Here is a 113,522-nt window from a genome sequence, read left to right on the forward strand (position 1 = left end):
AACGAGTTCATGTTTCCAGATGAACAGTAGAACATGAGCTCAAGTCAAGAGCCTAAGATGCAACAACAGTAGGGCAGCGACCCACACCGTATGGCACATGGGGACAAAATAGTTGGTTTTTACACTTTGGAACAACTAATCCATAGAAGCAGTTGTATGCAGGAAAACGTCAAAGCACCAACCTCTCATTGTCATTGTTTATTGTGACTCAAGATGCTTTTTGTTCTGTACCCATTTGTCAGAGTCCCAGCGGTGCCATGGGCCCATCTCACCCGAGTGCCACAGGAGTCTCGAAGCAGCACTTTTGACACGCGTGGTCCTCCGCGGCTCGGCGTTACGGCGGTTCTGCGACCCTTCGTGCTGAGAACAGAAACGCACCATCTACATGGTCTTCTTTTATACGCAACAACTTCACGGATGGCTTCCTGAACAAGCCCATGTGATGTAGAGCCCATGGTGTGACCGATAAAGACTCACTGTGGTAACCTACTGGGAAACGAGCACGTGGTTGGTTGTTACACACAGAGCTGACAGGCAAAGCGGCTCAGGGATGTCCCGAGGTGATGACATCAATTGCTCTGCGGTCCACCTGCCCAGCAGGTGAAGAGTCTAATAAGGAGGGGCAGGGTGAATAAAGCATGCGGACACTTGCGCATGTGAAGAAAGTGGAACGACCTTTCACCCTGTCCAGGGCTCTGGGGCCGCATTGCGTGTGTGCATGCATGTGTGCGCTGCACATCTCTACAAGGCCTCCGTCTCAAACCACGTGCAGCATCTGAGCCAAAAAGTAATCTGGTTACAGTTTCTCTCCACCTTCAGGCCAAGTCACAGCGTCTCGGCTGGAGCACGGCGAGCTCTTTCATACCTATGTTCCTCTGAGAGCGAGCAGCAGCACTGAGACGAGATGGTTAAAGGGTGTTTCTGTAAGGGTCTGATGCTGGTTCCTCTCCTTCGATGAACGTTGTATTGGGTGTCCCATCTTGATCTTCTGGACCCACTTCCAGGTTTCGCTCTCTGAGGACTCATACCTGAGGAAAGCACAAGAGGATCTCAGAAGAAAAGCATGAGGTGGCCTGGAAGACCTTTGGGGGGGGGCAGTGCAGCTGCGAATGCTCCAGTGCTGCTTCTTGAGACGCGAGGCTCGTGGTGTCTGGCTGGACAAAGGGTTCTGGAGAGCTGAACTGCTACTCAGTGGTGTGTGTCTTGAAGGCACAGAGCTCAGGTCACATGACAGGAGCTTCATGGGCAAACTTGCTAGCAGAGGCGGGACCCGTGTAAACTTGTCCCCTGGGCCTAATTTTTTCCTGAAAATGGACTTCACAAAACCGGACAAAAAAAATTACTTTCTCCAATAGTTCTTACTGGAGACGTTCGAATTTGTCCCCAGGCCATCTCAACATCTGCCCAAAAAAATCTCCCGACTGATGCAAAATATTATAAGAACACGTTAAAGTAGCTTTTTTTTTTTTTTTTTACAGTTTACTGCATCTACAGGCAGTCACCAAGTTACAAACATCCGACTTACGTAAAAACCCATAGTTACGAACCACACCCCCACAAAGCTATTACAATGATTCGTAATAAACACTACTTTGTGACGAGCAACAAAACATTGCGCGTCTACAGTGGTTTGTTAGCCCGTGAGCCTGAGGTAAGACAGACTTCCTTCTTTTCAGTCAGAACACGTTGCTGTTAAGTGTCTTGTGTATTACTGTATTTGGCTTTAATTTTTTGTGTATACCCTCCTAACCACGGCACCAAAGCGTAAATGTGATGCAAGTGATGATGACGCATCAAAGACAAGACAAATGATCAGGATTGAAACTAAAGTGGAAATAAAGCAATCGGAAAAAGGTGAAACACCAACATTGGACAAGCGAACATAAAAATTTCTTTAATGTTTTTTTATACCTATACACACACTCTCTCTATGATAAATACTGTAGTAAAATTATCCCTGTCTATGTCTCTGTTATAAATGCTGTAGTTAGATTTATTATTATCATTGCATCATATTATTATTATTGTATTGTTAATTGATGTATTTTTATGCATAGAAAGGTACATTAGATACTACAAACCCCATTTCCAGAAAAGCTGGGACACTTTCTAAAAATGCAACAAAAACTGAAAACTGTAACCTGTTCGTTCACTTTAACTTTTATTTAACAGACAAAAGGACAAAAGAAAAGACTTTCAGTGTTTTCACTGATGAATTTAATTCTATTTGTTTACATTTAACAAATTTAGAAATTGATGCCGGCAACACACTCAAAAAAAGTTGGGACAGAGGCATGTTTACCACTGGGTCACATCAGCTTTTCTTTTAATTACACTTTGTAATCGTTGGGGAACTGAAGAAATTAATTGTTGCAGTTTTTCAAGTGGAATTTTTGCCCATTCTTGCTGTATGCGAGACTTGAGCTGCTCAACAGTCCGTGGTTCCCGTTGTCCGATTCTCCTCTTCATGATGCGCCATCCGTTTTCAATAGGAGACAGATGAGGACTGCAGGCAGGCTAGTCGAGCACATGCGCTCCATGCCTCCGAAGCCACGCTCTTGTAACTCGTGCAGAAGGAGGCCTGGCATCGTCCTGCTGAAATAGACATGGAGTTCCTGGGAAAAGACATCATCTCAACGGCATCATATGTCTCTCCAAAATTCCAGCATAAGCCTCCGCATCAATAGTATCTTCACATATGCATTTTCACACTGATGCACCCCCATACCATCACAGAGGCTGGTTTTTGCACTTTTCATCAGTAACAGTCTGGATGGTCTTTTTCATCTTTGGCACGTAGAATCCGACGTCCGTTTTCCCCCCAAAAACGCTGAAACGTAGACTCGTCTGACCACGGAACACATTTCCACTGTCTTTCCGTCCATCTCAGATGACTTTGGGCCCAGAGAACTCAGCGGCACTTGGGCGCAAAATTAATAAATGGCTTCCTCTTTGCATAATACAATTTCAAGTTGCATTTCTTGATGCAGCGGCGGACTGTGTTGAGTGACAATGATTTTTCAAAGTACTCCGAAGCCCATGCGGCTATGTCCGTCACGGTAGCATGACGCTTTCTCAAACAATACCGCCTGAGTCCTTTGGCAGTCACGTGCATTCAACTGCGGTTTCCGCCCTTGGCCTTTACGCACTGAGATTTTCCCTGACTCCCTGAATCTTTTCACAGTATTATGAACTGTAGGTGGTGAAAGACCTAAATTCTTTGCAATCTTGCACTGAGGAACACTATCTTTGAACATTGACTGAGTGTTTTTTGAGTGTTGCAGGCATCACATTCTGTTGTTTTTTATATTTACAAAATACAATTAGCTTTGTCAGTAAAAACACTGAAAATGTTTTCTCTGTACTTTTATCAGTTAAATAAAAGTTGAAGTGATTGAAGAAATTACAGTTTTTGGTTTTTGTTGCATTTTTAGAAAGTGTCCCAACTTTTATGGAAATGGAGTTTGTATATACTAAGACAAACATTTGACTAACCGACATTAGATACCCATCACACCTAACTATTTCAAGTTACGTTAAAATCTGACAAAGACAGACTGAGGAACGGAACTCGTTCGTAACGCGGGGACTGCCTGTATAGGGTAATGAGAAGCTATTTGCGGAAACTTCTTGAAGGATAGTGAATTTTACAATGATTTCATAAAGTACACTTACTGTGGTAGTACACATGGACTGGCTTCAGGAAGGGTTAGGTATTAATTGCAAAATTAACACATATTGGTATGAAACAGAGAACCCAAACACAAACATGTGACTATGTAGACGACACTGTACGCTGTCAGTGCAGAGCTGAGTGTGAGTACACAGATCCCACAATGCAGTGCATCCCACACTCTCTCAATCAGCCTCTCTTAGTCAGCTGCTTCGGTGCAATTTTCAACCGGATCAGATGCTGTGCGCGAGAACCACCTGATGGGGATCAGCTGTATGAGAACTGGTCCTGATTAAGTCCAATTGGTATTAATAATTGCAAATGGGATTTGTGAAAAACTGCAGAGAGTCAACAATTAATGGCAATGGGTGTTTTTTTTAAGCAGGAGTCACAATAAAATGCCCACACCAGTGTGCGCACATGTATATTTGAACATGTGTCTGTCCAAAAGCACTGCCTTTCACAATTAAAGATGATGTGTGGCTGCAGAGTCTGTGCTTGCAGCTTCCGTTCCCTGAGTGGTGCTGGTTAAGGTTGGGTTAACCATGACACAAACCTGAGGAACACAGTGGTTTATTGCTCCGGATGTTGAGTGTGTTGAGTACAGGTCCCTACAAGAACAACGGCAGCAGGACACTGCTGCGGGACAGGAGCCCCTGTGTTTTGCAGTGCGGCCCCACACGCCCAGATGGAAGTGTAAACAGAGGGAAGGAAGCACAAGGACTTCTCTGAGCATGAACCACCTCAGGAGGAATGCACCACATTTTACCCATTGTGCTGTGTCCTGTCCCACAGCACTCACACAGCTGCACTCCATGGTTCCCCCTAGAGGTCAGATAGCTGTGTCCCACACCACGGTCTGCTGTCTTTGGCAGGGGAGAGTGGCTGCACGTGTGGCATCCGGGGTCCTTGCCCAGCTCGGCAGGATGGGCATGCTGTCCTGCTTGTACAGGCTTCTCTCTGGATGCCTTTGGGCCTTGATCTCCTTGCACAGGCAGCGCTTCCTCTCAATCACCTCCAGGAGCTTCCCATCCCTCTGAAAATGGGGGGAGGTGCCTGCGCTGGCTTCGGACTGCCACTGTGCCCCCTGAGCCAAGTGCTGGTAGTGCAGCTGGAGCTGTAATTGTGGTATGGAGCAGGTGGGAGGAGAGGGCAGCTGGGGCTTCCACACGGAAGGTGGAGGGAATAAAGGCAAGAGAAGAAGACAGACAAGAAAGAAATGTGCTTAAAGGATAGCACAGCACAACACTGCCCTGTTCCCTGTAAGCAGGAACGACACCACCTCGTTCCTCGAGATGGAAGGTCATGAAACACACTCTTTCAAGACGCGACCAGGCATCGCAGAGCTGTGAGGAGATGGACCCCTACCAGGGCCCTTTGGAATAATACAGCTGAACAATGAGGACTTAATGTCTTCTAGGAAAGGAAGAAATTGAAATGTCACTGTTTCACAAATGTGGAGAACATCTGATCATGACATTGCTCAACAATAACCACATTTTGAGTGCAGACTCAGACAGGATGTTATAACCATGAACAGCAAAGAAACAAAGATCAATGATATGTGACAGGGTGCGGCAGCCACACTGGATCTTCAAGATATGGCATCACACCTGACAGCATCCATCCCACATCTGTATTAGCCCTACAGTCGTGTTCTCTCTGCTGGGTTATGCGGTTTACTGCTGTCATCTTCACAAATATTATTGTATCACAAATATTATGCAATTGCTGTATGGAGTCAGAGGGGGGTGCGATGGCGGAGTGGGGTCAACCGGATCCTGCTCTCCAGTGGGTCTGGGGTTCAAGTCCTGCTTGGGGTGCCTTGCGACAGACTGGAGTCCTATACTGGGTATGTCCCCTCCCCCTCCAGCCTTACGCCGTGTTGCTGGGTTAGGCTCCGGCTCCCCGCAACCCCGAATGAGACAAGCGGTTCAGATGGTGTGTGAGTGTGAGAGTGAGCGAGTCAGTCAGTCAGTCAGTCTGTATGTTCTCCCTGTGTCTACGTGGGTTTACTCTGGGTGCACTGGTTTCCTCCCACACTCCAAAGACATGCTGTTCAGGTTCCCCCCACAGTGTGTGAGTGACAGAGAGAATGTGTGTTCATTCATGTTGACTGGAAGTTGCTTTGGAGAAAAGCATCTGCTAAATAAATGTAAGTGTAAATTGCTAATGCGTGCTTCCTTTGCTTAACAAGCCAGCGCTCATATTACAAGGACTTGCATCCGTGAACAGAGGCAATTTGTACAGTAAAACAGGCCTCAGGAAAAACAGACCATCAAGTCGCACTTACAAGAAACGCCACTGCACAAGGTGAGCAGTCTTTGTCCACAAGCAGTTTGCCTTCATCCATCGTCATTATGAACCCTAAAGCAACAAAGTCTTAATAAAAGCACTAAAGGAAAGCCTGCCGTATCAGTTCTAAATTTGAAATGATTCTCTTGAGGCACACCATCATTCCAAAGGACTCCCTTTTGTGTGCTTTAAACTACCATTCTTTTAACGCAAATGAAACCTTATTAATAGGTCTGCAGAGATTTCTGAAATGTCACGCAGCTTTATTGCACTAATTTCATAGAGTATTTAAAAAGCAGCTTCTCAAAGAACTCTACATTCAAGATTATTTACAACTGGAAGAACAAAATAAGACGTATGCAACAAAAAAAAATAGAATAGTAAGATATTTTAGCAGAGTGATATGAATAAATGTAAGATAAACGATAAGTGAAAAACAGCACAGGAAATAGAGAACAGAAATATTATATGCAAAAAAGAATATGCTAAGTGTGGATTTAAAGGTGATATTGTAGACTTCGTTTTGCATTAGATTTTTCTGCATGTTCGGTGAAAATATGGCCAAACCTGTCACGGTTCAGGAGTGCAATATTTATTTCGCCATCACTTTCAATGTATCAAATAAGAGTTTGTTTTACAAGAATTCACCTTAATGGAAGATTATGCTCATTATATGAGAGGAGTTGCTCTTACTATTGATATTAGTTATTAATCTCACTAGACAGCCAAGGACTACAACGTGGAATGAAAATGTGACAGCTCTACAGAGCTGATCCTTAATTCAAAAAAAAGGTTCTGCTCAGCGGTGAATAGTTACGAAGAGAGCGGTAGCAGGTCTTTGTCATCTAGTGCGAGAAGGTATTTGTGATGTTGGAGCAGGAGGTCTTTGTCATGTACAGGTGGTCTTCCTGCTCTGGGGGGGTCTTTGTGATGACTGTAGGAGGCAAGCGGTAGAGAAAGAGCTCAGTCTGTATTGAGACTGAATATTCTCGCCACACGCAGTGGGTTGGACCACAGTCCTGCTTTCCGGTGGTTCTGGGGTTCAAGTCCCGCTTGGGGTGCCTTGCGACGGACTGGCGTCCCGTCCTGGGTGTGTCCCCTCCCCCTCCGGCCTTACGCCCTGCGTTGCCGGGTAGGCTCCGGTTCCCCGCGACCCCATATGGGACAAGCGGTTCCGAAAATGTGTGTGTGTGTGTGTGTGTGTGTGTGTGTGTGTGTGTGTGTGTGTGTGTGTGTGTGTGTGTGCATTCTCTCCACATTCACATGGGTGTCCTCTTGGTGTCTGGTTTCACCAGTCAGGTGAACTGGTGACTCTAAATTGCCCATTGTGTGTGTCTTTACATTTATTTGTCAAGCAGATGCTTTTCTCCAAAGCGACTTCCAGTGAATTCTGTGTAGTGTTATCAGCCCACACACCTTATTCACTGCAGTGACTTACACTGCTAGATACACTACTTACCCGGGGTCACTCATCCATACATCAGTGGAACACACACTCTCTCTCTCTGTCACTCACACACTGTGGGTGAACCTGAACAGCATGTCTATGGACTGTGGGAGAAAACCTACGCAGACACAGGGAGAACATGCAAACTCCACACAGACCGAGCGGGGATCGAATCCATGTCCTCTCGCACAAACCAGGCGCTGTGAGACAGCAGTGTTATTCACTGTGCCACCGTGCCGCCCACACTGTGTTTCACTGAGATTGGTGATGTACTAGTCTGATGTACGGCGTAGGGTCGTCCTTGTGGTGTGAGAGCAGTCAGAAGCAGCTCACCTGACTAAGAATCCCTCTGGGCAAACTGCTCTGTCGCTGCACACTGCTGCTGCCCTGCCTCACCCCTGATGTGGAGGCTGGGCGTCCGAGTCTGCCCAGTTCTGGAAGATACACACACTCACAGGGTTTTTGCGACACTTTCACACACCTTTCAACAGAGAATCACACATGTAATATGTCCTGCCCACCCACCTCCATTCCAATGGCAAGATGGGAAGGTCTGACAGGGTAGGTGGAGTCTTGAGTGGCCTGAGGCCTGTGGTCCCGAGCTCTGAACCGTACCCTCAGTCCCCACACCCCCGCACCACACTGGGATGCCCGACTGGCCTCCAGAGGTCCCTGGTTCCTGTTCGCCCTTGTTCCGCACATGAGTACCTGCACTGCCATCATCCCCTGGTGGGGATGAAACCAGAGGAGCCCCTCAGAACAACGAAAGAGGAGGACACAAGTAGAACCACAGTACCTAAACCCGAACCCTGGCCCTCTGGGACACACGTTGCGACCGCACACACTTGCTGCCTGGAGCACCCCAAACAAGCACCAAACAGCACACACACAGTCCTGTACTTGGCAGCTGATGATACCGGTGTCTGGAACCCATGTCCAGAATTTGTGTACCCCACTGCACTTGCACATCAAAGCTATACCTTTGGGGTCTCTATGCACGCAGAAATGACCATTGTGTGAATGCTACTGGCGTGATGTAAAAGTAACGCAGAAGGGAAGTCGGAGGTCCGCCACTAGCCCCGCCCCCCAGGTCTGTCAATCACTCACGCTCAGAGTCTCTGCTGCCGTGGCTCAAGGACACCTTCCTGTGCGTGGACCAACAGGGACCCTCATCCACAGCTGCTTCGCATACACTTCCTTCACGGGAGAGGCTTCCTGTGCCCAGCTGGGGTGGGGCTGCGGTGGAGCCACTCCTGGGGATGCTGCTCCTGCCAGAGAAGGAACGCCCCTCTGAATGCAACAAGTGTGGCGCTGTCCCCCGCAGGCTTTGGTATGCTGGAGGCCTCTTGAGCCCTGAAGAGGGGTAGGTCCACAGCATGGAGCTGACTGGAAGAGGTGCCTGATAGGTCAGCAGTCCGTAGGGTAATTGCTGGGGGGTGTGAGAGCAGTAGAGGAGGGGCCGGGAAGAGGGGCGCTGCACGGCGGAAAGGGCTGGATTGCAGGGGGGGTCAGGAGACAGAGTCACACAGCTTCCGGCTAGGGCTGAGCTGGTGCAGAGTGAGGGGGCAGCCGAGTACACGCCCACCTCCTGCTCCCTGTCCCACTCCCTCCTCGCGAACCGGCCCTCCTTCGACCCACCGGTGCTGCTCATGGTGTGGCAGCTGAGCTTCACATTGTGGGACACAACAAGATCCTTCTCAGCTCTGTGCGACTGGTGACAGTGGGACGCCTGGGGGTGGCAGTGCTGGTAGTGGAAGCACTGGGAAGTTGGGGGCAGGGGAGTGGAGTGGCTGCGGGCCTGCAGGCCTGGGCCAGGTCCCACGTGGACACCCAACCCATTCATCCGCACCTTGTCCTCATGGGCTCCAGCAGAGCCTGTGGACTCCTTGTGGCCGTGCTGCAGGACAGGGAGCTTGGTTGTGGAGGATGCCACAGCGGTGGTGGAGGAGGAGGAGGAGGAGGAGCAGTAAGGAGGTGGCGCCAGGCCTGCGTAAGTCTGTGTGCTTACTGCTCCCAACTTTGCACTAGCAGCCCTCTGCTGGATCACCACCCCACTGGAGGCAGCAGCAGGCTGCGGGAAGGCGAGCAGCGGGGGCCAGTGCTGGAGGAGGTTTGGAAAAGGGGCGGGAATCTTGTCAGCGGACTCTGTAGGCAGTTTAATCCCTTGGATGAGAAACAAGGTGGGAGCACATAGGGGTTGGGGGCAGGAGGACACGGGGTAGGGGACAGGGGTGGACGAGGAAGATGAAGGGAGACAGGAGGAATGGCACATGGAGACTCCCACTGTTGCCTTCGAGCAGCAGGAGGACGAGCGGACTGGCTTGCCAGGTTTGTACTGCTTAGGGGGCAGCGGCTGTACCTCAGGCTCCTCGGGGAGGGGGTACTTCATCTCCTCATAGATGACCTCGCTCAGGTCTGACTCTGAGCTTGAGCTGGATCTGGCAGCGACAGCACGGCGGAGTACGCTCCGGCCCACCATCTCAATATAAACTGGTTCCTCGCTGTCCCCCTCCTCTCGTCCCTGGGACTCCTGTAATGAATGGGGTTCGTTGGCTGATGGGGCTGCCAACCAAGCTGATGGGGAGTCTAAGGACAGTTGGGTGTTGGGGTTCCGTTTCGGCTTGACAGGGGGCACCTTCCTGGCAGACACATCCACCGCTTCACACTTCTTTACTGGTGCACCTGTAGAGCAGAGAAGGGAGAGCGAGCGAGATAGAGCGAAAGAAAGAAAGACCGTTCACGGAGGGAATGGAGAGTATTTTTATTTCCAGTATTTTAAAATGGCATTTAAAAAATTAAAGACACTTTGAAGCATTTTATCATGGCTTTGTCCGGGACTTTTACAGAACCTAATCGAGGAGGGTGTAAGGAGACAGCTGCCACTGAAAAACATGTGACGCATATAGAGAAATGGAGAAAGTGTCACAACATGTGACTGGCTCGGTTCTTCACTGATGGGATGCGAGAGACATCCAGAGACATGCGCAGCAAACCAGCAATGACTGTATCACATGGTGGAACCACTCAGGCTAAGGGTGTATCTCTGAGGCAAGACAGGGACACACAGGCCCTCACACACACACACCATTTCCAGCCTTCCATCCCCACACTCACCGCTCCTCTTGTCTGCAGGTCGCACTGGAACCTGTGCACAGGCTGGGGCTGCAGTGTGAGAGTTGGAGCTGAGCCTTGTGCTAGGATGCCGTTTTGGTTTAGCTGGGGGCTGGCGAGTGGGGGTGAGACCTGGCGTTGGGCCAGCAGGGGGTTTGTTCTCCAGGTCCCCCGTTCCCGCCAAATGGCAGGACCGGGAGCGTGGCACCATGGCTGATGAGCATGGCAACAGATCCTGTGAGACGGGCACGGTCATAAAGCCCATGCGGACGTGTCGCTGAAAGGACGCCACGTTTTGTACCTTGGCCACAGCGGCAGAGGGATCCTTATGGGTGGAGCTGGGGGAGGGGGAAGGGTGGGCAGAGAGAGAGAGAGAAAATGAAGGCTGAGACCAAAGAGAAAGCGAGAGAAAAACAGAGACAGGGAGAGCACAAAGCGGTCCAGAAGTGCATTCCTGGTGCCGAAAGGGAGAGACAAGTGACTGAGAGATGTGACACTGAGAGAGAGCAGCAAAAGATGCGCTCCAAGCAGGATCAGAACCCAGAGGCCTGAGAAAAGAGCGGGCTGAGCGACAGAGGGCACAATGAAAACAGAGGGATGTCATACTATGGGTTCTGTCCTTTAACTTCAGTACAGAAAACCACTGGCTTCATCATCATCATCGCCATCAGGTGGATGGAAACTGGGTCAGCAGGTTCGATTTACGCAGTTGGAATTCACGCACCGCTCTGCACTTGCTCTCTCTGCAGTGCTGGAGCCCCCAGAGGCACAACCCAGGGCACCACTGCATCGTCAAAACTCGCATTTTCTTCATCTTCAAATTCCAAGTTGAGGTGCAGCATCAAGACCACAGTTCAGCTGCACTTCATCACAACATCAAGTGAAGAGTCATTTGGTGAGGACAAGAAAGAAAGAGCCAGAAGAAGCCTTGAGCAAAATACAGAAGTCTGACACTTTCTGCAGATACGCTGAGCTCCTCACACTGTTTTACTCTGGTTGGTTACTAAGCACACAAGGGGCAGAGAGCTTAAGCTGTGGGGTTTGAAACTACCACCTTCCAGTTGCAGGCAATGGCTCTAAACACTACGCCACCTACTGCCCTATGCTGACCATGACCTCCACGGCTCTCCTGTTTCTCTGTGACCCTGTGCTCACAGGGTGGTTCTGCAGTGGCTTCAGAAGATGGGAGGAAGGGTTCCTGGAGGATGCACTGTGTGTGCGCATGTGTGCGTGTGTGCGTCAGCCTGAGCCCTGCTTGGCACCCATTACAACACTGTGTTGCTGCATCACTCCAGGGAAACTGTACCAAGGTATGAAACCTGTTTGATCTATCTGTGCGTGTGTCTATTTCTACGCACGCACGCACGCACACACACACACACACACACACACAAGCCTGTGCTGCCACATATGTTCATGTATGTGCCTTCCTGTACCCTGGCACTGATGTGTAGAGACACAATGGGGACAAGCAGACCTCTGCACACTAGGCACCCCCCCCCTTCCCGTTGCGTGTTTCCAAGGGCACCCCCTGCCAACTCATAGCACAACAGGCAGTTCACAACACAGTACATGAGGGTTTCTTCTTTTAGCAGATATTTAATTCCAAAGCAACTTACAATGAACACTGTTTAGTGTGTATCTGACACTTTTATCCAATGTGACTGCAGTGCTGGATACACTACGGTACAGCACAGTAGGAGACATGACCTGCAGCAAATCAGTCATCTATACACTAGAGCGACACAGACACACACACACACAAAACACATAGAACTGCAGAGTCCAGCTGCCACAAGGCACCAGCACTACCTGCTGCACCACTGTGCCAAACGCAAACTGTGTAACCTCTTTAACGCATCTGGTCACACTGAGTGTTTCATAGAGTTGCGTTCAGCCTTCAGCTTGTACAGGTTCATTTCTCTGCTGGTGCTGCAACATCCAGAGAGAAGAAAACCTGAGAGATACCAGCACCTCAAATGCGTGCAACGCCACAGCAGAGCAGAGACAAACAGCAGAGACAAACAGAGCTGAAAATGCAGGCTGTAAGCATTGCTGTGGAGCACACTGGACATGAGGGAAGAGCAGCTCTGTCCCACTTCACACCCTTAGTCTTGCCCAAACGTCCACCTCCACTATGAGCAAAACTCCAGAATGCAGCTCCCAGAAGCCTCTTCCTGGCGCCTGCAGCTATGAATATGTATGAATAGGTATCAAGATGCTAAGGAGACACTTAGATGCAGAGTGAGTCAACGAAGTGCATGTGTTCCAAGACTGTGTCCTTGCTGGGGACACTGAGGACATTCCCAGCAGACAGACACGTTGCCTGAGGTGAGCTGTCCACTGGGAAACATGAGGTGGAGTGCAGAGAGCTCCAACCCGATTGCGTGCCACAGACAATCTGTGTATCGACAAGCATCAAAGGAAACGTGACGTGTTCATCTGCTGCCCATGACTGGGGCCCTAGAGACCCGAGCTGGAGGCCTGCCGCTCGCCAAAGGACACACCTGCTCCTCCAATCATCATTGGGCTGGACACAAAGCACTTACAGCACAGAAAACACAGCAGAGCCCCCCCCACACACACACACACACACACACACACACACACACACACACACACACACACGCTCGCTCACACTCTTGGACAGCGTTCCGGCCCTGCAGCTGACGGAAATGACGGCACACGTGCTTGACTCTTTGGGCACCATGTGACCCTACAGCTTGTGAAATGCTGCAGGTTCCCCCCATTTATGGATAAGAATTTAAACACAAATTTCAGCACAAAGCCTCAAGCGGGACCTCGCTTGGAGACACATCTGCAGAACCACTCTGTCGTTCTGTCATGGGTCTGAAGAAGATGTAACATGTAAGCTTGAACTAACATCTGCAGAACATGTGTACAATGTGCCCGAGCACAGTGGACAGGAATGTGAATTTTGAACCCGGGACAGGGACAACGGAAGCGAGCCGCTGCACTGTGCCCACTGCATCCAGAGTGTGACCTTCATCACAGGTTACCTGTAGAACGGAGCAGCCCGGACGCGCACATTGCCGAGAGAGACCATGCCAGTCGAAACCCGACATACACACACTGTTAATGTCACTGAACGCTCACCATCAGCACCAGACGTGCCCCCAGCGACCCCCCATGCCACTCACCTCTGGCTGACACCACCAGGGTCTCGGTGCCTCCAGTCCAGGTGGCTCTGGCGGTAGAGCAGGGTCACATCATCATGCGTACGTGTGTCGTCCTGCCCAATTGCAGCGCAATGCAGCCGACTGCCCCGCCTCTCAATGTCCCGAAGGAAATGCTCCACCTCCACATTCTGGGCAGAGCCAGCGCTCATTGTACAGCAACCAATGAGGAGCGAGAAGTAGGAGAGGTTTCAAAAACTTTCCTGTACGAAGAACCTGTGCGCAAAGTGTGAGAGAGAAGAGAGAGAGTGTTTATGTGCTACAGTAGTGTACTGACATGGCTGCTCTCCCAAGCTGCACTACAGGACAGGCCCAGAGATTACAGTTGTCTTCCCAGGGCAGGGCTGTGCTGAGGGCAGCGACTGTCACCGCATCCATCATGACGGCGTCGAGGAGAAGGAAGAGGAAGAGGAAGCCGGGAGATGCAGCAACTAGGAATGAATGTTGACATCAACCCTCCAACCCCCCAAGGAGCGGTGCAAAGCACCATCACATGGCTCGTCACATGCCCCTGTTGTGGGGCAGACATCCCAGCCCGCCTGAGCGTGCCTGCATGTGTCCGTGCAAGAGCCCGAGCGAGCGCTGCCATTGGCTGATGGGGCCATGGAGAGGCAAAGCAGGAGACTCCTTCTTCCAAGGGGCAGAGAGACAGTGCAGTACTAGAGTTCTAGTACCACGAGTCGAATGGAGCAGTTGGCATTTGCGGATGGAGCAGACTAAACGGAACTAGATGGAACTTTCTGCAGCCTCATGCAGAAATTCATCTCTATGGAAATCTCACCTGTTACGAGAGAACGAGAACCCAAATGTCACTGCGTGGCCTCTCCCAGGTCGAAGCCTGAGTCTCACTCCCTGACCACACCAGCACATCAGAACCACAAGTGTGAACCTGCTCAGTTACTGAACCCCAAAGTATTTGGTCCAGAAGTTTCAAGGAAGTCTCACATGCTACCTGCATCTGGGAGCTCCAGTTCACCATCACACTGCATTAATTGACCACAGCAAAACACAAAAAAGCTCTAAAGTCCAACAGGCATTGTGACACCTGCAGAGAATTTAAATGGCTCCAACAGCAGGCACCTGGAACACAGCTGTAGTGCTCCATCAGCACTGGCGCCGTCAGCCTGTGCTCTCTGGACCAGGAGTAAGGTGAGGATGACACCTCCTGCCCACAGGGACCAAAGGAGGCCTACTGGACACCTATCAATACGGCGTGGGAAACGCGGCGAATCAGGACTAAAAGAACGTGGCTATTTGGGCCATGGTGTCCAATCATGACCCAAAGCACCCGAGGGGCCTGCCTCTCAAATGACAGAAGGGAACGGACAGGTGGACAAGCAGAGCCGGGGCAGGAAGACAAGGCTGGGGACAATCGCGTCACTCCCCCCGGAAGGCCGATATTACAGTGAAGTACTTGTTATGGGCTGTCCTAGCCACGTTGTGAACCCGTTACAGAAACGTTGCGAGAAAACACCACCGGAGGATTTGGCAGCGGGGCTCAGAGCCAGAATTCGGCAACAAAGGGGCCCCGGAAGAGGCAGCTGGATCTGCACGGATGTTGGTCAAACCCTCGGTCACCCTTCGCACGCTGGGTCTCTTACACTGACAATACGCCAGTTGCTACCCGAAGGGTGTGCTGTAGCACCAGTTCAGGAGGATCTCTCTCAGTCACAAGCCCCCAACCACGTCAACGGAGTAAATAAACGTGTCAGCTGCCGAAACTGACTGACACACTTGTGGGAAGGGCAGCGATTCCCCGAGAAGCAGAGACACTGGCACAGTGCGCACACGCACCGGGACAGAGTACCACTGGGATTACGAGTCTGCCGGTCTGCCCTCCACACTTTGACCTGTCTGCCTGTTCTCACTTGTCCCCACCACGAGTCTGTATGTTTGTCTGTCTCCCTCTCTGCCACCAAAGTTGCAACAGTCCCCCTTCTGCTCTCCCTGTGCCGCCACTACTCACTCCACAAACGGTGCAGTAATGTCACAGGAAGTCACACGTCGTATTACGGCATTTCGGACCCAAGGAAAGCGAGCCAGAAGGCCACCGTGCCTCTGTGCACTCTGCCGTAGTGATCTCTCCTCTCTTTCTCTTTGTCACTTTCTTGTGAAACTGTTTCCTTCCCTGTTCGTTTGTCCCGTGTGTCACTCTAAGTAACATTCTTCCTGTCTATCCACGAGTTCATCTGTCCATCCATCCTTTTTCAGTAACCTCTATTTCCAGTTATCTTAGAACCCGCAGAGCACCATCGGGACCACGCTGCGCGCACGCGCACACACACCGACTGAACAAGTCCATAACATGATCCTCCAAAATCCTGACACGCCAGAGGCTGCAGAAGGAATCAGAAAGACGCGCGACTGCGCATTACGACCGTTCTGTTCACTATTGACCGATATTGACAATATAACTAATAATTGTATTGATTCAGTAAAAAAGTGATCAAGGAAACATGAGAAGAAGAGCCTTTAATAACGGCCTAAAAGCGACGGATGGAACGAAGAGCTCGCGAGGTGACGGAGCGGAACAGAGAGGGTGCGGCGAAGGCGCGCGCGCCTGTATGTGTGTGTGTGTGTGTGTGTGTGTGTGTGTGTCGGTACATCCACAGTCTGAGGCTGAACACACACAGCTGAGTCCCACCACACAGCCCAGCAGTCTCTCTCTCTCTGTCTGTGAGTGTGTGTGTGTGTGTGGGGGGGAGAGAGAGAGAGAGAGAGAGAGAGAGAGAGAGAGAGAGAGAGGAAATACCGCTCTTTACTCACATCGACGCGTCTCTGATCAAAACGAGCACTTAAATTGGAGGAAATGGAGGAGCCGTCGGTCATCGACCGTTTCTTTCTGTCCGACGCGACAGGCGGCAGTTGGCGGAGCACAAATCGGGGATGAAACCCGTCTCTGTCAGGGAAAAACAGTGAGGAAAAATGCCCGCGTTTGCCGGTGAACTTGAGCGATAAAAAAGCCCGTGTCCGCGGGGAAAATGAATCTTGCGACCAACAAGAGCCCCTGAGGGTGGAGAAGAAGCCCTCAGAAACACAACCCGTTTCGTCTCCTCCGCGTACGACCCCACATTTACCTCAGAAGTTCCACTTTTCGCCGGTTCTCCATCAACGATTCATCGATATTTATTCGTCACCAGACGGAGGGCTCCCCGCGCGCGCGGCTACTGCAGCAGCCCGCCGCCACGAGCTCGGCGCGCGTACGGCCCCTCGCGCCGCTTCCACTTCGATTTGAACCGCTCTGCGGACGCGTCACCCGCCCCCCTCCCCCGGTGTTACTCACGTGGGGGTACCGCCGCCGAACCACGTAAACAGAGAGTACACGTACAGTAACACAGTCATCCTTTTCAGCAGGGTCTGCTCAGATGCCCCCCATGGCTGTGGTCGTGAGGGGTCCCGGGTTACGAACACAATCACCATCCTGGCTTACGACCTCCAGTCCTCCTGCATCCCGCTGTAGCCCCTCATCGAGCGGGGGACGGTTGCGGCCCACTCGGTAGGTGCACCGGGGTGGTCCTCCATGGTCTTCCAGAGTCCTCCAGTGAAATGAGGCCTCCAGCGAAAGGACGTTCTAAAACCGCTCTCGCACGCCTCATCTCCTCTCATCTCATCATCTTTTTGTCTCTTCTTGTCCTCATCTTCTCGCTTCTCCTTTTCTTTCCAGGCTACGAAAACAGGAAGAGGAGGAAGAAACTGGTGGTGTTTGGAAGTCAAACCTGAATGCTGCAAAACAGCAAAGAAACCACAAGAACTAAACTGGGTCACTGCTGTCCTCCAGGAGATGTTCTCTTGTGGTCAGTTGTGAGGCGGAGGTTGAAAGGACCTTTATGGGTCCATCGAAAGAAGCTAAACAGGGAACTAAACCGGTTTTGAGGTCCAGGCGGAGGCCCAGGGAATTGAGGTTTGTATGAAGACGAGACCCAGAGAGAAAGGAGGTCCAGGTGAAGACCCAGAGAATGGAGCTCCAGGTAGAGACCCAGAGAATGGAGCTCCAGGTGGAGACCCACCCAGAGAATGGAGCTCCAGGTGGAGACCCACCCAGAGAAAGGAGCTCCAGGTGGAGACCCGAAGACCCGGACAACTCTAGGGAGCCCCAGCAGTCAGCAAAGGTGTAAGCAGAGAAGGATGTTGTGCAGGCAGCTGGAAGGAGATGTACTGCACGTGACACACACTGAATTCACATTGTAAACATTCTCGTCAGCCATCTGTGGAAGAGAGGTACCAGTTCGGTCCAAACCGTGATGCGAACCACAGTGCAGAACCAGGTCGGGTTTCCCGCAATAGGCAATAGTCATAGCTGCATCCCGGCGGCCTGCGACGCTCCCTGCTGGTGGGATTAAGAAACCACACTTGTGCCACTTGAAATACATCACATCGAAAAGGAACTTTATTAACAAATACATTTATTTGTAAATCATTATAACAATTCAAATACATTGAAATGCATTCATTGTTAAGATAGTCTGATTTTTTTTTTACTGAATTAGAATTAAATTTCCCCACCTTAGTTCATATATGCAACCTGCTTATTTGTATTAAGTGGGTAAACGAAGCACCGAGACACATGTAACACATAGAGTATATCGCACATATAACACTGTAACGCTGTGAAGTACAGTAAATGCCTTGGCTTCTCTCATTTTAAAACCGTGTCTGAATAAACTAAGGCCTCCGTAAACAGACGAACTGCTTCTGGATTACTTTATGTGTTCTGATGAAGCATGTATGTAAATAAATGTTCTCCCCTTCCGGTTTAAGCAAACCGATGGTGTGAGCGTGTACTTTGTTACCTCCGTTAAGTATAATCTATTTACCACTTCTCAAACGCAGAGATGGCTGCGCCAACAGGTTATGGGCCCAGAAGAGAAGTAGGTAATAGACTGAGTAGACTGTGTTTCGACGGAGACGAAAAGAATTACGAACTTTGGGAGACAAAGTTTTTGGGGCACCTGCGTCTGCTGGGACTGAAAGAGACCATATTGAAAGTCCCCACACCGAGCGATAGAGACAGCGCGGACGAAGATGAGATTGACGACACTGATAAAAATGAAGAAGCCTACGCGGAATTGATCCAGTTTTTGGATGATAAAAGTCTTTCCCTTATAATGAGAGAAGCCGCAGATGACGGAAGAAAGGCGCTGCAAATACTAAGGGGCTACTATGCAGGAAAAGGGAAGCCGCGAATTGTTAACCTGTACACAGAATTAACATCCCTTCAGAAAACTGCAAAGGAAAGTGTTACGGATTACATTATTCGAGCAGAAACAGCCATTACCGCTCTGAGGAATGCTGAGGAGACGCTCAGTGACGGACTGTTGATTGCAATGATTCTTAAAGGTTTGCCAGAATCGTTTAAACCATTCGCAGTTCATGTAACACAGAGTGATGAAACTATGACTTTTGCAGAATTTAAGACAAAGCTTAGAAGTTTTGAAAACACTGAAAAGTATGCTAGGTCAAATGACGACAACGTTATGAAAGCGAGTGGTGCAGCTCCTGTGAGAAGAGGAGAGAGAGAGAAAAACGCAGACCCTGATAATATTACATGTTATAATTGCGGTCAAAAAGGACATAAAGCCTGGAGATGTCCAAATGAACGTCGTAAAAGTCAAAAACAGTGGTGTAGCTATTGCAAAAGCTCAACACACAAAGACGCATCTTGCAGACGCAAAAGAAGGGACGACGCAAAACAAGCGACGCATGAAGAGGACGCAGATAAACATGCTGCATTTGTCTTCAAAACGTGTGATTATCAGCTAGACGGGCTGAAGCATAAAGGACTAATGGTTGACACGGGAGCAACATCACACATAATTACCGACATCGGAAAGTTTAAGAAATTTGACGAGACTTTCCAAACGGGCAAACATTTCATTGAGCTTGCGGATGGGACAAGAGCGAGTGGCGTTGCACTGAAGAGAGGTGACGCGGAGATATGTTTGATTGACAGTGAAGGAAAGCAAGTGAGCACAACGCTAAAGAAAGCACTGTACATTCCTTCATATCCACAAGACATATTCTCTGTTAAAGCAGCGACTGCCAACGGGGCTTCTGTTCGTTTTCGACAAGGACATGACGAGCTCATCCACAAGGATGGCACGAGATTTGAAATAAAAGAGTATAATAGACTGTACTATCTAAACACTATAGATAAGGGAGGAGATTATTGTAACGGCTGTTACGACATTCAAACTTGGCACGAAATCCTCGGCCACTGCAACTATGATGATGTTTCCAAGTTGCCAGATATTGTGGAAGGAATGGAAATCAAAGGAAAGATTGACAAGTCCAAACTGCACTGTGAAGTCTGCACACAAGGCAAATTTGCGCAAAGCAGGAACAGAGAACCCGATGCACGTGCCAAAGTCCCACTTGAACTTGTGCACACAGACTTGGCTGGTCCTATTCAACCAGAGGCTAAAGATGGTCACAGGTATGCACTTGTATTTGTTGATGATTTCTCAGGCACAATATTTGTTTACTTCCTGAAAGCGAAAAGTGACACTGTAAAGGCTACGGAAAAATTCCTAGCAGACACTGCTCCTTATGGTACTGTAAAGTGCATTAGGTCAGATAATGGCACTGAATTCACAGCAACAAATTTTCGGTCATTGCTAAGCAAAAATCGCATTAAACATGAGACCTCTGCACCGTATTCACCCCACCAAAACGGTACTGCTGAAAGAAGTTGGCGAACATTGTTTGAAATGGCCAGATGCATGCTCATTGAGAGTAAATTACCAAAAGAGTTATGGACTTACGCTGTGATGACTGCTGCAGTAATTCGCAACAGATGCATTAATAACAGAGTAAAGCAGACTCCATACGACATGTTGACAGGAAGAAAACCGGATCTTTCAAAGATGAGAGTTTTTGGATCCATGTGCTATGCATACAAACACGACAGAAAGAAGCTAGATTCACGTTGTGAGAAGGGAATATTTGTTGGGTATGACAAGAATAGCCCTTCATACCTAGTGTATTACACAGACACTGGAAGAGTCCTTAAACACAGGCTTGTCAAATTCTTCAAGAAATGTGCTGTCGAGCAGCAAACTCAAACTGACCCACAAATACCAGATGAGGATGTTTATGGGAGAAGTTATTTGCCATCTAAGGTAACAACAAACATCACTGAACAGAGTTCAGGGAAGTCTCAAGATAGTGGAGACAAAACAGATCTTCAAAATGATGATCAGACTGAAAATATTCAGAATAGATGCAACCCCAAAAGGAACAGGAAAACTCCCCAATACTTATCTGACTACGTAACTGATATTGAAGATGATGATCAGATACTTACTAATATTGACTACTGTTACAGAATGTGTAATGTACCACAAACCTTCAAGGAAGCCATGAGTTCAACCAAATCACAGATCTGGATTAAAGCCATGGAAGAAGAGATGGATTCTCTAAAAGAAAATGGAACTTTTACGTTGATGGCTCTACCCGAAGGCAAACATGCAGGGGGGGGTAGATGGGTCTATGCAATCAAGAACAATGCAGATAACAATGAAACATATAAGGCTAGATATGTTGCTAAGGGTTATAGTCAAGTAATGGGAAGAGACTATAAGGAAACCTTTTCTCCAACAGCAAATATCACATCAGTTCGTGTCTTGATGCAAATGGCAGCACAGTATGACCTTGTTCTACATCAGATGGATGTGAAAACGGCTTACTTACATGCTCCAATTGATTGTGAGATCTATGTGGAACAGCCAGAAGGTTTTGAGGTAAAATCAAATACTGGTGAAAAACTTGTCTGTAAACTGAACAAGTCATTGTATGGTCTGAAACAGTCAGGTAGAAACTGGAATAAGTTACTGCATGATTACCTGAGTGAAAATGACTTTATGCAAAATCCTGCAGACTCTTGTGTCTACAGCAGACAAACTGGAAAAGAGAGAGTGATGCTAATAATCTGGGTTGATGATCTGATTATTGCTTCTAGTACCAACGAGTTACTAAATGGTGTGAAAAGGATGCTGACAGCTAAATTCAAGATGAAAGACCTTGGTAAATTAAAACATTTCCTAGGCATTGATTTTGAGCAAATGGATGGAGTTGTGAAAATGAATCAAAAGGGGTACATCTTAAAAATACTGGAAAGGTTCAACATGTCGAATAGTAAGTCCAGATCGACCCCATGTGAACAAAAGCTAGAGTATAACGGTGATGGAAACTCTGTAAACCACACAAAGTATCGTGAAGCAGTAGGTAGTTTGACCTATCTAATGACATGTACTAGACCAGATCTTAGTTGGGCTGTGAGTAAATTGTCTCAATCTATGTCAAAACCAAATGAGCAACACTGGTGTACAGTGAAGCATGTGATGAGGTATCTGAAAGGTACAGTAAACCAAGAACTGACGTACAAGAAGAGTAACGAGAAGCTGCAACTTACGGCATACAGCGATGCTGACTGGGCATCAGATCCAAATGACAGACGAAGTACGACTGGATACTGTTTTAGTCTAACCAAAAATGGTCCCCTCATTTCCTGGAAGTCAAAGAAGCAGCCTACAGTTGCTTTGTCAACATGCGAAGCGGAATATATGGCACTGGCTGCGACCACACAAGAAAGTCTGTACCTTGTACAATTGATGAATGGACTGGAAAATGGATGTCAGTATGCACCGGTAAAAATCTTTGAGGATAACCAAGGTGCAATTGCTCTTTCCAAAAACCCTGTTTGTCGACAAAGATGTAAACACGTTGACGTTAGGTACCACTTCATTCGATCAGCAATTAGTGATGGTAAAATAACAATTGAGTACTGTCCAACAACAGAAATGGTTGCTGATGTGATGACTAAACCAATGACGAAGTACACACACATTTTCAGAACCGCTTGTCCCTTACGGGGTCACGGGGAACCGGAGCCTACCCGGCAACACAGGGCGTAAGGCCGGAGGGGGAAGGGGACACACCCAGGACGGGACGCCAGTCCGCCGCAAGGCACCCCAAGCGGGACTCGAACCCCAGACCCACCGGAGAGCAGGACTGCGGTCCAACCCACTGCGCCACTGCACCCCCATGACGAAGTATAAGAAAGAAAAGTTTGAAAGCTTTATGTTTGGGGCATAAATGTTGCTGATACAGGGATGTAACTGTGTGTTGTATTGTAAATGGACCTGTAGAGAATGAGAGCAAGTGGGGGTGTTGGAGATTCTATTCAGTGTGCTCTCATGTTGGTGAAGTATCGATCACATGACCTTTGTTGTGCGTGATGTGTTCTGATGAAGCACGTATGTAAATAAATCAATGTTCTCCCCTTCCGGTTTAAGCAAACCGATGGTGTGGACGTGTACTTTGTTACCTCCGTTAAGTATAATCTATTTACCACTTCTCAAACGCAGAGATGGCTGCGCCAACAGGGGGACTTTGCACATGCGCACCGGAGCGCATCGGCCAGTCTTCTTGTTTCATACGTGTTGCATCCAGTACAAACTTGTAAGGTGTTTGAAACCAACCTTGGCGGGTATCGTGTTATTTTCTGGATCGCTACGCGTCTAAGCGAACCTACAAGAACGCTCGGTTACACCAATAACAGACTCGGCATCGCGCCACGGCACTTCTGCGTTTTGAACGTGACTAAAACGATCTGAGGTGCACGCGCGCCACACAAGGGAGGGTGTGGCCTGGCGCTCCATTAGCTGCTGAAGGCGGAGGAGCGCGGAGGCGAGGCAGTGACGTCACCGCCTCGGGCGGGTTCGAACGTTGGGGAAACCTTTAAAGCTCCTCCAGTTACTTTGTATCGCCATTCGCCCGCCCCGCCTGCAACAAAAAGCGTCTCGATTCATCGGCCGCCAGCAGCTCCATTACTATCGTCCACGGTAGTGATTTACACGCATGTAGTAGGCGACTGAGTGAAAGTACTTAGTTTGGCCGTAGTAAAATTCGAGCCGTTTCCAGCGTGCGCGCCGCCGCGGTGCCATGATGAAGATCGAGTTCGCTCCGCTGAACGTACCTCTGCGGAGGCGCCTTCAGACGGCGGCCGTGGTGCAGTGGGTCTTCTCCTTCCTCGTGCTCGGTGAGTGACCGGTGACCGGTGACCGGTGGGTGGGGAGGGCAGTACACTAACTAACTAACTGACTGACTCACCTACTATACAGGCAGAAAACTGGGTGCGGGAGGGGAGCCCAGAGCCCTGTTGCCTGGCTATACCCCCCCAACGCAGTGAGAAGGGAAAAACTTCACTTATATCCAGGCAGAGCTGAATGATCAGTGATGATCCGTCCACTACATTAAGGGGAGGGAACGAGAGAGGCATCCAGTGACACGTGCTGAGTGTGGAGTCTGCGTCTCTCTGGGTGCTGAGGGAGGGGGTGTTCGGACAGGCCCGGGTCATGTTTGCCTGTCATGGTGGTGTTTTGTTTTTCTGAATTTTTTTTTTGCAAGTGGTAAGCAGTCTGGTAAGTATGGATCTGTGTAACTGATGGTGTAACTTTGTGTTTAACTTGTAGAGCAGGGTAAACCAGTTATGTGTGAGAGCTGTTTCGGACACAGGGCATCTGATCTGTAAGAAGTGCAGCGTGCGGTGCTGTCACCTTGCTGCTGTGCGCGTACGCGTGCGCGCGCACAGGGGTGTCCTGCTGCCGCCCTCGGATCTGGACTCGGGTGCGGTCGGTCACTGGTCCTCGTTGTCCAGGTGCTGAGTTTTCACCTGTTTCTGTGAACAGCTCTTGGGATGAATGCTGTCAGGAGGGGAGAGAGGAGACGTCATCACATTGAGACACGCTGACACTCAGCATGCATTCAGCATCTACAGGAAGCGTGCGCACACACACACACACACACTCCTGTTTTACAGTATGGAATGTGCAAACACACAGGAGGGAATGACCACCCCTTTTCATTCCTTTGGTTCAATTTACTTCATGCGTTTCAATGAATCTTGGAAACACAGTGACTTTTGTATTTGGTCAAATATAAATGGTGTTTGAAAATTAGCTGTGATTAATCACTCACCCTTTGGCCACTTCAGCTCAGTGCTGCCTGGCCATGTTCATTCTGCTCAGTTTGAGCCGCTGGTGGATTCTGGCTGCACTCTACGCTGGATGGCTCTACCTGGACCGGGACACACCCAGCTGCGGGGGGCGCCGGTCACACTGGGTGCGCAGCTGGACCGTGTGGAAGTACTTCAGTGATTACTTCCCCATCACGGTGAGTTTGGGCACAAGCATCAGCTGTCACGGGTTTGATGTGCGTCGGGCCATGTGAGGTCAGTCTACCCGATGACTCATGACTGATGGTGCTGTGAACATGTATTATGTCAAAGATGTCTTCAAGCATTGCCTACTCTCCCTCTGTTCACACTCCCTTTTACCCAATTCCCCTACAGCTGATCAAGACAGTGGATCTTGACCCAAAACACAACTACCTGTTTGGGTTCCACCCTCATGGTGTCCTGGTGGCTGGAGGCTTTGGAAACTTCTGCACAGAGGCATCTGGGTTTTCAGCGCTCTTCCCCGGCCTGATGCCGTACCTGCTCATGCTGCCCTTCTGGTTCAGAGTTCCTTTCTTCAGGGATTACATCATGTGTGGAGGTGGGGTCCCGGTGCCAGCACTGCTCACTGTCCGGGGTTACCGCGGTAATGAGTCGGGTAGCAAGCTCCCTTTCTAATAACTTCAGGCAAGTGGGGGTCTTCATCTAACAGATGGTTCTCTTGGTTCACCACAGCACCTGGTCTGAGTGGTGGTGGGGGGGGGGAGTGCAAGAAACCTATTATATACATACACACACTTTACAATGAAAACAGTAAAGCAGTGAAAGGAAGTGATCCAGTCGACTGGTTGAAGAGCAGTCTCTAATACCCCCTGTAGCATAGTGCACAGGGTGTGGATGTTGAAAAGGGACTTTGAACCTGATGGCTTCACGCCCTTGATCCCACTTGGACATGGAGGTGTGTGTTTGCCCCGTGTGGTTGAGTGCACTTTTGGCTGGAGTTGTGCAACAGGACATTTCGAAAAAGGATGTTGAAATGTTTGCCGCTTGAGTGCTGACCGCTGGGGACCAGAGTGCCATAGTAGGCTCACATTTTGGGGTGAGGGCGGGGGGGCGGCAGGACACTGACGGTACAGCTTGGGTTACTTCTGCTACTCCACTCTGCTCAGTGGTTGAGGGTGTCTGTGCCTCGCTGTCTTCTGTTTTTATCAATGGCGCGCAAACACACGGTACGTCTCGGCTAACTGCTGCTGCCGCTCTTTCGTCACGTCCTGCGTTCAGCTGCACCGTGGCGTTAACCTTACATATCGTTCATGTTTCCTTTGCTCTTTCTCATCTCTGATACCCGAGTGTGTCGACTGGAGCTCAAAGGAGTGGCCGGTGCAGGACTACACCCAACGCCTCCCCTCCAACTCATGTGCTACCACCCTTTTCCAGGCCTGGTATCTAGTGAGAAGGCCAGTGCCAGTTACATCCTGAGCCGCCCTGGTGGGGGGCACGTGGCGGTGGTGGCAGTAGGAGGCGCTCCTGAGTCGCTGGATGCACGACCAGGTGCTCTGACTCTCCAGGTGCTCAACAGGAAGGGCTTCATTAAAATGGCACTCAAGCACGGGTACGAGACCGCAGTGTGAGTGAGTGAACGAGCAAACGAACACGCAAACCGGTGTGCAGTTTTACCTTGGTGCTGTGGTCCTGCTGCCCACAGAGCTCACCTGGTGCCTGTGTTCTCATTTGGGGAGAATGAGCTCTTTGACCAGATGGAGAACCCAGTGGGCTCCCTGCTGCGGCGGCTCCAGGAGAGGCTCCAGAAGGTGATGGGTGTGGCCCTGCCCCTGTTCCACGCACGCGGCGTCTTCCAGTACAGCTTTGGCCTGCTGCCCTACAGGAAGCCCATCCACACAGTGGGTGAGTAGAGAGGGTACCTGGGAGGGCTGCGGCTGCCGGGAGCCCTAGGCTAATGCTGCCTTGCTATCTCCCCCCAGTGGGTCGTCCCATCGCTGTGACACAGACGCCCTCCCCCAGCGCAGAGGACATCGAGACTTTGCACAAGCTCTACCTTGAGGGTCTCACGCAGCTCTTTGAGGAGAACAAGGCCATCTATGGCATCCCACAGAACAAACACCTCCAGTTCATATAGGATTCATCCCCATCGCACTTTCGTTAACTCCCTCAATCCCCCCCCCCCCCCCCCCCCCCCCCCCAAAAAAAAAAAAAAAAACACACACTTTACAAGGTTTACCTCACCTTGCTATGTTTGTCAAGTGGGGGAAAAAATGAGATGCGGTATGTCCCTAGCTGACAATGTGTCAATCGTCTTGGAGTTTTGCTGTGGTGGCGTCATTTTCACCACTTCACATGGGTAATTCAGTCCAGGTTGTGGGGGTCACAGTCCTAAGGATTAGTCCTCTGCATGTGCACAAGAGAGCCCGGGCAGCGCAGCACTGATTTCACTCATAGGAAACGCGGTAAAGGATAGAGGCCACACTCAGCTCAGTTGTTACAGGTGTTGCGTTGCCAGGAAGAGCTTTTTGGTGGAAAGCTCATGGTATTAATGTCCAAGGGGGACATGTGGAGCTAGGGGAGAATAGTATCCTGTGAGCTGGACACGGGGAGGAGTGGGACATTACTAGTGTAAATTCTTTTCAGTGTTCATGTGGAAAAGCTATCTTTGCTGTTCTCTACGGAATAGAAAGCGAATGAAGTGCTACATTCGGGCCCTACTCTAGTTTAAGGGGACTAGTGGATCTACGACCTGGTTGTCACGTTCTCCCTCATGGGAGCATAGTGAAAAGAACAACATAGGGATTCAGGGGGTGCTGGTGCTGCTGCCATAAAGGGCACATAGGAAAAGGAGCTGCTGATTGACCACAGGGCTTGACAGGTAACAGTCACATGGTTTCCATTAATATGTCCAGCTGGTGTCTTTGATGGGAGCAGTTCTCATGTCCCTGTCTTGTACTAAATGGCCCAGACTGAGACCATGTGTAGTAAACTGTAGCCAAACTGGAACATGCACTCAGGTGGGTATTTCAGCAGGATGGGTGCCATGTTGCTGTCAAGCTGGTTTTGTGTGTGTGTGTGTGTGTGTGGGGCTGAGAGAAAGAAACCCAACAGTGGGAGGTAAATGTGATCATGTTGCAAAAGCAGCTGAGTCCAACATGGCCCAATGAGCCATGGTGTGATTGCCAAGACAAGTGGCTCAGGTGTCCCTGTGCAACTGGTGAAGAAATAGCAAGTTGGTGATGCTCCTCCTAACTTTTGTCTGTACAAAAGTGACTTGTATGAAATGCTACTTTTTGGATGGTTGTTAAAAGGAAATCCTACAATTGTGCAGTTCAACCACAGAGTTAAAGAAAATTGGCTGTTCTCCACCTGTGCTGGTAGTGTTCACGCCTGTCAGACGCGCTTTATGCAAGCAGGAGATGGGACCAGGTCCCCCTGCTGGCGCTTACCTCCCTCTGTCACTGTCATCTTCACTGCGGGGGGACAACTGCATGCTGTCAAAATCAAGACGTCCAGCTATAGATCTGAAGTGCGTGCATGCACGGGAGCCCGCTCCACCATCCATATGCCAGTCTGACCTTTACCCTAGTGTAGAACAGCATCTGGGAGCAAACCTCTGCAAAGCTGTGAGAGTTCACATGAGCTCAAACACACACAGTGCAGGTCCTCCAGTGTGGCTTCTACAAACATGTACAGTAGACTTCAGCTAGTCCTGTTTTGGATGGCATGTGACTTACACAACTGGTAGCTCTTGTACAAGTTTACTGTAACAGGGTTGTGCATCAAGATGTTCTTCTGCTCTACATCCTTTGCAGTTTCACAAGCAAATAAAGCAAAGTGCAGTTTCACAAGAGGCGGCGTGTGGGGAAACTTATTAAGGGTGTAAGTGGTGGAAGGCTTGGTACAATATGTCCCCTTACAGACAGTGGATAGAGTTCAACTGCAGGAACACTTGACTTAGGAGCCAACATTACCACTGACCTTGAATTGCTACCTTTGGCAGCTGAGAATAGAGTGGTGGGAGACAGCAGGATCGATGCGTGAAAGCTGTATATCCCCCAACGCAGTCCCTTCTCACTCTAGCAGCTCCTCAATATCTTCTCCCACCAGCAGTGACCTTCCCAGTACAACAGCGAGACGCAAGCCCAGTCCGTTCTCGCTAAGCTGCTGGAGGGTTGAGGTGTCCTAGATCTTCACTGACTTCCTCTAATGACAGGGTACAGGAATGCACATATACACCTTCTTCAAAGGTTTTGCAATGAAGGGAGGGGACAGCAGCTGCTGTGGTTACAGCCAGCACCTTGCACGTCAGTCAGGGGTTTGAACACCGCTGTAGCCCCCTTGACCAAAGTGCTACTGAGAATGAACAGACCCAGAATTATGCAGCTCTATCAATGGGTAAATTGCTGAAAGCAGCACCGTCCTTACATTACATCACTTGGGTTAAAAGTGAAAATGATGTGGCAGCCTGTTAGATGGACTTTCTGTCTGCATCACGGGCCCAAGAGGAGGCCCACTTTCCCACGCAGACGGTGGCCACAACATAATGCCCTATAATACAATGTTTTGCAGATGCATTGGCCCTTTTTTGTGAGCTCACTATGAGACACTCATGTCAGCAGAACTTCTGAAAGTTAAAAAGAACAGAGTTGTTATACTCTGAAATGTGTCTAACACAAAAGATCTTTTTGAAGAAAAGTAAACTGGCAGAGAAATGAGAGAGTAGGATTTGCCCAAAGTAACATGAAAGGGAGAAATATGCTGCTGCTTACAGGTACCTTTTCCAGTACTGTGTTCTGTTTGCTGCTACTGGGTTTGGTTTGCTGTGCTATAATAATGTACATACAGGATGCTAAAAACCAAAGTACAGTAACTCATTACAAGTACGCAATAAGTAAAGCTGGACAGTTATCAAATACAGCAATGATAAGAATGCTAAGAAAAATATTAAATATAGATGAGAGCATTTTATCCCACATTGTCCACTTCCAAGGAGTATGTGTGCTTTCGTGCAGTATGACCACCTACATTTCCTCTATATCCATTACAAGTTGTGGGCAGCATAGTGGCACGGCAAGTAGCGCTGCTGTCTCGCAGTGCCTGAGTGGTGCAAGAGAAGGTGGGTTCGATCACTGCTCAGTCTGTGTGGAGTTTGCGTGTTCTTCCCGTGTCTGCGTGGGTTTCCTCCCCTAATCTAATGACATGCTGTTGAGGTTCACCCATAGTATGTGATTAACGCAGAGAGAGTGTGTTTCACCGATGTATGGATGAGTGACCCATTGTAAATAGTCTAAGTCACCTTGGTGAATAAGGTGTGTGTGTGTGTGTGTGTGTGTGTGTGTGTGTGTGTGTGTGTGTGTGAGAGAGTATCCATTGTAAGTCACTTTGGAGAAAAGTATCTGCTAAGTGAATAAATGTAACAAACATACAAGTATCAAAGTGTGCTCTTTTGCACAAGGTCAAAGGTCAGCCTCCAATAAGGCTCCTGTAGCACACATTCACACACCTGCATGTACATGTTTGTACACATTTACAAAGTATTTACTGAACAGACATGTTCAGCTTTTTATCTGTTTAGATTTGTTAAATCTGTGTGTGAATAAAACTTTTAAAAGGGTTAAAACCTGCAAAGCTTCCAGCTGTGACAGCATCCCGTCATGCGTCCAGCTGTCACAGGTGTATGCTGACATCTTCAATTCATCCCTGTTCCGGTGTCTTTTAAAAGTCCACGGTGATGGTGTGTGTGTGCCGAAGAAACCTCCTTTCTCCTACTCGGGTGAGTACTGTCCCATCGCGATAACCTCCGTAGTGATGAAGTTCCTGGAAGAGACTGGTCAGGTCCTACATAAGCTGTAACATCTCTGCCACCCTGAACCCTCTACAGTTTGCATATCGACATAGCAGATGTATGGATGATGCCACCTCTCCTGCCCTGCACACTGCTCTGAAAACACCTTGAAAGGAAACACACCTGTGTTGGGATGCAGTCCACTGACTACAGCTCTGCACTTAACATCACTGTTCCATCCAAACTGGTGTTAAACCTTAGGGAACCCAGTCTTTGCAGCTCTATCTGGGGCTTGTGTTTGACTTCCTGACAAATAGGCCCCAGACAGTAAGAAGTGGCCACAGATCATAAGCCACCCTGATTGTCAACACCACCCTACTGCAGTAGTTCACATAGTACTATGACTGTGCAACAAACATGGGAGTGTCAGCACTGTCAAGTGTGCAGGCGACACTGCCGTGATCAGGCTCACAAACAACGATGACGAGCTGCCTCCAAGAGGGAGGTAAAAGACATGACTGCATGGTGTCCAGAGAAAATCCTCACTCACAAAGGAGACTTCTGGAAACTCTTCCGGAAACAGAGGCAGCCACAGCCCCGTCCACACTGACGACTTGCCAGTGTAAATAATCAGCAGCTTCTTGTTCTTGAGCATCCGGCTCTCGGACTCCCTCTTACGGACTCTCAACAACACCAGCATCCTCGAGAACGCACAACAAAGACTGTTCTTCCTAAGGAGGCCATGGAGCTTTGGGGTTGGAACAGATACCCTGCTGAGCTTCTACTGCTGTACCATTGAGAGGTGTGGCTGGGGACCATCACCGACTGCTCAGGATCTGAAAGTGCTGCAAAGGACTGCCAGGAATGCAACAAAAGTCATAGATTCTGATGCGTCACAGCTTCAAGACATCTACGCCCACCACTGCTGGACAAGGGCTGAACGTATCATTACGGGCGCCGACCTTCTGAAAAACGGTACCAGGGCATGATCTCGTGCCCTGGACTCGCAAACTACTTTTCCATTGAACCATTACTGCCAAACTGTACTTTAATAGTCACTTCCTGATGTCAGCTTGCACTCTACCACTTTGCAGTTCAGACCACACACCTGAAGATGTAAATATCTATTCCCTATATTATATCCCCAGTACTGTACTGTGAACTGCACTATTGTATGTTGGACTGTGCTGCCTGTGCACTTCTGCTTTGAACTGCTTTATATTATCTTGTCTTGCATGGTTTTGTTTAGTTTATTATAACCTCCCACTGGCCTCCCTCATAGTCCCCATCCCCCCCAATGCATATTACTGAAGAAAGAGCAGACTGTAGTCCAAGAGTTTCCCTGTCTTCATCAAACAGGCATGACAATAAAACTTGAAACTTGCACACATGTTGGCGACTTATACACCTAGTGGGCTCTGACTCTACTCCAGGCCAAAAGAACCACAGATACCCATCATCATCTTTTTTCCCAGCAGTGTGAGCCTCTTTATCTACACACCTTCATTGGATTCGTGTTAACGCAGTGTCTTCTGCAACCGGTTCATTGACTGTGTGCTGCTGTTGCCCTGTGCAGTCCTAGCAGTCTTCTATGGCGACCACAACTGTCTTTGACAGAAAGGGAATTAAGTGTCTCAGTATCATGGTGACATGGAAGTGAGGCAGTTTGTGAAGTTCTCCGTTGTGGAAAAATAGCACCAACTAGTGCTGAAATGGCCTCGTTTGCTCAGACAGCTGCAAACTTCAATATTCATATGAACTAAGCAAACAGTTGAAAACATTTAGAGCACCAAACCAAGGATAACGTTCGATTTCAACTACTGCTTATACTGTACGTGTATTATTATAATGTGAATTATCCGCAAAAAAATTAGTTATATACTACCTACTTGGAGTCGTGTGAAATCTACCCATTTGTATTAAGGTAAGAAAATGCAACAATTTCACTGTATTTTCACAATATAGAAATCTCACAATAGAAGAGCCAGTTTATGACAGATTTTCAAGGATCAGTGACTGAATGATATTAAGGCCATATAGCAGTCAGTATCTGGACAGACCTTCAATAAACTAAACAGTTTGTGGCACAGTGAGACATTCAGAGGTAAGAGGACAGAGTAACATGTCCCTCAATTTAGACAACAGAACCATTTCCATACGGTCGGTTTGTTTTAAAAGTTTATTTTGCAAATAATTTAATGCACTTTGTACAAAGCAGAGCATTGAAAAACAGCTAACAAGTAAGCAAGACAACTACAACACTAACCAATTCACTAAAAACCCATAAACCACAAATGCTTTAATGTTCTAGTATTTAAACCAAAGCATTTGCTTCTTTTCTTCACTCAACTTGTATACAACTATATCATAATTTGCCTAAAAAATAAAACCAACATTTTCTGAATGATTTCTCAGCACAACAGCATCCATTTACAATACACCGACATTGAGCACTGCTGGGAAATGATGAAGTGTGACAAGGTATGACCAGACAAATCCAGGTAAAACAATTGCAGTGCCATCTCACTGCGGCCAACCTCACTGATGGCTGGAACAAGAAGGCCTGTGAAAAAAGTAGTTTCTTACAAAGGTAAATTAGTCTCATGCTGAAGCGCATAAATGCTCACACCCTCATACACTGGGCTGGGCAGTATGGGAAAGGGGCCTGAAATGTTTCACAGACACCTTGCATAAATGCAAGTCATCATTCATTCTTCCTGATGGCTCTCATACAATGGGGAGTTTACTTAACAAGTGCAAGATACAAGGACAAAATAACGGGACAACTGATATAAGCAACGACCAGCTCAAAAATCCCTGCGGAGGACACACTGTGGAAGCATATCTCAGTAACTGCAGAAAGGCACTGGTGACTTAAGGAAGAAAACTATGTAGAAACTGTCAGTGTAAATAGCACAGATGTCATGAAGGTATTGCCTACTCTTTGTCCAGACTGCTGGACTCAGACTGGCAATGAAGCAATGTAGTGCCATCAGACACCTGTCACCCACATCACTGAAAGAACTGGTTCACAGCAAGACCAGTTCAGGACCATGATGCTCTTGCTGTTTTGCCCAGTTCCATCCTCCAATTCATCTTTTCCTGTTTTCCAGGAGATTCAGTTCTGTAAAACTATGGCTGATGGTCATCCTCAGTTATGTGACAGGCAACTACCCTGTTCCTACCCAGACTCCCATTGTGTATAAAATGCTGTGTCTTGTGCTGAAGAATACCTGGTTACTGGGAGCCCAACATGAGCTGAAGAACCCCCACTGAACGTTTTCACAAGAGGCCCCCCCCCCCGATCCTCTCACTGGTCCCTAGGGGTCGACAAAGGACACCATGATGTAGCGGGTGCCCTCCGTGGTGGGTAAGCCCTCATGATAGTGTGTCAGGCGCCCAGGGTGCATGAAGGACCAGCCTTTTCGAGGGGCTTCCACTTTACAGTTGTAGCGCAGGAATCGACAGCCTCCTCCCTGGAGATGGCATGCATGTAAGCACACACACAAAACACACACACACACCACAGTTAATGCTCAGAATGCCAAACATTGGCTTTGGAGATAGAATGCACACAGCATGCAATTCTTTTCCAGTAAATCTCTAAAAGGAATAAACCCATAGTGAACACCTTAATCAGTAAGAACAAACGCACCTGGAAGTCCTTGCCCTTGTGGTTGAGGGCGATATTGATGGTGAAGGTGGACGAGTCGTGATGCGGCCGCAGCGCAGGCTGCTCATCCGGACGGTACCGTACCACAAAATTCATGATGGCACGACCCTGCAGAGATAAGGGAAAGAGAGAGGTTGAGCAATGGATGCTGGGAGTGTAGCAGGTCAACACGCTGCTAGGGGGGTGCAGTCTCTCTCTCACCTTGGAGGAGTACCCCGGGTACAGCTTCTCAGTGACAGGGACAATGTACTCCCTCAGAAACTTGAGCCACTCTTTCTCAAATCCAATCTGGTTCATATGTATGTCCACAGTTGGCACGTTCTCATAGCCACCAGTCAGTCGCTCATCCTGTCACAAACATGCATGCACACACTGGTCACTTCAGGGACTCCTCCTGTCCTTTCTATTGCCTGTTGGTGCTGATCGGTGCTGCTGTCAGAAAGTGAATGTACCTTGTGTTTCCCACCAGACCACTTGCCAAAATGCTCCATGGTCTCCACAAGCTCATCACACATCCTGTCTGAGAAAGCTGGGAACCAGTACACATCAGGGCAGGGCTGGGGTGGGACAGGGAGGGCAACGATGAGGCTGACATCACAAAATATCTATTTGACTGTGGTGGCTCTTTTACACCCGTCAGAAGATAGCACTGATGCTTGTCAGTCTACCTGCTCCACAATATTCTCATTCTCCTCAAAGATCTTGGAGTAGTTCTCATGGACATATTTCTCTCTCCAGTCCTAGAAAAAAAGGAAAGACCCTCTAGGGAGTGCCTACAACTCTGAACCCAATAGTGCTCCAAAGACGTATCCCATAGTGCACCTGTGCTACCAAAATCTGTGAGAAAGTCTTTACCACTGGGTTGTCAAAGATCTGCCACATGTCAGGGTACAGGTGACTGGTGTTGTAGTTGGCAGTGGAGATGAGCCGTCCAAACTCGTCCCTATTTGACACAAACATGAACACACCCTGGGAGAAACAGAAACGAACACAGAGATGAGCAGAGGGTCAGGCACAGAGTGGAGGGATTATGTGTCAGTATTCTCGGCAACAGCAGAAACAGGATCCAAAACCGCCCAGGCATGGGCGGACAGACCTGGTCTCGCACAGTCCTGCAGAAGACCATGTCAGGGTCCATGCCATCCTGAGAGAAGAGGCTGACATGAGCTAAGCGGTTGCGGAGCGTGGCTCCCTGAATCAGGTACACTTGGTTAATGTAGGGAACATTCCACAAGCCACTGAAGAGGTGAAGAGAACCAAGAAAAGACATCACCATGGGAACTGTATCCAAAACGCAGTGATGAAGTACTGAGCAAAGCAGTGGAGCAGTGTACTCACATGCGCTTCCCTTGAACAATTTCAATGTAGTCCTCAGAACGCGAGTAGTAGCCCTCTGGGCTTAGGGCTCCCCAGAAATTGGACCACAGTTTGCCATGTCGGGACAGCATGGGTGCAATGATCGCTCTGACAGAGAACAGGGACAGAAAAATACGGACACATCCTGACAGGGATCAGAAGTGTCAGGTGCACATGTATGCTCTCTTTGAGTGATTCAAGTTCGATTCTCACCGGTTCTCCTCGATGAGGATTCTCAGTGTGTCAGGGTTCACAAGCACAACATCGGAATCAATGCTGAAATAATAATCACATGTGGAGTCCTGATGACAGAGCTCCCTGCAGGAGAGAAGGCACAGAGAAACCATTTCTCAGGCCTGTCTGCACTGCAACTGACTCATCACTGATTATGAACCTAAGAATAATCTAAGTCCCCACAGTTGCAGCCAGTGATGACCTGAGGGTGATTGAGAAACCTGAAGCTACGCAGAACTCACACTGCCATCGTCCGAGCCTCGTCCTGCTGCATGTTCTCCTCAGGTCCAATGACCCGGGCCTCTGGGAAGAGAGTACGGTACTGCTCCCAGAACCGCTGTACGTGCTGCTCATGATAAACAACCTAGTAGGGTGGGGGAAGACAAAAAAAAGAGAGAAAACAGAAACACAAACAGGGCAAGGATGAGCAATGAGAGTGAAGCCTTTAGAATGCAGTCACAGTGTAAAACAGTAAAGCTGATGGGTCCGTCCACCAAAAGAATAGACCGATCGACCGGCTGTGGAGACACTCACATTGTTGTGGATGAAAAGCCGCAAGCGGCTCATCGGATAGTTCATGGTGGTCAGTCTTTTAAGGAACTCAGCCAAAAAAGGGGTCGGCTGCTCAATGAACACGGCAATTTGTACTATGGGCATCTCCTCATCCTGCAACATACACAGTAACAATAAGCAACAGGATAGTCCCATCATCAGAATACCAAAGCTATATTCTGCGTTCAATTCTCAAGCAAAACAATCAAACCAAACCCTTTGAATTTAAAAGAAAAAAAAAAAACAAACAACCTTAATACTTAGGAAGCCTTCTTCAAAACACAAGAAAAGTGGAAAGTCACTTGCAGGCAGAAGTATTTTTCTATCATTTTACTATGGGAATATCACACAAAGAAACTCACCAGCACCTCACTGAGATCCAGAAGGTCATCATCACAGATTCCACAACCCATCTCATGGGTCCAGGCTGTAGGCACGTAGTTCCCCAAATAGTTCAGCTGAAGCTGTGCAGGACAAAACAGAAGACTGCAGTCTTATCATGCACCTCCATAGGCCCCTTACACACATCTATTCATCACTTTACAACAAAATACTCAGATGTTAAGCTAAGAAACCACTATATGCATTTATTTACATGTGGATATTCAAATTCCAGTAATGTTTTAATGAACAATAATAAATATTTTTTGCAGTACAACTACAGATGCCTACAAATGACTCATGTCACATGCAGAGACATCACCCAGCTGTTACCTTGGTGGGTCCATTGCCATGAATAATCACAGGTAGTGTGTCAAACGCCACATTCCTCACACGGACTCGTGCCTTCTCAAACTTCAGCACCACCTCATCTGCAAGAGTGGAAACAAACAGGATTCACATGAGGACACAGTGCCATATGGAGGTCAGTGAGGGCAGAGGTTCCATAGCATTCAACATCCTGAGATACAGCTGAACAACCCAACCCTCTCCAAGCCCTATCGGTCAGAACACACACATACTCACTCACATCAGCACAAAGCCCTAGATTCTCACCAATGGCTCCATTGAGGTTCTGGAAGATCTGTGAGCGATGGTCCAGGGTCATGTTCAGTTTTGTCTGATGGAAGAAACACACATGGTTGTCCTTCTACTGCTGAAATATTACTACTCACAGGTATCAGCAGGTGTACTCCAGCCCTTCCTGAATCAACAACCATAACAGACCTGATGTGTCACAGAGGACTTCACTATAGAGGTGTTGTCAATGAATGTTATGTGGAAAGTAGATGCCTTTCTGGTCTCCACAGAGAAAACATTGTACAAGCTATTTAGCAGAATGTGGATCCCACTCAACTGAATACTGACCCGCTGATTCTTGTCCAAGTAGATCTTGGTGTAGAAGAGTTGGTCGTCATCATTGTCCTTCTGCTTCCACTGCTGCACTATGGCACTGAGCTCGGGGGCATAGCCGATGAAGCCTGATGAGTGACACAGACACAGCAAGTCAGTGACTCCCCAAAGCAGCTCCCTGAAGTCTATGCACCACATACCATGCACCCACCTCCTGAGTTCAGGTAGCGCTTTCCAGTGTGCACGGGTGGGTACTTGGGTGCTAACCGCTGGTCTGGCCAGCAGAAGCCTTCAGCAGCGAACACTACACGATGGCTCATGCGGGAGAACTTCTTGAGCAGCTCCTGGGGCCCACTGGCAAAGATCACATCATAGCTGGAAAACAGGAGAGTACATGTATGTAGGACACAATGAGATACAGCATGCATCGCAGGGTATCTGATCTAATTACTGTCTAAGATAACATGGGAGTGCTCAGCACAAAGGGCCAACCAATGAGCTGTTCAAATTCACCACAGGTGAGATGTGACAAAACAAAAACTAATACATCAAAAAAAGGAAAGAATTATATGCAGAACACTATGAGCAAGTGCAAAAGATGACCAAAGAATAGAACTTTCCAGCAAAGCAGACAGGAAGGTGATATTATGGACTGACAATTCAGGATTAGGTTGGCTTTCAAACCCAATGATAGCTCTGTCCTGCTAATCCCAGCACTTCCTGACATCTCATCTTGCCATCTAGATGTCCTCCACTACCACAAGGTCTCAGCTGGGCTACACAGTATGACTCCAAATGGCACTCTGCACAGCACTGGCGTAGCCTTCCATGTGAACTATAATCCAATGTTCACTACAGTGTCTCTTCACTGAAGCACGGTTATTAAAAGGTCAGCAGTAAACCATAATTACAGGAAGACACTTCCTAACTAGAGACAGTGTCACACACCACCCTCCTACTCCTCATCCTGAAGGAGAGATCTGTATCCAATCCCTTCAGGATGGTGTGAATGAAGCACATCCTCCAAGGACTAAGACAATAGGAATGATATATAGCTAAACTTCTTCACCTAAGCTGCTGGGAGTAATGACTGATTCCTCTCTGTCCTTCTCACTCTTCACACTGAAACTACAGCGTATTTTGCAGATACATCCTGCATAGGATTTCCCCTTATCTCACAGCGAACTATGCAATTCCTGGTTCAGGCTATGGCGATATCTCTCCTGCTAGCATTTCAGACATCCAGCATTAAACCCAGCTGATACAGAATACAGTGGTACGAGTTATGTCTAATACTCCTCTGGCTCTGCCCAGTTGTCTACATGCAGCTACTTGTGTAATGTATATCAGTTTATATGGTGGCATGATACAAATTGACTACTCAAGAGTCATGCATCTGCACCTAGATCTCACTAACAATTGATGCAATGGAATCATTTTTTTCTGCAAAATTAAATGTAAATGTTTCAGGGAATTATTAGATGTTAGGAAACATTTTTACACTCATTTCACATCCCATTTCAAGTCCTGGGATGTTCGCCTCAAAAAGTTTGAGGCTGATGAGAGACTCAGCTGCTGGGACTTCAACCCACTAGTTGTGCACCATGAAAGCAGGAGAGAAGGAAACAGGAGACAGCAGGGCAAGACAAAAGGACAAACAAAAGGAGGATAAAGTGACAGAAATTAAGATAGCGGGCAATAAACATATTTATTCATTTGACATATTTTTCTCCAAAAAGATGTCAGAGCAATACAAAAAGTACATTCCATCAACAGGAGAGACCTAGACAGACAGGTAATTCTTGAGTACAGTCAGTTTGACTCATAGCACTGTATAAATCATCATTACACCAATAGCTGTATATAGAATTCTTATTAAACAAATAACATACGTTTTTTCAAGCACATAGGTGGTCAAGAAAGAAGTGAGTCCAAAAAAGAGATGTGTTTTGAGACTTATTAAATGTAAAGAGAGATGCAGCAGTTATGAGTGAGAGAGATGATTCCACCACACTGAAGCCAGAATGGAAATCTTTGCGCTTTTGATTTTGGACCTCTTGTGTGTGGGACTATCAACTAGGCAGAGGTGGAGTTCTGTAGCAGTCTTGGTTGGGGTGTAGCAAGTGATCAGGTCTGGTAAATATCGTGGCGCAGATCCGTTGATGGTCTCGCAAGCCGTAACCAGAGTCTTGAATTTGTTGCGGGCAGCCAATGGAGAGAGACGAGGAGGAGGGATACATGAGAATGCTTTGGTAAGTCACACGACACGTGCAAGCAGCATTCTGTACCACATGAGAGGTTTGATGGCAAAGGCCCGAAGACCAGATAGGAGTGAGCTGCAATAGTCCATGCAGGGTATTGCCATGGCCTGGAGCAGAAGTTGCATTGAGTTTGTTATGAGATAAGGGAAGATCCTGCATCTGACTGTGACTGATATATTGAAAGAAGGACAGACCTGAGTCCATCATTACCCCCAGGCTCTTATCCAACAAAGTAGGTGAAAACACAGATCACTCTGGGACATTTATATCTACAGAGCCTCACCTATCCACGAAGAGGATAACCAGGTCCTGTCGTTCACTGTACTTTTGCAGCTCTTTCTTCAGCCAGCGAACCTTCTGACCTCCACCAACTGTGCGAGCCACATCACCCCCCCTCCACTCTTCACCCAAGCCCAGCACCTGACCATACAGGGAACAAAAGCCACCTACAGGTAAATCGCCATTGACAGCATCATGGTCACTGCTGCTTTATCAAGGCAGGACTACCCCTGTGGAAAAGCTGGGGAATGGTTAGTAAGGGACTGAGATATGCTGTACCTTCACTGTGTAGTTCAACTGGTGAGCTGTGCGCATAAACCTGCTGAAGCCATCTGTCTCCTCTGTGGCAGCAGTTATGACCAGCAGGTTGTCTGAGAGCCAGGGGAGTGAGACAGGGGCAGAGAAAGGGGCAGAACTTCAGACAGAAATGATCATGTCTCCCACACAGACACAGAGACTACCAGTACAGTATTCTGGAAACTGAAAAATATATACCGAGGTCAGTTACCCTGCTTATTTAGGGGTTTCCACAGGACATTGGGGAAGACACAGGAACAGTTAAGTCTCTAGAATGTCTCCAGGACCATCACGGACCCATAACCCAAAACATCAGCCAGCCCACATTCCAAATACAACTGAGAAATACACATGAGCTCAACTGGACAAGAGTGCAACTCAAAAAACTCATGCACCCAACAATGCTGAATCACTGAGACCAGGACACTACATATCAATGATACTTGATCATATTCTCACACAATATCTCTCACGAGTTGCAAACATTGCTCCTGTCACTAAGGAGAGTCAGTGTGAACTGCAGTATGAGGTGGTGAAGCACAGAACCTTGTTGGGACAGAGCGAGACCACACACCCCACCAGCTGCCAGGCACAAGTGTGTAAATTCAGTCATTTTGGGACCTGACTAATGTGAGAAACTGAGGTGTTCTTACAAAAAGAAACACCAACAAAGAATTATGTCAACAGTCTTACATATAATTATCTGACATTTATTGTCTAAAGTGACTTACAGGGATGTACTACTAACACTTGTTTACTTATTTACACAGCTGGGTAATTTTTACTATACTAATGTACAGTAAGTACCTTGCTCAGCAGTACTGCAGCAGGAAATGGGATGTGAAGCTGGGTCTTTTGAGTGCAAAGCAGTGGCTATAACACCACCACCACCACCACCACATTCGTGGTGAACTCTCCCCACACACCACTGGGCTGAGCGCAAGGCGACATGCAGTTCTGGAGAACGGACATCACAACAGGGCCCTTGCGGGGCCTGGTTACAGTGGACCCTCCGGGGAGGGCCAAAGGAAATCAGGGGACGAGCTCTGGGTCTGAACTGTACTCGCAAGACACTGACATTTACTCATTCATCTGACGCTTCGCTTTTCTCCAAAATTACTCATGACGTTATCTAGAATTACGTAACCATTTGCACTGGAGCAATTTAAGGTAAGTACCTTGCTAAAGGGTACTATAGCAGGAGGCGACACTCGAACCGATGGCCTTCAGACAAAGTCAAACTCATTGTATCCATTAAGTTACCCATCTCACTGTGCCAATCAATCAATGTCGTTGTACCTCCTGTATCTCCATTCTTCTACTTCAGTCCCTTACTTAATAGATAAGAGGTGAAAACAGTAACTCAGACATACCATGTCAAGCTAGTTCACTACTAGTATTAAATATCTGTCATTTATTTTAAACTCTCCAAAGGTAGTTAAATTTTCTAGCGGTTATTTATGCTTTTGTCTCTGCCTGAGGTAAGTGATTTCCTCAGCTATCATCATGTTAACTTAATTTGTAGTCACTGTTTTTTTCTGAGGTAAACTCACTGACAGAGAGAAATAATTCGGTAGTTAATTAATGTTAATTTTGCAGCATTCTGCATCTTAGTACGTGTTAAAACTCGCAGACACAGTTAAATGTTAATTTTTTTTGTACTACACTGTGACTGAGTGTTTCAGTCTTTTCTTAAGACTTCATTTCTGCGCGGCAGACTGAGACTCACTGACTCCCCACACAGAGACTAGTCAGACGAACCTGGCTCCAGCAGCAGGGCCTGCGCCGGCTCCGCAGCGATCAGCGCTAAAAGCAGCCCCACACAGAACAGCGCCCGCATGAACGTCATCGCCATTGCGTTTTCTTCTTTAATATTCATCTTTAATCTCCCGTCTTCATTCGCCTCTCCTCCACCGTGCCCGCGCGCGCGCGCTCCTGCGATCCGAACGCCCGACATCAACCGCTCTCTCCACACATTCCACAGCTACGCGGAGCCGCACGCCTTCTAGCTGTGCTGGTCCAATCGCAAGTCTGAGAAACTGTGATTGACAGAAGCAAAGTCCAGTGACAGCGCAGTACGTGCCGCGACTTGCCCAATCGGGACAGAAACTATGGAAGACGCGTCCTCGTTTTCTTTGCCCTCGAGCCACGGAAAACTCGGGAAAACTCGAGAACGCTGGCGAGCCGAGCGGAGCCGAGCGGAGCCGAGCGGAGCCGAGCGGAGCCGAGCCGAGCGGAGCCGAGCGGAGCCGCTCGAGCGGAGCCGAGCGGAGCCGAGCGGAGCCGAGCGGAGCCGAGCGGAGCCCCTGCCACGTGTCAGGAGGAAAGCAGCGCCGTTCGTACACCGCCGGCACTCGAAATACACACGCGATACGTAGTTCATAGTTCATAGATCTCGGAATGAGTTTCCGTTGTAGATTCGTCAGTCATTCATTGCTGAGTGACAAAAGAAAAGCACATTTGAACAAGAAGCAATTTCAATCAATATATCGTAGCTGCCCTCTCTGGGTTCGGATGGGCGAAGAAGCCGGACTGCGCCGCAGACAGCGTTCATCGCAAACGCGTGTTGGAACACTGGGCCGCAGCGAACGGTAATAATGATAATGCTCTTGGTCCCAGGAGCGCTTAGTTTTCCTCAAAGACCTGCTGCACCTCCAGCCAGCCCTCCCAGCCTGCCCAGCGGCCGGCGCCCCTCGCGCTTTTCTTTTTTACTGGCCGACACACTCGCCGCCATATGATATTCGCACCGCCTTTGAAACGCTGCAGGGAAAACGCCAAGAGCTGACGACCAGGTCCTGCGTGCGTCCAGAGCCAGCAGCCAGCGTGAAGAGACCCTCCCCGAACTAGGATCAACCCCCGCGAGGCTGCTGGGCCGGACGACAAACCGGGCCGTGTTCTGAAGGACTGCGCAGAAGAGCCTAAAGATGTCTTCACGAGCATCTTGAACATTTCACTCAGTCAGGCAGTTGTTCCCACGTGTTTCTGAGTAACTGCCATAACTCCGGTGCCATAGAAGTCACGTGCCTCCTGCCTGAATGACTACCGCCCCGTCCCACTCAACCCCATCATCATGAAGTGCTTCCGAAGGTCAGTCATGCAACACGTAACATCCATCCCGCCTCCCAGTCTTCACCCGCTCCAATCTGCATATATGGCCAGCTGGTCCACGGATGATGCTGTATCCTCTGCCCTCCACCTGACCCTGACACACTTGAACAGCAAGAACACCTACGTCAGAATGCTGTTCATTGACTTCAGGTCAGCATTCGATACCATCATCCCTCAGCAATTCATAGGCAAACTAGACCGGCTGGGCCCGAACACCTCCCTCTGTAGCTGGATCTTGGATTTCCTCACTGGAAGACTTCAGTCAGTTCAGATTGGCTGCAAGACCTCAAGCACCACAACACTGAGCACAGGGCCCCCCCCCCGAGGTGTGTGCTCAGTCGCCTGCTCTTCATCCTACTGACTCATGACTGGACCACAAGATCCAGCTCCAACCACATCATTAAGTTTGCTGGTGACACAACTGTGGTGGGTCTCATCAGCAACAACGGTGAAACATCATACAGAGAGGAGGTAAAGCAATTGGCTGTGTGGTGCAGGATCAACAAACTCCTCCTAAATGTGGGGAAAATGAAGGACATTGTCATTGACTTCAGGAGAGCTCACACCCATCATCCCCCGCTGACCATCGATGGTTCTGCCCTAGAGAGAGTCAGCAGCACCAAATTCCTGGGAGTGCACGTCACTGGTGACCTCTCCTGGACCACCAACACCGTGTCACTGGCCATAGCTGCCCGGATCAAATTTAAGACCCTGTCTATGCCTACAAAAGCATCAATAGAACTGCTCCCAGATATCTACAAGACTTGATCATCCGCTACGCTCTTCTACTTCTGCCCGTTTGGTGGTCCCACGCACAAAAGGTAAAGCACGGAGGTTCTCGGTTCTGACTCCGTTGTGGTGGAATGACCTCTCCCTCTCAGTCAGAACTGCTGAATCTCTGTCCACGTTTAAAAAGGGTCTTAAAACTCATCTCTTCTGGACTCACTTCACCCATGATCTCAATGCACAGCACAAACAATGCACAAACTGTATTTTCTATAAGATGTACGTCGCTTTGGAGAAAAGCATCTGCTAAATGAATAAAAATAAATGTAAATGTAAGAAAGCTCAGCAGCGCCTGTACTTTCTGCGGAGGCTGAGGAGGGCGAGTGTGCCACCACGCATCATGCACACCTTTCACAGGGGCGTCACTGAGAGCATCCTGACCAGCTGTATCGCTGCATGGTGTGGGAACTGCAGTGCCTCCCACCGCTAAACCATACAGCGCATAGTGACTCCAGCTGGGAAGATCATTGGTACCCCACTCCCCTCCCTACAGGACATCTACCATGTCCGCTGTGCTCGCAAAGCCTCCAAAATTGCAGGCGACCCCACGCACCCATCCCACAGCCTCTTCAGCCTCCTGCCGTCTGGGAAGAGATACAGGAGATACGAGGAGGCTCCACCAGACTGTGCAACAGCTTTTTTGGACCCCGAACTCTTCGTACCACCCTAACCACCCATTACACAGCAGAATCCTGAACTCTGACACCAGACACTTTCATCTCAGGTCCCTGACAGTCTCTGCTGGAACCTCACTTAAATGGGTGTCCATCCCAAGTATAGCTGCTGTGTTTCTTTAGTAACTTCCATACCGACCTACATAAGGTCACACTAACCCTCTTTTCCAAACAATTATTGCATGAAAAAACTCACTTTTTTGCACTACCACTTTAAAATCTCTGTTTACATTTCTGTGTATTTATCGACCACACCACCGCGCTTTATTCCGTAGTGTTTTTAGCACAGTGAATAGTTCTTGTGAACTGTACTGTAGTAGTAATAGTACAGTATGTTGTACACGTTGTCCTCTGTGTCACACCGCGGTGCAGGAGAAGCGCTACTTTGCGCCGATGTATCGTCTAAACATATTGTACAAGTGACAATGAAGTTCACTCTGATATTCCCTGTGAGTTCCCACAGCGGTTGAACATTTAATTCCATTTTACCCACAATTCAGCGATTTACAATAAACCCATTTTCCCAAGCAAACATAACGCTCCCCAGTAACACAGGTCGTTACAACATGAAAGCTGTATCATATACTGAAATGAGAAATATGCAGTGATATTTAGAAATGAAAATAGAAGCTAGTTGCTCAATCTTTTTTTCTCTCCATCTCTCCAACACAAGGGCACTGGAGTCTGTCCTGTGTAAAGAGGTTCCATGGTTTGACGGGAACTTCTCAGGAAGTGTGTGAACAAAGCACGAGCAAACACAAGCAACTCAGCATTTAGGCACAAATACGATCCCCACTTTTCAGCGCAAACTGTAACTCCGATCAGGCCATTAACTCTAACCTCTAAGCCCAGTTTGCTCCCACATTTATTCATTCAGCAGATACTTTGCTCCAAAGAGACTTGCAGTGTCAAAGTACTTACAGTTATTTACCCATTTATACAGCTCGTAGTGTTACTAGAGCAATTTAGGCTGAGGACCTTGTTCAATTCAGATCCGTGACTCTTGGGTCCAATGGCAGTAGCTCTAACCACTGCACTACCAGCTGCCCCCTTGTGCTCACTGCGTGTAGAAGTGAGAGCCAGCTGAATCCAGCACCTTGATGACCATTGCCATGGCCGTCCAGGCAAGGGAAGAACAGAAGCGGTTTGCCACTGCTGCCCTCCGTACATGTCTGAGGGGTGCAAATATGGGTGTAACACGTCAACTCTACACTTGCTGAGCTGGACTCAAACCCCACACCCACTTAGCAGGTAAGGCACCACTGTGTCCCCTGGGGCTCAGTGCTCTTTGCTAATTCTTATGTAGTATACTGAGGTGGTTTGGGCACCTGGTAAGGATCTCCCAACAGGCCTGGGAGCGGCTGGGGATGCCCGGGTTGAGCTGGAGGAAGATGCGAGGGATGGGGCGTCTGGGCTTCTCTGCCCTCTCTGTTGCCACCGCAACCCTTTGTAGGACAAGCGGGCAAGAAAAACGGACGGATGGAAAGATGGTCTCAGATATCCATTATGAGATCCGTTATGCCAGATCTGAAATATGCCATGTGCAGATCCTTATTCTGTGTCAGTAAAGTGGTACAGAGTCACTGAAAAACACTGATGTTACATGAGTGGAAACCCTTTCAGTTCATGTGACTGATTCCACCAGAACTATTGTGCTCGGTGTCATCCCCAGTTTTCCGGACTCTCTTGGTTACGTCCAAATGCTGCATGAATGAAGAATATCTGAGTTCATGCAGCACGTCGTTGTTTGTACTTTCACGTGGAACATTCGCAATGCTTCGGCAGCTCAGATTTCCTGTTTATTCCCACAGCAGAATCAAATCGATTGCAGCGTGGGCTCTAGCATTAGTCCGCAACCACGAACAAGATGTAGAAACGCGGGTATCTTCACCCGTGCTCGGTTCCACATGTTGGACAAACTCTCACCTGAACCCTTGTCCTGTTGACTTTGCCGTAACGGTAAATATGCACGATGCTTTTGGCTCAAAGTGCAAAGCACAGAATCGCTCCCAAGCAGTTCCAGAAGAAGAGATCCCCATGCAGTGCTTCACACCGCTGCTCTGGTAAGTGGGCCCACGCGTCAAATTCGGTACCGGAGGAGTCGGGCAGTAAAGAGATGCCAGGTAGCAGGGCAGCAGCACGCCAGAGCCCTCGTCTGACCGGCCTTAGCGGGTGACGGTCGATGTCAAACAGGCACAAAACTGGCAGAATTTAGTCCAGACAGATGAGGAAGAGGTCCACCGTCAGTGCTTGAAAACATTCCCTTTACGTAAGCGTACAGCTTGTACGCTTCGATGTTGCCAGTTCGGCAAAGTTTTAAAAATTATGTAATTTAACAAATAAAGTTCTGTTGCTTCATTTACTGGATTTATATTCATGAATTGTCCTCTCTGGGAAAATGTATTTTTTAGCCGTCCTGTTTACGGTCTCACGTGATGTGCTCATTTTGGAACTTTTCATTGAATGGGAATGTTTGGACTTACAGGAGAACTGGAGGTCAACGCATTTGTGTCCACATGTGCTCAACTACAAACAGTGGTACACATCAGCTCACGCGTACGCAGGCTAATTTGTCGGTTCTCATCTAATATTCTTTAACGCTGACCTTACGCTGAGCGCTGCGTCCAGTCCAGCCCTGCGCTGACCGTTGTGTTCGACCTGGGCACAATATGTCATCCTGGCTGGCGATCACACCGCTGATAGCACTTGTGCCTTGTAAGGCCTTATTCAGGGCGGCACATTTACATTTTACATTGATTTATTTATTTATCAGACGCTTTTCTCCGAAACGACTTCCAGTGAACTCTGTGTAGTGTTATCAGCCCACGCACCTTATTCACCGTGGTAACTTACACTGCTAGATACACTACTTACCCGGGGTCACTCATCCATACATCAGTGGAACACACTCTCTCTCTCTCTCTGTCACTCACACACTATGGGTGAACCTGAACAGCATGTCTTTGGAGTGTGGGAGGAAACCAGAGCACCCACTGGTACCTCATGCAGACACGGGGAGAACTTGCGAAGTCCACACAGACCGAGCACGGGGGACATGGGTTCAATCCCTCCTCAGTCTCTGTGGAGTTTGCATGTTGTCTCCGTGTTCCCACTGGCTTCCTCCTACAGCCCAAAGACATGCGTTCCAGGTGAACCAAAGACTTTTAAATTACCCAGAAAGTGTGTGTGCGCGTGTGTGTGCGTGTGTGTGCATGTGTGTGCGTGCGTGCGCGTGTATTACGCTGCTCTGGTACAGATGGGAGAACGGCCATGGGAACTCGAGCTGTGTACCTAGCGCCGAAACTCATCTTACCGTGGTAGAAGCGTCAGCTAAATACTACACAGTAACTGCTGTGTGTCGATAAACGAAGTGAAAGTCACACTCTGTGGGTCCGCACCTTCCGCTGGAGGACAGGACGAGTGGCTCCATGCCGTACCGTGGACAACCACGGTGAGGACAGACTCACCCGAAGGACCCGTTCGCTCACAGTAAATTAGGGAGTAAGTGAGGGAAGGTGAGGCAGCAGGCTGTGGATGAAAGGATGCATTTCTACCAGGAAAATCACACTGCTTCCTGTCCAGTTCCACCAAAAAACTCACTTGAGGGAAAGCACGGTATTTCTGATGATTTTGTGTTTTAACTTCTGCTTTTCTGCTATTTCACAACTTCATATCGTAAAACCTTCAACTTCCCTACAGTTAAAGCTTAATATTAATCTTTCTTTCTCTTGGTTGCCCTCAGATTGTGTGCATACACTGTATTTTTTAATTGGATACTCACAATAATCATAAATCTTTGTGTCCCATCAATAGGGAACTTCGGGGTCTCAACCGACTAACACAACTGGGACCAAAAGTTACTTTGCAGCTCCGTTTCTTCATAACACAAAAGTGACTTTTACCAAGTCACAGTCAATAAAAGCTGAACAGTATATACGCCCCCCCCCCACACTTTTTAATAGGGTCGATTTTGTGAAAACCTTGGACACAGCTATAATAAATAAGAGACACTCCGACACTACAAGAGGGATCTGCTGTTCCTGCCGCACAAGAGCTTTAGCAGCTTGGCGGTAACAGTTCATTTGAGGGATTTTCCACCAAACTTCACAGCTGCGTTTCCACGAAAGAAAAAAAAAAACAGTGTACTCTCTTTGCTCCGTGGTAAACTGGGGACGTTATCCAGAGGAAAGAGGGCACGTAGAGTCATTCTTGACTTTCGCTTCTCCATTGCAACACTCTAACTGTCCAGCCACACTGTCTATCTTCTCATCTCCTACCCCAGATCATAGCTTTGCCAATGCAGGAGCCAACGAAAGGCACCCGGCGCTCAAACGCGAATGGCAACGACTACCACGACGACTTTGAGTGTGCGGACACGAGCGAGGAGAGAGCCTTCTGGAAAACAGGTCGGGGAGAAGGGCTGAGGAGCCAGCGTGACACTGCTGGAAACGAGGGTTCGGGGTGGGAACCGAGGGAAAGGTCACGACGTGGACACGGCGCGGGTTTGACTGTACTGCAACTTTGGTACCCCGTGGAATTACTCTCCTTTGGCTATGACTTTTACCGCATTTACCGCAGGACATATGCTCATGGCTTTTGTGTCATGCATGGGTGCAAGGCCACATCTACATATGTGTTTCTGGAATTTTCCAGAGTCCATGCGACAGATGGCTTCCTCACGGTGGACGAACAGGCCTCCGTGGCAGAAGTGCGCAGTGCTGTGCGTGTGCACCATCGTTGTCGTGTCGCTCATCATCGCCGTGTCCGTCAGCAGTGAGTACAGGCCTCACGTATTTACTGCTTCGCCGACAATCCGAGGACAAACGGACATTTCCGTGTCTGAAAATGTCCAGATGTGAAGGTGGACAGACGGTTTGCAGACCTGGAGAAGATGGTGGCAAACCTCAGTGCTGCCATGACATCCATCACGTCCAAGGTGCACGTGGGCAAGGAGACAGGTGAGGCGGACGCTCCTCTCGTTCGAGAGGCCTTCACGTATCGCTGGGGTCCATGGGATTAGGGTTAGGACCCCTTCGCCGGCACTACAGTAAAGGGCGCCTGCATGTTTCACTTAACACTGTAGAGCGCATGCCCTTGGGAGGAATGGAGACTTTTCACAGGGTACAGAACACACCAGTGTAACCTTGGATCATATCATGTCCTTTAGTCGCGTGCCCTCATTGCAAAAATGTGCAATGGAGGGTTTGGACACCAGATGATCACACTGAAGCTACCAGTGAAACGTGGTGTAATTTTCACTCTAAGTGAAGATGAGACAGACAAAAGGGACAAGAGAGACAAACTCCACTCGTACAGCAGCGATTTCAGCACCAGTGTGATAAAGTCTGGTTCCTCCTCACTAGATCAGAATGTCTACAGAGAAATCAACAAGCTCAAGTTCTCCATGGAGGCCACAGAAAACCAGCTCGTCTCTGGTGCGTCCCCATGAACCCGCTTCCTGCCGTCTCCTCCGTCTTTTTCTTCTGACAAACAAACCAATTAACCAACATGGAAACAGCTTAAAACTGCACATGCCACACAACCAATGTAGAGTGTTACTTTGCATCCTGTGAGCATGTGATACTTACTAAGGTGTCCCCTATGTCTGAGTGCAGTGGAGAAGTCCCTGAAAGCCATTGATGGCCTGGAGCCGCTTAAGACCCTGGTAAACCAGTTGAAATGCAACCTGGATAAAATTACGAGCAATGGTAGGATCAGCATACGACCACTGACATATATGTAAATATGGTAGCAATGTGGGCTTCAGAACCTTTCTTCCAACTTTTCAACAACCACTCCACTGAGTGACTAAATATCCTTCTGTCTTCTGTCCAGTCTCCACAGAAGGCTGCTGTCCACTGGGTTGGTCCTTCTACTCTACGAGCTGCTACTACTTCTCCAACGAGGGCAAGTCCTGGGACTCTGCTCGAGACTCCTGCAGCCGCATGCACGCCTCACTGGCAACCCTGAAGGACGATGGAGAATGGGTGGGTCAACCTACAGGTCACATTTATGTGACAGCTTGAGGGTGGTTGCACTGATGGACTCATGTCAACCCAGAAGTTCTTATTAAAGATGTGCTGCAGAGCGGGGGGCAGTGGCATAGTGGGTTGGACCAGGTCCTGCCCTCCGGTGGGTCTGGGGTTCGAGTCCCGCTTGGGGTGCCTTGCGACGGACTGGTGTCCCGTCCTGGGTGTGTCCCCTCCTCCTCCAGCGTTGCGCCCTGTGTTGCCGGGTTAGGCTCCGGCTCCCAGCGACCCCGTATGGGACAAGTGGCACAGACTCTGTGTGTGTGTGTGTGTGTGTGTGTGTGCGCGCAGAGCCGAGTTCCAGCAAGCGTTGGTGATTCACGCAGGAATGGTCCACGATCCGTGTTCAGAGCTAGACCACTTGCAGAAATTCACTAAGCAGCAGGACAAAAAAGGTGGATCCACGTGCGCATGAGCTGCGTAGAGTCCCATGTCAAAGTCAACCCAGTTAGCTCCAGGTTCGACTGGCCCAGCTGAGGAAGACAGGACAGTCTTGGCGGAGTGTCTTCCGGTCCAGTAGTCGCCACTTACAGCCTGCCTGTCGTTGGCTTTCTCTGCTGCCGAGACAGACCTTCGTGAGCAAACACACCATGCCGTTTTACTTCTGGATCGGCCTGACGGATGAGCGCACTGGCGACTGGGAGTGGGTGGACGGCGCACCATATATCATGGACAGAAGGCAAGTTTCTCAAGCTCTGCTGCTCGTCCACACACTGTCTAGGGTCTTTCTTTTTCCTCCCACAACCCTTTCACCACGCTGAGGAAAACCGTGGCGTAAACTTGAGGTGCTTCAAGCGTGCTGACGTCAACAGTAAATCTCCAGTTTGGTGTCTCTTATGTCGAAACTGCGTTGAGGCTGTTTGGTCACAAAGAGCTCCTCTGAAAGCAGCATATACTGCGTGTGCACATATGCGCTCTCTCACAGGCACTGGAAACCAGGGCAGCCTGACGACTGGAGGCATCACGGTCTGGGGGGAGGAGAAGACTGCGCCCACCTACACAACGATGGGCGGCTCAACGATGACCACTGCAGCCGCCCATATCGCTTCGTCTGCAAGGCCAGCGTGGCGGAGGGGCCAGAGCGCTCTAGCGTGGCGGCCACCTGAGAGCATTGCCGATCGAACCTGTTCAGGGCAACGAGTTTGTCTTCATTCCACGGCTTACCTGGGCTCCTTAACGTTAGTGCAGTTTCTGCCTCTCTGTTTAAATTGCCCTTATTTCACATTGAGTTTTAGCTCCATTGAAGGTTTTCAGAGTTCATTCTATAAATCGAGAGTACAAATCACAATCTGAAGACCTAATTATAAAGATGCTGACAAACCCCTTTAAAAACACTGATGCCTATGAGTACATTTAGAGAACACATGCAGAGCAACGATACTCTGATGATACTGATGGAGGAATCTCTTGTTAAATCATGTTGACATTCACATTTTAGAGCGAGTACTATACGCGTTATAACCAGGTAAGCAAATTTGTTTAGACTGAAATGGAATTACCCAAGAGCAACTTTTTATTCTTGACAGTTTAATTTCACCTCTTCTGGTTTTACATAATGAGGGGCTTCTGCCAAATTATAGCCCGTTTACTGGTCACCAACAAGCACAAAGTTGTCTTGCATAGTAAAACGCAAGAAGGTTCAATGCTCCTGCAGGCACGGACAATACCGTTGCGAACGTATTCGTATTTTGTATGCTCTCTTTGGCTTTGTAACTGGTTCACTGGTAACATTAAAGGCAAATAAAACACTGTGGGGCTGGAGAGGACACAAGGTGCAAAGGCACACATGCTGACAGCGGGCCACCAAATATTATAAGCATACAAAACAACCCAGTTCAATAATACAATAACTAACGGTAAAATCGTTGACAGAACAGAGCAAAGCAATTTTAACGAAAACAAGACCCCATGCAAAGGGATGACGGGAAGGACGGACGGACAGACACGTAAATCACAACATTATTCTTGAAGTCGAAGGAACAGAATCTGAAGTGCGTGTGTTAGAGAGAGAGAGAGACGGAGACAAAATCCAAGAGAGATCCCAGAAGCAAGCGTCCACAGATGCGTCCACTCCGCTCATCAGTGCGTCTTCAACAAGCGCGACACAGACGGCGCGCATTCGAAGCGTGCGTTTAGCTGCGCTGCGTATTCAAAGTGTGAATTCGCACCCTGGGCAGTCTGGAAGCTTCTGCTCGGCGCCTTTGTCCGCACGCACAAAGCGGCCTTTGTGCGGGACCGGGCCGGCCCTCGGAGGAAGGAGCCATGACTGTGAGCTCACATGCAAGCGTTGAAGAGATGATCATGTTTTAGGGTCGGTTTGTGCTCCTCCTGCTCCCTTACGCCATTTACCACGCTGGCGGACGGCTCGTGCCACACTTACTGCGGAGACGACATGCTGCAGCAGCAGAACGGCGAGAGCGCGCGTCTCCGGGACCCCGTGTGCCTCAATGTGGGAGGAGAGGTGTACACCACCACGCTGGACACACTGACCCGCTGCAGGGACTCTATGCTGGGGGCCATGTTCACCGGGCAGATGCCCCTGCTGAGGGACCAGCACGGCAACTTCTTTATCGACCGCGATGGCAAGGTGTTCCGCTACATCCTCAACTACCTGCGCTCCAACAGCCTCGACCTGCCCGACGACTTCAAGGAGATGTCCCTGCTCAAGCGGGAAGCGGACTTCTTTCAGATCGGGCCCCTGCTCGAGGAGATCCGGCAATACGAAGCAGGTCCGCGGGGTGCCGGCTGGCGAAGCGCCGTGCTCAGCGCCGATGTCGACTGTCAGGTACGCATGCTGCATTTCAACCTGAAACGCGGGCCGGAGAACTACGAGCTGCGCTCCTGTGCCGTGCGCGTCTACTCGGCCAACGTCTTCTGCACGGCCGGCGCCTTCGTCCAGTTGCTGTGCGCCCGCTTCCGTTACCGTGCGCCGGACGGGGCCGCGAACCCGCGGCCTGCCCTTGGAAGGCCAAACTACATGCGGCTCGAGTGGGTGCCCCGGCCAGAGGAGCTGCCCCAGGACTTGTACGAGAAGCACGGGTTCCGGGAGCTGGGCCTCACTTCACCCGGGACGACCCCCGATTCCTCGGCCGGCGGCGCGATTCCAGACACGAGCGCCTTCGTCGAGGAGCTCCTGAAGATCGCTCTGGCTGAAGGGTTTCGCGTGGACTCCGTGTTGCCCGACCCCTCGGACATACTCGCCTGCCGCTCTCTGAGATTCGTCAGGTACTGACCCGCTGGCGACACCGCGCTCTTCGCCCCGTTCACCGCATTTATCGACAAAGGTCACCCGGGTTTTGCTTGCACTCAAAGGTGGACTGTTGGCAAAGTGGAAGCGCAGTGCTTATCGCAGCCCCCGTGTGCTTAGCTGTCCTATCCATCCTCTGGTGCCCTGTGGACCATACAGGTGGTGCTTGCTAACCCCAAAGCAGCTCAACGTGGTGAAACTGTGGCAGCAGCTAAGGTAACACGGGCGCACAAAGGTGAAGCAGACAGGTGAGACACACACACACACACACACACACACACACACACACACACAGACAGACACACACACGATGGCTGGTAGTGTAGTGGATGGTGCTGCTGCCTTTGGCTCTCCAGCTGTAGTACCCTTGAGCAACATACTTACTCTGAATTGTTCCACTAAAATTACCTAGCTGTGTAAACAGGTAAATAGTAGAATGTCAACGTTGTAACTTGCATTAGAGAGAGAAGTGTCAGCTAAATGAGTAAATAAAAGTCACACATGCACACATAGAGCCTGCAGAGGAACAGGGAGCTGCTGGGACCCAGGTGTTGAGCACATGGACGAGGTGAAATCCCTCTCTCTGGGCGCGGGTCCAAAGAGGCTCCCGGGAGAGCACCGACACCAGTCCCGCTCGGAACATGTACTGGAAAGCAAGTGCCAAGCGTGGACTTCCAAAACAGCACTTTATTTCTTCACCTCTTCTCTAGAAAAGTTTCAACAGCACCTGGGTGGAGCCACAGAACGTGGGTTTGATCCCCGCTCAGTCTGTGAGGAGTTTCCACATTCTCCCCTTGTCTGTCTGGGTTTCCTCTGGGTGCCCTGGTTTCCTCCCACACTCCAAAGAGATGCAGTTCAAGTGGACTGGTATAATGTTAAATTGCCCTTAGTGTGTGAATGGGGGAGTGACTCTGTCTCTGTGTGTCTCTCTACCCTGTGATGACTGGCGGACCAGGGTGCACCCCCCTCAGCCTTAAAGAAATGCTTCCAGGATAGGCTCCGGTTCACTGTGACCCTGCTGAGAACAGCGGTTATTCAAATGGTGTGGACTGGTTGGGGGGGACACACTCACTGAAGCGGTTCGTCTTACCGAAGAAGCTCACAGGTACCCTTCAAAGGGTTCACAGCAAAGCACTAGCGAATCGGCGAGAAAACACTCATGAAAACCTGCATTAAAGAATTAATGTATTAACTGACTCGCATTCCTTCATATGTGACGTATGATGAAAAATACTTGTGTGCCTTCGGTGAGCGTCACCTATAAGGACGAGGGCGTCCATGAGGTGTGAACAGAAAGATGACGGCGCTTCCGACACACTGAACACTTTGTTATTTGCTGTGCAGCCCTGGCTGTCCATGCTCACGTTATGATTTACCGCAAGCTTGTTCTTTTGTTCTTTTACCGCAAGAACAGGGGCAGCTGGTAGCATAGTAGTTAGAGCTACTGCCTTTGGACCCAAAGGTTGCAGATTCGACCCCCACCTCCGGCTGTAGTACCCTTGAGCAAGGTACTTACCCTAAATTGCTTCAGTAAAATTACCCAGCTGTATAAATGGGTAAGTGAGTGGAAGCATGTAAGAATTGTGACCTTAACACTAAGTCGCTTTGGAGAAAAGCATCAGCTAAATGAATAAATGTAAATATAATGATTTGAAAAACAAAGAATGAAACCAATAAAGATTCCTTGGCATCTCTCTAAGGGCCACGTTAGGGTCATGAAAAGTGGTTTGTGGAGTAAATGGTAATGTGGTACAAAAGAGGTGGGTTTACACCGTTTATCACAGTGCTTCCCTCTCTTCCCCACCCACTCCACACTGTATGGTGGAATATTAGTTACTCGTTTCTCTGCATCCTTGTTATCAATACTGGCGAAGCACGGGTGTCCTTCTCACACAGTTCCGAACACTGTTTACCAGAGTAGCCTCATTGCTTGTACTCAGACAGCAGATGGAAGATGGATCCCAGCCCCCGGCATCTGAACACGTCCTCCTCAGAGGACACGCAGCTGGTGCCACTAGGGGGAGCTGTTGCAGGGCTAGAAGCTGCCATCTGCTACTAACAGACACTTCACACCAAACAGAAGAAGCACCGCTACCATTTCGCACTCGTACATGAGCGCAGTGTTTAAAGGGCACATGACTACAGTAAATAAGAGCGAAACTGACATCAGGCGACACAGGAGAAGATGGACTCGGAGGACACAGCGAGAAGGTGCTCTACCTCCTTAGTCCCGCAGGGGATACGCACACCTGAGAACCACCTCAAGCTGCCCGCTACCCAGGTGACACACTTGCAGCACACACATGAGCCTGCGAGCGCCGAGCTGGGGTGCCGAGCCCATCAGATCGGCTGTGCAGACACGGGGACGAGAGGACGGGACGGGAGAGGAAGAGGAAAGGAGAGCGGCCGTCAGCGTACCATGACCCACTGGCCCTGCAGAGCCCCCTGCTGCTGTGTGCACATACTTACAGGGTGCGGGCGGGGGCACGGATGGGGAGAAGCCCCCGTGCGACAGGATGGACTCCCAGGTGTTGTTGTGCGGGGTGGGGTGGGGACACCAGTGGGGGTTCCCAGGGGCAGCTGGGAGGAACAAGGCATCTATGAGGACACTGTCACTGAGAGCTGTGGACACAGAAGAGGAGAGGAGTCAGGTAGTGGGAGACACTAAGTGTGGGTGGGTAGGGGTGTGCGGGGGCCCACCTCGCAGGGTCAGTGTGTAATGCCCGCTGTAGACACGCGGTGCGGGCGCAAATGTGTCCAGCTTCCTGCAAGGCAGCGTGTCCTGTAGCCGCTCTGCCTGGAGGCCGATGGCTGCTGCCTGTACGACCCTCCGCAGGGGGCAGAACGCCCGAGGCACTGTCTCCCTGAAGGCGTGGACGGAGCCGAGCCGGGGACCCTGGGGGACGTCCGACGGGATGAGCTCCGCGGCGCTGCTGTCTTCGGCATCCTCCTGCAGGAACTCCATGGATGCCTCCCACAGGCTGAAGTCTTGTGATGCCAAGCGAATGCGGAGTAACGTCAGAGTGTCACCCACAGCGAGACAAGTGACCGTGTGCGGTGGGGGGATGGGGGGGGGCTGCTCACCTGTGTCCGCGTCCTCATCCTCCTGCGCATGGGGTAGGGGTAAGGGCAGCCTGCCAGAAAGTACAGGAGAGCAATTGAGCCCAACAGGAGACACAAAGCTGCCATTAGTGGGAATCGGACGGACACACACACACACACACACACACACACACACACACACACCTCTTCCTGGGATGCTCCATGCTGCCAAAGAGCCTCTTCCTTGGGGACACTCCACTGTGTCCTGATAGAGACCTGCAGGGCAACAGACAGCAGCAGTGAGCAAAGAGGTTCGGGGCAGAACACCACGACACTACGGGAGGCGTGGGCTGGGGGGGCTTACCCCACCGCCACCTGCAGCTCAGGAGACGTGGGACCGAGCTGGACACACACACTGGAAGAGCTGGAAGCGGAAGGCGACCGAATCACTGCCCTGCGCAGAGCTCTGTGTTCCTCCCCCTGTGAGGAGAGGAAAGAGGACTGGCAGTAACAGACACGCACACGTGTACACACACACGCGAGTGCTACGGCCACATTTACAGAACTTCACAACAGAACACATGTCCACTCAATGAAAATGTCACACATGTAGAGGTGCGTGGTACCGCAGTGATGCAGGTGTATGCGTGTGTTTACACTCACCTCTCCAAGCCCACTGTACGACACGGACGTCACCGTGGCCTGGATGGCAAACCCGCGGCTCTCTCTGTATTGCAGCTTTTCTGTCTCCCTCCTCAGTTCCTCCCCACTGAGCAGGCCTGGGTCTCCTGAAGGACATGCACGCGCGCGCGCTCCAACATTACCACTGGTGTGGACGGAGTCTCCGCCACGGAGGAGCGAAAGGCGCGCTGCCCTTACCCTTCATCTCTTTCAGGAAGTGCTCCAGGGACACAGGAAGTGGCGGGAAGGCAAAGTAGCCTCCAGTGAGGGCCCTGCTGAGGACGTGGCCCTCGTCCACTGTGTGCAGCCACTGGAGAAAGGACCGCACCGAGCGCAGTTGCCTGTAGGGCATAGAGCAGTGATGGCCCGAGCCTGCAGGTTCAGACACACACACACACACACACACACACACACACACACACACAGAAGACATATTCGCTTTACTGTGCACTCTTGTAGTGTGTTTAAGCTGCTAGAGACCCCCCTCCCGCCCCCAAAAAGGGCGATGTGGAAGGCTTTAGGTGTCAGTAACACACCTGAGCCCCAACACGCAGCCCTTACCTGTGCAGTATACCTGTGTGAAGGACGTGTTGGTCAGGTACCGGGAGGGCGCCGCTCGGCCCTCTGCGCTTCTCACCACCTGGACGTTGGTACACACCAGAATGGACACTGCAGAACAGGACAGACGTGTGGACCGCTGGCTTAGACACGCATGCACGCGCACACACGCTCTCCTGCATCGGAGAAGCTGTCTCCAATAGATCGAGGAGAACGAACGATGACGGGCATTCCAGAAGCAACGGGCTCACGATGCACTCTAGACAAAACTAGTCTCTTTTAAACTATTTTAAAGTCCATTTTTGGTACATTTGGTGAAAACACTTTAGTGCAAAGTAAGAGTGCGAAGCTCTCACTCGGGTAGATCCTGCTTTGTATTTCCGGCTGCGACGTGGAGAAAAGCTGGATCGCGATTGGCTGCGCTGTGGTCCCATCTTCCAATCGCAGCCATCGATACTCGCAGAGCCCCGCCCCCGCTCCATCTGGACAGGAAAGGCACACCCCGATCGGTGCTTTCGCTCAGAGCGAAAACCAATATGTACGCACAGGGGATCCGGGATCCTCACCACGGCTCCTGATGCGCTCCGGACGACCCGCAAACACCACGAGGCCGATGACATCGCAGATGGTCCCCGCAGGACAGGTCAGCAGCTCGCTCCTGTGGGGGAGAGGAGTGAGGAGTGAGAAGTGAGGAGGTGGTCCATCGCCCCACGCAAAGCGATCAGCGAAACGGCTAAGGACCCAGAGGCACTGGGTTCGGTTCGGTTCCGTTCGGTTGGGTACCCGCAGCGGAAGGCGTACGGCGTGTCGGGGAGGCTCCACTGCGCGAGGACGTCCGGCGGCGAAATGACGCAAATGCGGGCGGACGGGTTCCTCGAATTCAGGCTGATTTCTGGGAGACAGAGAGAGCAGAGGCTGCACGGCGCCGCACGGCACGGCACGGGAGCAGCGTTACCGCGGCAACGGGATGGAGAAACACGCTAGGCCACGGGAAAGAAGCGGAGAGCGCAAGAGGGGAGCGGGAGCGGGAGCGAGGGCCCTACGGCAGTACCGATGTCGTCCTGCGGGGGGCCCCCCGCCGCCCTCGCGCCGTAGCTCTCCTTCACGCGGTACCCGGAGAGCCGCAGCACGAGTCCCGGGCGCAGGCTGCGGTACCAGCGCACGCACAGCGAGTTCCAGAGGACGGCGGCGGCGCGGCCCGATCTGTCGGCCACCTCCAGCACGGCCTGCGCGACACACAGGGAGAGCACGTAGGCAGGCGACTCGCCGGCAACGCGTGACGCGCGCACGCCGGACGCTCACCTTGTAGGGACACTCGCAGCTGCTCTCGGCCTTGCCGTAGAAGACGAGGCGGGACTTGCGCAGCACCCGGACCACCAGCGCTCCCCGGACAGCGCGGCCCCGGCGCCGGAACGCCCGCCTCACCGCGTGCAGGGTGACGGCGGGCTCGCGGGGCTCTGAGGTCCAACACGTGCATCGAGGTCGAGCAGCAGCAGCAGCAGCAATTAATAATCACAAGGAGAACATTACTGTTGTTATTGTTACTATTACAATTATTATCATCATCATCATCATCATCATCATCATTATTACTGTTATTACGCGACAGCAGCAGGCAGCTTTGCGGCGCCTCTGGGGGCTCCTACCGTCGGGCGCCTCTCCGGAGCCGCAGCCCCGCTCCCTCCGCTCCCCCCGCGCGCTCCCGCTCTCGCTCTCGCTCCACGCGGCCCCGCTGTAGTCCTGCTCGTTCCACAGCGGCACGTAGCAGCTCCTGCGCGCGCGCAGCGGCACGAGCGGCGGCGGCGGCGCCTCGCCGTCCGAGCCGAACCACGCGAGCGAGTCCACGCGCAGCGCGCTCAGGGCCTCGAGAGCCGCGTCCGCGCCGGCCTCCGCGTCCACGGCCAGGCTGAGCACGCGGAACGAGGCGCCGCCGGCACGGTCCCCGCGCGCCTCGCCGTCCGCGCAGAAGGTGACGTCCCGCACGCGGCAGCCGCAGCGCAGCGCATTCGTCTCGAGTTGCGCGTTGAGCCACGGGTGCAGCGTGACGCGCACGCGACAGTCGCCGTCGCTCAGCGTGGCGTCGTACAGCCACTCGGAGGCGCTCGCGGCCTGCGGGAAGAAGAGCGCCGAGCTCGGGTCCTTCGCGTAGCGCTCAAGCGACAGCACGTAGAGGGGCTCGCGGCACGTGCGCGCGCCCTCGCGGGCACACGGCAGACTCTCCCGGGGGCGCAGGGTGCGTTGCAGGGGGCAGCGCGGCCGGAGCTCTGCGGTGGCGGTGGCGCCGGCGACGGTGGCGGCCATCTTGGCCGGAGGATGAAAACAACCGCGGTGCACTGTGGGAGAACGCGGTCGTCCAAAACAAAGCGGTGCATTCTGGGAGAACGACGGCGCTCGAGCGCTTAAAGGCTCGCTGCCTGAACTCGGACGTAGGCGACGGCTTTAGCTGAGGCGGCTTATTGTTGCGTGTGCAGCGGTTCTCCCACCGGGCTCCGCGGAAAACTTGACAGAAAAATAAAAATTTATTGAGTAAAGATTTTAATTGCGGGAACTGATGAAGCATGGAGAAATTTTTACCTGTCGAGTTGGACAGAGTCAGCGTGTGGAACCGGACACCTTGGTCCTGGTGGTATTATTAATCCATCCTGAAGTAAAATCGAAGAGAAAATTGTAAGTCAGCCAGTGGTTTCTGCCAAACGAATGAATAGGAACGCACTCGAGTTGTATCGCACTCCTGGGGGAGGACACCGGCGAAGAATGAGGATGGGTTCCCCGTCCGGTCGCGCGCAGCCCAGGCACTTTGCCGCGTCGCTCCCCTCGCGGTTCCTTCCAGACACTTGCCATCGAAGCGGTGCGAAACGCAAAAGAAGAGTGTGGAGGAAGGTAGAACTACCAAGAAGTCACGCAAACGGGCCTTTTGTCGTCCACTGGTGACGGTGTCGCGGCGCGCTGCGGATAAAGCTCCGAAGGCTACAGGCAAGAAATTGCAAAGGAACACACTGAGAAGCTCGTGAAACTGCTACAGAGTACAGTACACACGCGTTGCCTTGTTGTCCGGTCGCAAGAGGCGAAAGCGAGGTTGTGTCGCGGGGAACCCAAATGCCAGTGCGTTTATTTGAAGCAAACCGAAAGGGGAAAGGCGGAACGAACCAACCGTAGCGCCCTGGAGACGAGATTCCGCGAGCAGGTGTGCCAGCACGGCCCCTTTATATCCCTCCCCTCTGATCGGTGGCAGGTGTGGAAGCCTTGGGTGTGACACTTGCGCAATGTACAACGTACAGTACTGCAGGAAAAGTATCAGTGTAAAAAGTAAACATTTGCAGTAAAAATTAACCTTAGAGTTACGAGTTAGAGTTACGAGTTACATTTGCTCCGTTACTTACTACCCACCTCTGCTAATGAACATTTATTTTTTTTGCCGAATAGTGATTACAAAAAATGTCTTAAAAATATAAAGTAAACTGTACACAGTAACTGAAAACAAAATATAGACCAAAATATAGATATATAAATATAGACGCACAAAGTTTTTTTTTTTTTTTTACTCTGTTGCACTGCAGGTGCTTTTGTGCCAGTGTTTACACTCCATGTTTCCTTTTCTTTTGCTGGCTTCTCCCAGGAACCACCTGCTGTGCCCTTGAGTGTTTTCACTCTATTTTCCTTGCGTCTGTCTGTATTATGTGGTACCATTACCTTTTTTGTATATGGTGTGCACTGAAGTACATGTGAACACCCCTTAGCATTAATTCACTGCACACAACTCTGTGCAGAAGTGCGGTGCTCCTGCAGACCTGGCTTTGCATACAGAGTCCAGGAATATAAGGGGTAAAGGATAAGTAAAAGATGAAAAGGCTTTGCCAGCGTGCAATCACACCTTTTAATGCAGTAAAAACAGGTCTCCTTGTCCCTGCCATGAATATTTGACCACAGTAATATGGTGTGAAATAGTGAATGGCAGAAGAACGACCAAGTAGAATAAGTGAGACACAAAAATGTTCCTAGAGAACAAAGAGCGCTTGGAAATGAGACGTTCAAAACAAGAGAAGAGCGTAACCAAAGAAAGTGTGTCGTAGAGAATCAGACATCGTGGAGCACGAGCTCCTCATGCAGAGGAGGTGACCTCAGCTCCTACACCCTGCTCAGTGTGTGGTTTGAAGGAAAGACACAAATGGAAGCATTGCAGATTGCTGCTGGGTGAGCGGTGCCCTTGAAGGGGGAACACATGTTGAACGGCGAGTGCTCTACTTTACTGATGCTACTTGCCCGACGCAGTTTCCATAATCCTCATTCCATGCCACCACATGAGTTCCGAACCGTAGAGCTACACATGTCCACAGTCCCTCCAAACAAGGCATTCATTCTGTTACCAAATATACTCAGCAAGAATATTCTTGTGTTATGTTGACTTGAGTAGCAGTAATTCATGGCTTATTTTTGTACTTTATAGCATTTTTTAATTAATAGATCCCAGAGGAATTGCAATTATGACCGGCAGCCTCATTCCCATCAGACTGCAACACCTCCCGCTGCCTCCTCAGCTCACCACCACATATTCAAGTCATTACCTCACATTCACTCTGGGCCTTCTTGGTTAACGAAAGCAACCAGTCAATGTTGACACAAAGTGCAATTTATAGTTTCCTCACAAAAAATAATGACAAAAACATAATTCATGCGAAAGAATTCCAATCAGAGGTCTTCTGCTCTGTCCAGAATGACATTGTTTTCCTGTGCCGGGTCACAGGGGTAGCTGTCGCTGTTGACCGGCAACATGGGGCCGTGCTCCCTAGACTTGGCCCTGCCCTGCAGCAGGCTGCTCTGTTTGAAGGAGCTAAGGGAGCCACGGGACCACCGTCGCGAAGAGTTCCGCACCGTGTTCCGGAACGTCTGCCCCGAGAAGTAGTAGAGCAAGGGGTTGAAGCAGCTGTTGGAGGCAGCGAGGCAGAGCGTCACCACCAGGATCTTCTGCAGAAGCTCTATAATCTCGCACCTGCGAGGGTGGCCAGTCGGTAGGGCGACGACTGCATGCAGGTGGATCGAGCGTGCCACGTGATAGGGCAGAAAGCAGAGCAGAAATGTGAGCAGGATCACTGCCGTGACGTGCACAGCCCTGCGGCGGTTCAGCGGCTGCTGCTTCGCATTCATCCTCCTCACCATGAGCCTGTGGATGATGCAGGTGTAGCAAGCCAGGATGGTCAAGAAAGGGAGGAGGAAGCCCAAAGTCACTGCCACGTAGTTCAGGGCGAAAATGCGCCTCCATGAGACCAGGCTACTGGGTTCGAAGCAGTGCACCCTCCCGTGGCCCTGCAGAGTCCCGGACAGGAGGAATGGCGTGGAGGACAAGGCCACGAAGAGCCAGATGGCGAGGCAGACGCACTGGGCACGGCGCACCGTTACCAGGCTCCTGTTCCGAATGGGGTACAGCACGGCCAGGTAGCGCAGTATGCTGAGGCTCGTGAGGAAGAGCACACTCGTGTACAGGTTCAGGTAGAAGGAGAAAACGCACCAGCGGCACAGCCAGTCGGGGAAGTCCCAGTGGCCGCCGCGCAGGTAGTAGATGAGCCGGAAGGGCAATGTCAGCGAGAAGCCCACGTCGGACAACGCCAAGTTCATGTTGAACACTCTGTTGACCGACGTCTTGGGTGTCAGGCACAAGAACACATAGAGGGCTAGCGAGTTGCACAGGAGGCCCACGGGGAAGACGATGCAGTACGTGATGGTGTACGCCAGGAACTTGAAGCTCTCGTTGTTGCCACACGTTCTGTTGCCGTACTGCAGGGCTGTATTCACGGAGAAGTCCGAAACATTTGCCGGATAGGAGGGCTGATGGGTCATCCAGGGAGCTGACAAATTTAAATTTACACACATTGTAATCACTTCATACGGAATGTGCACAAACACAACTTACATGTACACTTAAAAGCAATATACCAGCAGGCAAATACAGCTGTATGGAAGGGTGCAGGGATGTACTAATGGTGAGGAATCTGTACTTTAGGAAGGAAAAATATGGCAGCGTAAATAGTCAAATGGATGCTCTGTGGAATGAGGAAGGAATTTGGGATGAGATTAGAAGGGCCCTCTGTTTGCAGTACTCTCATGTAAATCAAGGAAAGATGTAGGTAAATGTGCGGTAAGCACCTGGATCTAAAGGTCACCTGCACACAGCCCCACCTCCAGATTGCTGAGCTGCTTTCTGAAAATTGACATTTCAGGGCCAAATATAGTGCATATTTATTGTTCCTTGTTGACACTGTGTAATGACAGTGGGATGGCGACTGAGAGAGTGTGAAGGCAGGAACGTGTACAACTGGTTCACCATGTAACCGGCCGATCCAGAACACCACTTGTAAAACATGTAGGTTTCATACACTCTAACTGCCACTTTGGAAACAAACATGTCAAACAGATCACTTCCTACTTTCCATATATTTCAGTCCAACTATCTGACATCCCAAACATTCATCAAACATTCAGACTATCAGCAAAACACTTTATTATTCATTCTCAACAACCGCTTGAGAAATTATGTATTTCTCAACAGCTTCTCTAGTATACAGCTGCTTTAGTTTAGTTTAGGAAGTGTTTACATGTATCTCATAAAAAAAAGAAAAAAGTAGGAAGATGATCAGGAACTGGCGGTATTCTGGTAAAGTTTTATGCACCTACTTGTGTGATCAATGTCGGTACATATCGTGAAGGAAACTTACTGTACTTATGAGTCACACATCTGCATCTGCAGCTATGTCTCCTTCTCCTAATGTAATGAACAAACTATTTTCTATGAGATGTACGTCGCTTTGGAGAAAGGCGTCTGCTAAATGAATACGTGTAATGTACAGTCAACTGTCTTATTTGGTTCTTTGTCTTATGCCTTTGTTCAGTGCTCTGTGTCACTGTATGAGAAGAGGACGCTATAAAAACAACATTGCATTAAATAGCATAACTTAAGTCTTTAACAATTCAGTTCACACACACACACACACACACACTCTCTGAAACTGCTTGTCCCAAGTGGGGTTATGGCAAACCGGAGCCTAACCTGGCAACGCAGGGCACAGGGCTGGAGGGGGAGGCGACACACCCAGGACGGGACACCAGTCCATTGCAAGGCACCCCAAGCGGGACTCAAACCCCCGATCCACCAGAGAGTAGAACCCAGTCAAACCTGCTGCGCCACCACACCCCCCAATTCACACACACACACACACACACACACACATTTTCAGAACCGCTTGTCCCATACGGAGTCACGGGGAAATGGAGCCTACCCGGCAACTCGGGGCATAAGGCTGGAGGGGGAGGGGACACACCCAGGACGGGACGCCAGTCCATCGCAAGGCACCCCAAGCAGGACTCGAACCCCAGGCCCACCAGAGAGGAGGACCTGGTCCAGCCCACTGTGCCACCGCGCCCCCTCTCAATTCATTTCAATTCAATTCAATTCAATTCAATTCAATTCAATTAATTTCTCTAACACATCTTTCTGGACCTTCCACTTGGCGTGTGGACCTTCTGATTACTTGTGTTTCTTTGAGAGATGTGCTTTCCAGGTTTGTTTTTGTCTTCTTGCTGACATTTGTTTCACGTGTTCGACTTCTCACTGCCTGTTATTGTCAGCGATTTCTTCTTAGAACAGTGCCATCACTCATCTGTATGCTCCATGATCTTGGCTGTTCTACTTCAGTCCCTGATTGTGTCCGTATGTTATATTCATCCTTGCATCTTACAGGGTCACAGAGGTGGAGTTCAGGTAAGTCGAATGTACCCCTACCAAAGTACAGCTTCTGTTATTTTTTGCTCCTTGTATACCTTCACCTTCTCCTGCTCTTTCATTCTCAGCAGGTTCTCTGTAATGGGCAAATTACTTCTCAGTCTTCAGCCCATGAGAAGTTGTTTGGGAGAGAGGCCATACTTTATGGGTGTTGTGTCATATGCAAGTAGACCTTTGTAAGAATCACTCCCACTGCTTTTGGCTTTCTACAGCAACTTCTCCACCAGTCCATTTGCCTTAGGGAAATGTGCACTAGAGGTAGTGTGTACAAAGTCCCAACCCTTAATTAAGGCTTTAAACTTCTCACCAACGAACTGTAGTACCTGGTCACTAAATACCTTATTTGGTGTGCCATATCTCCAGAATATCAACTATCCGCAGTGCTTGTATGCAGTCATATAATTCAGGCTAGAGAGAATATTAGTCTAACACAACGAAATAATTTGCTCCATTACATGTGAAAGAACTCTTACCTTCTGGAATGGTCTTGTTTCACTGTGTGGTTTCAGTCATTCTGTTGGATTACCTGATTGACACTTTTCACTTGTGGCATGACTAAACACTTCAACTGTCACATCGTGGTTGATTTTGGGCCAATGACTTATCTCATGTGCTCTCTTCTTGTATTTCTTAATTCTTAGATGTCCTTTGTGAATGTTTTTAAAATTTCTTTTCTCGCAGTCTTTGATATGCCATATATTATTGTAAATAAATAAATAAATTTAATGTAACTTAAATGTAATGCCAAGTAGCATTGGTACGTGTTATGGGTGGCACAGCGAGTCTCACAGCTGTGGTGCGAGAGGACGTGGGTTCAATCCCTGCTCAGTCTGTGTGGAGTTTGCACGTTCTCCCTGTGTCTGCATGTTTTTCCTCTGGGTGCTCTGGTTTCCTCCTACACTCCCAAGACATGCTGTTCAGGTTCCCCCATAGTGTGTGAGTGACAGACAGAGAGTGTGTTCCGCTGATGTATGGATGAGTGACCCAGTGTAAGTAGTGTATCTAGCAGTGTAAGTCACTGTGGTGCATAAGGTGTGTGGGCTCATAACACTACATAGAGTTCACTGGAAGTTGCTTTGGAGAAAAGTGTGTGCTAAATAAGTAAATGTCTGGTGAACAATCCTGTTTCTCATTTGGCCATCCGTTCAGTATTGTTTGTTTCACTCTGTTTAATGTTGCACCATTTGTGGCCTCAGCTCAAATAATGTCAATCATCACTGGTCATGATTCCGCTATCATGCCTCTATAGGCTTTTGCATTTTCTATTCTGGATGTCTTGGCTGAAGACAGGAGATGGATGCGACAGACCCAACTGCAGCTGCTTTTCATTCTCTGATCCAACAAGGAGTAGTCAAAGGCGTAGTCAGGGACAGGCAAGGTTTGGTCGACGTGCAGGATTCGTTTGTGGGACAAGACAAGAGATGTGGTGGAGCAAGTGGAGCAAGTGGAGCAAATGGAGCCAAGGATTGAAAAAGCCAGGAGGGGGTTGTAGATCGCTGGCACTGTGCTTTCTCTGAGTGAGGTTCCACAAACAGGTGCCCCAGGGCAGCCTCTTTATACCGTCTCCTTGATGCGCAGCAGGTGCGGTCGTGGCGGCGGAACTCACTGGTGCTTTTGGAGCGACTGCCTGAGGAAGCGTGTGCTGCGCACATCATCTTGCTCGGTGTGTCCATCGCTTTCGGCGCACAGCGTTACAGCTTAATCATCACGTACTACTGCAAACAGCGAGCTTCCTGTTCTTCTATGACATCATGGCGAGACACTTCCTTTTCACGGGTTGGTACGGCATACCTGCTCCTCATATGCCGACACTTTCACTGTCGCGAGATGCGGTCTTGGTCTTGGTCGGAAGCCCTTCAAGTCCGTCTCAGAGATAATGTTCACTTATGCACCCATGCCTACCGTAAATGTAATGTACGTTCGCGTCCCGAACTTTTGGCGGCAGAGCCCATTCCTTCTTCTCTTCTCTTTTACAGCTCTCCGTCCTCCTCGTTGTTCGCTCCACGTGCTTGGTGCTGACGACCCTCACCTTCCATCGCAACGAGCGTCGCTTTTGTTGCATTTGCACATCTTTCCATAGTACGATGCGCATTTTCTGTCAGCTTCTTCACTTCTTACCACCTTCTGCCTCTTTTTTTTTTTTTTTATACCTGTAATGGCCTCCTGGCATCTTTTCGCATCTTTTTCGCATCTCTGTATCCCGTTACTTCAGCCCGTCCCGTCCGTCAGCGCGAGCTCTTCCTTCGTCTGCTTCCGCACCTCGGGGTTCGCTCGCGATCCCGGCGTTCACCTCGCGCCTCTCGCGAGCCGACCCCTTGGCGGGACGCTCGCGCCCTCCTGCTCCTCAGTCTCCGTGGAAGTGTGTTCCCGCTGCTTTCTTTCCGTTGTTCCTCCCCGGGCACTGTGTTATTCCGCTAATAATGGGCCGGCTCCAGAAGCATTTCACGAAACCGCTCGAACACAGTGACTCGGCGAACGCAGAGACAGACAGAGCGCGCCACCCGCACTCGTTCAGGCGATTCATCGGCCGTAAGTTGTACTTACTGTGTTGTACCTTCGTCAGCGATCACCGCGGCTCCGGCGTCGTTCCCTTTTAAACTGAACTAAATTAACATTCGCCCCGGAGCGGCAAAATGCGGCGAGATCGCGGCCGCGCTGGAGCGCTGCAGTTGGAAACCGACCGAGTAAAACACAGTGCAGTAAAAAAAAGCAGGTGTGTGTCTGCGTGGAGCCTCTTCACTCACCCGCCATCGTGTCATGGTGTCCGTGCGGTGTGCGCCCTGCTGCTGCAGCCCCCAGACACACAGCTGAACACTTGGCTGAGAAACCTTCACATCTCTTTACAGCGGTAAGAGGTACGGTGCGCCCGTGCAGCCAGCAGCCCCAGCTCCAAGCGTGTGCGCGCAACGCTGCTGCGTCCTCGCTTCGCGCCTCGCATGCAAATGGGGAGCCGTCGAGTTAACGGCCAAGTCCCTCGGGCGAGCGCAGCTGCGCCTGTCTGCCGGGGTTCCGGCGAAATCGTGCCCAACGAAGCGCCGCAGGGAGGGCGACGCACCGCTCGCGGCACAGGTGACTCGGCCTACCTGCTCCGCCCTCCGCCGATTCCGCCTGCGCGACTCGCTGCGGCTGTTCCCTCGTGGCGTTCTTTCCACGGCGCACGATGAACTCTTTGCGCGCTATGTCGGCGCTGAATCGGCTTTGGAAGCGTGCGTTCCTGGGCTCCGGCACGATCGACGCTTCGGCTCCAGAGCCGACAGATGAACGTGCCGCGAGCAGATGGAACCTTGAGCAGCGACGCTGCGAGAAGGCGAGAACGTGGCCTTCCCTCCGTATAGCGCCGCACACGTTCGCTCGCTCTGACTGACTTGCGAAGACTTGTTCCGCCGGGCCGACGAGCACCCAGGAGCCCGTGGGCCGGCGCACATCTTCCGGAGGGAGCTTTGCGGTGGCAAGAAGGAGTGCGAGCCATCTCTCGGATCTGGATTGCACTCAGCCGTCCAGTCGAAGCACACGGCGGAATGCAGGGAGCCCAGAAAATGAACATACGGCTCAAGAGAACAGAAAATGTGTGTGTTGTTGGACCCTGAATCACCAATGGCTGCTTTAACAGAACAGAAGGAAACCATAAGCGTTTTACAGACTGACGGCATGAACACAAAGGCACATTCATATTACATTTATCAATCTCAATTTTCATTGGAAAATTGTTACGCTGCAATGTATGAAGTGTGTTCCCCATAAAAAAGTGAGTGACTTAAAAACTCAGAAAAATTGGTTACGTGACTGAAAATGGCTGTTTTAGAGGGAGGACAAAGCAAATTGAAAACTCTGTTTGGCACTTCCTGGTGAGGATCCCTCAGATCACGGTAGAAAATGCTGAAAAGCAGAGGAAGGGAAGATGCTTCTTTAACAGACTGCACAAAGATCACATGTAACATTCAGTTCATTTTCATAAAACGCTCTTCAACAAGCTGACACTGAACGACAGAGTGTACAGGGATGATGAGATGAACAAATCGGGCACTTTGAAAATTCCGTATTTTCACATTTGCCACCGGGCAGCTGAGGAGAGGAAAACAAAAGCTCCCAGGTAAAAGAACTGAGAGAAAATAAACATCAGGAGTCCAAGGCCCAGTGGCCGCACCCTTTTCTCGACACTCTGGGGTGTTACGGTAGGATATGAGGTATGCAGTTGAGTGTGTGGACTGGAGAGACAAGTCTGTTCCCAACCCAGCTGCTAAAGAAAGGCCTACACACCACTGCACATGTGGCCTCACACCAAGTTACACATGCTCCTCCATCAGCCGCGGTGGAGTTACCCCCCAGGGGCTGAAGTGGACCACCAGTCGAACACACACACACACACACACACACACACACACACACACACACACCTGTGAGAAATGAGACCCTTACTTCTGAAGCCCCTGTCCAAGCGCCAGCACCAGTGAAATCCCAGCCTCCTATGGGGCAGCTGCTGAAGGAAACTCAGGAACCCCAGAGCACGAACACCTAAAATGGTCATCAGGTGACTGAGGCACAACCACATGAAAATGAAAGTGATCCACGTAATAACAGTTAAATTTTGTATATAACATTAAAAAAGGTTGTTCCTTTGAGTGTCGAGCTCCTGCGTAGCTCTCGGTGTGCAAGAGCAGCATACTGTGTGAGCTGGCGAGGTGGGGGGTGGTGCCCGCGGGGGCCTGCAGTTCTTTTCATTCTCTTTCACTAGGTGAATGAAACATGTAGTTAAAATGTTGAACCAAGCTCTGGTAAAAGACAAATTTACATTTACATTTATTCATTTAGCAGACGCTTTTGTCCAAAGCGACGTACATCTCAGCAAAAGTACCATTTATGCATTACATTAAGAGAAGGAGACATGGCTGCAGACATGTGACTCTCAAGCAAACCTAGTTTGTTACCTTCCGCTTGCTGCAGCGACGTTCATCGTTCGAGTAGGTGCATAAGACACAGGAGAGACAAACCCCGATACCCTCCCACCAATTGTGTGTTTTTTTTTAATTTTTTTTTTAAATATTATAAGATACACACATAAAGTACAATGCCAGAGTAGTGGCTGAATAAAGGTTGTATCTGGGGATGCTTATGGAATTATGACGCGTGAACAGTTACACCGTAAATGAGCTGGAGAGATCTTGGGCGAAGTGGATCTGGAAAAGGTGGGTCTTCAGACCCTTCTTGAAAACAGACAAGAGTTTCCGCAGTTCTGAGTGACGGGGGAAGGTCGTTCCGCCACAACGGACCTAGGACCTAGAACCGAGAACCTCCGAGCTTTGCCTCTCGTGCGCGGGACCATCAAACAAGCAGAAATAGACGAGCGAAGGGGTCTGGTTGGGGTGTACCGGTTGATTAATTGACAAATGCAGCCAAGGTAGGAAAGAATCATCAAAATGACCGAAATGGACCGAAAGCATCGCTCTTCCACGATGTGGAAGTCGGACCCTTGGCCTCTCCATGCTGCACTTCTGGGCAGCTCCTCGCTCGGAGATGAATGAACAGGATTGTCGGTCAAAGTAGGAAAAAAGCCAACACCGAATGCCTGCGGAATGCTTTCACCGCAACGAAAACTGGTGACCCTTTAGCGGATTGCCGCGCCAGTAACAGCGTGTCGTAGCCCACGATGTGATACCCGATACTGAATGACCCGGGGACACCGCAGTTGTAGTGACTTGTATCCTGCAGGTTGCCGATTCACATCTGGCCACTGCTGTTGCGCAGGGTTTCCACACACCTGCTCCAGTGACAGTACCACGGTGTATACACAGCTGTAAATCACTTCGGAAAAACGCGTCACTTAAACAGCAAATGAATGATATAAATTGTTCTGCAGCGCGGGGTGCTCGATGGTCTTTACTGCGGTATGGTTTTCGACCCCTCTACCCACTTTGGTGCTTCAGAAACAAGGCATGAACAACATGAGAGAAGCTTCTTTCTCCTTTTCGCCTTGAGCTTTGGGCTCCTCTGCTCCCCTGCTCCCCTGGCTTGTCTCCCCCTCCACGTTTAAACAGGGCCGAGGACACGGTCAGCCCCTCGCCCGCCGTCACTGTAACGCTCAGGCGATGTGTAAACCCCTTTCCCACAGCGAGTGTTCATGGCCTGAAAAGCGAGATGAAGGCCCGTCGTCTCGTACCGCTCCTCACCCTCGGGGTCCACCTTGTACTTGCTGGAGGATTTTGTGGCCCCTGCCCAGGGACAGCAGTAAGTTCTTCGGGCTCTTCATTGCCGTGACGGGTGGGCCCCCACCTGCCCCGTGGCTGTCGCCAAGTCTAAGCAGCAAGATGAGCTCAGGACCTGAGATACGGACTCCAGGACAAGTGCAGCTCGAGCATTCGTACCTCAGGAACATCAGTGCATCGCCGGGGCTCACGTGTATCGTGCAGACCTTCCTCACCGAACGGAAGTTCTGTGCTGCACAGGAGCAAACGGAGCAACGGAAGAATGGCAGCGCCACATCGCATCATCATATTTCATCCCCTCTGTAGATGGAAACCGTCAAGGTGCTTTCCTTGTCAGAGCCAGTTCGCCCGGTCTGGGGCACGCGACGGCCGGTCCCCCCCGGACCAAGGAGGGCAAATGGACCGATACTCTTCCTCACATGCGCGCACCCAATGCATCGTTGTGCTTTTTTCAGGGGTGAAATCTCCGGATGGCATGGCAACGGGGCTATTTTCAGAAGTACGTACTGCGGATGGCAGTGGGCAAGCTAGGGCTTGTCTCTCTTCTGGGAGTGCCCAGAGCCTCCGCATTCCTGCCACAATGTCGCGTCATGTCCCTTCGCCTCACACCGGGCCCCACAGCTGCCACGGGTTTGAGGACAGCGGGTTCTGCCTTGAAGGAGAAACGTGTATAAACAGCTGTGTTGACTGACAGCTCTGACCCCCAGCAGTGATACGCAGTGCACCGACAGAGGGGTTTGGGCCCCAGACACACCAGGCCATCAAGGAACTCGCGTTACATCTACTGCTCTAGGAGCGGAGTGGAAAGGAAATAATCGGGAGCTATTCATACTGTACTTTACGTATTATTGCATTCATTCATCAACAGTTCTCAGTTTTGCTTCGAATGACAAACCGATAAAGAAACCATTTTACACTTTTAAAACTGAAACGAAGAAAACCATTATTGGTGCCTTTGAGTAGAAATTAAAAGAGCATTTAGAGCAGGCAGGAGTTTAACTCTCTTGGCCTCAAGCGGTTCAACAGTGAAATCAGATAAACGAACCATTTCCGCTTCCACAAATTGGCCTTCAGCTCTTTTGGTCCGAAAGGTTCGCTTTCAAATAAGTGAGAAGGGTAAGAGATTCACAGCAGAGGTGTGAGCACTGACAATCAATCACTCAATCACAGTCAGTCAGTCAGTCAACACACTGCCAAAGACCTGGTGATGATAAATCCCTCATCGTTAAGAGCATCCGGTGACCAGGGAGCTCATTTACAGAGTGCTCTTTGCACTGTGGTTCAAAACTCTGGGCTGTTACTTTTCAGATGTCAAATCACAGTGCCAGACAGCGAAACCCGTGTCTTCTGGTCAGTTCAGGCGTCCAGTTGACCTTCCAGTTCACTGAACTCCACAGCTGCTGCAGCACGACATGGTTTTGGAATGAGTTATCAACCACAGGTGAACGCCAAGGGTACAGCTAAGTGAGTTAACACAAGACACCAACAATGTGCTCTGAGAAAATATGTTTTATTGAAAAAACACCTTGCAGAGCAGCTGCTGCTCCAGGCTGAGCTCTTAATCGCAGTGAGTTTTAACTCAAATGAGTCCCGCAAGGTCCTGCTTGTGGAAGTTGGAGAAAAATACACAGACAGGAACCAGATACCCCCAGCGGGACAGAGGATGATTTCCCACTGGAAACTTTGTATCTTTCACAATACAGGAGTCGCCAAATATGAACTCGTAGTAAGATCCACATCGACAAGAGTCACTGTTTATTTTCAAGTTCGCTGGTTTCCTCCTTTCTAGAGTGGCTTTACAAAGTCGTATAAAGACCAGAACAGAACAAAATTGTTTTTGAGTTAAAAGTTTAAATAGTGAGAGGCAATCCTTCATCAGAACTACTGCCACCTGCTCCTGGCTCACATTAATAAAACGATACCTTGAGTTCTAGGGAAATAATTTAAGGAGAACTGACTTACAAGCCAAAAAGGCTGTAGATGCAGCTGTTCCTCTAAGAGAATTTAAATCTTTAACTGCTCATCTATATACAGTAGGACTTGTTAGAGTATTGAAGCCTGCCTTCAGTAACCCCTCCCCCCAACAGACAAATAATGTTCAGTAATTTCTGCTTCGCAAACATGTATACACTTAAGGTAGCTGTAACTTTGAACTCAGAGCGTGTGCGTGCAGGCGTATGTATCCATGTGTGAGACAGATGAGAAAAGCACGGGAACTTCAGCCAAGCTCCTGGAGAACACCCCTGTTGTGCCATTTCTCAACAGCTGCAATTTGACTTGTTCTCAAGAAATGGTTGAAAATGCAAAGCAGAAGAAATGAGCACTTTACTCTTCTGGAGTGATTGTCCATGTTTACATGGAACACGTGACCCCTCATGAAGAGCTCTAACGGAAGCAGCGAGTGCTGGAAGCGAACAACTTCTCCGCTCATCTTTCCAGTATTACAGTAATAACAGACAACGAGCGCTGCGGCTCAACGCGCTGCAGTAACGCCATCACAATTGCAGCACGTACTCAGTCCACATCTCAGCAAAGCACAATGACTGCATCCGGGAGGAGGGGGGTACCAGGACCGGGGCTGAACTTTGAACTGGCCGCCTTTCATTATCGTGGCCAGGCGTAACATGGGGCGAACCGGGGCACTTCAGAGGACAGCAGTGGCAAATAGTTTATAAGAACAGCTTCAAAGTGGAGATGGGTGATTTGGTGGAGGAGGGGCTTCTGGTCGGAGGGTCGCAGGGGGCCACAGCTTCTCCGTGGCTGCCATCACAAGCCCTGCCTGATGCTTTGGATGATCTGGAAGATGGCTAGAGGACAGAGGGGAAAGTGAACACAAAGCATCTCCAAAGCTGCCATCTGCACCGAATCATGTTGGTGAAGGTTCAAAAGCAGCTTCTCAATACATTTACATTTACTCAGGTAGCTGATGCTTCCCTCCAAAGCAGCTTACAATGTCATGTACAATTATTTACATGAGACATAGGTAATTTTACTAGAACAGCTGAGGATGAGCACCTTGCTCAAGAGTATGACAGCAGTAGGCGAGATTCAAACTTGCAACTTTTGGATCCGAAGGCAGCAGCTCCAACTACTACGCCACCAGAGGCTGAGCGATTTCTTACTCGTCGGCAGCAACGGGAACGGGGGTCGGGCTGGAGCCCCACAAATACAGCCAGCCGGTGTCGAGGAGAAACGTACGTCGTACATATTTATCGAGAAGAGACGTCAACCGTGACCCGCAGAATGCGTGCGGAACAGCCGGCAGCACAGCGGGCAGAGTTGCTCCCTTTGTACCCAAAAGGTCGCGGGTTCCAATCTCGCCTCCGGCCCTAGCGCCCTCTCGAGCAAGGTACTTACCCTAAAATGCCCCGGTAAAATGACCCAGCTCTACAAATGGGTAGACGGCTATAAGCAGGTTAACGTCGTAACGTAAGTCGCTTTGGAGAAAAGCGTCAGCTAAGAGAATCGACATCGATGTAAAAAGTGACGGCGGCCCGGGACACCGGCGTTTCCCGCTCCTACGATCCGCAGCGGCTCCTCCCGCCCATTTACACGATGCTCAAAATCTGACCCGGAAAAATGTGTCGGCTAAAACAAACACAAGCCGATTTCCACATTATTCAAACGCCGCGTTTCAGGCAACGCAAACGGGGTGTCGCACACGTGTTCGCGCGCCTTCGCTCACCTGAGCCGCACACCACGAACACAAAGAGGGCGAGCAGCCAGGGTCCCACGGGAGACTTCTCCTCGTTCACCACGCGCTGGGGAAACACAGGAAGTGAGAAGGGGGCCACAGGAAGTGCACAACGCTGCTACTTTTCGACGCTCGCTCATCATGTTTCCCCCCCCCCCAAAACAAGGGGTCACATTTGCAGTCCGTTCTTCTTGTGTTTTGTACGGTGCACACTACTACTGTGCGCCTGGCTGGAGACGAACAGTAAAGTAGAGTAACTTGCTGCCGCGGCAGAGTGAGGACGCGACAGTTCCAGCGCGAGTCACGCAGGGAAAACAACAACAACAACAACAACACAGGAGTGAGGTGGGAGCAGAGTATTGCACTATATACATAGTAGCAAGAGATCATAGGGTTTTAAATAAAAAAATAAAACGCATGATTAAACGCTGGAGTTCACGACACAGACACACGCAAGGCCACATGATCGGATCCTGATCCTCGCGCACAGCACACCGCGCCGCGCCGCCGGCCGGTTACCCCCGTAAATAAATAACAAAGAAAGAAAGAAAGAAAGAAGAAGAAGAAGAAGAGCGCCGCCGTCACGGCGCGTTCATCATGATCACGACGTTACCGTGGTTTTCTGCACGTGTCCGCGCTGTGTGATCGTCTTGCTGTGCTTCTCATTGGCCACTTTCATCCGCTGCACGGCCGACATGACTGCAGGAGGAGCGACGGATCCGGACAGTAACGTGAAGCGCGCTCTCGACGCGATCAACGGCTCCCTCGCATCACAGTGACTCTCCACGCAAACGGTGGGCGAAACGCGGAAGCGGAAGTGCGGAGGCCACGTGACCACACAGCGCATACAAAGGCCAGAGAGGTATCATGTGACAGGAAGCGCCGTGTTTTTTTTTTTCGTTTAAACAAATTTTATTGAGCATAAGCAGTAATCACAGAAGCCAGGATCATAAAGAAAACGCGGAACTGTAATATTCGTGTTTTTTTTTCTGTTGTTGAACAAATCACACACAATACAAGAACGTTAATTCAGAACACTCAACCTAGCCGGGGGCGGGATTCAAAAAACCCTAATTTAGGGCCTAAAAATTACAAACACTCCAATAATAACCAGACTTCAAGACCTTAAAAATTTTACAGTAACAAACAGTCTTAATGACCTTACGCTCCTCGATAGTGTTTATGTACTGCTTAATTTCTTAAAGAAAGACAGAAAATACTGTAGGTTTTTTATTAGCAAATTTTGACCCGTGTATATGATATTTAGCTATAATGATTAACAAATTAATGACATATGCTTGTTTCTCTGTACATCTATCAAAACGAAAGTATACCTGAGCATACAAGGAATTTGTTTCCGGTTTAGAGCAAACCTACAGAGCACATTCACATGATACAGGCTACATGAACGCGTATTGAACTAGACATAGACTAATACGAACATAATTACCAATAATGCAGCAGACAAGAACATAGTATAATGCAGGCAGAACATAAAACCATACAGACATAATACAACTAAATGACCAAGCATAGGAAAAAAGTACGCGTTGACCTGTATTATTTATATTCACAGTACAAAGCAAAATCCATACACAGCTTATCGATAAGAAATTTAGAGACATCTCTGCATAGCTAGTATTTGGTAGAACGACAGTGCCGGAAAAGGTGAGGCACCGTTTCTGGGTGCAGGCTACAAAAAGAACAACTTACATCAATCCCATCCTTGAATCTTCTAAGAAAATGCTTGACAGGATAGAATTTGTGTATAATCTTGAAAGTGATTTCCCTAACCTTGTTAGTCAAGAAGTAACAAACTCGCTTTTGAAAACCCACCTTTTCCAGATCCACTTCGCCCAAGATCTCTCCAGCTCATTTACGGTGTAACTGTTCACGCGTCGTAATTCCATAAGCATCCCCAGATACAACCTTTATTCAGCCACTACTCTGGCATTGTACTTTATGTGTGTATCTTATAATATTTAAAAAAAAAAAAAAAACAATTGGTGGGAGGGTATCGGGGTTTGTCTCTCCTGTGTCTTATGCACCTACTCGAACGATGAACGTCGCTGCAGCAAGCGGAAGGTAACAAACTAGGTTTGCTTGAGAGTCACATGTCTGCAGCCATGTCTCCTTCTCTTAATGTAATACATAAATTGTACTTTTGCCGAGATGTACGTCGCTTTGGACAAAAGCGTCTGCTAAATGAATAAATGTAAATGTAAATGTATTTGTGAGTCAGCAGCCAAACTTTCTCCCATGGGACATTGTCAAGGTGTTCCAGTAAGCAGTGACATAAGGCACGGTGGCAACTCCATTCTGAAACAAAGACCGAACAGTTCTGTTATTATTTCCGAGACCATGCAAAACAGATCCTTCCACATGGAGTATCAACTGGATTCGCATATTCGTGTATTAATGAGCCACACAGTACCAGAATGGAACGTTGCTTCTTTTATTATGCCATCGTGAATGGCAAGTTGCCTCCCTCGTGTCACGTATCTCTTACGTCACTTACGTATTTTACTTATCTAACAGAATACATTACAGCTCCCCCTTTTCTTAACTGAACTTATAGTTGCAATAATGTGTTTGAACATTCAACAATGCATTCTATAAAGACATTTATTTTTAACTACTACTGTATGTCTCTACATGTTCTATTGTTGTGCAGTACAAACAGTAATTATGTTGCACATCATGTTACATGGCTTCAGTGTTTGAACTACCTCAGTGGCATTTCGACCAATCTGAATCTTCCGGATCTAGTGGTTTATTTATAATCGACTTCATTTGAGTCTTAGCTGCATCATGCTGAGGGCTGTGACTCTCCAGTGCAGCTACAGATTGGTCCGTGCTAAGTTCCTGTGTTTCATTTGTGCATGAATCAGCATGTGCGTCTTTCTGACAGTAGAAACTCATGCTCATTTGTCTTCAGCAAATGCTTTCTGTTTTTTCTGTAGGTTTTTCAGTTTGATGTGCAATCAATGAATGATCTCAGTCATTCATGTTTATCCTGGACAGTTGCTCGATTCCAAATCTGCCCCTGCTGTGTTCTCACTTTATAACCTGGAAATATGTCTGGCAGTTGTCTTGTTTGTATGTCATATTAAAATTTTTGTTTTGTTTTGTGGTTGTTTCTCTTTAATCTGCCAATTTCCTTCTGGAGTCAACTGTTGTGGAGGTTGGCAGTTTCGTCTTCAGGCTTCATCCCATTAGCACTTGTGCTGGTGACAGTCCAGTGCTATTTAGTGGTGCGTTACGGTATTCTAACAATGCGATGTATGGATCTCCCTTCTCACTTTGTGATTTTGTGAGCATCTTCTCTACTGCTTGAACAGCCCTTTCAACTTGTCCATTGGATTGAGTGTGTCTGGCGCTCGACATTTTGTGTTCAAATTCCCACTTTTCTGCAAAACATTTTAACTCCACACTTGCATACTGTGATCCATTATCGGATAGGACTACATCTGGTATGCCATATCCAGCAAACAAAGACTTCATGGCCATGACGACACCTCGACTTGTCAATTCACTCAGCTTTGCAATTTCTGGAAAATTGAAGTAATAGTCAACACAAAGTAAGCATTCCAAACCATTGTGGGGGAATAACTCGGTACCCATCTTTGCCCAGGGTCTTCCTGGCAATGTATGTGGTATTAATGGTTCTCTTGAGTGACTGTTTCTGTGTGTGTTGCACTTAGCACACAGAGATACCATGTTCTCTATTTGAGTTGATATACCTGGCCATCAGATGATGTCTCTTGCTCTTTCTTTACATTTCACTACACCCAGGTCTGATTCATGAATTTTGTCCAACATTTCTTGTTTCAGCTGACTTGGTACGATGAGTTTTGCCACTCTGAACATCAGTTCTGATGTGTAACTGATTTCTTCTTTGAATGTCCAACATGTTTGAATTTCTTTTGGAACAGCACTTTTTTCAACAGGCCTCCCATTCATGATGATATCTCTCAGCATGTGCATTTCAGGATCCTCTGCTGTAGCTTTCCTGAACTCCTGTCATTCCTTCTCTGAGATGGGCAGCTGAGGTGTGATCTAATTTATCTAATTCCTCTTCAGGCAAGTTTTCTGTGTTCTCTTTGCGGTATGCATGACTTAATGCATCTGCTATGTGCAGTTGTTTGCTTGGCCTGTATATGGCTTTAAGGCTGTATTTGCTGATGACACTGCTGTTGTGGGCCTGATCTCTGATAACATCGAGAAGGCTAACCTGTAGGAGATTAGGAATTTGGAGAACTGGTGCCAGGAGAACAACCTCATCCTGAAAATCAGCAAAACAAAGGAGTGGATAGTGGACTTCAGCCAGAAGCAGGACAGGAGCTATCAACCCCTTAAAGTCAACGGGGCCCCAGTGGAGAGGGTGGACAGTTTCCGCTACCTTGGTGTTCACATCACAAAGGACCTCTCATGGTCGCACCACATCAACACCCTGACAAAGAAGGCCCTTCAGCATCTTTACCATCTTAGACGCTTAAGAGACTTCAAACTGCCCTCTAGGGTGCCGAGGAATTTTTACATCTGTACCATCGAGAGCATCCTGACGGGAAGCATCGCGGCCTGGTTTGGGAACAGCGCCAAGCAGGACAGGCAGGCTCTCCAGAGGGTGGCGCGATCATCCGAGCACATCATCTGCACTGAGCTCCCTGACCTGCAGTCTATTTGCAGCAAGCGGCGATGGACCGAGGCCAGGAAGATGGCGAAAGACGGCGAAAGACCTCAGCCACCCGAACGACGGACTTTTCTCCCTGCTGCGGTCAGGGAAGCATTTTCGCTCCCTGAAGGCCAACACAGAGAGAATGAGGAACAGCTTCTTCCCGCAGGCCATTTGGGGTCTTAATGAGGATAACACCACAGAGTAGAGACTGGACTGTGTGCACAAGGAGCACTAACTGATCCGAATATTGCACCCATTGCACTTTTAAGTTTAACCTTTAATATTAGACTCCACACCCGTATATTGCTGTTTATGCATATATTTTTTTAAATTTTTATACCACTATATTTTTATCATACTTTTTTTTCTACCCTATTTCCATCATTATAAATTCTTCATACTTCTGCAGTATGTTTCCAAATTCTTTATTTGTATTGCATTATTTACACTATCTCTATTAGTGCGCATTACAGACAGTCGGAAAAGCATTTCACCTCACGTCATACTAAGTATGGTTGTGCATGTCACAAATAAAACTTGAACTCAAACTATTTCTGAAGTCCGAGTGAGAATCATCCTGTGTAGTCTAGAAGGGCTTTGAAGGAGCAGCTTCTTGAAGATACTCTCAAACGGTTTGTGATCACTTTCTACTTGAACTTTTCTGCCGTAGACATGCTGATGGAACTTCTCACATCCGTAGACAATGGCAAATTGCTTTTTCAATCTGCGCATTATCTACGTTGGTAATCTGTGAGCGCTTGTGATTAGTATGCTACTGGTCTTTGATCATGCAATAAGGCTGCTCTTATGCCTTCAGAGCTAGCACCTACTGAGAGGGTTAGGTTTGTTGACATTATAGTACTTTAGTGTTAGTGGATTCGTTGCCAGTATTTTCAGCTTTTTTCTTGTTCACTTCCCCAGTTCCATTCAGTGTCGTTTTTGAGCGGCTTGCTCGGCGGTGCACTTACTTTTGCCGAATTGGAGATGAACTTGGCAAGATACTGCAGAATACCCAGAAAGCTCTGTAGAGCTTGTCTGTATTCTGCTGGTGGTAATTAGATTACAGCTGTCACTTTCTCATCATCTGGTTTGAGTCCATGAGCTGCAAGTACATGAGCGATGTTCTTGATCTGTGATGTTCTAATTTGGATTTTTTTTTTTTCTCTTCTTGAGGCCACAACCTGGACCTGCAGGATCCATCCTTACCTCACAACTGACTGTGCCCAACTACTTGTCCAGGCCAATACTGACATCCCTTCTGGATATAAAACAATCCCCTGTGGCCTTCCTGCTACTGCCATCAAACCTCTGCAGGTGATACAGGATGCTGCTGCACAAGTTGCGTTTGACTTGCTGAAGCGTTCCCATGTATCTCCTCTACTCGTTTCTCTGCGCTGGCTTCCTATAGCTGCCCGGATCAAATTGAAGACCCCGGTTATTGTCTACAAATGTATCACTAGAACTGCTCCCAGCTATTTACAGGACTTGATCAACCACTACACCCCCACCAGATCACTTCGCTCATCTACTTCTCCTCGCTTGGTGGTCACATGAAAGGTAAAGCACAAAGGTTCTCAGTTCTGACTCCGTTGTGGTGGAATGACCTTCCCCTCTCACTCTGTCTACATTCAAGAAGGGTCTGAAAACTCACCTTTTCTGGACCCATTTCGCCCAAGATCTCTCCAGCTCATGTAGGGTGTGAATGTTCATGCACCGTAGCTTTATGATCATGCCCAGATAAGCCTTTATACAGCTGTTACTACTATACGTAAATGTTTGTGTACCTTTTAAAAAAAAAAAATTGTAGGAAGGTGATCAGGATTCATCTATCCTGTGTATTATGCACAGTGCAAAAAGTATAAAGACAAAGCTTACTGAAGAATCACATCTGCAGCCATTTCTCTTTCTCTTAACGTAATGTACAAATTGTACTTTCGCTGAGATGTGTGCCACTTTGGAGAAAAGCGTCCGCTAAATGAATAAATATAAATGTAGATATGTAACTCAATTCTGTGTTTTTGTCCTTTGTGTTCACATGTCAGCAGTTTGTGGCCAGTGGCGACATCTGGTGGCCACAGAAGGCTAGGAACTTGCAGGTGGATGAACATGCTGATGACAGTTTCCTCTTCTCGCTCAAGTTCATGCATTTTTCTTGGTTGTTTCCCCCCGTTTCTGTACACTTTGGCAAAAATGGTTCATTTTCTTGCTCGAGTTACCCGTCTGTCCATAGGCAGAGAATTTTCTCTGCCCTTATCCATTACATTTTATGTGTAGTTTGAAACGTTCTGCACTTCCTTTAACTCGTTCTTACTGTTCAGTCAAGTTCAAGTTCTTCCTTTTGTTTTCGACACTTTTGATTGTGCGCACGTCTGCTTCTTCACCGAGTTTTTATTTGGCCAGAACAGTCGTTTCACTAGCACGACAAACACGAAACAGCAGCTTTTCGTTTTCCTAACGTGAGGTCCGTCTCTGGCACCACTAGAGACTCTAGTCGGGCTCTCGGTCCTCTCGCCGGTCCCCTCGCCGGTCCTCCACAAACAAAATGAATTGATTCCATCTCTAACTGAGGAGGAGTCGTGCAGCTCTGCGACCTCCCAGTCCTCCTGGTCCTGCCAGGTCCTGTGCTTTTAAACTTAAGTTTATTCTTGAGTTGAGCTCCGTGACATACACAGCTACCGAGAATATATTGTAAAATATAATAATAATTATTATTATATAATATTACTCAATACTGTATTCTCCGACGCCGGGTTGAGCTCTCGGTCGTCAGGAACGAACAACGTGTGACGCCGCCGGGCGGGTTCTAGCCTATAGCATAACCTATAGCATAGCCTATAGCATAGCCTCAGCACGGCCTGGCCTGCCTAGTAGTAGGTTCTTTCTCGGCTCGCAACAGTCTAAAACTTTCGTCTTTCTCACCGTCTTGAAACTCAGAAGTACTGCACACTTGACTTCCATTAGCCAACTCACCACCCGCGACGTGTAAAAATCACGAGGCACATTTTTGCTGCACTTTAACTTTACTTTTTGTTTTTCTCCGTCCGCCTTCTTACGGCTCGACTCGAGTGAGTCGGTCGGTGAAGAACGAACACTGTTCGGAACAGGTCGAACTCAAACTCCAGTTCTCGGAGACACGAACTTCAGGGGGCTTCTAGGTGTGCCGACGTGTAGTCCGTTCACTTACGACCGGTGACACCAAGTATTAACACTTGTGCGTTAATGAGCCACACGACACCAGGCTGAACGGCACGCAGCTTCTTTCGTTACGCCATCTCGAATGGCGACAAGTACCGCCTCCCTCGTGTGACGTTTCTCTTACGTCACCGACGTAGCTTACGTGGCTTACGTATCTGACGGAAAACATCGGAGGAAGCAAGTAGTGCAACAAACGAGGCTGAAGGGAATATGCATAGAACAGAAAATTTAAAAATTGATGAACACAAAATAAACGAATAAATAAATTGAAATATAAAAGCACACATGTACGGAAAAATTAGACTTACATTTATATGTATTCATTTATCACACACTTTTCCCCAGAGTGGCGAACATCTCATAGAAAATACACACACACACACACACTTTCAGAACCGCTTGTCCCAGACGGGGTCACGGGGAACCGGAGCCTACCCGGTAACACAGGGCGTAAGGCCGGAAGGGGAAGGGGACACACGCAGGACGGGACGCCAGTCCGCCGCAAAGCACCCCAAGTGGGATTTGAACCCCAGACCCACTGGAGAGCAGGACTGTGGTCCAACCCACTGCGCCACCGCACCCCCCTCATAGAAAATACAAAGTGTTCATTACGGCAGCAGGAAGAGACACTTAGATACAGAGGTGTCATTCTTAAGTGCAGTTTGTTTCCACTATATGAACCAACGTTCATCAGACAAGTAGCTGCATAAAACTTTATCAGAATATCGACGATTCCTGATCGCTTTCCAACAGTTTTTTTTTGAGATACACGAACATTTACATACATTAGCGGAGTAGTTGTGTAAAGGTTCATCTGGGCATCATCAGAAAGTTACGGTGCATCAACATTTACACCTTACATGAACTTAAGAGATGATGGGCAAAGTGAGTCTGGAAAAGGTCAGTTTTCAGACCCTTTTAAATGTGGACAGAGATTCAGCAGTTCCGAGTGACGGGGGAGGTCGTTTCACCACAACGGAGCCGGAACCGAGAACCCCCGTGCTTTACCTTTCGTGCGCGGGACCACCAAGCGAGCAGAAGTAAACGAGCGAAGGATCTGGCCGGGGTGTAGCAGTTCATCAAGTCCCGTAAATATCTGGGATCAGTTCTGTTGATACTGTAGTGTCCCAGTATGGAGCTACTGGAGACTGGTTCAAGCGTCAGAGTAAAAGGAATGTGCTCTTTATTAAATACATACATCTTTTTCTAGCAGGCTTAACAAAGATGTTTCAGACAGTACAAAAAGGTGCAGCACACTGGAGAATCCCCCTGGGTCACTCCCAACCCCCCAACTACGCCCCACGGTTAAGGGGCTACCCCCGGGACTCCCCAGAATTCCCCTCTTCAGCATTGCACATAAATAGAACGACAACCAATCAGCGCGTAACACACACAACTATGTACACACAAACACTAACATCAACTATTTACGGGATGCCGGTATAATCCCCTCAGTGCCATTACAATACTTTTGTAGACATTAACCAGGGTCTTGAATTTGATCTGGGCAGCAATAGGAAACCAGTGCAGATCAACGAGTAGAGAGATACATGGGAACACTTTGGCAAGTCGAACACGACTTCTACTGCATTATTCCGTAGAAGCTGCAGAGGTTTGATGGCAGTAGAAGGAAGGCCACACAGGAGAGAGATGCAGTATCCAGATGAGATGTCAGTATTGGCCTGGACGAGTAGTTGGGCAGAGTGAGCTGTGAGGTAAGGATGGATCCTGCGGATGTTATGCGGGATGTCTCTGCAGGTCAGACGGAGACTTATTCATCACCAATGAGGTAAGATGCTAGTAGAAGAACGGTTCTCACACATTTGGCATTTTGACAAAGTGCAGTAGTGTTGTTCCATCCATCCATCCATCCATCCATCCATCCATACATCCATCCATCCATCCAGCCATTGTCACCAACCGATTGTCCCGAGCGGGGTCGCGACAGACCGGAGCCTCACCCGGCAGCACAGGGCACAGGACCGAAGGGGGAGGGGACGCACCCCGGATGGGATGACGACAGTGTTTTTATAATGTTTAATTTCTTTTACAAGGAGGGAAAAGACAGGCTTTGAGTTTGTAAATTTACACTTATATATATATAATATTTCGCTAATAAAGAATATGGTTAATTATATGGTACGTATCATCATCTCTGTCATATTTGTGAAATGCAAGAAAAACATGTTTTAAAGTAAAGGAAAAATCAGAGGAAAGCCAGCTGAAAGTGGGAAATCTTTCTTTTTTTTAACTCCAAGAACAGAAGCAGTGACAGTGACGTGACGGATGTCCGAAGCCACTCCCCTGTCATGCGACAAGGGCCCCGCGCTGTCTGCACCCTCCTGCTGTTGAAACCGCTGTCATTTGGGCCAAACTTGTGTGACATTTTACTCTCATTGTTACTTTCACACGGGCACGTGAGGGTGCGGTGGAGCAGCGAGTTTGACCAGGTCTAGCTCTCTGGTGGGTCTGGGGTTTAAGTCCCGTTTGGGGTGCCTTGCGTTGGACTGGCGTCCCGTCCTGGGTGTGTCCCCTTCCCCTCCAGCCTTACGCCCTGAGTTGTCAGGTTAGGCTCCGGCTCGCCGCGACCCCACTTGGTACAAAAGGTCTCGGACAGTGTGTGCGTGCGTGCGTGTGTGTGTGTGTGTGTGTTACTCTCACAGGTTTGTCACAGTGAACAAAACTCGTGCTCTTCTGTCCTCATCACATCCTATCACATCCACTCACCGATGAGTGAGTGGCAGCTGGGGTCGGCCCTTCTGACCCTTTTGTCGCCTTCGGACCCTTTCTGCGCTCTCGCTGTTCTTTGCAAACACTTTCTTCCGCTTTTCACAGCTCTGACGAATGCGTGACGCCATTCAGGGGTGCCGAAATCTTCTTCCATCAGCGCAGGGACACGGTGTGTCTGTGCCGTCCAACTGCCCCAAACTCGCTCTCCCGCAAGAAGGCGACAAGCACGTGAAGCGGTTAAGGAACTATCAAGAACTGCTTACATTTCGGTGCTCTAGGTTCCCAGCTCTGTTTTACGCCATGCGGTGTTGCGGTGCAGCGTTTGCTCATCACCTGATGGGATTTTTGTGTTTATTCAAAGATAACGAGCAAATGCACAGATCCATCATCGCTCTGATATGTACGGCTTCGCTGCAATTCAGGAGACACGCGCACACACGGGCTTTCAATTAACAAGCCTTTTCCAAATGTCGTAGGCTGCTGCATGTCACATGTAGACAGAATGCGGACGGAGCCTTGGACAATTTCACACAATACAGTCTTTCTCAGTGTAATGGGCTGCACTTTCGTTCTTCACAAAATGAAATGAGTGTCACTCGGCGAGTCCTGCTGCCGAGCGACATCCGCACAGATCCGAAGGAGAACGTCCCGCCTGCAGGTGAAAGACTGCGACCGTGCTGTTGTTCACTAAAGCGGCGGATGGAGCGAGGAGCGAATCGCCGGTGATACCCTGGTGATACCAAGAGCGCAGATGCACGGCACCAGCATCACTCTTACCTGTGGCAGACGTGGTCAAGTATAACATTCAGTGGTGCGTCCTTCACTTCGCAGCAATAATTTGGATATTATATTGCCATAATCTTTACTATTGCCAGGGAGACAAGGTGTACTGCTTTGTCTTGTTGAAAAAATAAATAGGACCTTTATATGTAGGTGTACTACACACCTTCAGAACCGTCTGTCCTATACGGGGTCACGGAGCCTACCCGGCAACACAGGGCATAAGGCCTGAGGGGGAGGGGACACACCCAGGACGGGACGCCAGTCCATCGCAAGGCACCCCAAGCGGGACTTGAACCCTAGACCCACCCGAGAGCAGGACCGTGGTCCAACCTACTGCGCCACCGCACCCCTAGCTGTACTATGTTTGCCAAAATACACAATAAATAATACATAAGAAGTGATACTGAAAGAGAGCATGGGACTTCAAAGTACTGTCTCATTCAGCACAATGTTAACGTAAAAGAGTATCTCAATGAAACCACAGAGAAGAAGCAAAAAACCAAGCAGCTTTTGTTCAAAGCTGGACTCATCATTATTGAACATGCAGAAACAAAGCCAAAGAAGCAAACAAAACAAACCAGCTTTTATTTAAGCCAGGAGTCAAAGTCACTGCATACAAACAATGTGAGACACATACTAATGTAAAGCAACAGCAAACAATGTTAGACACATATATCGATTTATTTATGCTGAAATTCTGTGTCAGATGTTTGCTTGTCTCTAAATACCGGAGGCACCTAGAACCACAGCAAACTGGCCAATAAAAGTCACTGTCGTGAACAAACTGTGGCATTTGTGACACTGACTGTGAACAAAACAAACCAGCTTTTCTTTAAGCCGGGAGTCAAAGTTACTCTCTACATACCATGTGAGACACCTTGATGCCCGCGATCCATATTCGCATTTCACTTTCCGGTTCGGCGAACTGGCTCATACCGCATTTTCAGGGTACGGAAAATGCTGGTCAAAACACACAAGCAGGGTGTAACAGCTCACAGCTGGGGAGTCATAAATACCCTTAATTTTAACGCTTTTTACCGTGGTCGTGTTCGGACGTGGCGGGAAGGGGCTCGGACCCCCCGTCCCTCCGGCAAGACGCTAGAACGTTCCGAAGGGACTCCAGCAAGGAGCAGCTTTCACCTGGAAGGAAACATGGAAAACGATCAATGTCTCCTGGCTTCGAGTACAGACGCACGCGACACTGGATTCAGACCGAGGTCCTGCTTCTTGTTTGCGTCGTCCTGACTGCTCTGGTACCTTGGAACTTGAACGGGGGGGTTTCACCCGCTTTACTCCAGTCATGTCTACTGCACCGTAAGTCTGAGTAAAAGTGTTGCCTGTGGAGCAGGCCAGTCGCCTGCTGCACTCGCCCCTCTCGCTGTGACTGGGGTCCTGGGGTCCTGGCTTACAGCCTACAGCGCGAGGGAGGGAATGTGCTGAATGGGAGCGTTTACCCGATCCCGGGTCCATCAGCAACCCAGTCCGCTCACGGCTCCGATGCGGTCCATTTTGAGGCCGAAACAGCCCCTCCTCGAGCTCCGGGTTCTACTCCCGAACTTCCTCTGGGGGCCCAAGAAGTCCAAGAAGAGGCGGGGCCTGTGCTGCAGCCTGCCCCGCGATTGCACGGCTGGGCTGTCGGCCGAACCCTCGCCGACCTCGGGCCGCCCGAGCAGCAGCGAGCCGATGGGTGCGCCCAAAAGCTCCTCCGGCACCTTCGTTGGGGAAGAATCGCAAACGTACAGCTCTCAGAGGGAGCACCAAGAGCCGCGGCAGGCGTGCGTCCGACCCGGACGCCCAGCACCCCCGTGACCCTTTGCGTTGATGAATCTGTGTGTCCCTGCGCAACACGTGCACGTGTGCGCCAGGGCACAGCGTGGTAAAGTGTGTGTCAGCCAGACGGCAGGTCATGAACTTGGAGGATGGTGCGAGATGCTCACCTGAGGGTCGGACCTGCGCGGCGCTGCTCTGGGCTGCGCTGGAGTGGACACAAAGAGTAGTAGCAGGCAGAGGCGCGGGACTCGGAATGAGGACGGGGACATCCGGCGAAACGAAGCGCACATCCTTGGGCGGAGGGGGAAATCCTGACGGAACCGCTGAACTTTGTAAATGTTCAACACTCCGAGGAGTTCCCTCGACACACGTTAAAGCTGCGAGGTGTGCTGCTGTCCTTTCTTGTTCTGTCCTCTTTGGGCTCAGGACTGGTCCAACATGTGGATTCCAGAGAGGTGGACTTGGTTTTAAGAGCTCTTTCGGAGACGTCACACATTGTCAAGAGTCTCTCGTGGAAACCGCGTGACCCCAGGCCGATGCTCCTCCTCTGCTGACGTCCCTCCTTTGTCCATCGCCATCGCCAAACTTCGGCTTTCTGGACCTTCTGTCTCCCTTTGTATAGATGGCTTTCTGCTGCTCCATGTTTCTCCGTGTCTCACATCTTTCCGCTTCCATGCTAACTTCTCTTCACATTGTCTTCCTTGCACTCCTACCTGTAAAAGTCCAGAAAAGGCATCTCCTGTTCAGCGTTGTCCTGCCTCTCTGGTCAAGGTCTCGCTCTGCTGCTGCCTTACACTCCAGTCTACGGTGACACGTCCAATCCTTCATCTCCTCTGAAATAGGTCATCATGTCCTCATTCAGTCCAGGTGTTCTTGGCTGATTCTGCCAGAAATGGATGATCCAGGAAACTTGATCACGCCCAAAAGACCAGAGACAGCAGACAGCCAGAAGCAAATGGCTAAAGAGAAATAAGATGAGTTGTTGCTTTAAATATTGCGTTACATATAAAATCCTTGGTGCATTTGCGGTTTGGCATTATGTTGAAAGAACAAAATTCCTGTTTGGAGCAGCTGCAGCTCCCGACCCTCGAGAATCTCGTAAAATGTCTCCCGGACAACGGCTCTCAATTCAGAAACTATGTTGGGCCGACACTCTGCTCCAATAGTTCCCCGTGTGCAGAGAGTTACCCTAGAGACACCGGGCGGCCCGAACGCTCGAGTCCCAAACTTAGTACAGCATTTTGCTGTGTTTCCACGTTCAAGGGGACGTTAATCCCGCACAGGGTGTGCGAAACGTTTGGTGTCACGACACTTATCGCCGCAGGCACATGAAACCTGTCGGAAATGTGCTATAGCCTCGCTTATGTGGTCGTGTTGCATCCATGAAGTTGAGAAGCCTAACCCCTGACCCTAACTCCTAGTCCTGTCCCTCAGAAGGGGTTTCAAAACCAGCAGTTTGTCGGTTCTCGGTTTTGGCCCCAGTGTGGTGGAATGAGCTTCCTGTGTCCCTCAGAGCTGCTGAACCCATCCCACACTGAAGAAGGGTCTTGAACCCATCTCTTTCTCTCCTGTTCTCCTGACAACTCTGAGTTGTACATCACTTTGGAGAAAGACATCCACAAAATGAATAAATATAAATGCTTACAAAAAGTACTGTATAGCACAGCAGGTAAGGCTGGTTCCTTGCAACGGCTGAACTGCTTGGTGGTTGTGGGTTTGAGGCCACCTCAGAGTCTGTGGAGTTTGCGTGTGTCTCCCTATGCTGGTTCCCTCAGACATACGTGGAAACAGGTACTGGCAACCTACTTGCATTCCTCCCTTGCCCGGAGGACCTGATGTGAGGTCGCCAAGGGTCGGGTGCAAACGGCTTGCCCTCCCTCACGCACATGTTGCATTACCCCACGTAGGGCAGACATAGTGTGGACTGAGCATCTCCTTTGAACTTCCTCCAGTTTTTCTGATTATATGGGGCAGCTGGTAGCGTTAGAGTGCTGCTGAGCAGTTACAGTTGCTGTCTTTGGACCCAAAGGTCAGAGGTCTGAATTCCTCCTTCAGCTGTAGTACCCTTCTTAAGCTATTTACAAGGTATTTACCCTAAAGTGCTCCAGTAAAAAAAAAATTGCCCAGCTGCAAAAATGGGTAAACAGTTGAAAGTATCTTAACATTCTAAGTCGCTTTGGAGAAAATCGTGAGCTAAATGAATACATGTAAATACTCTTCTTATATGAAATGTACCTTTAAATATCTCTCAGTGAGGGTCAGAGAAGAAAAACATGTAAAAGCGTCGCCTCTAAGTGCAGGTTGTCCAGGGAAACCTGTTTCAAGTTCTGGTGTCCACTTGCTTGACTGTGGTACCTCCTGGGGGGGGGGGGGGTCCTTTGTCTTCACGTCCTACCCTTACTGTGTGACGTCAATGGGGACCGGCTTCCCAGACAACGGGGCCCAGTACTAGGGTTAATGAGGCGTGCAGGGGGCAGCTTTCGGGGTGATGCTCGCAGTGAGAGCCACCTAATAACACCCCTTTCCTCGTCACCCACCCTGCCTCCATTGTCACCCCCGGCATGCAATACGCAGGAGAGGTGATTGATGCTCCGGACTCTGGGGAAAAAAGGGGGTCTTTGAGCCCAGGAGCTGCACTCGCGCAGGTCCTCGGAGCTCTGACGCAACCAGCCCCGGACAGGCATGTTCACCGCATGACAGTCGCAAGTGCAGCGGCCTGAGGCTCGTTCACCTGGGAAGTCCTTCCCGCAACCCTGCACACTTAACCCTAACTCCTAAGTGTAACATTAACCCTAACCCCAACCCCCGACAGCACTGAACACCAGGCCAGTTCCTCCCAATGAATTACCAGTGATCAACGATAACTCGGTTCCTGCCGCTCTCAGCAGCATTCACACCTAAAACCAACACCAGGAGCTCTGGAAGCACAGGTGTCAGGGAACAGGGCAAAAGGGTTTACCTCATCTGCGACAAGGTTTGCTCTGAAGGCTTAGGGGATGTTCTTTCTTACAAGTGCAAGAGCAGAGCAGGTGGTTCATTGTTATTCCACACACAAGCAGGATCTGCAGGACCTTCCCTTATCCCATAAGAAACTCAATGCAACTTCTGCTCCAGGCCATGGCAATACCCTGCATGGACTATTGCAGCTCACTCCTATCTGGTCTTCGGGCCTTTGCCATCAAACCTCTCATGTGGTACAGAATGCTGCTTGCACGTGTCGTGTGACTTACCAAAGCATTCTCATGTATCCCTCCTCCTCGTCTCTCTCCATTGGCTGCCCGCAACAAATTCAAGACTCTGGTTACGGCTTGCGAGACCATCAACGGATCTGCGCCACGATATTTACCAGACCTGATCACTTGCTACACCCCAACCAAGACTGCTACAGAACTCCACCTCTGCCTAGTTGATAGTCCCACACACAAGAGGTCCAAAATCAAAAGCGCAAAGATTTCCATTCTGGCTTCAGTGTGGTGGAATCATCTCTCTCACTCATAACTGCTGCATCTCTCTTTACATTTAATAAGTCTCAAAACACATCTCTTTTGTGGACTCACTTCTTTCTTGACCACCTGTGTGCTTGAAAAACGTATACTATGTATAGAAATAAAGGGAAAACAAAGGGCACAGTGTGCTGACCCTCCATGTGCTCGGTCACTTTCTATGAACTTGTTTTATTCGGTCACCTCAGCTGCTCTGACAGTCACCTGGATAGACCATGATTTACTCAGGACATCAGAATAAGACAATAGCAAACGATGGGCTCAGAACAAGCCTGATAGGTCATTCATTGCAGCTGTTGTAGCGACGCAGCCTGTCAAAATGAGCAAGTTGAATGATTTTCCATCGCTCATGTTCACTTTGATGTTCTGCTCAGAAGTGGACTGGTGGGTCTGGGGTTCGAGTCCCGCTTGGGGTGCTTTGTGACGGACTGGTGTCCCTTCCCCCTCCAGCCCTGTGCCCTGCGTTGCCAGGTTAGGCTCCGGCTTGCTGTGGCCCCCCTGCTTGGGACAAGCAGTTTCAGAGAGTATGTGTGTGAGCTGAATTGTTCAAGACTTAAGTTACACTATTTAAAGCAACGTATTTTAGGACAGCTGGTAGGGTAGTGGTTAGAGCTACTGCCTTTTGAGCCAAAGGTCAGAGGTTCAAGCCTTACCTCTGGCTGTAGTACCCTTCCTCAAGAGTACTTACTCTCAACTACTCCAGTAAAATTACCCAGCTGTATAAATGGGTAAATAATTGCAACCTCAACAGTGTAAGTTGCTTTTGAGAGAAGTGTCAGCTAAATGAGTAAATATAAAACATGTAATGTAAGTTCCCAGAACTTGTTGACTATCTTACCTGTCGCTAGACAACATGTCTTCTTGGTGGATGTGGCATTGATGTACACGTGTCCAGTGGAACTGATGAGACAGGGCAGCCGGAAGGCTCGTGGTCAGTGCCACTGCTTTTAAGCCCAAAGGTCGCAGGTTTGATTCCCACCTCCAGCTCTAGGAGCCTTGAGCAAGGCACTTACCCTGAATTACTCCAGTAAAATGACCTAGCTGTATAAAAGGGTCAATACCTGTGAGTCGATTAACAGTGTAAGTCGCTGCGGAGAAAAGTGCCAGACAGCGAATGACGGTAAAAGACACGTATGGCGGCGTGTGACCGCTGTACCTTTAGAGCGTGTGCAGCAAGTGGATACACTTTGAGCTGATGGCGCACAGCAGACCAGCTCCACTTCACCATGCTACAGTTACCGCGCTGATCAACATCTTAACGTTAATTCAACTTTTGCAAACTTTCTAGAAGTCAGCTGTGCAGTGAGGTGTCCGGTAGAAATTCCCAGTGAAAATGTGGTCCTTGAGAGGAGTATGAGTTCAAACAGGGGTGGCACAGGGGTGCTGCTGTCTCGGAGTGCCTTGGCCACAGGTTCAAATCTGACTCAGCGTGTGTCGAGTTTGCATGTTCTCCCCGTGTTTGTGTGGATTTCAGCTGGGTGCTCTAGGTCCCTCCCAAAGTCCAAAGATGCATTTGAAGTGAATCAGTGACTCATTTGCCCATATTGGTAGCACCCTGGTTAGAGCTGCTGTTATTTGCACCAAAGGCCGCAGGTTTGAATCTCACCTCCAGCTGTAGTACAGATGACTGGCTATAGGTAGTGTACTCTACTCATTACTGCAGTGTTGAGTGGAAGTCATGTTGCAGAAAAGCATCTGCTAGAAGAATAAATGCAAATGTTGACTTATACATGATCTTCCATTATGGCTGTAGGACATTCAGTGTAGCAGTTGAGGATGGTGGCTTTTAACTTTGAATTCCACTCCTGCTGCTCCTGTATTGCATTTAAACAGTTTTTACGCTGAAGTGCCCTGCTACAAATACCATGCTGTACAAGCGGGTAAATGGCTGCACACTAGGGGACAGTTCAGTCTGCATTCCACTTAAACAGCCCAAGCATATGGACACATCCACCGTGAACATGGGTTGGTCACAGGCCCCAGGAACTTGCCAGGGTTCCGCGGCCCACGTGGCCTCAAGGTACTTGATTCACTGTTGCTTTCAAACTCTGCACTGGAAAAGGAACCCAACTGCCCAAAGGTGTGGAAGGCCATCACAGTTAAGCCAGGAGAGCTGGACCTCTGACCCTCCTTCGTTTAGACATTGAAGAGCAGCTGTACAGCTGGTCAAATTTGCGTCTAAGAGAAGTTTGGTCTAATTAGCAGTCAGCTACAGCCTGCTGCACACAGAAGTCAATGACAATACTATACTGTAGCATGGTATTGGTGGCCTTGGACCACATGTTCAGAACGACACCACTTAGTAGCCACTGTACATCAATTTGGACAAACTTGTCAACTAAATGACTAGAGGCAGGTCAATGTTCTACTGCTCCCACATGAGTTCTGCAATTCTGCACCTTGGAAAATCCATCAATGACACATATTAATGAAAGAACCAGTCCATCTTCTGTTGAAAATTTATTTCAACTTTCACTCCAGGTCCTCTGCTAGAGGTCAAGAGGAACAGCGGAATTCATTTGCTAAGACACTGCAGGCCAGTGGCTTTCCGCACTTGAGCTCTGACAGAGGAAAGCAGGAGATGGCTGAGGTCATGGAAGAGTGGAGAGTCGAAGTGATAAAGGACAGAGAGCCACCTAATTGACCTTGGGGTGACGGAACTCCTTTCCAGCAAACTTTGCGCTGCTCCCAAGTTCTTCCTCAATCCTGGAAACGAGGAAGTGCGGGTCAGATATCAAATTTCAGACAAGTCAGGCCAATTTTAGTAATATTCATGAGCAGCTCTTAACCCATGACCATGTCAAACACTTCATGAGTGAGATGTGTTTGGCTCAATGTGTTCAGTTCATCTCCATTTTGGTCACTGTACTGTAAAGATAAACCCACCTCATCAGCTGGTTGTATTTAGCCAGACGCTCTGATCTGCAGGGGGCTCCAGTCTTGATCTTTGGGGCAGATAGGAGGTAGTGAGGAGATTCATCAACAGACAGGGGTTTCTGCAAAGGTGGCCAGAGGGACACGTACCTGTCCCTAACCTTAACCGCCATACATACATAGCAGGGCAGCCCCATTCAGCCAGGCATGTCCACCACATCACAACCACAAGTACAGCGGCTACAGCCCTGTTCATCTGGAGAGCTCCTCCCACAGCCCTGCTCGCTTAACCTGAACTTACCTGTCCTGTGCACAAGCCAACCACCAGGTCAGAGATGAAGGTGTCCTCGGTCTCGCCGGATCGGTGGCTGACCATCACTCCCCAGCCGTTGGACTGGGCCAGCTTGCACCTGCCGTGGCAATCAGAGGTCATGCCACAATCTCAGAGGACTGGGGAGTCTCCAAATGTCACAGTCAACAAGGCTGCCAGAATTCAGCAGCACGTAAGAATCTGGAACCCTGGTATACACTCACGCCTTGATGGACTCTGTCACGGAGCCAATCTGGTTGACTTTGAGCAGAAGGCAGTTGCAGGCCTTCTTCTCGACAGCCTGCTGGATGCGTTTGGGGTTGGTCACTGTCAAGTCATCGCCTACCACCTGGATGCCCACAGAGCCGGTGAACTTGGCCCAGTGCCCCCAGTCATCCTGATCAAAGGGATCCTCAATGGACTGCACTGTGGGTAAGGAGCACCAGGAATGCAGGGGACTGAATTACGGAAGCAGAAACCCTGTCGGCTTGCTGAGTTCATCAAAAACACGTCCACTCTGCGGTTGCAAGAAGGCAAAATGTAAATAAGCAAGCACACCGAGTTGCACAGGCTCGGCAGGACATCGCTGTGATGCTGACATCAGCAGTAGTACCTGGGTAGTTTTTGACGAAGCTTTTGTAAAGTTCTCCCAGCTGCTCGCCCGAGATGTAGCGAGATGGGTCATCAGGAGATTTGAAGTCAAGGTCATATTTGCCTCCTCTGTAAAACTCGGATGCTGCAACATCCATGCCAATGATGACCTTGTCAGGGTAGCCTGCTTTCTCGATGGCAGTCTTCAGCAGCTCCAGAGCTGAAAGGGAACAGTTACGTTGCAGAGAAGACGGTTCAATTCAGTTCTGTTTATTTTTTATAGAGTGCTCTTCTCATGCAGTGACACAGAGCGCTTCAAGGGAACCGCTTGAGAAGACCTCAGCGACTAGACCACGTAGAACATGTGTCCATGTGTGGTACGGCCAGGTGATGTGCCGCTTACCCTCATTATTCTCCAAGATGTTGGGAGCAAAGCCGCCCTCGTCGCCCACGTTGGTGGCGTCCTTGCCGTACTTGGCCTTGATGACGCCCTTCAGGTTGTGGTAGACCTCAGCACCGATCCGCATGGCCTCGTGGAAGTTGGCTGCACCCACAGGCAGGATCATGAACTCCTGCATGGCCAACTTGTTGCCTGCATGGGACCCCCCGTTGATCACATTGAAGGCCTGTAGGGGGCGCCAGTGATGGCAGGAGACAGAAAAAAAGCAGCACTTCAGACATCAGGATGCTAGACACCTGGACAGCTGCCCCGAGACGGAGGGGTTTACAGAAGCCCCTTTTCTAACATGGAAATTTGCATTTCTACTTTGCAAGCCCCACACCCTTCCCGTATCACATCCGTCCCTCCATGAGAGTACGTACAGGCACGGGGAGAATGACGTCCTTGTGTCCGGCCAGGTCAGCGATATGTCGGTATAGGGGGACGCCCTTCTCTGCGGCACCAGCCTTGCACACGGCCAGAGACACCCCCAGGATGGCATTGGCACCAAACTTGGCTGCGGAGTGGAGCGAGAAGAAACAGCTGAACTGCGCACTGGTCGAACGCCTTTCAGTGCACTGGCAACACTCTGGGAGTGCGTGGTGCTGCCAAACATCTGCGCGCCACTACACCGAGGGCAGCCGGCACGCATGGTCGCACACTCACACTTGTTCTCGGTGCCGTCGAGCTCCAGCATGAACTGGTCAATCTTCTCCTGCTCCACCACACTGAACTTCTGTTTGGAGGGACAAGAGCAGCGGCGTATTAGGAGGGACAGGAAGGAAGACGACTCGCTCCCCTGAGGAGCAGCAGCCGCTGGACTGGCTATGGACAGACCTTCTCGATGAGCTTGGGAGCGATGTCCTTGTTGACGTGTTCCATAGCCTTCAGCGTCCCTTAAAGTAGGACAAAGAACTTAACGCAAACTGCTAAGGTTTTCCCCTCATAGAGGCAGTGCATGCAGCTGGGGGTATGAGCCTCACCTTTGCCCAGGAAGCGAGCCTTGTCCCCATCTCTCAGCTCAAGGGCCTCATGCACACCTGTGGAGGCGCCGCTGGGAACTGCAGCCCTGAAGAGCCCTGGGAAGGAGAATGTGTGCAGTCACATGACCACAGGGTAGCCAGGTGCCATAAATATGGCAGTATGGATGTTTAGGACACAGGGGCTCGCCTTGCGTGTCAACTGGTGGGTTTCGTAAGGCGCCAATTTGTTCTGAAACGTGATTTTGTGTGTGTGTGTGTCTCTCTCTCTCTCGCTCTCACCTTTGGCTGTATAGAGATCCACTTCCACAGTAGGGTTTCCTCTGGAGTCCAGGATCTCACGAGCATGAATCTTAGTGATGGACATCTTCACTATGAAAAGAGGCTGAAACCTGGTGAGAAGGACCACATATCACACCAGGCAGTATCGGTCTGTCTCTCTTACACACACACACACACACACACACACACACACACACACACACCTGATATCTCCTTTGCTCTATAGTGGTCCAGAAATAGAAAGATATAAATAGCACCGTTGGGGGGGTCATGCTACAGACAGCTGGACCTGGAAGAGGTCAGTGTCTCACTGTCTAGCTCCCTTTACTGTACTTCTGTCCTCGGCTCCTGCCCAGTGCAGCGCTTGCGTCGCTGTGGACCTTCTGCGGGTTCCATTTCCTTTGGTTTGCGGATGCTAGTGCCCAGTTTGGTTCCGCTCAGATGCCGCCCTCACCGCTGAAGAGCACACGTGATGCATGATGACACACAGCACAGCAAGGGGGGCCCTTTATTCAAAATAGCTCCAATGAACTGTGTGACCTTCTCCCGCTCTCCCCTGACCCCTGGTCTTTCCCAAAAAGCTCACTGACATTTGGGCAGCTGGTGCCACGGGTTCAGGGCAGCGCTGCACAGCGGTGCCACTGGTTTTCTCTCTGTCTCTCTCTCTTAGACACACGCACACACACGCACACACACGCACACACACGCACAGACTGTTCTCCATTCCAACGGCCAAGGAATGAATTTTGGGATCTGTTAAGAGAGTAGCCCCTCACTACAGCCAGTGAGAGAGTGTGTGTGTGTGTGTCACACACCTTCCGAAGTGTCAGAGCAAAATACGCTTCACTCACTTGCTTCCCTGATTCAACCACAAGTGAGGCCGTGGCACCTCAGGCGTGAGCACAGGTAACCTGAGCGCAGAGCTGGATATAGAGGTTCGAAGTTGGATAGAGATTGTGGATGATCGTTGGAAAAGAACTATCAAGATCATAGCCGTTGATGTACGCCATGGTACTGTACTGTCTACTGCGGTAATGACAGAGGTGAAGAAATGTCAGAGGTCAGGATTTAGAGGAGCTCTGAAACTTAGCCTGTCCTTGACCGACAAAGAACTCGCACCCTCGCAATTGCTACCCAAGCAGCTGCTCGGGGGTCCGGGGGACGCGTGTGGGTACGAAAGCACGCCGAGCCCGGTCTTAGGGACCGTAGGACGACAGGGAGTTCACAGGTTCGAGAGGCGCGCCTGTCGGGTACACGCGAGACGGACCACTCTGGCGATGACAGGACAGTATGAGTCGCTGGAGCCGCAGCGGCAGCGAGTCGGTCGCGACCCACGAGAGCAAGTGCGTCCGCAACGCCCCTCACCGCCGACCTCAGCAGGCAAAGTCCGCTGAGCCACAGAGCAGTGTAGTCTGAGGTCATTGACCCCGCAGGTCATGTAGAGCACACCGTTGGGCCACTCAGAGGGTGCCAATGAAGGGTCAGCGATAGGCAGTGACATGCAGTGACATGCAGTGACATGCAGTGAAGGGGCCTCTGCTTCACCGCTCTGTCCTTTCATAAGCACCACCTTCCAAAAAAAAAAAGAAGAGCACCTTAACCATTACTTCAAGAGGCAGCGACACCTAAAGCGTCTCGATCACGTCGTTCTTCTTGCGCTTCAGGAAGGCCCACGCTGACAAGTGCATTTACACAGCCAATGAATGTCCATTCTCTCGTCTTACCCACACGAACGCGCGCGACTCCTTTTACCTGCGTGCGGTTCTTCCAAGCGCCGTCCGACACCTCCACGTGAGCGACCTTAGCGCTGCATCGCAATTTATAGACGCTCCCTGCACCCGGTGTCCCAATATGGCGAGGATCGTAGGGACCGTCACACAATTCCGCAGCTTTTGGTTTTTTCCATCTGGGTTTTGTGCGCCGTTTGTACAACGTTCACCAACTTTTTCTTAATTCAGAACAAGAAAAAGGAACATACGCAGTCGAGCAGGAGTAATATTAGCAGTCATCGAGCTCTGTTTTTAACACGTTATATGTAAATATTAATAAATGCTATAAACGATAAACTAAAACAAACAAGGTTTGTAATGCAGCAGCAGAATCAGGATTAATTTTTTTGCAGATTATGAACTAGAGCATTGATTACAAACGAAGAGAAAGAAGAAGAAAAATGTATCAACGAAAGCAAAGGGAAAAAGAATAGAGTGGTACAATCGGTGTGTAATATTGCGCAGAAGCACACATAGAGCATGGTGTATGCGTTGTGTGTGTGTGTATAGGCCAGTAGTGGAAAAGTCCTGTTTGGGCAGGTTCACTTCTTGTTGCTCCGCTGTAACATTTATTTCCTTTTGGAGCAACAGCAGCTTTGGCCTACAGCTGCTGCGTTCTACGAACTTTTAGCCCACCGTGCGACAGCAGAGAGACGACGCTCCCTGAGTGTAGGAAAGGTTACAAAAGGCCTGATTGGGGGTGGGCTGTGACCCCAGACCGGGCTTCCCGTCTAAAGGGCACCGTCACACTTGGAGCCTCCTGCACGGCGCTACCCTTTACGGATGACTAAAATTAGCGGCGGAGACTGGAACTCAGCTCCTACCGGCGAGCTGCGCACGTCCCCGGCTTCCCTCGAAGAGCGCAAGAGTAGCTCACGCAGCGATTGTTACCGTCGCTCCAATAACTCACAGTGATTGTAGTCTCGGTGCCTAGAGCTTTTTCTAACCTCTTCTTTGTGACGAATGAACGGCGCATGGAACGTCTTCAAATAACACAAAGTCGTTCCCTGTGATGCTCCCTATCAAGAGAATCGCACCGGTTTTACCACGTGAAGGTGATACGCAGAGCTCTGCCTGCTTTTAAAAACAGTGTGTAGTACAACGCAGTCGTAACCTTACACCTTTTCACACTAGCGGAATTCTAGTGAGGAGTAAAACAAACAGGCGGCGTAATGGTTAGAAGCGCCACTTCTGCACGTGACGGTAACGGCTTTGAGGCCCACCTGCGCCGGAGAGTTACCCGGCTACATAAATGGGCAAATCGTCCTAAGTAGCTTTGGAGAGAAGTGTTCGGCGCTAAACGCAAATACTGGCGTGGCACTAAAACCAGTGTCACTTTTGTGCTCTGCGCGAATACGCCGGACTCCTGTTTTACGGCAATGCGTGTTGCGAGATGCGAACCCATGTGTTACCGTACGATGGACTTTCTCCAAAGCAACGCACAAGGAATCCATTAATTCACTGCACACACCAAGTAGTTCCTATTAGAATAAAATCTTTTATTTGTCCTCGTGAGAGTTACAGGTTTGCTCCACAGGGTATCTAAAAAGGCACACAAATATTCGAGGGGTCAAACTGTGGGGTGTTGCAGCAGCCCGACTTCCTCAGGTGTTCAGTGATGCACGCTCCCGCTCCGGGGTCCGGTCCCGGAGAAGAGTGGGGGTGGGGCTTCTATCAGTAGCCTGACTTCCTCAGGTGTTCGATGATGGGGAAGATTTTGGAGTTGAGCTTGCCTCCGTGGGTGTCCTTTCTGCCTCTCAGAAACACGAGACCTGGGGACACAGAGAAAGCAGAGTAACGCTGCAGCTTCACCGCGAACAGACACATGTACGGAGCACATTTTGCCAGAAGGACGACCGCTGAAAAGCGTCCCCTCGATCAACGAGGGAGACGGGACAGGACGGGACGGGGCCGCGGGGACGAGGGACTAAGTGACTCAAAGCTACCTTTGTGGGATTTGCCAACGCAGATGCAGTAGGTGTCTGGCATTTTATCGCTGGCCTTGGTGCGAATGTCCATGGTGTTTTGACCGTCGCTGTTCAAGGCGTCCCGCAGCACCGTGCACTTCATGCCGGCGATCGTGCAGCCCCCGGCGAAGAGGCCGCTGCGGTCCTTGCTGACCAGAGCGCGGGTCTCCGCTTGCTGCACAGAGAGACAAGTGGGACAAGGCAGAGCAGGAGTTCAGCGGAGCTCATCCCGCAGAGAGGTGAAGCGGGGCCTCTTCGGAGTCATGTCGCCACGGCGCCGAGTGTGTGGCTGCGCGAAACCGAGCGAGAGCGCGTGCATTTTCGCCGCGGAGGCTGTGCGGGACGGGCGCACGGTTGACGATGGACGAGGCACCGCCGCACAGCAGCGGCTCGAGCCAATTCGCTCCCTGACAGTAGTAACACGTTACTTTTACTAAAGTACATTTCGGGAGAACTTGTGCTTTTCCCAGTCTTTTACTGCATTACATATGTCACCATCTTCTCATTGCTTTCGAAATTTCTTTGCTGCGAACCTCTCGTCTTGCATACGGCAAAGCCGATGGGTTCTACGTCTGTCCGCGCGCTCCCGGATGCTCCAGCTACGCGTCGTCTCCACATTTACTGGGGACACGTAAGCGACACGTCAACAAACTTTGGCACAAAACGCACTCGTGGAACCGCGCTGGAGAGAGGTCCCAACACGACCGGACACATTTTGTGACCAAACACTATTGTTTGAAAAATCGTGCGGAAAATCAAAGAGGCACGGGGTGCGTCGGAGCACGAAGGCGCGCATCACGCAACAACGTCGGTTGCGCGGCGGGACAGATCGAGGTTGCCAGTGCCCCCTTCGGGCCATGTGTGACGGCAAATTTGACACCAAACTGGAGACGCTAGGAAGAGATGTGGTGCTTAACAAGCCAGGTGGCAGGCTGAGCACTTGTTCAAGAACAGCTGGTAGTGTAGTGGTTCGAGCTGCTGCTGCCTTTGGCCCCAAAGGTCGCAGGTTCGAGCCCCACCTCCAGTGGAAATACCCTTAAACAAGGTGCAACGAGACGGGGACGAGGGAGCCGGAGACTAATTACTACCACTATTTCTTCCGCCGGACTCGACGGCGAACGCGAGCACGCGCGAGAAAACGAACATGAGCCCAACCTCAAGCCTGTGGATGATGCTGACGAGACCGAGTCGAATCCCCTTGCCTCCTCACTAATGACTGTGTGAATAAAACACGCCAACAGGTGAGCGCTGCACCTACTCTCTACTGGCTTTGTCTGCTGCACAAGGTATTTACCCTAAACTGCTCCAGGAATATAGCTGTATAAATGGGTCAATAATTGCAAGCTTGTAAAAACCCTAACATCGTAAGTTGTTCTGGAGAACAGCGTCAGCCTCATGAACGCACGGACCCCCCGTTTGGGGGGGAGCGGGTCGACCGGACCCACGCCGCACCCAGCACGTCCGAGAACAGCGGCCGTGTTCCTGAAGCGGAGCGCGAGCGTGTCCGAGCGTGTCCCAGCATGTCGGGCTGCGAGAGCTGAGCAGGAGACGGAGGACAAGCGCAAACAGGCCGTCCGTTTCGGCTCTCGTGTATTCGTAGCCCCAGGCGCTCGGGGAACGTGTCACACCCAGCGCCCCGACACACATTCCTCCCGCAATCTTGTCTCGTCACGCCTAAGTCTGGCAGGAGGAGGTGCTTCTCTGGAACACTGCTAAACGAGGTACTCCGTGCAGCGCAAACATGCAGGTCTCAGCCTGGATTTGGAACATCTTCTCTGAGGACCGCGTGGCCGACCGTGAGACCATAACCGGGCAGCTGCGCAAAGCGCTTTTCGCAGTAAGTGTCCCGACAGCGAAGGAGTGTGGAAAAGCCAAGTTCCACACCGAAACTCGAACCCCGAGCTTCTGCTGGAACACCTGATTGCGCCGAAATAATGGAAACAGGAAGCGCAGCACTGCTGTGGGGCGTGACTTCCTCTCCGAGGGCTCGGTGGCGGCTCAGCCGTTACACAGGAAGTCAACAGCACGGTACTGCTCCTTGCGACCTGTTCTTTGCGGTTTCGTGTCAACGTGACTCCAGAAAGAGCCCTTCTGGTGCGGTGGGGTGCGGTGCGCTCTGCTCCACAGCACAGGTGTGCAGCCCTGCGTTCCATCAGGTAAGCCTGGTCACCTGAGCACTACTGGGCTTCATTGCATCAACAGAGAAAGATGTGAGAGCTGTGAGCCCGCAGTCGCCCAGCCGCCGCCAGCTGCCACCACCCGCCTCATGGGCAGAGCATGTAAAAGCGGGCGCAGGCCCGTGTAAAAAAAAAACCACAAGGTCAAATTTTAATGAAGAGTTCCTTCTGTTGCTTAGTTGGCGCTTTTATCCAAAGCACCTTTGCGTTTTTCCCCTTTAGAGCCGAACGAGTGACAGTTGCTCACGGGTGCGAGAGCAGAGCCCCCGGAGGCACACAAAGCACAACCCGATGGAGCCCCAGGAGGCATCGACCGCGGTGCGGCCTGATGGACAACGTGCGTACCACACGATCGCCGCAACCTGGGCTACCTGCCGGCCTGGACGTGCGCAAGCGGACCGTTATTCGGACGCGCTCGACTGAGGAAGTGGACGTGCGGCATCCTCCCCACTTCCTGCACGGGGGTTGGCCCTGTTCGCAGACTCTGTGACCAAATAAGGACTCGTTGAAGAAGTGTGTAGCAGGAAGCCGCTGCATGGGCAGAGGGCTGCTCGAACCGTCAGCGCTGACAGCGCTGCAGCCGAGACGAGGACGGAAGAGTCACCCCGGGTCCGTAGCCGGCTCATCGGGGCCTCGGGCCCGCGGCGTTTCCCCGTCACTCGAATCCGTCCGGTCGAACGCAACCCTCAGAAAGCACGTGCTCGGAGAGTGACGCCGGCGGGCACTTGGTGCACGTCGCCATAATCATTGACAGAAAAGGAATAAAAACCACGGAGGGTGTCGCTCTGCCTCACGGATGCCTAAAATGTCCTTTCCTGAGTAAAAGACACAGTTTTACCGCGCTTTGCTGACATTGCACGTGAAAATGGAAATTTTGCACCTGTTAAAAACCGACTCGTCCTTAAGCAGCGGCACGAGTCATCGCCAAGACGGGAGGTCTCCGCAGGGCACAGCGCGCTCCCCCTTACCGTGATGGTGGCGAAGAGGCCGCCCTTGGACGCCGCCCACACCGACTCCTGGCCCGACTCGCAGCCCACGATGGCGGCGTCCTCCACGTCGCCCTCGGCCATCAGGCTGTCGATGTAACTGTCCCAGGACATGGTCACGCTCTGTGATCTGCGGTGCTCTCTTTGTTCAGGCTTCTGGGGAGACACAGTGAGTCAGGACGGCGCGGTCCGGCAGAGGACACCCCCTCAGGACACGGCGACGGAGAGGAAGTAAAGAGGAAGAGGAACACAGCACCGCTTGTGTGCTGGCAGTAGAAGAAGAAGAACCAAAGTGTCCAGAGAACGGGAGAGAAAAGCAAAGTTCTCATAAGACGGGAGGGAGAGAAACACACTTGTGGTGTCACCGATATCACACATGACATGAGACAGGTAGCAGCACTCTGGTAACACAGATATCGCATGTGCTCACTGATGAGGCGTGAAAGAAGAGCTCTGAACACACAAGCGCCAAGGTACACATTTTAGTGGAACAGGACACGTAGTGTGGTACAAAAGGACACATTTAGGTGCAAAAGGACACATTTAGGTGGAAAAGAACACATTTCAGCAGGAAAGGACAAATTTAGGTGGAAAAGAACACATTTCAGCAGAAAAGGAGACATTTTGGTGGAAAAGGGACACATTTAGGTGGAAAAGAACACATTTCAGTAGGAAAGGACAAATTTTGGTGGAAAAGGAGACATTTTGGTGGAAAAGGGACACATTTCAGTAGGAAAGGACACATTTTGGTGGAAAAGGATGCGAATTCCGTTAGAAAAGGACACGTGTAAGAGCAGTACCTGTGGCGCAATCCTCCAGACCTCAGCGCAGCTGTCGACTGACACGGAGGAAGTGGGCTGGGATTTATAGAGGGCCGCGCCGGAGCCCGTCCCCCACAGCGCACTTCCTCAAAGCGCCCAGGGGCCCTCGGCACACCTGTGTCATAAGGGCGATTTGGACTCACGACGTCCCGCATGCCATCGGCGCCGTGTCCACACGGTCAGCTCGCACGAGGCCAGAGAGCAGGGCAGCGGATGAAAAAGAGCGTCGCGCGACTGCAGGCACCCGAGACCCCGGCACGGGTTACGAGAGGAAAAGTCATGTTTGATTGGTGCTTTTCATCTGCATGCGTGTTACATGTGCTTTTGTCTGAAATGTAAATGGCACAGCGATCATTTCCTTATATGGTCATTGAACTACCAGGGTTCGAGGTTTCAGTGCTGCTCAGCGGTACTGCGGTATTTTACGGCGGCAGCGGCACCGGTGGCGACCACACAGGTGTTGTGAAAGGGGTTCGAGGAGCTCTTCCGAACGTGCCTCCGTGCTGCTGAGCGCGGTCGAGGCGACGGGCACAGACACGCCGCGCTCCATCACATACGCGCATGCCATGGCACACGGCGGCGTGCGGCGACAGGCCCCCCGCGGGAGCTCATTCCTTCGCCCCGCACGCGTCGGTTCCCCACGTGCACGCGGACGCGCCAAGCCGAACCCCGGCCGGCGTGCCGCACGTCACCAGGGCACAGGGCGACGTTGCCCGGGGCCGTCGCTCTTATAGCGCTCGGCTCGTGTCGGTTCAGCGCGGTGGCGCCAAGCGCTGGGAGAACACGCTCGTACGCGGCACGCAAGACTTGTCGAGCTGCGAGCGAGATCACATCCTGTTTGTCACGCTGCGGTCCTCGCTCGCCCTCTGGCACCGCGGCGTACGCCGTCAGGAGGCGCGTAGCGGGCCCTCGCTGCGCTTTCTGTGCCCGCTGCCCTCCTTCCCTCCTTCCCTCCTTCCTTCCATCCCTCATCTCTCCTTCCTTCTTTCCTTCCCTCATCCTTCCATCCCTCTTCTCTCCTTCACTCCATCCGCCCTTCCCTTCGTCCCCCTTTCACTCCATTCTCCTTTCCCTCCATCCCCTTTCTCTCCTATACTCCATCCCTCTATCCCCCTTCCTTCCATTCTCCCTCTATTCTTTCTTTTTTCTTCTGCTCTCTGTGCTCCGAAGGCTGCGTTCAACACGGGCTCTGCTGTCCCGCATCGGCCTCAAGAAGCACGAAGAACTTCCTCCTTTGCAGTTCCTCCTACAAAAGCGAGGTGGGGGGGCAGGCCACACGGCTGCAGTGCTGCTCCCTGTCAGTGCAACATGCATGCAGTGACAGTGGAAGGCAGGAGAACACGCGCTGCGTGGTTCACTATTGCTGCTAAAGTCCCGTGTGCACGAAAGCAGTCGTCGCTCGCACTTCTCCACAGTGACTTACACCGATTTACCCACTGATACCACAGCTAATGGCAACAGCAGGAGGTGGCGTTCGAACCCGGGACCTTAGAGCGGAAGGCAGCAGCTGTAACCGCTACGCCGCCTGTTGCATGGAAGGCTGCTTCCTCAGTGAAGCCTTCAAGATGCTGCCCTGCGGCGTCTGTCCCGGCTTTAAAAAAGTCATGCTCATGCCGAAGACGAGCGCGCGTGTGTGCTCCGTGTGCGCACTCCACGTGTGCGCGCTCCGCGTTCCCGCAGCTGCCGCCCAACTGCTGTCATGTTTGCACCGCATTCCAGTCAGGCTGTAACACATCGAGCTCGGCACACGACTCCGCACGCCAGACACAGCGAATCCTCCTTCCTGTCCAGCCGCACGCCAGGAGCCGCCATCCACGTCGAGTCCGGAGCCCTGTGGCACGGGGGGGGGGGGGGGGGGGGGGGGGGGTCCACGCAGAGACACACAGCAACATGCTGTGGTTGCGCCCCATCCACACATGCTCCTGGACCGCTGAGTAAACCACCAGGGTAAACTGTGTTTACTCTGCTTCTACGGTGCTCACTATATTTACTCCCGACGGTGACACTTTCCAGCCCAACACAAAACCTCCTTCTGCTGCTAAAGTCCCTCCTGGTCGCCATGGAAACTGGGATGGACACTCGGACCTTCACGCTTTAGCGGAGGCCACAGGCAGAAAGTGGAAACACTGTTATCTGCAGACAGACACACACACACACACACACACACACACACACACACACTCAGGGCTGCCTTCATGCACAAGTGAGATAAAGACCAAGTGGAGGCAACACATTGAACTCTGGAAGCTATTTGTGGCACCATGTGAAACACGGAAGGACACAAAAACGCCATTTTCACTTTGAACAGGAAGATACACAACTGCACAAAGAGGCGGGAGCCCAGCCTCACTGAGCTCACTGTGAGCTTACACCGTTCACTGTGGTAAATGGCTGTCGCTTTGTGGGTGCGCGACCCATGCCCAGAGTGTGCCCTCACTGCCCTCCCACCCTGTACCTGTGGGATAGGCTCCACATCACGGTGACCCTGACTGGGGTCTGATGAGTGGTGACTGATAGTGACCTTTGGGGTTTCTTCTTAAACATGAGACAGACTGAGAGGACAGCAGTGGCTCCAAGTTTACACAGGTGTGACACGACTCTTAGTGTCCTTGCAGCAGGGGACCGACAGGATGGAAACAGCACTTACACATGTGGGGATGCTGGGGGACACTGGGGGATGCTGGGGGATGCTAGGGGATGCTAGGACTTGTGATGTCCACACAGGCTGCTGCCAGCTGTCTGACTCTCCTCCTGCCCACAGTGTGGCATCGGGTACGAGGCTTCTCCCTTCCACACTCCCTGTCCTCTCCTGTCAACAGGACACGCAGTCTGCATGCACACACACACAGTTGTTTAACACGAAGCACACAGTGTAACACATAACGTAACACACAATATAATACATAGTGTAAGATGTAATGTAACGCACAATATAACTCTTAACGTAACGTGTAATGTAACACAACGTGATGAACACATGATGTAACACGCATTGTAAAACATAGGCCTTGGGGCCCAGAAGGGAGACACTGTGAGTGAAAGCAAGAGTCTGCGATTGACGTGTTTCCGTTGCTCGGGGCGAGTCTCCGCGTCCCGGAACACAGTCGCATGCGGTTAACCGTTTCCTCAGGCCTGCTCTGCAGTGCACATTTCACACTCACTCATGAGCAATTCACACACACACAAAGACACATCAAGTGTGCACATGTCACACAACTCATGCCTGCAGACAGACAGTGTGTTTCTCTAGCCAGCGTCCAGCAGGGGTCCTGTTTGGGACATAAATGAGGGGCAGTGAACATCATGCAGCAGAGGCAGAGGGACAGAGACAGAGAGCGGGACAGACAGGGATACAGAGGGACAGTCAGACAGAGAGAGAGAGACAGAGACAGACAGACAGAGGGACGGCGGCGCTGTGCTCGGCAGCGCTCGGCAGGACCCCGGCAGCGCGAGCGCTCCAACGCCACGTGCGGCGAGACAAGTGAGACGTGACGGTTGCAGCGAGACGCTCTACGCGTGCTGCCGGCACAGTGACGGCCGCCGGACGGAGGAGACGCGGCGCACCGATGTCGTCTTTCTCTCGACTCGTTGAGCGCCGCGCGGCCCGTTGCCTCCTGACTCATTGCGAAAGCGTGCAGGCGAAGGGCCCACAGAGGAAGTGGCCGCAAGAGGCCGTCGAACCCGGGCCGTCTCTGCGAGCCACCGTTTTCTGCCCTCTTCTTTTTTTTTGACTTGCGCAGCTTTTCGCTGCTGCCTTTCCAAGAGAAGCGACGAGGAAACGACGCTTTCGGCCTCACATGCCCTTATTAGGCAAACACGCCGCCGTGCAGGGAGCCAACGGCAGGAGGAGGCCCGGGGTTCGAGGCAGCGCTTCGGTCACTGGGGTCACGGTGCGAGAAGAGCAGTGAGGGATAGCTGTGGAGCTCCAGGGCGAAAGAGTGTTATTAATAAGAGCAATAATAAAGAGTGTACTGGACTTGAAGTCTGTCTGAATCATGAAGGGTCTTGAACCTGTCGCTTTGAGAGCCACTTTTACACTGACCTTATGATGGCTTCATAAATGAGTCCACCACCATCTGCTATGATTTTGTGCGTGTTTGCTGTTTGAATCTAAGCTCCGTAGATAGTCGGACAAGCTCCCTCTGCCCCTTGGAGTTGCTGAATCCCTCCCATCAAAACCATCAGCTATGATCATCTGTGTATTTGCTATTTGAATGTCACTTTGTGGAAGTGAAATGTTAATGATGCATTTTATAATCATCATTTTGGTATACATATAGTCGGTGTTTGAAGAACATGTAGTCCCTATGCTAAAGCCTGCAGCGTGTATTATATCAGAGCAAAGCACGCAGCGTCACTGTCTCTTTTGAACAGAATAAAAGGCAGAGAGTGAAGCAGCACGGGGAGACACTCCGATCTCAGATGAGAGAAGGGGGTTCTCCCGTCGGCCGACGTCAGCGCAAAACTGACAGCTGTGGTTCAGACTCTGTTTGCCCGAGGAAGGTCTTTGCCTGAATCCAGTCTTCATTTTCTTCCACAAATTCTACAGGAGCTACAGGAGGGATGTGAACCAGCAACATGGTGGTGTCACACACACAAGCTGTGTGTCCATAGTGCCGTGTGTGTGTGTGTGTCTGTTGTTGATGCACTTGGTTTACTCTGATTTGCGTGTCACTTTGGAGAGACGTGTCTGATAAATGAATAAATGTAATGTTTTGTACAGGTGTTTCTTATTACAACTATCATTAAAACGCCACTTGCTCTGCTGTGCTGGACTTAGGCGGTGTGGAGACCCACACAGGAGGCCCAGCAGGAAGAGGAAGGATGAAACAGAGAAGGTGTTTTCCCTAAAAACTGAAGAACGTTTCCATCGGTGTTTCTTCTGCAATTTCCCTGAGACTCATACCAGCATAATACCACAGTGCTGTACCACTGTACCGTCATACCACCATACAGCCCCTATTCCCCAGTATATACAGTATATATAATACTCCACTCCATTGTCTGCAACCGCTCATACACAGGGCACAAGGCTGGAGGGGGCGGGGGCACACCCAGGACGGGACGCCAGTCCGTCACAAGGACCCCAAGCAGGACTCGAACCCCCAACCTGCCACACGGCGGTGCCGGCTGAACCTGCCGAGCCACTGCCTATATAATATAATATAATATATGTAAGAGTATAATGAAGTTGAGTATATTATGTTGCCTTACGCATGAAACCTTAGGTGCTGTCAGAGCACTGCTCTTTCGTGTACGCGCAGGTAAAGAGGGTGAAGCGACGAGCGCCGTCTGCCGGCTCTATCGTTTCTCCACTGAGAAACGGAGCTGCAAGTTGCGATACCGTGTCGAGCTCACGCTGAACAAAGAGGCACGCCGAGTGTGCTTTCCTGCGGTACGGAATAGCGTACCGTGCCATGCCGTGCGCTGGGTCTCCATCCTCAGCTTTGCGCACTAACCTTCCCCTAGAGGCCTATGGCTTTGCGCAGGCGCCCTGATGGAGGAGGGCAGCCCAGGACCACCTGGGCAGCCTGTCTTTCTGCTCTCCACGGAGCGCGTGTGCTACTCGTGGACCCTTACAGTTTCCCGCTGCGCGTCGACAGCAAGTGGCACGAGCGGTGCGCTCTGTGATTGGTCAGAACAAATGCCTGCGCTGCCCTGCGTTTGACGCCCCCTCTACATGGCCCTCGAGGCGGAGCTACGCGGCACTGGGGCCCGCTCACGTGCCGACACGTGAAAGAGAAGAGCTCCTGCGGTCCGTGTGCCCACTCGGCCGCTGCAATCGTACGGTGCGTCAGGTTCGTGTGAGCTGTGTGCACCGCCCCCTCCCTCAGTGTGGCTCCCAGGACGTGAGCTCCTGGAGCTGGGGGCGTCACCATCGCTTCTGCCTGGAGGCAACGACGGGGGGCAAGAAGGAGTTCTGGATCGAGTTCAGAGCTGGTTGTGAAGGGCACCAGAATGAGGAGGTCAAACAGACAAGAGCAGGACTGCCAGGGAACCGGCAGGGTGCGTGCGTACAGGAGTGACGAGTGGAAGGCAGGTCCATCTGCAGGTCCATAAAGCCACCCTCATACACAGTGACAGGCCTCAGGCCTCCAACATCCAGAACACACTGGCACGCTGTCTGAGGGACAGCTGGTACTGCAGTGCTTAAAGCTGCTGCCTTTGGACCAGCCTGTGGCTGTAATACCCTTGAGCAAGGTACTTACCCTGAATTGCTCCAGTAAAATAAGCCAGCTGTGTAAGTGGGTGAAAAATCGCAAGGTGCTTTGGAGGAACGCGTTACATACAATGTCTGTGTTCTGCAATAAACACCCAGTGTTCAGGCTCTGTGTGTGTGTGTGTGTGTGTGTGTGTGTGTGCGCGCGCACACTGTTACTCTTGGTCTGCGTTCTGCTCCAGTCTGGTTGTTGGTCCTGCTTCTCTCGCGGTTCCTCGCCTTGCTTTTCCTCCTGCGCTTCATCATCCTCCTGCTGCTCTTGGAAAGTGACTCTGGCGCTTCGGTCCTGCTCTCCTTCCTGCCTGTCACCGCTGTGCAGAAGCTCCTGTGTGCCAACACAGTGAGTGAGGAACCAAACGCATTCGATGCAGCCTTCGCTCACATCACACACACTTGGAACGGCTAGTTTGCACTGCAGAGCATGTGTAACTTGTAGGCTACAGTTCGAACCAGCAGCTCAACCACCGCTCACTCTTGGAGAAACTCTTTCAAGACGACGTCCAACAGCATGCTGGGGGAGAAAGTGTGTGTCATGGCAGCAGGAGGCCCACGAGCACCTCTCGCAAAACCATTGCATGTCATCATAATGACCCCTAAAGCACCGAAACTTTTACAGAAAGTGCTAAAGGAAGGCAAAGGAAAGTCTTACCGACTGATCTGTTTAAAACTTGTGAAAAACCAAGATCCTCTTGAAAGGTAAGATCATTGTGATGTGATTTACTCTTGTTTTATTGCACAAGACATTTGAGGAATTGCTCAGCAAAGAGGGGTCACAAACAATATTAGCACTTGCAGTGATTGTTACATTAATTTCCTCATTAGGTAGTTTCCAAACGACAGTAATCTTTATTATATACAGTACAGTACATTTAAAAGCAGCTCCACAAAGACATACATATATGGCTTACAGAGCATTTCTGATACTTTCTCCACGACAGACACTGAATTGCAACGTGTGTGCATGCGTGTGCGCGTGCGTGAGACACCTCGACCTCTCGCTGCAAAAGTCCTCACCATACGGTTCCCGAGCTGAGGGTGACCGAAGGTCGGATGGCGACACATCGGCGTACTTCCACAGAAGGTAGCGGGAAGAGGCGCGAAACTGCAGGGGCCGCTCTGGGGGCCCATACCGCCTGTCGCAGACCATCGGGGGACCTGAACCCAGAGCAGTGTGAGGTCTGTGAAAACGGACGTGGACCGAAACCCAGAGGCGACCAGGGCGACACCGTACTTGTTTACACGTT

At 50.2% G+C, this 113,522-nt stretch overlaps 11 protein-coding genes across 22 annotated transcripts; 3 read left to right on the plus strand and 8 right to left on the minus strand.

Annotated features, from left to right (window-relative positions):
• Positions 1-267: 267 nt before the first annotated feature.
• On the minus strand, positions 268-17,336 carry LOC108923115 (neuronal tyrosine-phosphorylated phosphoinositide-3-kinase adapter 1-like). Of its 4 annotated transcripts, XM_018733649.2 has the most exons (8): positions 16,801-17,336; positions 13,688-13,939; positions 10,530-10,864; positions 8,523-10,097; positions 7,941-8,141; positions 7,749-7,849; positions 4,476-4,835; positions 268-1,028 (listed from the first exon to the last, which is right to left on the minus strand). In XM_018733649.2, the coding sequence occupies exons 2-7, from the start codon at positions 13,873-13,875 to the stop codon at positions 4,506-4,508; spliced, it is 2,730 nt and encodes a 909-aa protein (XP_018589165.2). In that variant the 5' UTR covers positions 13,876-13,939; positions 16,801-17,336; the 3' UTR covers positions 268-1,028; positions 4,476-4,505. The 4 variants fall into 4 exon arrangements, with proteins under 4 accessions (XP_018589165.2, XP_029113089.1, XP_018589163.2 ...); XM_029257256.1 differs by lacking the exon at positions 268-1,028 and having other exon boundaries at positions 3,438-4,835; positions 17,007-17,336; XM_018733647.2 differs by lacking the exon at positions 268-1,028 and having other exon boundaries at positions 3,438-4,835.
• Positions 17,337-23,449: 6,113 nt separating this feature from the next.
• On the plus strand, positions 23,450-26,867 carry mogat3a (monoacylglycerol O-acyltransferase 3a). Of its 3 annotated transcripts, none has more exons than XM_018733808.2 (6): positions 23,450-23,762; positions 24,717-24,895; positions 25,074-25,278; positions 26,019-26,289; positions 26,383-26,582; positions 26,660-26,867. In XM_018733808.2, exons 1-6 carry the CDS (start codon positions 23,666-23,668, stop codon positions 26,812-26,814), a joined length of 1,107 nt encoding a protein of 368 aa, XP_018589324.2. In that variant the 5' UTR covers positions 23,450-23,665; the 3' UTR covers positions 26,815-26,867. The 3 variants fall into 3 exon arrangements, with proteins under 3 accessions (XP_018589324.2, XP_029113421.1, XP_029113422.1); XM_029257588.1 differs by having other exon boundaries at positions 23,451-23,762; positions 26,028-26,289; XM_029257589.1 differs by having other exon boundaries at positions 23,456-23,762; positions 26,115-26,289.
• Positions 26,868-33,152: 6,285 nt separating this feature from the next.
• On the minus strand, positions 33,153-42,424 carry plod3 (procollagen-lysine, 2-oxoglutarate 5-dioxygenase 3). Of its 3 annotated transcripts, XM_018733790.2 has the most exons (19): positions 42,175-42,423; positions 40,396-40,487; positions 40,121-40,257; positions 37,788-37,951; positions 37,592-37,704; positions 37,280-37,343; positions 36,998-37,095; positions 36,646-36,747; positions 36,266-36,397; positions 35,974-36,095; positions 35,711-35,815; positions 35,480-35,605; positions 35,238-35,379; positions 34,997-35,110; positions 34,810-34,881; positions 34,594-34,698; positions 34,343-34,489; positions 34,124-34,249; positions 33,153-33,944 (listed from the first exon to the last, which is right to left on the minus strand). In XM_018733790.2, exons 1-19 carry the CDS (start codon positions 42,368-42,370, stop codon positions 33,789-33,791), a joined length of 2,313 nt encoding a protein of 770 aa, XP_018589306.1. In that variant the 5' UTR covers positions 42,371-42,423; the 3' UTR covers positions 33,153-33,788. The 3 variants fall into 3 exon arrangements, with proteins under 3 accessions (XP_018589306.1, XP_029113323.1, XP_029113324.1); XM_029257490.1 differs by having other exon boundaries at positions 34,124-34,489; positions 42,175-42,424; XM_029257491.1 differs by lacking the exons at positions 40,121-40,257; positions 40,396-40,487 and having other exon boundaries at positions 34,124-34,489; positions 42,175-42,424.
• A 4,301-nt stretch (positions 42,425-46,725) lies between these two features.
• Positions 46,726-53,160, plus strand: asgr1a (asialoglycoprotein receptor 1a). The gene is made up of 9 exons (XM_018733704.2): positions 46,726-47,044; positions 49,264-49,387; positions 49,635-49,754; positions 49,835-49,939; positions 50,345-50,416; positions 50,597-50,689; positions 50,817-50,968; positions 51,580-51,689; positions 51,936-53,160. The coding sequence occupies exons 2-9, from the start codon at positions 49,279-49,281 to the stop codon at positions 52,114-52,116; spliced, it is 942 nt and encodes a 313-aa protein (XP_018589220.1). The 5' UTR covers positions 46,726-47,044; positions 49,264-49,278; the 3' UTR covers positions 52,117-53,160.
• A 140-nt stretch (positions 53,161-53,300) lies between these two features.
• LOC108923146 (BTB/POZ domain-containing protein KCTD21-like) lies at positions 53,301-54,255 on the plus strand. The gene has a single exon (XM_018733705.2). The coding sequence runs from the start codon at positions 53,403-53,405 to the stop codon at positions 54,240-54,242; it is 840 nt and encodes a 279-aa protein (XP_018589221.1). The 5' UTR covers positions 53,301-53,402; the 3' UTR covers positions 54,243-54,255.
• Positions 54,256-54,266: 11 nt separating this feature from the next.
• Positions 54,267-61,001, minus strand: LOC108922887 (RPA-related protein RADX). 3 transcript variants are annotated; one of them, XM_029257322.1, is made up of 15 exons: positions 60,185-61,001; positions 59,841-59,995; positions 59,590-59,764; positions 59,322-59,430; positions 59,105-59,196; positions 58,895-59,020; positions 58,542-58,649; positions 58,179-58,352; positions 57,963-58,087; positions 57,664-57,779; positions 57,504-57,575; positions 57,342-57,391; positions 56,958-57,245; positions 56,727-56,879; positions 54,267-54,327 (listed from the first exon to the last, which is right to left on the minus strand). In XM_029257322.1, exons 1-15 carry the CDS (start codon positions 60,837-60,839, stop codon positions 54,317-54,319), a joined length of 2,409 nt encoding a protein of 802 aa, XP_029113155.1. In that variant the 5' UTR covers positions 60,840-61,001; the 3' UTR covers positions 54,267-54,316. The 3 variants fall into 3 exon arrangements, with proteins under 3 accessions (XP_029113155.1, XP_029113154.1, XP_029113153.1); XM_029257321.1 differs by lacking the exon at positions 54,267-54,327 and adding an exon at positions 55,865-56,606 and having other exon boundaries at positions 56,727-56,837; XM_029257320.1 differs by lacking the exon at positions 54,267-54,327 and adding an exon at positions 55,865-56,606.
• Positions 61,002-62,784: 1,783 nt separating this feature from the next.
• cysltr3 (cysteinyl leukotriene receptor 3) lies at positions 62,785-69,233 on the minus strand. The gene is made up of 2 exons (XM_018733471.2): positions 69,054-69,233; positions 62,785-64,378 (listed from the first exon to the last, which is right to left on the minus strand). Exons 1-2 carry the CDS (start codon positions 69,058-69,060, stop codon positions 63,225-63,227), a joined length of 1,161 nt encoding a protein of 386 aa, XP_018588987.2. The 5' UTR covers positions 69,061-69,233; the 3' UTR covers positions 62,785-63,224.
• Positions 69,234-74,243: 5,010 nt separating this feature from the next.
• LOC108923001 (stress-associated endoplasmic reticulum protein 1) lies at positions 74,244-77,020 on the minus strand. Its single transcript, XM_018733439.2, has 3 exons — positions 76,817-77,020; positions 76,195-76,270; positions 74,244-75,316 (listed from the first exon to the last, which is right to left on the minus strand). The coding sequence occupies exons 1-3, from the start codon at positions 76,898-76,900 to the stop codon at positions 75,276-75,278; spliced, it is 201 nt and encodes a 66-aa protein (XP_018588955.1). The 5' UTR covers positions 76,901-77,020; the 3' UTR covers positions 74,244-75,275.
• A 12,038-nt stretch (positions 77,021-89,058) lies between these two features.
• Positions 89,059-89,628, minus strand: LOC108923047 (C-type natriuretic peptide 2-like). Its single transcript, XM_018733501.2, has 2 exons — positions 89,527-89,628; positions 89,059-89,301 (listed from the first exon to the last, which is right to left on the minus strand). Exons 1-2 carry the CDS (start codon positions 89,626-89,628, stop codon positions 89,059-89,061), a joined length of 345 nt encoding a protein of 114 aa, XP_018589017.2.
• A 5,678-nt stretch (positions 89,629-95,306) lies between these two features.
• Positions 95,307-100,175, minus strand: eno3 (enolase 3, (beta, muscle)). 2 transcript variants are annotated; one of them, XM_018733855.1, is made up of 12 exons: positions 100,091-100,175; positions 98,339-98,448; positions 98,060-98,155; positions 97,914-97,972; positions 97,743-97,812; positions 97,460-97,593; positions 97,041-97,263; positions 96,660-96,857; positions 96,271-96,472; positions 96,038-96,146; positions 95,749-95,807; positions 95,307-95,568 (listed from the first exon to the last, which is right to left on the minus strand). In XM_018733855.1, the coding sequence occupies exons 2-12, from the start codon at positions 98,421-98,423 to the stop codon at positions 95,499-95,501; spliced, it is 1,305 nt and encodes a 434-aa protein (XP_018589371.1). In that variant the 5' UTR covers positions 98,424-98,448; positions 100,091-100,175; the 3' UTR covers positions 95,307-95,498. The 2 variants fall into 2 exon arrangements, with proteins under 2 accessions (XP_018589371.1, XP_018589370.1); XM_018733854.1 differs by having other exon boundaries at positions 100,063-100,103.
• A 1,410-nt stretch (positions 100,176-101,585) lies between these two features.
• On the minus strand, positions 101,586-106,127 carry LOC108922859 (profilin-1-like). 2 transcript variants are annotated; one of them, XM_018733260.1, is made up of 4 exons: positions 106,038-106,127; positions 105,220-105,393; positions 102,054-102,249; positions 101,586-101,879 (listed from the first exon to the last, which is right to left on the minus strand). In XM_018733260.1, the coding sequence occupies exons 2-4, from the start codon at positions 105,349-105,351 to the stop codon at positions 101,782-101,784; spliced, it is 426 nt and encodes a 141-aa protein (XP_018588776.1). In that variant the 5' UTR covers positions 105,352-105,393; positions 106,038-106,127; the 3' UTR covers positions 101,586-101,781. The 2 variants fall into 2 exon arrangements, with proteins under 2 accessions (XP_018588776.1, XP_018588777.1); XM_018733261.1 differs by having other exon boundaries at positions 105,220-105,390; positions 106,038-106,112.
• Positions 106,128-113,522: the final 7,395 nt, after the last annotated feature.

The sequence above is a fragment of the Scleropages formosus genome, chromosome 13 (genome assembly GCF_900964775.1).
Source record: "Scleropages formosus chromosome 13, fSclFor1.1, whole genome shotgun sequence".
NCBI classification, from domain to species: Eukaryota; Metazoa; Chordata; class Actinopteri; order Osteoglossiformes; family Osteoglossidae; genus Scleropages; species Scleropages formosus.

What these genes read in the sequence shown, in the direction of transcription:
- LOC108922887 (XM_029257320.1), bottom strand. Translation starts at nt 60,839, where the DNA reads ATGGCCGCCACCGTCGCCGGCGCCACCGCCACCGCAGAGCTCCGGCCG. An exon ending in CTCCGGAGAGGCGCCCGACG is followed by an intron (nt 59,996 to 60,184) that starts GTAGGAGCCCCC and finishes GTTGGACCTCAG; the next exon opens with AGCCCCGCGAGCCCGCCGTC. An exon ending in TTACACACTGACCCTGCGAG is followed by an intron (nt 56,880 to 56,957) that starts GTGGGCCCCCGC and finishes CTGTGTCCACAG; the next exon opens with CTCTCAGTGACAGTGTCCTC.
- LOC108923047 (XM_018733501.2), bottom strand. Translation starts at nt 89,628, where the DNA reads ATGTCCCCGTCCTCATTCCGAGTCCCGCGCCTCTGCCTGCTACTACTC. An exon ending in CGCGCAGGTCCGACCCTCAG is followed by an intron (nt 89,302 to 89,526) that starts GTGAGCATCTCG and finishes TCCCCAACGAAG; the next exon opens with GTGCCGGAGGAGCTTTTGGG.
- plod3 (XM_029257490.1), bottom strand. Translation starts at nt 42,370, where the DNA reads ATGTCGGGCGTTCGGATCGCAGGAGCGCGCGCGCGCGGGCACGGTGGA. An exon ending in TGGATCTCAGTGAGGTGCTG is followed by an intron (nt 36,398 to 36,645) that starts GTGAGTTTCTTT and finishes TGTATGTTGCAG; the next exon opens with GATGAGGAGATGCCCATAGT. An exon ending in ATCCTCATCGAGGAGAACCG is followed by an intron (nt 35,606 to 35,710) that starts GTGAGAATCGAA and finishes GTTCTCTGTCAG; the next exon opens with AGCGATCATTGCACCCATGC.
- asgr1a (XM_018733704.2), top strand. Translation starts at nt 49,279, where the DNA reads ATGCAGGAGCCAACGAAAGGCACCCGGCGCTCAAACGCGAATGGCAAC. An exon ending in AGAAAACCAGCTCGTCTCTG is followed by an intron (nt 50,417 to 50,596) that starts GTGCGTCCCCAT and finishes GTCTGAGTGCAG; the next exon opens with TGGAGAAGTCCCTGAAAGCC. An exon ending in TGAAGGACGATGGAGAATGG is followed by an intron (nt 50,969 to 51,579) that starts GTGGGTCAACCT and finishes CTGCCGAGACAG; the next exon opens with ACCTTCGTGAGCAAACACAC.
- LOC108923146 (XM_018733705.2), top strand. Translation starts at nt 53,403, where the DNA reads ATGCTGCAGCAGCAGAACGGCGAGAGCGCGCGTCTCCGGGACCCCGTG.
- LOC108923001 (XM_018733439.2), bottom strand. Translation starts at nt 76,900, where the DNA reads ATGTCGGCCGTGCAGCGGATGAAAGTGGCCAATGAGAAGCACAGCAAG. An exon ending in GACACGTGCAGAAAACCACG is followed by an intron (nt 76,271 to 76,816) that starts GTAACGTCGTGA and finishes GTGTTTCCCCAG; the next exon opens with CGCGTGGTGAACGAGGAGAA. An exon ending in GTTCGTGGTGTGCGGCTCAG is followed by an intron (nt 75,317 to 76,194) that starts GTGAGCGAAGGC and finishes TCTGTCCTCTAG; the next exon opens with CCATCTTCCAGATCATCCAA.
- LOC108922859 (XM_018733260.1), bottom strand. Translation starts at nt 105,351, where the DNA reads ATGTCCTGGGACAGTTACATCGACAGCCTGATGGCCGAGGGCGACGTG. An exon ending in GCCTCTTCGCCACCATCACG is followed by an intron (nt 102,250 to 105,219) that starts GTAAGGGGGAGC and finishes CTCTCTGTGCAG; the next exon opens with CAAGCGGAGACCCGCGCTCT. An exon ending in CGTTGGCAAATCCCACAAAG is followed by an intron (nt 101,880 to 102,053) that starts GTAGCTTTGAGT and finishes CTGTGTCCCCAG; the next exon opens with GTCTCGTGTTTCTGAGAGGC.
- mogat3a (XM_018733808.2), top strand. Translation starts at nt 23,666, where the DNA reads ATGATGAAGATCGAGTTCGCTCCGCTGAACGTACCTCTGCGGAGGCGC. An exon ending in GTGATTACTTCCCCATCACG is followed by an intron (nt 24,896 to 25,073) that starts GTGAGTTTGGGC and finishes ATTCCCCTACAG; the next exon opens with CTGATCAAGACAGTGGATCT. An exon ending in GAAGCCCATCCACACAGTGG is followed by an intron (nt 26,583 to 26,659) that starts GTGAGTAGAGAG and finishes ATCTCCCCCCAG; the next exon opens with TGGGTCGTCCCATCGCTGTG.
- LOC108923115 (XM_018733649.2), bottom strand. Translation starts at nt 13,875, where the DNA reads ATGAGCGCTGGCTCTGCCCAGAATGTGGAGGTGGAGCATTTCCTTCGG. An exon ending in CCTGGTGGTGTCAGCCAGAG is followed by an intron (nt 10,865 to 13,687) that starts GTGAGTGGCATG and finishes CCCCTCCCCCAG; the next exon opens with CTCCACCCATAAGGATCCCT. An exon ending in CGGCAGCAGAGACTCTGAGC is followed by an intron (nt 8,142 to 8,522) that starts GTGAGTGATTGA and finishes CATCCCCACCAG; the next exon opens with GGGATGATGGCAGTGCAGGT.
- eno3 (XM_018733855.1), bottom strand. Translation starts at nt 98,423, where the DNA reads ATGTCCATCACTAAGATTCATGCTCGTGAGATCCTGGACTCCAGAGGA. An exon ending in GGCTCGCTTCCTGGGCAAAG is followed by an intron (nt 97,973 to 98,059) that starts GTGAGGCTCATA and finishes TCCTACTTTAAG; the next exon opens with GGACGCTGAAGGCTATGGAA. An exon ending in ACGTCATTCTCCCCGTGCCT is followed by an intron (nt 97,264 to 97,459) that starts GTACGTACTCTC and finishes CGCCCCCTACAG; the next exon opens with GCCTTCAATGTGATCAACGG.